At 35.0% G+C, this 144,179-nt stretch overlaps 5 protein-coding genes and 1 pseudogene across 10 annotated transcripts in view; 3 read left to right on the top strand and 3 right to left on the bottom strand.

Annotated features, from left to right (window-relative positions):
- Positions 1-43,183: 43,183 nt before the first annotated feature.
- epm2a (EPM2A glucan phosphatase, laforin) lies at positions 43,184-50,442 on the bottom strand. The gene is made up of 4 exons (XM_028439941.1): positions 50,136-50,442; positions 48,404-48,578; positions 44,135-44,379; positions 43,184-43,511 (listed from the first exon to the last, which is right to left on the bottom strand). Exons 1-4 carry the CDS (start codon positions 50,383-50,385, stop codon positions 43,234-43,236), a joined length of 948 nt encoding a protein of 315 aa, XP_028295742.1. The 5' UTR covers positions 50,386-50,442; the 3' UTR covers positions 43,184-43,233.
- A 406-nt stretch (positions 50,443-50,848) lies between these two features.
- LOC114457692 (hydroperoxide isomerase ALOXE3-like) lies at positions 50,849-61,602 on the bottom strand (annotated as a pseudogene).
- Positions 61,603-62,888: 1,286 nt separating this feature from the next.
- On the bottom strand, positions 62,889-68,920 carry fbxo30b (F-box protein 30b). Of its 2 annotated transcripts, none has more exons than XM_028439698.1 (3): positions 68,847-68,920; positions 65,085-66,944; positions 62,889-63,483 (listed from the first exon to the last, which is right to left on the bottom strand). In XM_028439698.1, the coding sequence occupies exons 2-3, from the start codon at positions 66,921-66,923 to the stop codon at positions 63,304-63,306; spliced, it is 2,019 nt and encodes a 672-aa protein (XP_028295499.1). In that variant the 5' UTR covers positions 66,924-66,944; positions 68,847-68,920; the 3' UTR covers positions 62,889-63,303. The 2 variants fall into 2 exon arrangements, with proteins under 2 accessions (XP_028295499.1, XP_028295500.1); XM_028439699.1 differs by having other exon boundaries at positions 65,085-66,939; positions 68,847-68,915.
- Positions 68,921-73,682: 4,762 nt separating this feature from the next.
- On the top strand, positions 73,683-112,796 carry grm1a (glutamate receptor, metabotropic 1a). Of its 5 annotated transcripts, XM_028439604.1 has the most exons (10): positions 73,683-73,773; positions 74,220-75,132; positions 81,040-81,289; positions 94,660-94,895; positions 97,503-97,749; positions 100,199-100,367; positions 102,209-102,335; positions 107,522-108,455; positions 110,024-110,047; positions 111,771-112,023. In XM_028439604.1, exons 2-10 carry the CDS (start codon positions 74,391-74,393, stop codon positions 111,877-111,879), a joined length of 2,838 nt encoding a protein of 945 aa, XP_028295405.1. In that variant the 5' UTR covers positions 73,683-73,773; positions 74,220-74,390; the 3' UTR covers positions 111,880-112,023. The 5 variants fall into 5 exon arrangements, with proteins under 5 accessions (XP_028295405.1, XP_028295404.1, XP_028295401.1 ...); XM_028439603.1 differs by lacking the exon at positions 110,024-110,047 and having other exon boundaries at positions 111,898-112,796; XM_028439600.1 differs by lacking the exon at positions 110,024-110,047 and having other exon boundaries at positions 111,736-112,796.
- Positions 112,797-116,270: 3,474 nt separating this feature from the next.
- Positions 116,271-134,028, top strand: rab32a (RAB32a, member RAS oncogene family). The gene is made up of 3 exons (XM_028439609.1): positions 116,271-116,606; positions 129,739-130,016; positions 133,481-134,028. Exons 1-3 carry the CDS (start codon positions 116,393-116,395, stop codon positions 133,628-133,630), a joined length of 642 nt encoding a protein of 213 aa, XP_028295410.1. The 5' UTR covers positions 116,271-116,392; the 3' UTR covers positions 133,631-134,028.
- Positions 134,029-137,079: 3,051 nt separating this feature from the next.
- Positions 137,080-144,179, top strand: part of adgb (androglobin) — a 50,395-nt gene continuing 43,295 nt past the window's right edge. Inside the window, exons 1-5 of the mRNA XM_028440343.1 lie at positions 137,080-137,279; positions 138,919-139,078; positions 140,581-140,673; positions 141,687-141,755; positions 142,696-142,872. Of these exons, the coding sequence (XP_028296144.1) occupies positions 137,209-137,279; positions 138,919-139,078; positions 140,581-140,673; positions 141,687-141,755; positions 142,696-142,872 (570 nt within the window). The 5' untranslated portion in view covers positions 137,080-137,208. The remainder of the gene's footprint in view (positions 137,280-138,918; positions 139,079-140,580; positions 140,674-141,686; positions 141,756-142,695; positions 142,873-144,179) is intronic.

Genomic DNA, 144,179 nt, shown 5'->3' with positions numbered 1-144,179 from the left:
ATTTACAAAAATTATAAAGTACAACTGAATAAGCCACAAAACTTAGAAATATACAAAACTTTACTCAATGAAAAATGTTTGAATGTGTAGCTACAAGTCCACAGCACTATGAACTACATGGCCAGTATAAAAACATCACAATTGAAAAATAATGTAAAAACTGTTTATTTTAATTGAGGGGTATAATATTTCAATTGTTAAAATCGTCAATGTGTTTTTAAGCAGCATGACTTGTATTTTAAAGTAAAATAAGGTTACTATACTGTAATTATTTAATTTGTGTTTACAATGGGATTCTTTGGGGGGGGGGACACGACCCCTGCATCCCCCACCATGATTTGCGCCCCTGCCCCCATTTGTCCATCTACAACATTTTGCTTAGAATACTGTGAAAACAGAACAATAGAACACAATGATGGAATGAAAGTGGAATTAAAATTCATGGAACTAACAGAATTTAAACACAAATTTGACATAAATTGTTCATTGAGAGATTACTAAAAAAGTGTGCAGTGCAATAACAATTCCCTTATGTTGGAATTCTGAGGAAAAAAAATCTGAATTCTAAATTTAAAATCAGAAAAATATCAGATTTTTTACCTTAAAGTCAGACTTCTCACTTTAAAGTTGGAATTCTGAGAAAAATGTCAGATTTCTTAATTTAAAGTCAGAATTCTTGAGGAAAAAAGTTATTATACTATGATTTTCATGGTCAGACCCAACTTAATAACTCAGTTCAACGCAACATTTATTTTTATAAACATTTTGTTTATTCATTTGTTCTTTCTTCCTGCGTTCAAAGGAGAAAGGAATGGAAAGAGAGGAACATTTTAAATCATCATGGGGGGTGGGGGGGGGGGGGGGGGGGTAGAGATTAAGAGTCAAACATGAGGTTTATATTGTTCTAATGTTTGGTTTTCCTGGTAAACCACTGGTGGATTCTTTTCCATAGAGGTTTCTTTTTAGCGTGTCTGGACCGCTCTTCCTCTAATTCCACTTCTTTGGCTTTCAGTAGGTTCTGTGTTGTGACCAGGGCGTTCTTCAGCATGGTCACCTTTTCTTTCACCTGCTCCTCCAGACTGCAGTAGGCCTGCTCCTTTGACTTCACCACTTCTAACATGTTGGCGTTCTCCTCCAGCAGTTGGTCGTGTTGATCACTTTGACTTTTGAGTTTCTCCTGCTCCTGCCTGAGATCGGCCCTTAGAACGTCATTTTCAATGTTCTGCTCATGGAACTCCTTTCTGGAAACATCTAGAGCCAGTTTGAGTTGGGCCAGGTCCTTCTCTTGTACTTCCAACAGGGACGTTGCAAAGAATCTCTTGTTTCTCCTCTTTGCACATGTGATACACCCTGGTGGTGCTTGGTCAGGTACCAGTGTGCAGCCTGGTTCACAGGGACTCACTGGTGCGGTGGCTGGTGGATGGTTCACCTGTTCATCATCACCCTTGTCTCCAGGAGATGATGGTTGGTCTCCCTTCATCTTCTGCGTCTTAACCTTATACCAACGAGGTGGCTTTGGCCGGGGGAATGACGCCTTTCTCAATTTGTTCAATACGGGCTGAAAATCCCCAAAGTCACTAAAAGTAACGTCCATCGCTGGTTTTTGATCCATCGTCAATGTTTCAAGAAACAAAAGCAAGAGAATGTTCAACAACAAAGTGAAGTTTTTAGAGCTTTGAGCTGTGTGTGCTACTGTAGAAAAATCCAGACACTTTCAAGTCATGTTGCTTTCATCTCCTGTGTTTGTTTACATTTCTGTTGTCATGGTTACAATCAACACAACATTCTAAATGATGATTTGCTGCTGCTTTATTGACAAACAATAAAATAATGAAATTAAAGAAATCTAAACAGGGCTAAGAACCCCCCCCCCCCCCCCCCCACACACACACACACCAATAAATAAATAAATAAATAAAAACTCAGGTGAATTAAAAGTTGATTTAAAGCAGGATTTGAAAGTCTTCAGTGGGGGGGGGGGGTGTTAGACGTTACTTTACAGCAGGGTTTCTCAAATGGGGGTACGTGTACCCCTAGGGTTACGCAATGGCCCTACGGGGGGGACTTGAGGGAGAGAGTGGAAAAATAACAAATGAAGTGTCCGTTTTTGTCCCCCCCAGGCATGAGATGACTGGAAATAATAAAAACTATAAAAATAAATCTATTCGGGAGTCACTAAATCTATTTTTTAACCTATGTGGGGTCCCCTGAAATTTCTGAAAAATGTAATTACTTTTTTGTAATTATTTTTTATTATTAAAACAACACAAATTTAAACAACTGTATTTCTATACTTTCACTTTGTGAATATAGTTAAACTAAAATGCAGTAAAAATAAATACATATCTGAGCTCAAACATGATTGAAAACGAAGTTAGATTCTTTAAAATGTGTGTCATCACTTGTTCATTTCATCATTATGCTATATTGTTGTTTTTAAATAGTTTTCTATGCAAAATGTTGTAGTCGAACAAAGGGGGGTACCTATATAACCTATATAGAGTCGCATCTTCTGATATAGGCCACGCCCACTCCCACGGCATATTACTCTTTGTAAGTCACTACACATCAAAAACCTTTTTCAAATTCCTCCTTGGGGTTTTGTCTAATCCGTGTGGCACGTAGAGTCTTCAGTTGGACTTGATCTAAAGTTGATAAAATAATTTTCTTGGCTCAAAATATGCGCGAATAATTACTGAGTAAAGTTTTCTAGCTAGCTTTAAAATGTATAACTGTTGCATATCTTTGTCAAAATAAATGCTAACAACACCAAATCTGAGATCCTTGGTTGGCATGTGACTGTGGGGGCATGAGCAAAATTTTTATAATTTATGCCACTAGGGGGTGCTGCAAATACGGGAAATTTATATCTCTTAAATGGCAAGACCGATTTTTACCAAATTTGGTGGGTATGACCTTGGGTCGCTCCTGGGGCCGTGTTCAGTTGAATTATTATGTTGAGGGCTGTGAAATTTACAGGGTACATATATGAGTACACAGACCACCCATACCAAAATGTGCACCTTTAGGTGGCGCTATAATGGGTGCAGATGCATTTTGACCTGTAACTTTCATATTTTAAATCACATCTTCCAAAACTTCATATCCATTGGCCTGTGTCCTGACGCTCGCCCCAAGCCCGTCATCTTTCGTGACGTACTTTCACGGGCTCCACCAAACCTGGGGGCGGAGTCACGTGGGAAGGCTTGGCCCCCTTTCATAACTGCTTGCAGTTCTAGTTTTATTTGTTTTTGGAATAATTTTGTGTGTTTTTGTTGTATTTTTGGGGTAATTTTGTCCATTTTGCTGTCATTTTGAAAATCTCTGTATTTCTTGTTGTAATTTGACTTTATCTGTTATTTTGTGTTGTTAGGAGTAATATTGGGTTTTTTTTTTTTTACATATTTCTTTATTTTATGTGTTTTTGTTGTATTTTAGTTTATTTTTACAGTTATTTTGTGTGTTTTAGGGGGTGATTTTGTCTATATTTGATAACAATTTGTATGTCATTTTATGCGTTTCTGGGATAGTTTTGTTAATTTTTTGTTGTAATTTTGTGGGTTTTTCTGTCATGTTATGTACAGTATTTTCGGAGTCATTTTGTGTGTTTTTGATGTTATTTTGTGTGTTTTTTCCTCATTTTGTGTTTTTAGACCCATTTTGTGTATTTATGTTGTCATTCTGTGTGTTTTTTGAGTAGTTTTATTGTGTTATGAGATTGAGGGCCACATATGGTGAATCCTCTAAATCGGAGGGTATTATTTATGAAGTTATCCTGTTCTGTAAAAGACTTAAAAGTAGTGGATAAACAGAAAGAATGGATTTGCAGGGTAAAAAAAAAAAAGGTCAAAATGACCTTTTCAGTTTGTTTGAGTATGAATGACAGGCTGCAGTGTTTGGTGTCCAAACAGGAGTGAAGGATCTATTCTCTTATGGGAGAAGCTTCTGGAGTAGCATGCTAATGATGCTAATAATGCTAACTCCAGTCAACGAGGCCCTTAGAGAGCCTGTAACACTCAGCAAGTGTAGAGTAAATAATTTATTATTTTAGGCTATGAATATCAATTTATGAATAAGTTTGGTTCCTCTGTAGCTGTTGTAGCGGTGTGCTATGCTAGCGAGTATAAAACTTTGTTAATACTGTTGGTTCTGGTTGATAAAAAAGGTTAACAGCGGTAAAATTGTCTGAGATTTAGCCTCATGAATCTGCTAAATGATCTAAAAATCTGCTAAATGATGTAAAAAGCTGTTAAATGATGTAAAAAAAAAAAACTGCCAAATGATCTACAAAGCTTCTAAATGATCTAAAAAGTTGTTAAATTATCTAAAAAGCTGTTAAATGATGTAAAAAAGCTGTTAATTGATGTAAAAAGCTGCTAATTGTAAGAAAATTCTTCTAAATGATCTAAAAAGCTGTTAAATTATCTGAAAAGCTGCAAAATAATGTTAAAAAATGCTGCTAAATGATCTACAAAGTTGTTAAATTATCTAAAAAGCTGCTAATGATGTAAAAAAGCTGCTAAATGTTCTAAAAATCTTCTAAATGACCTAAAAAGCTGTTAAATTATCTAAAAAGCTGTTAAATGATGTAAAAGAGCTTCTAAATTATCTAAAAACCTTCTAAATGATCTAAAAATCAGGCTGAATGTTTCACTCCAATAGAAAACAATGAGATGTTTACAGGCAGTGGGGCCGTGTGACATCATCAATCACGTGATTTAAAGATGGAGGAACACAGGCTCTAAAACTGTAAAGTAGTCCCTTTTTTTAAAAGTTATCAAAACAAATACGGTTCAAAATACTGTGTTTTGTTAGACATAGATTTACTAATAAATACGTTTCAAAGTTTTGTGTGTGTGTGTGTGTGTGTGTGTGCGTGTGTGCGTGTGTGCGTGTGTGCGTGTGTGCGTGTGTGCGCGTGTGCGCGTGCGTGCGTGCGTGCGTGCGTGCGTGTGTGTGCGTGCGTGGAGGTTTGGGGTCAATTACATTTTCTACTACCCATGTTCAATTACATACAACTCAATCCCAATTACAATAAAATTACAAATATTTTTCATCCTCATTAAATCAATTACAATTACGTTCTCAATTACTAAAGTTAAATTACTATTAAACACAATAACTGAGCCTGAAATAAATAACCTAATTAAAGTTAATCTTGCTCTTGTGTTAGCTTTCTGTTAGCATCTCTAATGCTAACAGGTGCTAAATCAGCTGTAAAATACACTAAAAACTAATATCTATCATCTAATTTATTTCCTATCTATTGATTACCTTGTTGAGCTTCCTAATCAATGAAAATATAGGGTTTAATGTTTTTGACAATTAACAGGCCTATAGGTTTAATGGTTGAAATATCAGTCTTGTTTAATTGGTGTACAGTTATGGAATAAACAACAATTATCTTATCAGACAAAAAAATAAACATATATTGACTGAAAATAAAATATTTGAGCTTTGGAAAATTCCTCGTCAAGCTATGAAAGTGGTGAATATTATTAAAAGGCTTTAAATCATCATCTGTGCTGCAGTCAAACTAAAACGTTCAAACAAGGACAAAAAATCAATAAAAAAACAATGTCAAAGTGATTTCCTGTCAAACTTTTAATGTTCGGAGGAGGAATTGGGTGAAATAATTGAATCGTCTTCTCGTCAGCACTTGGCCATGATGCTTTTCTTGGGAAACGTGATTTCCTAATTAAAATTTCATCAAGCTATGAAGTGAAGCAAAGGCTAAATGAGCATAAAGGTTAATCAACTGTTTAATAGCTAGAAGGTCAGACTTTGTGTATCTTGGATTGTGTGTGAGATGCTTGGTGGGGGGGTGTGTGTGTGTGTGGGGGTGTGTGTGCAGATTGCTAATATCAGACGAGCATTGATGGGAAACTAATGGACGTGTTAAGCGTGAGCTCTGACAAGCGTTGGCCATTAAAGGCTAATTGTTAATTATTTTCTGGGTTGCGTGAGGGAAACGGCGAGAACGCAGCAGGAAGGAAACGAGTACACATGGTTACTGACCTTGTAATAGCGTGACTGAAAACCTGATCCAAGATAAAACCTTGATAATGTAGGTACTGTATATATTATGTATACAGTATATTATACAGGGCTTTATATTCACTTTTTAGATCAGCAGCCAGCATGACTAGTGGATTGTTCAAGTTCTTAAACTGTTTTTTGAGTCATCTTGTGTATTTTTGTTGTAATTTTGTGCATTCTTTCTCCCATTTTGTGTATTTTGCTGTCGTCGTCAGTGTTTTTGTAGTGAATAAGTGTATTTTTGTAGTGAATAAGTGTATTTTTGTGTGATTTTGTAGTGAATAAGTGTGTTTTTGTAGTGAATAAGTGTATTTTTGTGTGTTTTTGTAGTGAATAAGTGTGTTTTTGTAGTGAATAAGTGTATTTTTGTGTGATTTTGTAGTGAATAAGTGTGTTTTTGTAGTGAATAAGTGTATTTCTAGGAGTGATCGTGTGTATTTTTCACGTCTTTATATGTTTTTCTTTTAGTCATTTTGTGTTTTTAGTTGTCATTAATGATAATGTTGTAAATTTGTTGTTTTTTGGTATTTTTGTTGTGCTTTTGTGTATTTTGCTGTAATTTTATGTATTCTTGGAGTTTGTGTATTTTTCATGTCTTTGTGTTTTTTAGTTGTTGTTAATGGTATTGTTGTAAATATTTTATTTTTGTGTATTTTTGCAGTCTTGTGTATTTTTTCTTGTCCTTTTGTGGATTTTGCTGTAATTATGTGTGTTTTTAAAAGTGATTTCTATCTTTTTCTCAGTTCTTTTTAAAAGCTGACCATAAACTATTTAATGCCTCATTTTACAATTGATACATTTGGATAAATAATACACTTTTAGAGGAACCAGTGATGTGTGTCTGTTATTATTTCCACTTAAAGAACTTATTTCTAATATGTGGCTCAATTATTCCACTATACAGTATATCCAAGCTGTGCTCTTTATGGCCATAAAATAAAACAGGACAACAACTAAAAAAGAAAAGATCTGCTGATGTCATCATTCCCACACACTGAGAAGTTGCTCTATTTTCTATAAACGACGCCCAGGAGAGCAACCAAAGGTGAGTAACGTTTAGTGGGAACCAAAACTCAGCCCATACATTATCAGACACCATGTAGAAGTCAGTGATTCTCAACATGTGGCTCTTCATGCCTTTATTTTAACTATTATTCCCTGAGAAAATAGGCATTTTTTTACTTTCTTTGTCCCATTTTCAAGAAGTTCTGATACTTTTGCCATTAAATATTCCTATTTTCTGTCCATTTTTTGACACTTTTATCCAATTTTTTATCCTATTTCAATTTTTTTGGGCCAGTTTTTATCCAAATAAGCTATTAATACCACTTATTTACCTTTTTCTCTCCATTTTGCCTCTTTTTGTTCCACATTTTTACCACTTTTTCACTATTGTTTGCCACATTTTGCTCATTTAAGCTACCCTTTTCCATTACGTACCACCTGGTTCATTTTTATTTGCACGTTTTTTGGCCACTCTTGACTGCTTTTGGTCCATTTTAGTCACTTTACACTTTTTCTTGCCATGTTTTTGCCACTTTTGGACCATTTTCTTCCACTAGTTAACACGTAAACTCGTAAAAAAAAACAAAAACGTAGCAGACCAGAACAATGCCCGGTATGCCAGATGACCAGTCCACCCCTGATTGAGAACCATGTAAGTGAGAGACTAATACGTACAACATTAATACTGCCAGAAAAGTCACATTAAACCAAAGCAAACGTCCTTTAGATTGAATCAATTTCAAACGCGTCTGATATTTAACCATTTCTGTTTGTGTCTGATGACTTCCAGCTTTTAAAGAATGTTTTTTTCCTTGCGTTCACGTGCACTGGATCCGTGATGTGGCTGATGGTTTTTATGACTGAGGTGCTTTTAACACCGACTGTGCAGATTAATGTGATTGCCTTTAGATATAACCATGAGCTGTGCATCACTGCTTTTTATGGTTCTGCACAACCGTTAAGTGTCCACACTGCTCTGATAAAAGACACAAACTAATAAGTCACCTTCTGTATTATTAGGAGTCCTGCAAAAAGCATGATGTTCACTGTAGATTTCAGCAGTTTTTCAGGAACTATTAGATGAGTCACTGTTCTTCTATTGTAAATTATGACGTCCATCACTCTGATTTTATTAAAAACTGTCAAATTCCATACACAAGCCATCCACACAGATTTTTTTGTCATAAATTAAGCCTACGCTGTATCAAAATATGTGCTTTAAATATAGACTTGCAAATTCTTGCTAAATACAATTTCAGTGTTTATTAAATTAATTTAAAAAATATTGGAGTCATTTTCGAAGATATTTGGAAAATATCGGAATTATCAAATTATTATTTTATTTTTTTAGCCTTTTGAATTTCACTCTCATGCGAACAATCTCTCTATAAAAGCAAGGTGTGTGTGTGTGTGATTCCAAATTAAATTTGCATTAGGAATTAAGTGTTTACAAGGTCAGTTTAAAGACGATTCAACTTTTGTACTGAATTAAGCATAAAGTCGCTTACAAATTAAGATATTTGGGGGGCAAATTTGACAAAATTGTCCCCGTGGAATATTTTATGAAGTAATTCATTAACGGTATCATTGCAGTCCAAACAAATCTGACATCAAACCAAGCAGCAGCCATGTTGAAAGTCTCAAGACCTTTGACCTCTGTATTGAGTTGATCTTTGTTACTGACCAAATATGTATTTTCTGGCCAATTATACAAGTACATTCTTTAAAAGTCATACAATGGGATTTCCTGGATTTGTCATGATTTATTTTATTATCATTCATTTTCATTCATTGTTTCATTCATTTATCATGAGCAAATTAATTTCACATCTCATTTACACACACACACACACACACACACACACATCAGAAACAGATTGAATGCCCTTTTCTTTGATCTGCTGTGATAACCTGTGTGTGTGTGTGTGTGTGTGTGTGTGTGTGTGTGTGTGTGTGTGTGTGTGTGTGTGTGTGTGTGTGTGTGTGTGTGTGTGTGTGTGTGTGTGTGTGTGTGTGCGTGTGTGCTACTGTAATAATGGTTTGGTGACATTTGATCTATATCTCCATCCGTACGTCACAGTTGCCATGGTTACACACCATGAATAGATGCCATCATAGAACGTCCCTCTTCAACCACACGCACTTGTTCAAGATGACAGGATTACATATGTATACGTTAGAGCTGGGCGATATATTGAGATTCAAGATACATCAAATTTTCTATTTTGTGGATATAAAAAAATACAATATTGCCTATATATATATATATATATATAGATTACTATTGCAACAACACATCATCAGTAGGGTAAAACAAACCTGTCTCATGACGGTCTAAAATACAGTATATATTTATATACATATATATATATATAGTAGGGATGTAACGATTAATCGTACGTAAGGCAGTTAAAAATCGTTTCATAGGTATCATCGATGCTGTGAAAATTGAATCGCAGTACTTTTTTCCAGAACTGTTGACGGAATCTGCTACTACTTTCTTTCTGGCCGCCTTCTACTCTTAAACATGTTCATAAATTATTCCTTATCCCTTTAGCACCAAAAAATATCTGTAATATTACGTGAATATCTGTAAAAGTCACGTTTTTCTATTAGCTCTGTTTGCTAGCATAGCATCTCTTCTTCACTGCAAAATATCCACATGCCAACGGAGCACTGGGCTACCAGCGTCAAAACAAATATCTGACCTAAATACAGTAAAATTACTTTTTTTTTAAGTCCAATTGTTAAGACACAAATACATTTTCAGTTGCACTTTTAAATAAAAAAAAAAAACTATTATGCAGTTTTGCATTGTTTACTATAGAACCAGAATTTAAATTAATAGGCTTCTTCTTCATTTGTATTATTCCTTTATTTATTTCATTCAAGATTTATTTTTAGTTAAATTGCATTGTTTTGAATAGTTTATCAAGGGATTCTTTTGACAATGAAAAATAAAAGGAAAACAGTAGTTTTTTTATATAGTTTTTTTCCCCCAAAAAATAAAGGAATATTTTTCAGTCATAATTTTTCTAGTCCCATTTTCTGTGCGTCCTAACCCAGACCTTTCCCAAAAACACAAAGCAACAACAAGTGCACACAAAATGTATTTTAAATTTTAAACTTGAATAAATATTACAATAAATAAACAATAATAGACAATACATGTTAAACTTTGTAGTTTTTCCTTTTTCAAATAATATAGTATCGTAGCGTAGTGTGTATTGTATTGGGAGCTCAGAGTATCGTCCCAGCCCTACTGTGAAGAAAACTCCACATTGTTTCGTGCTGCTATTTTATTCTTTAAAACTCCATACAAATGACTTTATTGCTCTTACCCTCCATTTACATGAATAATACATCATCAGTGGGAGTGCCTGAATAATAAAAAAAGAGTTGATTACCATAAAAACCAACAAAAGGTTTGACTCAGAGTTCATCCCTAACACAGGACTTTGAATATTAACTGCCATAACTGTCAGCAGTGTGATTAATTGTAATGGTTCAGAGATTAATTCACGTTTAAAAAGAATATTACGTTATTAAAGGGCAAAAAACCCTAAAAGGGCTCCAATATAACAGCCTATTTCTATTTGAAATGTTATGCTAGGCTCAGTCTTCACCAAAGTGTGTTATTAATTATTAAATTTACCCCACACATTTTAGGCTGGAAAACAAGCTATTTCAACATTATTCTGTTCTATAAATATATGCAAAATAATGAAAGTTAGACAATATCCAATCTTTAGATTTCCTTGAGTTTGTGACCAATTTTTGTTCAATTTAGGAAATATTTGTAGAAAAATTTCAATAAAATTACAGGATTTTGGAAAAGGTGAATATTTTTAATAATAACTGTCATATGATAAAAGCGTGGGAAAACGGTGGCAAATATTATGGATATTCATTGAATTTCTGTATTTGGAAGTGCTGAGATATCTACAACTGATATTGGTGATGATATTTTCACACAATGATTCATGTTTTCTGTCATTTCGACTTGATCCTGCAGTGGTTCTCGAACCTTTTCAGCCCGCGACCCCCAAAAATAAAGGTTCTAGAGACAATAAAAAATCAATAAATCCTCAATGTGGTTTAATTGGCAAAAATAAGCATGAAATATGGTGAAAAGAGTGACAATAATGGGTCAATATATGTGACTTTATGGAGGAGTCAATATAAATCAGTTTAAAGTGGCAAATATAACCTTTGTGAAGAAATGCCTTTGGTTTATTGATCAATGAGGCCTAAACTATGTCTTTATCGGTCGAATAAAAATATGTTATATTGATTATTGTCTCCAGCAGCTTTACATGTTTAAAACAACTGAGATCAAAGTATCTGATTCAAAAGACTAGCTGCGTTTCTGAAAATGCATAAAATCGAATTAGTGCCATAAAAACTGATAATGGAAACACCTTAATTTAGAAAAAAACTCAAATATCGCAAAGTTTTTATGCTTTCGTGAGGAGGTTTTTCCAGACGTTTCCATAACAAAATGTATTTCAAAAGAGCGATGGGTTCAAAAAGGTTCCAAGTGTCAATATTGTCTTAAAAGTGGAAAATAATGGGCTTGACAAATGGTGAATGTGGTTAAATTGACAAAAATAATAACAAAATATGGTGAAAAGAAGTTAAAAGTGACAATAATGGGTCAATATATGTGAAATTAGGTGGAAAAGTGGTTTATAAGTGCTGAACATGTCTGGAAAGTGGAAAAAAAAGTGCAGAAAAGTCATTGAAATATGATGTAGAAATGCAAATGCAAAAATGAATTAAAAGGAGCAAAAATATGGCAAGTTTGGTGTAAATTGCAGAAAAAGGGTAAAAATAAGCAAAAATTGTTAAAAAGCATCTGGCTACCCCGTCTCGGTGTTTCCTAAACCCCATGGTTGAGAACCCTCACATTAAAGCATGTGAGGGTGAGGGAGCGTGTGCGAGCGTTGCCACCTTCTGTGTCAGTGGCAGAAAAATGAGGGGGGACAATTAAATTGCCAAAAATAAGCATGAAATATGGTGAAAAGAAGTTAAAAGTGACAATAATGGGTCAACATATGTGACATTAGGAGGAAAAGTGGTGGAAAGGGTTTATAAGTGCTGAACATGTGTTGAAAGTGGAAAAAATGTGCAGAAAAGGTATTGAAATGTGATGTAAAAGTGTTAGAAATGAGAATAATGTCGCAAAAAGACATTAAAAGGAGCAAAAATATGGCAAGAAAAAGTGATGAAAATATGTAGTTGCTAAAAAGTGTAAAAATAAGCAAAAATGACCCCTCCCTCCCATTGATCCACCTCTGTAAATATAATAAAACCATGTAAACGATGCCTGAGTAAACCTCACAGATGTCTCTTTTTTCCGTTCTGGCTGGAGCTGAAACCTTTATTCAGGGACGTTTTCACACCTACTGATCCATGTTATAGCCAAACCGTCCTCAGAGAAATGATGCCTTTTATGAGTCGTGCATCTGAAAAATGAAAATGTGATTTTTGTCGGTCCAGATATATTTGATGTAATGTAAACTAAATCTCTTGAATATGGAGGACGAGGAGTGCCACAATTAAATAAATTAACACACCTTTCATTAATTGATTAAAAGTGTCAATAATTAGTTGAAAGTGTCAATAATAAATTAAATCAAATTTTCTAATGAATTATTGACACTTAATGAATGAATGAATGCTGTATTTATTGATTTATTTCATTGTGGCACTCTTTGTCCTCCATACTTCTTGAATGGTCGTGTGGTCCCTTTGCAATAAATGGAATTATTACTGTTCTTACGTTAAAGATTTATTGCACACAGAAAAAAAGCACTTTTCCTCCACGCTGAAAATGTCAACTTTTAATTGAAGCGCACATTTACGTCACAGCCAATAACTTACTTTTCCGCCTTCTTTGGCCCCTTCAAAACAAAAGCATTATGGCGAAGGCCATTTACAGCGAGTGAACTTATTGAATTCGACTGATCTCTGACCTTTAGTTTTTCCACTCAGAGCCACAACAAAACAGGCGGAACAAATGGACATTACATGTTCCACTTCAGTCTGCTGAGAACCAATCAATGCAAAGAGCTGAAAGGAAACACACTGATAGTGTTTAGGTGCACGAACCCAACTTTGATTCACGTAAACTAACAAACACTGTAAAGCAGAGCTTCTCAACTGGTGGGTCGGAACCTAAATGTGGTGGAAAAAAATCGATTCACATAAGAATCACGGTTCTAATCAGCTACGATTCTGAATCAATTCATAAATTTCAAAAATGTATTTAAAAAATAAATTAAAAAAAAATAATTTAAAAAAGAAATTGTTTTTAGGCCTTAAAAAGTATTAAACTGTCTTAAATTTAGATCAGATAGGTGTTAAATGTGCTTTACTGATTGTGTGTACAATATTTTTTTGAAATATCAGTTTTACAAAAAAGCAGCCAGCCTAAGCTTACATTAAGACAGTTTTATTTATTAACAGAAGCTTTATTTTTTGTTGCCTTAACATATTCTTGTAGTCACTGAGAGTTGAGACTTACTTCTGGAAGAAAGGGGCAGCTTTTATTTAGGCAATTTTATTTATGTAAGTTAAATAAAACAAACTATACGGTTTTGATACCATAATTTACCTTAACACACAATGCATTGGATACATTTTTTAATCGAGAATCAATTTTGAATCGAATCGTGACCTTGAAAATCGGAATCAAATCAAATTTTGAGACACCCATACATTCACATCTCTAATGGATACTTTTTACATCTGAACCGATTCCTGGTACCTGGGAATTGGTGTCGGACTCAACACTAACAATTTTTCATTATTTTGTGTACGTTTATATCAGACCCTCCAGGAATTTGCGATGTCAACATTAACTATTAATGCAAATTCAGTCCATCCCTGTAAATTCTGCGCAGCCATATTCAATACTTATAAATGTAGCCAAAACACCTAAAAGCAAATGAAGTGCTGGAAATTTTTTTTAAACAAGTTCGGATGAACTACGGCTGGGCCCGCGGAACGTCTCGGCAACAAATAGCACGTACCACGTTCCCGAGAACTAACGAAGGAGTAGTTGTTTGAAAAATGGGGTCCCCTGGCGCCCCCGTGACACATACAGGGTAATGAGCCCATTCATAAATTGGTATGTGCCAGTGATTCGGTACCACCAACTGTCGTAATATTTGCCTTGTAAATAAATGAGAAATCGACTTTGGTTGTTTTTTGTTTTCCTGGGCCCCAAATCGGAAATCAGGCTCCGAGCGTCGATGCGTACATGTTTATAGATTATAGCTACCAGATTTCAGCCAGATCCGTTCACCAATACGTTTTTCTATTAGCTCTGTCTGCCAATGCATAGCATCGCTTCTTCACTGCAAGAATAGCCGCATGCCAACCGACCACTGGGTTACCAGCGCCATCTGCTGGTCCAAACAAATATCTGACCTAAATACAGTGCAATGACTTTTTTTTTTTTAAAGTCCAATTGTTAAGGCACAAAATACATTTTCAATCGCACTTTTAAAAAGAGAAATAACTATTATGTAGTTTTGCATTGTTTACTATAGAACCAGAATTTAAAATAATAGGCTTCTTCTTCATTTGTATTATTCCTTTATTTATTTCATTCAACATTTATTTTTAGTTAAATTGCATTGTTTTGAATAGTTTATCAAGGGATTCTTTTGACAATGAAAAATAAAAGTTCAGCAGCTCGGTCTAAAAATGAGGCGCTGGATCCAATCAAATATGTGCCAATCAAAATCTGGGAAGTGTCGGATTTTTTCCAAATGAAGCTCTGACTTGTGACAATACCTAGAATAAACCACATTGAAATAGAACAACTCTTGTCACCTTACATAACACTGAGAACTGTACGGACGAACTGTCATAACACCTTCACAATGTGTGTATATGAACCAAACATCTCCACTGCTGTGTTTGCCCCCCACCCACCCCCCCACCTCAACTCTATTGATTACCTTCTGTTCACCTGCTCATGTGCTCCTAATGACTTTGGGGTCTTTGTCATCTAACGAGCACGCAGACGTTTCTACCTCTACCTCCACATATTCAGGCGGCTTATGATAACGTCAAGAGGCTCATAATGAGAAATGTCTCGACACCTCACACAATGTTGGGGTGATTATAGGAACTGCTGGGGAATCCATATCTGTCATGTTTTATAGCCTGCTTTCTGTCTCCCCTCCAGCTGTTTGCGTGATAAATACAACACTCGTCTTGATGTCACACCTTTTTCCTGACATCCCTTTCCTTCCATCTCTGCTAATGAACACTACGCCTGTTTGAGTTATGGCGACTGGGCCGTGCCAAGCTGATCCAGGATGAATTACTGCGTGAGATGCTCCAACAGAATACTAACCACAAGCTAAATGAGAAGGTAAAAAAATCTATATAATTCATTCATATGAAGATTGAAACCTTGTCTGCAATATGCAGCTTTTGTTTTTTCCCAAATGAGCAAATTTGCCCCAAAGCTTGAAAGTGGATTGAAAGCTGCGTCAATCCATTTCAAAAGTGTGCACTTGTGCAGTGTGCACGGAACCGTGACCTGCGTAGAATGGAATCAAATAGTAATTATTAAATGGACTGACTTTGGGGAGTGATCGCAAAAGTTGGAGAGGGATACGAAGCCCGTGGATCTAAAAGTAAAGCCAAAAAAAAATAAAAAAAATAAAAAAAAATAAAATAAAAGTAAAGCCACAGAGCTGGAAATAAGGAGACGAACACACAGATTTATATCTACATATATAGATCTATATATATATATATATATATATATATATATATATATATATAGGCACAGACAATTAGAAACTTGTGGAACGATGAAAAGAAGGATTTGTATTTCATTTTGCTACCAGCATATAACAGTATATTACATTGCATTATGTTATCTTATAATGTATTACATTACATTATATCACATTCATGTTATATCACATTATATTATATAATATATTATACTATGTGTATGTGTGTTATGATGTAATATGTCATATTATATTATATTGCATTACATCATATTATATCACATTGTATTATATTATATTAAGTGTATGTTAATTTTTATATCATATTACATTACATATTCATGTTTTATCATATCACATTGTATTTTTATATTATATTATGTGTATGTTATAATATAATTTATATTATATTATATCATATTATATTGCATTACATTACATCACATTATATTGTATTATATGAGATATATATATATATATTATATTTCATACATTTGCATTATATTATACAACATATTATATTATGTGTATGTTATAATATCATATAAATTTATAATATTATATTGTATTATATTCTGTACTTCACCGTTCATCCAGATTTTTTATTTTATTTTTTGCTGATACATATAAACATAAACATATTGTAAACCAGACATGAGCACCTGACAACTCGGGTAACAGCAACACAAAAATATACAAAACCATATAAAAAATACACAAAATTACTCCAAAATTACATAGGACTGGAAAATACACAAAATTATTTAAAAATCACACAAAACTACAGTAAAAACACACTAAATGAGAGAAAATCTACCTTAACCGACCACAAAAATACATAGAACGATAGAAAAACACACAAAAGTCAAAACTACAATACACGAAATGAGAGGAAAAATAACCAACAAAAATACACAAATAATATTGTTTTTATTGCACTTAACATTGGAATATCTTCCAGAATGGAGGTTTTACTACAAACTAAACATTTCTACTTCAGTTATCACTACAGATCACTGCTGCGACAGCTTTTCCTAAAGTTTTAATCAAAGTTTACACTAATACGAGTTTGCAATATTAAGGATCAACTCTATTGATTCAGAGATGTGAGGCGATAAACTCAGCTCTCAGTGGAGCCTCCAGTATTTAAAGCTGCAGTCAGATCAATGCTTTTCTGTCACTTGAATCCTGGTGGTTTATATTTGGCTTCATGGTCGAGTACATTCTGGTGTCTTCTTTATTAAAAGCAGGGCTATTGGTCTTCTTCTGTTATTTAGAAACATCCAACATCAACTCCTCGACTGGGCACAACTTCTCTTAAAGGAGCTCAGGGCAGGATGTATAAATCAGACTCCATAGTGACACCAGGATGGTTAGTGTAACTGCAGTCATCAGCCAAGCCACCGCAGGGACGCGTATCAACTGTTTAGCACAGTTGATACTACGACTAGAGGATGGATACGTGACTGAACCCTAACGGAACCGGACGGGTCGGGTTCAGACAGATATTTAGAACTGGTGGTCGTGTTGGGTCACATAGTGTTGTTTGCACGCAGCGTTCTTCATTTCCTGCTGCAGCTGCTGTAGCTCTGAAGAATGCAGCTTTAACTGTAACAGTGAGAACAGTGATCCCAGTGGAGGAGGACGGAGCAGAGGAGGACGATTAGAAAGGAATACATCATTGAAACATTCCTTTTTCTGTCCAATAACATGGATTATCTTTATATTTGATACATTATTATGTAAATAGATCTGATGGGTCGCTTGCGTGCACTGCGCCCTGTTTGCTTCACTTTCTCTTGTTACCGTGAACTGATCTGATGTTGACATTAACAGTTGTTTGTTAATAAAATCAGTGCTTACCACCAAAATAAATGTAAATATGTCATTTCTTTGGTTTTCACTGACGAGATAATGCTGCCTGATCCGTACTCCAACTGTGACACGGTTATTTATTTACTCGCCGTTCATGTGACTGTCTACTGTAAGACCTGTGCACATGCCTCTGCGTACATCTGTGGAACCAGACAGTAGTTTAGTCCACCATGTTTGTCTTCTTTCAGTCTCCAAGCCGTTTTCTTCTTCTTCTCATTCTTCTTTATTTCCAGTATTGGGACACATCTCCAAACCGTTGAGAACGCGCACCAGCATCATTTGACTTCACGTCTGCAGAACTACGTGGAAATTTGTGGCCGGAGCAGCAGAACAAAATGTATCACACAATCTGTTCAAGGCAACAGATATAAACGTGTGTGGGTTCATTCTCTTTGGTTTGGAGCGCTTCAGCTCTTTAGCATTAAAAAAAACTCAAGTTAAATGTTTATTTTTTCTCAAATCCAGTCCTATTTGCTCCTTTAAAGTACAATTCCCTTCTGTCTGTTATTCTCTTCATTTTTGGTTTTGGAGAATTGGATATTTCAGGAGCTTGGGTGAGAACAACGGACCTGAATGTATGGAAAACAGTTCGATTTCAACGATATCAACCATAAGTTCTACTAGTAGGGATGGAACGATTCACTCAACTCCCGATATGATTCGATTCATGGTAATGGTTTCACGCTCCGTAACGGGTGATTATCTGTGCTGATTCATCATTCTTTTATTAAACATTTAGGTTCATTAGTTGTTTGTGTTCACGTGATATTATTGGTCCATTTAGTTTGCAAAATGCGCTTTAAAAAAATGTATTTTGTGACGTTTTTGTTTTTCTTTTAGTGCTGGAGCAACACTTGGTGTTTGGTCCGACCTGATGATTTACAAACTAAGCACTGCTAATACCACCAGTACACTCAAAACGTCACAATAGACATAATGCAAATTAAGTAGGAGGGATTAATGATAAATCCAGCTCCTGATTGGTTAAAATATGATGTACAGTTTGATGTTTACTAGCGACACCTAGTGTTACTAGTGATACTAATGGATTTTCCAGTTGATGATTCCTCATGAATGTTCACAAATGTTCTGCGTTGCTGCTAAATTATTTGACAAATATGGAAACTTTGAATTCTGATGTAAATCTAAAGACTGTACGTCAACGTAATCGTGTGAAGAGTTTCTTCATTCTTCATTTTCTCCCTCGGCGAGGTTCAGCCGCACTGAAGACTCAATTATTGTTCAACCAGCGTGTCCCGTTCTCTGATTCTGGCTGAGCTTCATAACATCCATGATGTGCTTGAGATCCCATCAGAGTGACGTTCCACCTCTGACACCAGTGTCAACTTTAAAAAACTGTCCGTCCTACCTCTGTTTCCTTCTTCTTTCATATCTGTGTCTGTTGGCGATGACACAAACACATCATGTTTGGATAGATTTGATCATAAAATGAGAAATAAAGAAAGAAAAAGTGCTGAGAATGTCACACCAGCTCAACGCTGGGAGGGATTTCAGGCTCTCACCTTGGATTTAGTGCATTCTATTCTTATTCTTTATAGTGCTGCTGATCTGCTCTGATATTTCTCATTACATACAACATTACCTCTCAAAAATGACACTTTTTATGAGCTGATCTTTGGAAGAATCCATCACACAGTATTTCAGGAAATGGAGAAAGGCTTTAGGATGTTTCAGTTTTTTCAAGTAAGAGAAAACACCACAGCCATGTTTGTCTAAAATTGGATCAAAACAGGGTCAATTATCCTTGTTTTCTTCTTCTCCTGTTGGAATAAATGTAACTCTACCTGATTCAGAGATTTTACTCAATCAAAAAAAACACATGATTCCTCATAAAATACACAAAATGACTAAAAACTACACAAAAAGAAAACAAAAAACCACAAAACTCTTTGTTTTTTCCTCTGTTAATCCTCAGATTGGTCGTTATTCTTAATACAAAACATAAACATTTTGTGTATAGTTGGAGTAATTTTCTGTATTTTTGTTGTACTTTTTGTATATTTGTGCATATTTTTTTTTGTTGCTGGTTTTTCAGTATTTTTGAGTAATTTTATGCCATTTTGTGTATTTTTGGAGTCATTTTTGTGTATTTTCTCATTGACATTTCTCATCTAGTTCTTGTCAGTCTGTATAATAATGTGATTATAAGTCACTTTTTAGTGTTTTTGGTGTCTTTTTTCCACTCATTTTTGTGTTGTGTTTTTTTTGTTGTCATTTGTTATACATTTTTGTCAGTCTGTATATTTTTGTTGTTTTTTGTGATTAATAGTCATTTTGTGTGTTTTTTTGGCATCATATTTGTGAATTTCTTTTGTTGTTTCAATGTTTTGCATAGAATTATATATCTGTATAATTTTTTTTATGTCATTCTGTACATTTTGTTGTTTTGTGTTTTGAATATTTTTGTGTGTTTTTGTTGTCCTTTTCGTGTATTTGTGCATTTTTTTCCTGTATTTTTTGTTTGTTTCGAGTGATTTTATGCCATTTTGTGTATTTTTTGAGTCATTTTTATGTATTTTCTCATTGTCATTTGTTATATTTTCTGTATATTTTTGTTGTTTTATGTGATTAATAGTCATTTTTAGTGTTTTTGTTGGGTGTTTTTAGTGTCATTTGTGTATTTTCTTTAGTCATTTGTTATAATCTTTTGTCAGTCTGTATATTTGTGTTGTTTTTTTGTTTTACGAGTCATTTTGTGTGTTTTTCTTGTATGTGTATTTTTTTGAGTCATCTTTGAGTATTTTTTTGTCGTTTTGTATGAAATGATTTTTTATTATTTTTAATGTTTATGACAACCACAAAACCCCTTTGTACTTTCCTGTGTTAATTCTCAGATTGGTCGTTATTGTTAATACAGGCATTCATGTTGATTGTGTGTGTGTGTGTGTGTGTGTGTGTGTGTGTGTGTGTACGTGTGCGTGTGCATGTGTGCGTGTGTGTGTTGGTGTGTGTACAGACACTTGTAGAAAATGGACCTTGTTGACTGCAAACGGAGCAGATCTCACACCACTTCCTCCCTTTATGACCAATATCTAATATACTGTATCTACAGTGGATGAAGACAAGCACCAGGTGGATATTAAAAGCTGATGTAATCACAGTTTATCTGAGGAAGCCGACCAAACGCTGACTCACAGGTGACAGAATTAATGAAAGACCAGAATGATACAGAGACATGTCACAACTTTTATTACAGCGGGGGTTTGTATCTGATCTGAGGGTCACATGACCAACATTTATGCTAGTATTTAGAATAATGACCAATTAATACAGGACACAACAAAGGGTTTGTGTGTGTTTTTGGTATATTTTTTAATTGTCATTTTGAGCTTTTTGTTGCTTTTTTTCCAGTAAATTTGTGTCTTTGGTTGTTGTTTGTGTGCTTTTTGGAGTCATCTTTGAGTATTTTTGTTATTGTTTTGTATCGAATTATATATTTGTAGTCATCTTGTATATTTATGGAGGACTTTTGTGTATATTTTGTATATTTTTGTGTATTTATCTGTACGTTTGGTCTGTTATGGAGTGTTTTTGTGTATATACTGTATATACATACATACAGACTTTGGGGACTGCACAAATATGTATATTTTGGTTGTTATAAGTCTTTTTGCGTGTTTCAGTTGTTTGTGTGTTTGTTGGTGTCATCTTTGAGTGTTTTGTTGTTGTTTTGTATATAATTATATATTTGTAGTCACCTTGTATATTTATGGAGTACTTTTGTGTATATTTGGAGTTTTTCTGTGTATTTTTGTGTATATATCTGTAATTTTGTGTTTTGGGGAGTCATGTTGTGTATTTTTGCTGTTTATTTTGTGTGATTTTGGAGTCGTTTTGTGCAATGACTTCAGAGACTGCACAAATATGTATATTTTGCTTGTTTTATTTGTTATGAGTAATTTTGGAGTGTTTTTGTTGTTGTTTCTGTGCTTTTTAGGAGTCATCTTCAAGTATTTTGTGGTTGTTTTGTACATAATTATGTATTTGTAGTCGTCCTGTATGTTTTTGGAGTCATTTAGTATTTTGTTGTTATATATTTGTTGTAAATTATTTACTTCATTTTGTTGTCTGGTCTGTTTATGGAGTGTTTTTGTGTATATTGGAGTTACTTTGTGTATTTATCATTTTGTGGGTTTTTTCTGTTTATTTTGTATTATTTTATGCCATTTTGTGTTTTTTTTAAGTCATCTTTGAGTATGTTGTTGTTGTTTTGTATATAATTACATTTCTTTAGTCATCTTTCATGTTTTTCTGTTGTTTGACCATCACTGATCATCTAAAATATGCTCTTGGTTTTAAATCTTCTGTGTTTTTCCATTGATGGAGCTGTGTAGCAGCTTTGGGAATGAACACATCTCATTCTCCCGTCTTTACATCAATTCCCCTCCTGTAAATCTTTAGTTTTATTATTTCCATGTAAATCAGAGCTTGACATCTTCTTTCCTGCCTACTAATTACACACAATTCAACCGGGAGATCTCCGTGAAAAACCCCGGGTGGACTTTGAGATTTGAAAAGCCGTGCAAATGAACAAAGGAAGGTTGTTTTTTTATCAACACATTTCAATCAACTGCTCCTGACAATCACGTCTTAATGTTTTTCTGCTGCTAATAACGTGTCTGATAGTCGTCTCTTCATCCTTTGATTAAAGCATGTCTTCCACCTCCTCCCGAAGGCTTTTTTTTGTCTTTGCGGGTTCATTATCTCGCTCCTACAGACAAAAGTTTGGAAGCTTTAAAAGTTAAATGCCAAGCCATGATATCATCAGCAAAACCTGCTTCTTCTATTACTGACTTTCTATTTTTGTGTTTTCTTTGTAAGTAAGAGCTTATTATTGGATTTGGCAAATTAAAATTATTCATAGGAGTTCTTATTATTTTTCTTCTGCAACTCCTTTGTCCTATAACTATTAATGCTGCACTAATAACATGTATATCATCTCATAGGGACAATGTCAAGGATGTACAGTTGACCTTTTTTGGAGCCAAAATGTCAAAGTCAAGGTTGCGTCGTGTCGAAAAACTAAATTTTCCAAATCTTTATGAATATTTATCGTACAAGTTTGATGCTTACATTTATGAAAAGCTCATCTCAAGTGGAGTATTTTATTTAATTTGACTAAAGCTGTACGACCTACCAGTAAAAAGATCGGTAGAGGTAAAAAAAAGAGGTCAAAAAACTTTTTCTCTTTAACTTGGCCACACATTGAGATCCAGTGCTCAGACTGGTACCATTGAACAACATTTTCTTTCAATGTGTGACCTTGACCTTTGCTCAAGATCATATTTAAGGTCAAGGTCAGTCCTTTTTCCCCCCTGCATTATTACTTTCAATTTAATGAGTAAAGAAAACTAACAAAACCAGATACAGGTTGTCATTTTTGCCAATTTTTTCCACTTTTCAACTCCCAAATATGTATTTTCCTTGCGAATACAGGTCTTATCTAGTTTTTATTTGTTGTTGTTGAGTTTTCCCAAAGTTGTTCTGATTGCGTTCCCTCAACAACATTAACAATTTAGATAAAATATCATATTAAACATCAGTTTTAGCACAAAAACACAGTTTGAAAATGAATACAAGTACATTTTAAATGAATATATGTTCAATGTCATTTGAATATTTGTATATGATTTTAAAACATACCTAAACTATCATGATAATCTCTCAAATAAGTTCAATAAAAGTGTAAATACTGTACATACACCCAGTAATATGAGGATATGAGAGTATTATGAGTTTATTATTATTATTATTATTATTATTATTATTATTATTATTATTATTAATAATAATATTATTTGGTGGTGTTGTTTTCTATTTGGCAAGAATGAATTTGTTTAGTTTACACCAAAACGTTGTGACAATAGCAACAATTTAGAGAGAGATTGTTGTTGATTTTATGGTAAACATCAGTTTTTATCACAAAACTAAGGTAATTTTAAATTAATATATAGGTTCACTGTCATTTGAATGTTCGTATATGAATTAAACACAGCTAAACTGTCATGATAATCTATGTAATCTAATGAAAATCTCCCAAATAAGATCCATAAAAGTATAAATAACTTCACCCATTGTGTGAATCTTGTCTTTTTTTGTAGCTTTACACATAACAGCTCTGATGAATGTCTACTACAACCTCTTAGAGAGATTAATCCACCTTTTCTCCTCTGCCTGCAGGCTTTCCTTAGCGCTGCAATAACAATGTTTATTTAATGAACGACTGGACTGGGAACTATTGATGTCCAACGACTCTGAGCTCTAAAGGTATTTTACATTACACATGTCTTTCTATGGAGGTGATTTTGTCTCTTTATTGTTCAATCTTTAAAAAGTTGCTTCAATTAAAAAAAATCTATTAAAAAACCCAAAATTAAATCAAATAAAATTGATTAAATTCAAAAGAACTCAATAAAACAACTTCAGTCACTTAAATTAAAAAAAGTGTCAATAAAAAGGTGAAATCAATCAAAATATTAATGATAAATGTTCCCTTTGTCAAAAATTAGTAAAAAATTAACTTCATTAACAAAGGTTGATTCAATCCACGTCACAAAAAAACCCAATAAAAAAGTGCAAAAAAAGATTTGACACCCAAATATTATGGAATCCCAAAAGATTAATAATTAAATAAATAAAAACAATATTTTGAAATTAATTTCCATTTTGATAAAGAACAGACAAATATATACAGTATAATATGGCCATTAGCTTGTAAAATAAGGTAATATTATGATGAAATATGTTTTATTCTTATTCAAAATCTAATTATTATTATTTTGTTATAATTACATATTTCATAATTTTAACAATGTCATACTTTTTGAAATAATGACTTTTTTAATTTATTGTCCAAGATTTCATAAAATAAAAAAACGTTTTTTACAAAGTCAATTTTTTTCCACAACGTTTTTAATATCAGTTCAAATCATTTTAAAAAACATGGATTTTGTCATCAATTTTTGTGTAATTTACAGGAATTTTGTTCAATTGTTTGTGATATAAACACAGTACAAATGAAAGCCTCTAAAAATATTAAAATTAAAAAAACATTTTTTGGAGTAATGTACTGAATAATTAATGTTGTTTCTGTCATTTTTACTTTCTTCTGCGATTAATTAAAAAAATAAAAATCACTTCATTAAAAAAGGGTATATTTGACACCCTCCAATAACTGCATTTGAACACTGTTTTAATTTGATCCTTTTATTGAAAATATGAATATAATGAGGGAATAATAAAGACAAAACTAAATCTACGTCTATATCTTTCATTTTCCTTAAAGTTTCATTTCACATGGGTGTTTTTTGACCTTCCAAACAGGCAGAGTTCAGGATGAGCCAAGGAAACACAAAGCAACCCTCAGTAGAACCATGGCTGTTAGGGTCAGGGGTGGGAGTGGGAGTGGGGTGGGGGGGTCCTGACACTTCACTGCAGGGGCCAGAATTTATTTCACACTTTTAAACTCAACCTTCCTGACACGATGCTCAGACAAACGCTCAGGATTTCACATGGGTTACATCAGCTCTGCTCATTTTTACACTTTTAAAACTACAGATAAGGATCCAAGCTCAGAAATACACAAATATATGGTGGTTTTTTGTCATATTTTTTGGGTGCTATAATTAACACAGTTTGTTATGTTTGGGAAACCAAATGTATCTTCAAATTCAGTTTTTTATCATTGTGTTTTTGTCGTAATAAACCTTTTACATCTACTGAAGCATTTAAAAACCTTTTACTTCTTATTTTTTTAAACAAATATTTGTAGTTTCTATAGTGCAGCAGATTAGTAAAAAAAAAATGTTCACTTAGCTATAAAAGCTTCAAATTTGGCACAGATACTCTAAAGGCCACTATTTTGGAAAAAGTCGTTGGCCAATCAATATGGTGGCAATTTTTCAAGATGGCCGTCAGTGCTATTCAATGGTTATTGTTATATAACCAAAAAATGCTTGAATCGGGCCAAACGAGGTGTCAGCGGAAAGGTGTGGTCCTCCCGAGTCCGCAGAAGTTTGGTGTTTTCCTGCACCAGGGGTAACCTCGATCAATGGGAGAAAACAGTATCAGGAAAACACCAAACGTCCTCCTGCGGGCGCCATTCAGCCTCTAGTCGAAAACAAACCACATATTCAGACTCAGGGGAGTAAAACTCTTTCCGCTGGTGACACATTTTTTACAAAAAAAAAAGCCATTTTTTGGCACCATGATTGAGTGTTTAGCTTTTAGCCGTCACAGTTCTAACTCTACCGGGGGAGATGCATATATTCGGACAGAGGAGGACCAGACTTTTCCGCTGACCCCAAGTTTGACCAGATCCGAGCATTTTTTGGTTCGATAATAACCATTGAATAGCAATGGTGGCCATCTTGAAAAATGGCCGCCATATTGAATTTTTGAGTGTATCTGTGCCAAATTTAATGTTTTTTTTTTTTTTTTTACCAAAGTGAATGATTTTTTGAAATATGTAAATAATCTGCTGCACGAATAGCCCTTAGTTTACGTTTAAGACTTTTGAAGATGACGTCACAACGTAAAAAGACGCAAACCAACAACCACGACTCATGACTCATGAGTCATGAGTCATGAGTCATGACTCATGAGTCATGAGTCATGAGTCATGCGTTTTTTGCAAGCTGAACATTTTATTACAAAGGTGTACAGTATCTATAATGAGCACTCAATTCTCCAGGTGTTTAAAAAGGGTAACAGATTGAATTTATCTCCATGTTTCAGTTTTCTACAAGTTCCTAAAAATGTTAAACTCAAAGCTGCTTTTTTTTCTTTATAAATACAGAATAAACATGCAAAAGGAGAACAAAAATACAGAAAACTGCTAAAAGAATAAACAAATTAAAAATATACAAACCGACAGGGAAATAAACACAAAAAGTAATGTTCAATTACTGCAGAAATACACAAAATTACACAACTAATGGAAGAAGAGATGCTTTTATTTTGAAAAGGGAATATTTGACATTCTGCTCGCAATGCATCATGGGACGGTTGAGTATGACTCGTGTGCCCACCATTCATACACGGAAACACATTTAATGCCGACATTTTGGAAATTTTTGGTGACCCTCCATTGTGCTACCGACAAAACATTGTGTTAACTTCAAAACAAGAGCCCTGTTTACAAAATAAAAGAATAAATAATTACAAAGAAACACACAAAAGGATAACAAAAGTACACAAAACAACAAAGTAAATACCAAAAATATATAAAATTAAATGTAGATGCACAAAATGACTCCAAAAAACATACAAAATTACAGAAAAATACACAAAAGTATGAAAAAATTACTTCAAAAAACATAAATAAATACAGAAAAACATGCAAAAGAATAACAAAAATACAGAAAAAATGCTAAAAGACTAAACAAATAATAAATATACAAACGAACAGGAAAATAAAGCAATGCTATATTACAGCAGTTTGTTGATGGCACATTTTGATGATGAATCTAAACATCATTAGATGTACAGTTTCTCTCTCTCTGTGTGGAGACATATGGCTGCCAATATACAAGAGTTATAAATCACCAGCGCTGACATCCCATAATTAATGCAGATTGGCTTTCAGACGCTGGGAATCATATTTACGACTAAATCTCTGTTCAGTTTCATCTGGATCTAAGATATTAAGACAAAAAAGTATTGATTTATTACTTTAATACTGCTAAAGACACTGTTACTGGACTATTTTAACACACAGGGGTTCCCAACCTTGGTGTCAGGACCCCATTTGGGGTCGCAAGACTCTAGGAGGGGGTCTAAGAAACTAAGAATATCTTTTGAACAATTTGAGCCCATTTCTGCTTATTTTTACCCTTTTTCTGCAACTACATCAAACTTTTTGCAATTAACTTTTTTCTTGCCAAATTTTTGATCTTTTTAATGCATTTTTGCAACATTTCTCCCATTTCTGACACTTCTACAGACATTCCAATGTCTTTTCTGCACTTTTTGTCTACTTTCAAGACATTTTCAACACTTTTAAACCCTTTCCACCACTTTTTCACCTAATGTCACATATGTTGACCTATTATTGTCATTTTTAACCTCTTTCCATCATATTTCATGATTATTTTTGCCAATTTAAGCACATTCACAATTTGTCATGCCCATCATTTACCAGTTGAAACTTATTGTTTCCACTTTTTAAATTATATTACCATTACTCATCCCCATTTCTGCCACTTTTTACCACTTTTTCTGTCCGTTTAACCAATTTCTGTGGTTTTTAAAATCCCATTTTACCATCTTTTCCCACCATTTTTGGTCACTTTGAACCCATTTTATTTGTGATTAAAACCAGGATTTCCATCTTTAAGATGACTATAATAATAATAATAATAATAATAATAATAATAATAATAATAATAATAATAATAATAAATGTTCCTGGATAACAGTGGATATTATTCAGATGAATAAATAAATGTGGTTATCACAGATTCATAGAACAATGGACCATCATTTTACTGACTTTATGGATGGACCCCAAAAATCTCTCCTTTATTCCCCCTTATAGATGGTCCTGTCTCCACATGACTGTTCTTCAATGTTCATGTCTGTGTTCAGCCACCTTCAGCTACAGTGGGGGTCCCCACTCTCTGTAATCTTGGCTGAAAAGGTTGAGAACATGTTAAGGTCCAGGTTAGGGTTTAAAAAATGCCATCTGTGCTGATTGGCTGCAATAAATCCCATGAGTTATTGATCTATAGGCGTGGGGTGATTAGTTTAATCCTCTAATGAAGTGAGCATTAAGGAGGCAACCTTAGCTTCACTATACTGTATATATATATATATAATACACTCCGTCAGCATATCTCAGCCTCACAGGCAGACGGATGGAAACGAGACCAAGTGTCTGTTTATCTCCAGGGATTCATCAAGGTGTCGCAGACTTAGCACAGGAAGAGCTTCTGTGAAATCCAACCAGGTATTAATAATGGCAGCACTGTCTGCGTCTGTGTCTGTGTCTACGTCTGCGTCTGTGTCTGCGTCTGCGTCTGTGTCTACGTCTGTGTCTACGTCTGCGTCTGTGTCTGCGTCTGCGTCTGTGTCTGTGTCTGCGTCTGCGTCTGTGTCTACGTCTGTGTCTACGTCTGTGTCTACGTCTGTGTCTACGTCTGTGTCTGTGTCTACGTCTGTGTCTACGTCTGTGTCTACGTCTGTGTCTACGTCTGCGTTGTTAAAAAGAACTGCAGAACCTTCAGGTGATGTTTATATGAAAGTTAAGCTTTAAAAGGAACGTCCACCACCATCTAAGAACTTATTTTTATATATTGGTATCAGGTATCAGCAATAATAATAATAATAATAATAATAATAATAATAATTATAATAATAATAATATTGGATTATATCTCAAATGTATTGGATTTTTTTAGGTTAATAATTTACTTTTTAATGTATTAATTAATTCTATATAATTGTTTAAATTAGTTAGTTAGTAATAAGTGGTGATTTTGCACTTTAAATATATTTTTCAATCTTTTATTTAATTATTTTTTATTTAATTAATTTTTTGTGTTTTTTTAAAATTATTTTTTAAGTTATTTTATTATTATTGTTATTTATTTCTTATAAATAAAGAAATATTGAAATATATCTCAAATTTATTGGATTTATTGAGGTTATTTTTATGGTTTTCTACTTTTTGTATTTATTAATTTATTCTATTCATTTTTTAAGTTTATTTAGTGGTTAATTTGCATTTCATAAAAATTTTCATTTACTGGATTTGTTGAAGTTATTTTTTTTTAGAGGTCTTTGAATATTTTTTAATTTTTTTTCATTTTATCCAATTGTTTATACAATTATTGGACGTATTGAGGTTTTTTTCAGGATCTTCTCATTTTTTATTTTCTTAAATTATTCCATTCAATTGTTTAAGTTAAATGAGAGGTTTTTTTTGCACTTGAAATTGTTTTTTTATTGGATTTGTTGAGGTTATTTTTTAGTGTTTTGAATTTATTTTATTTAATTGTATAATGTTCTTTTGTTTCAGGTTAAAATGTCTGCAATTCATTGTTAATAATAAATATGTCAGTTTTTTTTATACCAGGCCTTTTCTAAAATTCCACACAACAAAATAAGTAATAAAAGTACATATTATGACTCATGCTGATGTCGATGGAGACTTTATTATAATAATCAGTCTCTTTTGTTTTCTACAGCCTGTCAGAGAACCTCATTCTATGTTTCACTGCTCTTTATTTTTCTCACACTTAAATCCTAATACCAGACGTGGATGGAACGGTTCTTTTTAGCTTCACTTTATGTGTAATGCCTGAATCTTTCATCTCATGAATGAGTTCTGCCTCTGCCTCGCTCTCCAGTCCACGAATAATGATGTTTAAATTTGGCTCTGCACTCGCAATTCCCTGGACTGTCTTAATTCTCCAACACTAACATCACTAACATTTTACTGACTGCTTCAGTGAATTCATGGAAAACATTACATTACATTTATCTTAATATCTTTGCAAACACGAGTTTTGTTTGAATTGAATAAATTCTATGAAGTGAATTGATAGACTGCTGTATAGTCTATCAATGCACGGCATGAAAACTCATACCATTTATCTATCTATCTATCTATACATCTATCTATACATCTATCTATAGTATCTATCTACAGTATCTATCTATCTATCTATCTATCTATCTATCTATCTATACATCTATCTATAGTATCTATCTATCTATCTATCTATCTATCTACAGTATCTATCTATCTATCTATCTATCTACAGTATCTATCTATCTATCTATCTACAGTATCTATCTATCTATCTATCTATCTACAGTATCTATCTATCTATCTATCTACAGTATCTATCTATCTATCTATCTATCTATAGTATCTATCTATCTATCTATCTACAGTATCTATCTATCTATCTATCTATAGTATCTATCTATCTATCTATCAATCTATCTATCTATCTATACATCTATCTATCTATCTATCTATACATCTATCTATCTATCTATCTATCTATCTATCTATCTATCTATCTATCTATCTATATATCTATCTATCTACAGTATCTATCTATCTATCTATCTATCTACAGTATCTATCTATCTATCTATCTATCTATCTATCTATCTATCTATCTATCTATCTACAGTATCTATCTATCTATCTATCTATCTATCTATCTATCTATCTATCTATCTATCTACAGTATCTATCTATAGTATCTATCTATCTATCTACAGTGTCTATCTACAGTATCTATCTATCTATCTATCTACAGTATCATCTATCTATCTATCTACAGTATCTATCTATCTATCTATCTACAGTATCTATCTATCTATCTATCTATCTATCTATCTATCTATCTACAGTATCTATCTACAGTATCTATCTACAGTATCTATTTATCTATCTATCTATCTATCTATCTATCTATCTATCTATCTATCTATCTATACATCTATCTATCTATCTATCTATCTATCTATCTACAGTATCTATCTATCTATCTATCTATCTATCTATCTATCTATCTATCTATCTATCTATCTATCTATCTATCTATCTATGTGCAAACTATGAAAAACAATGAATATCTGTTTTTGGAACAGCATAATTTCCCAAAGTAAACGCTGATGTAAAAAGTGATTTATCTTCATTTTTCTACACGAGAACATGGGATTATTGGGCTCTAAATAAACCGATATCCATTAAATTATATTATTATAACTTATATTGGCTGATTTATGAAATAAGAACATGAGTTCTTATTTCATAACAGAAATTCTTGATATCAAAATGTTGGTCATGATCCAAAAACTAGAGACAAAAATGTTTGAGACCCACTGCAATAGAGCACCACTATTATGAATTATGAACTGGAGGACTTCAATGAACTCAATGAAAGGTTTATGGAAAGCTGACACGCCTGTGGTGGTGCTCACAGCTGAGAGCTGTTGGTAATCAGCAGGACTGGAGGTTATATCATAGGGAGAAGCCTGCTGCTCCGTTTGGGTGGCGTTGGGTGTGTGTGAGGGTCAACGCCATCAGTTGGCTCTCTGTTTGTGTTTGGAATGAAAGAAAATGAGAAAACCTTGATTTGTGTGTGAGGGGGGAAATAAAACTCCTTATATAAAAGTGACTCCCACCTATCCTTGATTTTAGATCAATTTTCAGTTCTTTAATAATCTGAATGGTTGACCATATAATAATAATAATCCCCTGCCCCCTTTTAGAAACCTATTTTATTAGTTTTCTCTTTAGTGACCTGTGTTGTAAATAATGTTTCCCAGTACCTCATCAGCATTACTGGTTCTGCCCTCCATTCTGTATCAGACAGGGAGCACACACAGGGCACCACCTAAAACCACAACTCATTCCTTTTGGGTCAAACATTCTGGAATCAAAAGTTTGTTTGAAATTATATTACACAGACCATTTTCCCCAACTCCAGTGTTCCTGCACATAGTCCAGATCTTGGCTGTGGACTGTTCTGATATAAAAATATTTCCACGTATTTATATTTTTTTGTGCATAGTTTCTGGTTGTGAAGATGGCTCCTCCTTACAAACCCCAGTGTGATGTTGACAAAGTGCTTCTGGGGGATTCACATAGTCCGTCCTCCATATATGTGAGTTTTTTCTGTCAGTAAGTTCTACGCTCTTCTTCTGAATACCTTCTGGGCCAGGCACTCAGGAAAAAGATGCTCCAGGGACTGAGGACCTGAAAAACACACTGTGCAGTCTCTCCTGTATGGTGTCTTATTGATGTGATGCAGGATGATTCCCGTGAAGATCCTCCTGTGCCTTATTTTAAAATCCATATGGATTATTGCATGTGACTAGTTTAAACAGGTTATATCTGGTCTGTGATGAGGGAACAGAAGCCCCCAATGTTATTCTGCTGTTGGCCTTTGAGTTGTTGTTGTCTGCTAAAAACATTTCCTATAGGTTTTTCTGTTTTACCAAGACACAGGAGGATGTCCAAGAACCCATCCTGCACCAGTTTACCCCTTCTCCACACCTTCCTCCACATTGAGTTGCCTTGTGTATCAAATGCGCTATACAAATTTGCCTTGCCTTGCCTCCATTGAGTAGCTTTTAGCTTCAACATCCCTCACCCTCACAGAAACCCCTGTGGTCCAGGATGTCTCCCAGTCTGCACAGGCCTGCACTTGTTAATTTTTATATTGCCACGTTAAATTTAATTGATGGAAGTTTTTTTGGAGTCATTTAGTGTATTTTTTGTGATCTTGGAGTCATTTTGTTTTTTAGTTATTGTAAATCTATTATATTTTGTGTATTCCTGCAGTCAACGTGTTAATCATGGAGTTCCACAAGGTTCAGCTTTAGGACCAATACTCTTTACATTATATATGCTTCCGCTATTATCAGAGAACACAATATATACATTTCCATTGCTATGCGGATGATGCACAGCTCTATTTGTCAATGACATGAGATGAACTCATCAGCTGATGTTCTCCACCTTTGAGACTGGTTCCTATGGAGATTTCTTCCTGGTAAAAGAGAGTTTTTGATTCATGTTCATGTGGATTTGTTGGGTTTTTTTCTTAAGATTTTTTTTTATTTTGATAGTGCTTTGAGATGACTATTGTTATTTGCTCTATATAAATAAAGTTGAGTTGAATGGAGTTGTTCTTAAATGTAGCTTTGCAGTAGTTTTGTGTTTTTTTTGTCTTTTTTGTGTTTTTCTTGTGGTTGTCTTTTGTATTTTTGTAGTTGACACTTGTTTATTTCTATTGTCCTTTTGTGTATTTTTGCAGTCTTCTTTGTTGGGAGTTTTGTGTCAATATTGTAACTCTTCATTTTTTGTGTTTTTGTAGTTGTATTGTGTATTTCTGTTGTCCTATTGTGTCTTTGTGGCAGTTAAACAGTTAAAAAATCAACAACAAATGATTAATAAAACATTGCATGTTGCCAATAAACACATTCAGACTGTATCATAGCATTTTTTTGGCATTGGTGTACTTTATTATTACTATTATTTAATGTCGAACTTTTAGTGCGTCTTTTTATATTCATTTTATCGGGTCATTTCCAGATTTATCACCTCCAAAGTCAAACCGGAACACGATCCCATTGGATAAGTGTGAGAAATGAGAAATACCGTAGTAAGTTATAAAGATATAGTGGATTTATGCACCCGTGGCAGATGAAATTCATTGATTTGAGATACTTCCCTGTTTGACAGATTCAAGGTCACAGAACCGGTGATAAATATTCATCCTTTTTCAATAAAAGGCACGAGACACTAAATGTTTGGACTGGAAATGTGCTGAACATTCCCGTCTCAGTCCCTGCTTCTTTTGTGTCCGTGATCACGTAAATAATGTTGACGCTGATCAAAGATGATGAGACTGCGGGAGACGGGGAGGAAAAACAAGTACGTTGACAGATGAAATCGACTTTACAGGAAGTCTGGCTGTGTGTGTGTGTGTGTGGGGGGGAGATTGTCGTTTCGTCATCACTTTCCTTTTTTCTACACGATGAACACTTGTTTATTAAAGCTGATATTTATTTAAAATGAATCAGGCTGTGGAATAAAAAGCTCTGCTGTCCAGTCCCAGTTTACTTTAAATAGCTCTGAGTTTGTCTATTTCTGTATTCATGCATAACCGTGTACAGTATGTTTTGGTCATTGAATTGAAGAACAAAAAAAACATTGGTTGTTTTTTTGTTTTCAAATTGAAAAACTCTAATTTAAATTCAAGGTATATTTTTTTCTCAGGGTCAAGAAGGGATAAACAAATGCTTAAAATGGGTTGATTTTAAAGTTTTGTTTCTTAAACCAAAAAATAAACAGAAATACCAGAGGACAAAAACACAAAAATGCCCGTTTTTCATTAGGGTGAGACCGGAAGTTGTTCTCTTCAAAATAAAAGCATATATACTGTATGAGGATGCTGCTGTTTTTCTGGCACCAAAATATATGAATTATTTCTATATTTTCCCTGCTGTTTAAAATGTCTTTGGAAGCGTACTCTGAAATCATTTTTAAAACTGCAAAACAAGGCTTATCATCTGCAGAAATCACTGCAAATATATTCACACTAAAGTGGAAGAGGTTTTTCAGCAAGACGTGGGAGATTCTGCACAGAAAACGGTTTAATGTGACTCACTGATTTATATATTTATATATACATACACGCGTATACATGCATTGTGTTGAAATATGGGATTTGTCTTTGTAGTGAGGTGTTAATTCATATACAGTAATTAATAATTGTCATAAACGCACATAGTTACATGTTAAAGTTGCTAAAGATTCCTTCAGGTTCTGACCTCATTTATGGATTTTGCCTCCAGCTCTAAATGTGCATCAACGATGGTATTTTAAATCATAATTAAAGCGCGTTTGTTTCCTATCTTTGCTTTATTGAGGTTAAAACTGAAGGCCAGACCTTCATCGTGTATAATCTACAAAATCACGACACATTAAAGATAGAAAAATAGCTCTTGGTCTGGTCTCTCACCCTCTAATGAACGCTACATTAAGATGATTTAAATCAAGCTTTTACTGATTATTTGATGCCAGATTGATCGTGAACCGTGGATCAATGTTAATGTCGCTCAGACTTCAGACTAATTATAAATATAGCAACTGTGTTTCAGAGGTGGTTTATAGTGTTTGGTCAATCCTTAACCCTGTATATTGTTTAAATGATTAAAAATGTCAAGCTTTGAAATCAAATATACCATTTTTTTAAGCTTATTATTTTTATGAAATAAGTTTCTGTTCAGTACAATGGAGGCAAGGCCATCCATAAGCAATATGGCGCCCATATGGACCAAAAGTCATGTCTCAGTATTTTTTCTCAAAATGTCGATATACGATATAAATCTTGATTATTTTAATTCAAACAGTCTGACAAGAAAGAAAATTCAGGGTTAAATTTGCTGATGCAAAATGCCACACAGGCACATTTATCAACAAACAGTTGCACAATATGTGCCACTTTTGGCTTTTTCTCTTATAAAGGACAGCACGTGTGAGTGAGTTCTGTCGTGTGGCTTGTTCAGAGGAAGGTCTGGGTTAGAACGCACTCAGTAATCCATCTGTGTGCTTTTTATGCTGTTCTGAGAAGTAGCAAAATTACAATATCGCCAATATCGATATATTTTTTTATTTCATATTGCCAAAATGGAAAACTCAATATTTCTTGAATCTCGATATATTACCCAGCCCTAGCCATGGGCAAGATTATATTTAAATACCCTCACACAAGAACTGGAATATGTTTCTGTGACTATTTATTTTTTTAGAAAACAAGAACCCTGTCAATATATTGTAGTTATATAAAGATATTACACATAAAAACTATTTTAAAATAAAAATAGATAAATAAATACATAATAAAATAAAAATAGTCAAAAGTAAATGTTGTGGGAAAAAAAGGAAAAACTATAAAACAAGTTTTAAAACAAAAAAGCTAATTAAAAATATTCAAATTACTGATGAATTGATTCTAAAGATTTCATGTTTAATCCAATGTACAGTTTATATTTTGAGGTCTTTACCCTTGACTTTATGTCCATTTCGTGTTGTTTCTCAGACTATTTCTGTAAGTCACCGTACGTTATGATTCACAAACTGTAGATGGAATTCTGCCCTCGAGCAAAGTTAAAAACCATCTTCTATTCATGGTATTTCTCAGGTGCACAGAGTGGACTGGAGACGATGCGTCTGCTCTTGGAATCTATTAAGTAAATTGAGTGATGTGAGTGAGGAAGCTCAGCCAATGAGATGAATATAAATGACTTGTGTCTCTGTGACCTGAGGGTTAGCTGGAGCAGCTGGAGAAATATTACCTTTTTCATTCCCAATAAATGCAAGAAGGTGCAAAAGCTCCGAGGAACGCGTTAAAGAGAAATACCCTCAAAAAGCAAAAGTTCATGTTTTCAGCCCAAATGTTTCTTTGGAAAACAAACAAGTTGTCGTAAAATCAGTATATTTAATAAAGAAAGTCGTTACATTGCGTGAGAAAAACATCAGTAAATCAATCTCTGATGAGATATTTGGTTTTAAAACAAAAAGCTTTTGGACAAATGTGTTCATGGTGACGACGGCCAGCCCACATTTATCTTACAGTGCACGACGTCGTGCACGTATCGCACCTTTACGTTGTCTCGGCTAAGTGCAGCGCTGTTTGTCGTAGAATCAATCTTCCTCATTCTCTCAAACGTATAAAACCTCATTTCAACGATGGAATGTAGCTGTCCAGTATTTATGAGACTTTTATCCTTTGATCGATCACCATGACGACGGAGTAGGACACACACGAACACAATGAAAAGGAAACCATTTAAAAAGTAATAAATGATCACATTTAAATATAGGTTACAGTTAAATTTAGTCAAACAGCACTAATACTACTACTTATATTTAGTTTAGACTTAGACGAGTGCACACGACTAGTGAAGTCAAAAGTGTCACTATTACTACTAGTAATAACCCTTAAATGGCACATGTGTCAAACTCAAGGCCCGGGGGCCAAATTCGGCCCTTAGAGCATCAAATTTGGCCCGCTCGAGAAAGTAAAAATGATGGAAAAAAAACAAGAAACATTTTGTAATTTACGAACTAATTCAGTTGTAGATGTCTCATCTCCTCAAAATACATAAATTAAATTAAAATTCACAATATGTGCACATCATGGGAGTCATTTTTAATCTCAAATTATTCCACAAAATTTCCCCAAATTCCCAAAACCAGTGAAGTTCAGGCGAAGATCTTGTATATACTGTACACTCTTACTTGTACTTTAGCATGAATATATAATTTATATGTGAAAGTGCAAACCAGGGCAATTTAAAGTTGAATTTGTTCATTTTCCACCTAAAATCTGTGGCCCACTTATGGTCGAACTGGTCGGTTTTTGGCCCCTGAACTAAAATGAGTTGGACACCCCTGATATATGGCAATAAAAGGGCATCTTTTGTAAATATTCCAACCAATCAGAGAGCTTGATTTGGTTATAATCCCTCCTACTTCATTTGCATCAAGTCTAGAAGTACTAGCAGTGAATTTTTTAACTTTACTAGTATTACTAGTAGTACCAGTAGTACACTGGTACTACTAGTTTAACTACTAGTATACTAAAACTACGTGATTTAAAATATGTTACTGGTAAAAACTCTTTACTAGTACTAACCTTGGGGTCAGGACCCCATTTGGAGTCACGTGACACTGGTAGAGGGTTCACCAGATGCTTTCAAAAAACTAAGAATATTTCTTGAACAATTTGAAACAATTTTTGCTTATTTTTACCCATTTTCTGCAACTACACCAAACCTGCCATTATCTCGTAGGAGTTCTTATTATTTTTCTTCCACAACCCTTTTGTCCTAGAACTCCTCCTAGACTATTAAAGCAGCACTAATGACACGTACGTCATCTCATAGGGACAATGTCAAGGATGTGCAGTCGACCTTTTTTGGAGCCAAAATGTCAAGGTTGCGTCAAGTGCCAAAAAACAAAATTTTACCAATCTCTTAGAATATTTATCGTACAAGTGCGATGCTTACATTTATGAAAAGCTCATATCAAGTGGAATATTTTATTTGACTAGACTAAAGCTGTATGACCAGTAAAAAGATTGGTAGGGGTCAAAGTTCATGATGTCACAAAAACTATTTTCTCTGTAACTTGACCATAAATTGAGATCCAGTGTTCAGACTGGTACCATTGAACAACATTTCCTTTCAATGTGTGACCTTGACCTTTACTCATCGTTAAGATCAAGGTCAGTTTTCTGTTTTTTCTGCATTATATAACTTGTTAGGTTGTCATATTTGCCAATTTTCAATTTCCAAATACGTATTTGCCTTGTAAATACAGGTCTTGCCTAGTTTAACCTATTTTCATTCTTTTTTTTCTTGCCATATTTTTGCTACATGACTCCAATTTCTGCCACTTCTTGATGCAATTTCAATGCCTTTTACATTTTTTCCCACTTTCTAGACATTTTCAGCACTTATAAACCTTTTCCCCCTAATGTCACATACTGTATGTTGACCCATTATTGTCACTTTTAACCTCTTCTCACCATATTTCATGTTTGTTTCTGCCAATTTAATCACATTCATTATTTGTCATGAACATTATCTGCCAGTTCAAACTGATTGTTCCTACTTTTGATAAATAACAGACAAATATATAATTGTGGAAAATGACATTATGAAATAAAACGACCATTGTGGAAATAGATATTTAAGAATAATAAAATGTATTTCATAATAATATTACCTTATTTAACAATTTAATGGCCATACTATATATTTGTCTGTTATTTATCAAAATGGTATTTATTTCAAAATGTTTTTATTTATTTAATTATGACTCTTTTGGGCTTCCATACATTTCTACCTACTTTTCCACGTTTAACCGTTTTTGGATAACTTTAGTAACTTACTAATTGCAAATTATTAGTTATTTATCAACTTTTTCTTCAAAAATAATTTTGCCATTTCAAATTTTTTTCCACCTTATTCCAATTTTTTCCCAGTTTTTTTTAGCCGTTTTTACCTTTAATTTCTATTTTCTTGGAACAAAGTTTTTGTTTTTACTTCAATTTTAAATATCTTTTCCAAATTAACATAACGCTTTGTCTTCAGAAAATGTGTTTTTTGTAGTTAACCATAGTCTGGTTCTCTTTATATTCACACTCTTGTAACGCTGACTCGTTCTATTAAAATACTCACACTACACTTATTACAGTGTCGGGTCAATTTAATGATTGCGGCAGCTTTATTTTATATTTTTATAAGTCAAAGACATTTTCCAATTCCTTCTAAATGAAACTGTTGATAATAAACTATTAATGGCTTTAATTTACAAGCTAAAAACCCACTCATTTTTTAAAAACATCACATCACATCACATCAAAATCTGCATTATTACATAGTTTAGTTCTCTGGATACGTTGAAAACAGCGATATATCTTTAACGCAGCCTAAAGGGTGTCCATGATGACAAATAAGAGGCGCTGCTTATGCATTAAAATGATCTGATAAGGAAACTATTTGTCATTTAGAAAGCTGTATAGCAGGATAGCATCTGACAAGAGAAATAAATGAAGATTAAATGCGTTACGGTGCTCCACAATGCGTCTAAATCCAATATTCCTCTGACTAGAGAACAATTGATTTATGGCTTTGTCTGCGGTGGCATTTCCATACTACATTAACTCTTCACACAGACAAAAAAATATTAGTTTTCATAACATTGATCAGTTTACTTTATATCTTAATCTAACCCGGCATGCAATTATAGATATTTAGCGTACACGATGATCAAATGAAGAGCAGTAGCATTTGACGGGGGTCCTTATTGCTCAGTGATTGGAAAAAACACTGTAGACCAGCTTTAAATCCTGGTAATTAATGTAAATAATGAAAAATATCACAATATTAAAAGTAAATACTCCATTAAACAGGTTTTATCTCCTTTGAAGCTATTTTAACACAGATAAAAACACAGTGTAGGCCTCGTAGATCAATAAATCAAAGTACATTTTTCTGCAAAAATGGGAGAATTAACTCACAAATGTTGAAGGTTGAAATTGTTTTTGGGTTTGTTGACAAATGGTCATGTGACATTGGCTGTGTTGTAAATGTCATACTAACGTACTAATAATGAGTATGTAGTGCGTTCGAATGAGATAGTATGAAAAGATTGAGTATGCGAGAAGTATGCACAGTGGGCACACTAGTCATACTCAACCGTCCCATGATGCATTGCGAGCAGAATGTAAAATGGTCCTGGGACCAGCTTCAAACTAAAAATCAAACATCCTTCTTTCAAAATATAAGCATCTCTTTTTGTCTTCCATTCTTTTTTTTTTTTAAACTCTTTTGTAAATAAGGCTCTTGTTTTGAAGTTAACAGGAAGCTTAGTCAGTAGTACAATGGAGGGTCTCTGAAAATCTCCGAAATGTCGGCATTAAATGTGTCTACGTGAGTTTTATGGATCAAATGAGCACATGTTGATATTCTGTTTTGTCACTTTCTCACTTAAAATGTTTTCAGAACTTTCAAAGTAAAGGTGGAGAATCAACAGAGATATTTAGCCTCAGTGTGACTCAGGTTTTAACGCTGTGGGTTCCAAATGCATCTTGGGAAACTTGGAAGTATACTTCAGTGGGAACGCTCACTATCCTAATCATACTTATAGTATATAGTAGACAGCATGTACTCATTTAGTTTGTAGTGTGTAAGCCATTTCAAACACAGCTTTGAACTTAGGAAAAGTTTCACGTATTGCATTGTGGGATTGGGAATTCTCGATGGGAGGTCAGACTTCTATGTTTTTGATATTCAAAAAGTGTTTTTACTTCCTAAAGTTGTAAATAGGACAAAGTGGGAAACAGTTATGGACTCAAGCTCAGGCTTGAGCACCCTGTAGCTGGCCACCTTTGATGAGGGTGTCTAGTGTTTAAAAGGCAGAATTAACCCTCACGACTGATGATGCGTAACAAATGTACATTCTTCCCATATCTGAGACACAGACAGCTCCCACGACACTCTCACATGCTAAACCCCATGTTGACTACCAACTTTTGCCACAAAATTCATTCTTTCTGTGATTTCTTTTTTCTTTACCGGAGTGTGATTTTGCCTGACAATATCTTTTAGTTTCCTGTGAGATGACGTCACTTAACGATACATTTAATTTCAGTCGTTTTCAGGCGTTTCCATGGAAAACCACAAAATCAACATTTGCCGTTATTTTTGCATAACTTTCAATCTGTGAAAACGGCAGAAATGCCACGTTGGCAGAGTTTTTGGGTAATACTAGCATAAGTAGTGGATGAGAACAACTTTCTGATGAAATACAGTTTAAAAAATGCTAGGGTTTGTCGTTTATGAAATTATTTAGTCTAAATGTTCAAAAGCGCCTTTAGAAAGACCCACGGTAAGACGTTAATGACTGTGTAGGCAAACAGAACATTGTGATGCTTTTTCCTGCGTCATTCATTTCATTTAATGAGGTTTTAAAAACTCCATTCAGAAAAGTTTCTATAGAAGATTTTTTTCAAACACTTAAATTAATAAAATTACACACAGTATCTGAGCGGTTAATGCAGAGGCGATTTTTCAACATTTTGTAATTAAAAACACTTAGCTCACCTTCATGAACGAGAAACTAAAGCAGGAAATGTGTCTTTGGGTTTTTTTTTTTTAAAGATGCTTCACAGTTGAATGAGGATTACATCTCAAGGTTCCCTGATGGAAAAAAAGAGGACTTTGTGTTTTAAGTACATTCAAATTTCCACTAATATATTGAAAATGTGCTTTTGTAAATGTATAAAAAAGTTACTAACGTCACACTTTCACGGAAACACTTTCAACACACTTCAAAACAATTGTACTCTATTACACTTTATGAAAAATGTATTTCACAAAATATACTGACTTTAAATTAAATGTATGTAATTTTTAAAGCGTACGTATTTGAAATTCGCTTTCACACATATTTTTTTCTCACACAGAGCATATTTCATAAGTACACATTTTGATATCAATTAGGGATGTAACGATTCACTCAACTCCCGATACGATTCGATTCACGATACGATTCTCTCACGATTTATTTTACAAAATGGGACTGTAGACAAATTTTTTTTTTGGGAAAAAAACTAGAAAATGCTGTACTATTTTCCTTTTATTTTTCATTGTCAAAATAATTCCTTGATAAACTATTCAAAATAATGCAATTTAACTAAAAATAAATCTTGAATGAAATAAATAAAGGAATAATACAAATGAAAATGAAGCCTATTAATTTAAATTCTGGTTCTATAATAAACAATGCAAAACTGCTTAATAGTTCTTTTTCTTTTAAAAGTGCAACTGAAAATGTATTTTGTGCCTTAACAATTGGACTTTTAAAAAAAACAAAAAAAAAAACGATTGCACTGATTTACGTCATATTTGTTTGGACCAGCAGAGGGCGCTGGTAACACAGTGGTCGGTTGGCATGCAGATATCTTGCAGTGAAGAAGAGAAGCTATGCTAGCAGACAGAGCTAATAGAAAAACGTGACTTTTACAGATATTCAAGTAATATTACAGATATTCTTTCGGTGCTAAAGGGGCAAGGAATCATTTATTAACATATTTAAGAGTAGAAGGCAGCCAGAAAGAAAGTATTAGCAGACTCCGCCCGCCGCCTACACTTGTGGATAGCGCCCTCTGCTGGTTAAGAAAGTACTGCGATTCAATTTTTAGAAAATCGATATCAACCGTGATACCTATGAATCGATTTTTAACTGCCTTACGATTAATCGTTACATCCCTAATATCAATACTCTGATATTGTTGTGGAATATATTAATGTCCAGATGAAGCAAAAAAACAAGGCAGACACTTTAAATACACTTTAAGTTTAATTTTTTTTTTACAATTTAATAATTAAAATACATTTAGTACAAAATTAGTTGTTCAAAAATAGCATGCTTTAAGTTAACTAATCAGAGACACACTTGAAGTTTTCACCAAGATTATGTTCATTGGTGAGATAAAGATGATCGGATGTGACCAAACTTCTGGAAGAAGTCTTCCTGAGCCTGGACTAAAGCCTCCTCGTCTATGTAGACCATCGGTCGTTTGGCCACCAGGAACCACTGCACTTTTCTTAGTGTCCATCCGAGGGCGTACATGAGCAGTCCACACACTGCTGCCGTGGATCGGCCCACTCCAGCGTTACAGTGCACGTACACTGTGTGACCGTTCTCCAACAGTCCATGGAGTAAGAACACGGCCTGTGGAAGCATCCTGACACGACCTGTGGAGGAGTATGTCACCATCAAAACAGCAGCTAGCTATGCTAACCATAAATAAAACAGCCGCTAGCTAGCTATGCTAGCCATAAATAAAACAGCCACTAGCTAGCTATGCTAACCATAAATAAAACAGCCGCTAGCTAGCTATGCTAACCATAAATAAAACAGCCGCTAGCTAGCTATGCTAACCATAAATAAAACAGCCGCTAGCTATGCTAACCATGAACAGCTTCGTTATAAATCAGAAAAACCAACATATCTGTATTATTTTCAAAATGTGGTTGTTTGTAATATTACGCTAAGCTTGATTGTGCTAATTAGATTTAGCGCTGTTGTTCCTCCTGCTGTTGTCATGTAAACAAAGCTGTCACTGTAGTTTTATAACAAGTCTTCAGTTTGTTCTCTGGTCAGTTAATCAGAAGTGAAGCTTATAAAAATCCATCTGACACTACACAACGTTCATCAGCTTCTTTTTAATGCATTCCATCGATCGGTGTCTCATCACAAGACTTATTGATTAGACCAAATAATGAAGCTCAATGTACTTAATGTAGATTAGACTAAATCTACATAAAGCTACAGTAAATGAACTTAATGAGTGACGAGGTGGTGAAAGGAGCCTCACCCTCCGTGCTCATGTCGGCCGTGGGCATCCACACGTACGCCAGGCCACAGTCTCTGTACAGGTGCATCATGGTCTCTGTAGTCATGGCTTCAGAGGAGTCGCGTCTGCAGCCGTGACAGTTGTTCACCACGTCCCACTCGGTTTGGAAGTTCATCACCGCAGTGACGCCTAATTCATGCTTCATCTTCACGCTGACGTGCTCCACCTGGCGAGGACAGCTGCCCAGCCACAGCCGCGGAAGAACTCTGAAAAACACGTCACATTGCGCATATCCATAAATAAATATATCAAATACTATATTTACTATGATTTTACGTGAATAATCTGGTTTATGCTGTTACAAACCACTGAAGCACCCTTCAAATAAGTCTAAAATAAGTCTACTCTAAGCACACTTAAATAAACTAAAAATTATGTATGTTTATGTACTCATCAGAGATACACTTTAATGTATACAATTCAGTGTACTGCAAGTATACTTAAGTGATGCGCTTTTAAGTACTTGCATTCAAACTTTTGACATACTTAGTACAAGTATTTAGCTTATGAATGTGCAGATTTTAGTGATTGCAGCCTAATAAATACCCTTCGTAGTGATAAAATGTAACCTTTCTTTTATTTTCTTTGCTAATTCTTACCTTTTCAATGAAAAAAACCAAACACAGGTCTATTGGTAGGAGAGTTAAGTTAACAAGTCTACGTGATATAAAGTTAAAAGTATATTGCAGTGTATATTACAGCAAAAAGTGCTCATTTAAATAAAAGTGGGTTAGATTGTAGTATGCTAATTCTAGTACAGTATTGGCGTACCTATAAGTTTACTTGCAGTATGAAATAAAGCTTTTGGTAAACTAAAATTGGGCCAATTTAGTCCCAAGAAGTATTGAAATAGTACATTTTAAAGTGTACTTGGTACCTAAAAGTAGACTGAGCATACTGAGCAAGTATACTTAGTACAATGCACTTTAAGTATATACTTCTTTTAGGTAAGGGGCCACATCTTGGCACCTTAAGTGGGACAGAACAGAAAAATACAATTTTTTTTTTAGGAGTAAAAGAAAAATTTCACAATTTTTGTTAGAGATGTAACGATTAATCGTAAGGCAGTTAAAAATCGATTCATAGGTATCACGGTTCACATCGATACTGTGAAAATTTAATCGCAGTACTTTTTTTAAACAGCAGAGGGCGCTATCTATATTTATCCTTCTCTTGTGTAGACAGCGGGCGGAATCTGCTACTACTTTCTTTCTGGCCGCCTTCTACTCTTAAACATATTCAAAAATGATTCCTTGCCCCTTTAGCACCGAAAGAATATCTGTAATATTATGTGAATATTTGTAAAAGTCAAGTTTTTCTATTAGCTCTGTGTGCTAGCGCATAGCATCTCTTCTTCACTGCAATAATATCTGCATGCCAACCGACCGGTGGGTTACCAGCGCCCTCTGCTGGTCCAAACAAACATCTGATGTAAATACAGTGCAATGAGTGCAAGTCCAATTGTTAAGGCACAAAATACATTTTCAGTTGCACTAAAAAAAAAAGAACTATTATGCAGTTTTGCATTGTTTACTATAGAATCAGAATTTAAATGAATAGGCTTCTTCTTCATTTGTATTATTCCTTTATTTATTTCATTTAAGATTTATTTTTAGTTAAATTGCATTGTTTTGAATAGTTTATCAAGGGATTCTTTTGACAATGAAAAATAAAAGGAAAATAGTACAGTATTTTCTAATAAAATACTGTACTATAAAATAAATAAAATAAAGGAATATTTTTCAGTCATCATTTGTCTACAGTCCCATTTTGTAACATAAATCATGAGAGAATCGTATCGCGAACCCAGTATCGTGAATCGTATCGGGAGATGAGTGAATCATTACATCCCTAATTTTTGTACTTCAGATTTTAAATTTCTGTGTTTAAAGATGTCAATAATTAACTTAGAATAACTTGGGTGTAAAATATGATGTCAAGGCAAGTGCATTTCATACACAAGGCAATTCAATGTGCTTTACATCAGATGTTCTTAATCCTGGGGTCAAGACCTCATATGGGGTCGCGAGACACAGGGAGAGGGTCACCAGATGCCTTTAAGAAACTATGACTACATTCTGAACAATTTGAGCCCATTTTTGTTTATTTTTACAATTTATCTGCAATTTACACCAAACTTGCCATATTTTAACCTATTTTCATCACTTTTTCTTGCCATATTTTTGCTCCTTTTGATGCATTTTTGCTCCATTTCTCCCATTTCTGCACTTATAAACCATTTCCACCACTTTTCTCACCATATTTTACATATGTATGTTCACCCATTATTATTGTCACTTTTAACCTCTTTTTCCCATATATCATGCTCTTTTTTTTTTTAGCCAATTAAACCACATTCACCATTCGTCATGCTCACCCATTGTTTGAACCCTTTTTACCACTTTTTCTGTCCATTTTTAACCAATTTCTTTGGTTTTTAAAATCCCATTTCACCACCTTTTCCATTTTTTGTCCCTTTTAACCCATTTTATATCTTTAAGATGACTATAAATACGATGACCCACATCCCACAATGCAACACACCAAACTGTTAATAAACCAAGAGTTTTAGTGGAGATGAAAACAAACTTTCGCTCACAGTTTTCCCTTCGGAAATTATTAAAATAACTCAAAATTTTCCTCAAAAAATGCATTTATTGATCATTTATGGCTTGGATATTGTCGGTAAGTTACATACGTTATCATTTATACGTGGAAGTGCAAACTAGGGCACATTAATGATGTGTTACACATTGTGTACTTTACATTACTGAGAGGTTCCTTTTTCTTCTGTTTGTCCTTGTTTTTTTTTGAAAACGAGGCAATGAGCCAAAAATAAATCCCAAAACAAGATGAACAATAGGACCTCAACATGGAAATTAACTGAGCCCAGAGGAGCTCATTAATGTTTCCCCGTTATTAGTCGGACAACTTTCAACACGCATATACGTGTGAAAGCAATAGATTATTGTACTTGTTATATTACAGGTTACGCTGGGATAAATGTAGGAATGTTAAAAGATTTAAAGGTTTTTTTTTTTAGACCTTCAAATGAGGAGGAAACAGAGGAATCTGGATGACATTTTTCTGAATTTTTCCATAGATTACACAATTTCTCCCAGAAATAGTAGCAATTATGAATGTTTTTGGTGTACACCTGTTCAATTCCTTGATACGCATTGAAAAAAAATACAAAGACAAAAGCCAACATTTACTTAATTTTGCACAAAACAAAATAAAAAGTAACCAAACAAAATTGTTGGCACCCTTTTTAAAATAAATCATGTTTCAGCAATATTTGTGAATAAATTGTTTTTGACCAAATTCTACCCAACAATAGACTTTATGCAGCGGTTTAAGATTTAATTTAATTTTGGAGGCGATTTGACTCAAAAATCGAAAAATCCCTCGATTAAAATCTAGGTTTGTTATTGACTGATCTTTATGAAATTTAATCCAGATAACTGCCAATATATATATATATACGTATATATATATATATATAAAAAGAGGATATTTGGTGGTTTGCGGAGGTTTCCTTTAGAATACTGAAAAATATGAAAATGTTTCAATTTGGTTGTTTTTTGTCTGTTTTTCACGGTTTGGCTTCGTTTCCTTTTCTGCGTTGTAAAAACACGTCATTTAACACAACATTGGTGTTAATATTTGTGATATTTGTTTCTGAACCAGATCCACTCGAGGTCGTCACACGTCATCTGTCTGACTGGATCAGAAATGAAGCGAAGGGATTATATTTCAGCGCCTTCCTTTGCCCCTACGTTCACCCCCGCCCCTCCCCGCAAGCTACAGGAGAGGTGTGACCCCCCCCCCGCCAACCACCCCAACCACCCCCGCCCACGTGCTATGTTCTCGAGTTTTTGTTGACTGTTTTGTTTTTTGGTGCATGTACGCTGAGGAGTTTTTTTTACACTGTCCTCCCCATTTGGGAACTCAGTTCAGAACCTGCCTTTTCCCCTCTTCTCTCTTCCTGTTGTCCCCCCACTTTTCACCTAAATACGGGGCGCTGCCCTGATGGTGACCCACAGTTCCCCCGCCCTTGTCCTCCCATGTTATATGTGATTATCTCTTCATGTTTTCTTGGACGGGACGTAACTGACACTGAATTGCCCCTCGGGGATAAATAAAGGTTCTGAATCTATAATCTATAATTGAACGTTGAAAGCCCTGCTGCTGCTGACCTTTACATATGAGGTGCGTCGTCATGGTTACCTGGAGAAATGCATGGCCTCCTGTCCAGCCACTTTAAAGTAGAAGTTGGTAGTGTGTCTCATCTCGTCCGTGTGGCCCGTCTCTTCTATCCAGTGACCGATTGGGTGGCAATAAACTCCATCCACTAAGTTCTTCTCATCATATGAACACACTCTGTCATGGCTGGGACCACTCCCTGCATGGTGATAACAACAATTTACATTCTATTGATAAGTAACATCAATATTATGACAGCTTTAGGCAATAAATATAAAAGACTATATCTTTACTGTGATTTTATGTAAATAATCTGGTTTATGATGTTACACTTGATTTCAAGTGGGCCGAAGCTGAAAAATACAGATTTACAAATTTTAACATTTTTGTACGTCTAATTAAAATTTCTGTGTTTAAATATGTCTATAATTAACGTAGAATATCCGAGGTGTGAAATATGAAATCAAGGCAAGGCACATTTATTTGTATAAAGCATTTCATACACAAGGCAATCTAATGTGCTTTACATCAGGGGTTCTCAACCTTGGGGTCAGGACCCCATTTGGGGTTGATTTATTCAGTTCTTAGAATTTAACACATGGTACACAGCGTAGAAAATAGTACATTAATACGTCTTTATTGCATTTTTGTATTTTGTTTCTCTGTAACTTTACATAAAAAATTTCTTTCTCATAATTATGACTTTCTATCTGTCAAGTTTTGTTTGGTTTTTGCAGGGAAGAAAAAAACAGAACCTGACACTATCTCATAATTATGACTTTATATTTCATAATTAAGACTTTCTATTGCATAATTATGACTTTTTATCTCATGATTGACTTTCTATCTCATAATAATGACTTTCTATCGCATACTTATGACTTTATATTTCATAATTAAGACTTTCTATCGCATAATTATGACTTTTTATCTCATGATTGACTTTCTATCTCATAATAATGACTTTCTATCGCATACTTATGACTTTATATTTCATAATTAAGACTTTCTATTGCATAATTATGACTTTATCTCATGATTGACTTTCTATCTCATAATAATGACTTTCTGTTTCATAGTTGACTTTTTATTTCATGATTGACTTTCTATCGCATAATTATGACTTTTTACCTCATAATTATGACTTTGTTTCATAATTAAGACTTTCTATCGCATAATTATAACTTTTTTCTCATGATTGACTTTCTATCTCATAATTATGACTTTCTATCTCATAATTAAGATTTTCTATCGCATAATTATAACTTTTTTTCTCATGATTGACTTCATATCTCATAATTATGACTTTCTATCTCATAATTATGACTTTCTATCTCATAATTATGACTTTATATTTCATAATTAAGACTTTCTATCTCATGATTGACTTCATATCTCATGATTATGACTTTCTATCTCATAATTATGACTTTATATTTCATAATTATGACTTTCTATCGCATAATTATAACTTTTTTTCTCATGATTGACTTCATATCTCATAATTATGACTTTCCATAGTATTTTTTTTTTTATTGTTAGTGGCGGAAACAGGCTTTCATAGCAGACATTGTAATGTATTTATAATAATTAATAATAATAATCCAGAGGAAGCCAGTTTACAGCAGCAGGAATAAAAGGCTCTTTGCTGCCACCAAGCGGCCATTAGAAGGTGTTGCATGTTATGATTAAAACATGGAGGAATGACATGACGTCGCCTTTAAACATATGCTAATGTAATTTAAATGACCTTTACCTTCCCAGATAAAAGCGCCTCTGACTTTCTGTAAGAACTTGAACCACTGAGTGTCTTTATAGGGTTCTTTCAGCAGAACCTCTGCGGTCCACAGACCAGGTTCATCGGGGGAAGGAACCTCCATAGAGGGTCTCATCAGGACGGCTCTGTCCGGCTCCCAGTGACCCATCTCCGGTCTGGATCCCAGGATAAATACCTCCACGTCTGGAGACTCTGGAGTGAGAATAACACCGAACCTGAACAGCATCATAACGGCCTGTGTTTGGACTTTAATGGAGTGGAGAAGCTCCACTAATGTCTATAAATAATAAACATGTTAGGAACATTAGCGCCTCTAGCGGTGGGAAGACAAACTACAGTCTACACGCGTTACGTTACCTTACAAAAAAAAAAAAAGAAGTTTTAATTGAATAAAAAATCACTGCAAATTCATGATTATGAGTTAGTAAATTCATAATTATAAGAAAGAAAAATAATGATTAAGAGAGAGAAGATAAATCATAATTATGAGGAAAAAGTTATAATTATGAGAAAGAAAATCCTAACTATGAAATAGTTATGTGTGCACACTGTGGAACAAACATACCAATCCTTACTGTGTTTATTCAAATACATACAAAGTGTTTGGAATATGCCATCTTAATGTCGTCGTTAAGACACTACATTAGATAGTTATATAGATATACAGTAGATAGATAGAGCACACTCACAGATTCTCCCAATGTCATATTTTTTATTTGATTCATTTTCTTGTAACTCATTTTTTCTTTTGAAATGAATCTTGGTCGTGGTTGAAAGACTCCCATCGTGACTTGTATGAGTCGACCTCAGATTGTGATGCTGTTCTCGATGTGGGTGGGGTCCAGGTATGTGTAGGGCAGCTCCAGCCCAGCGTTCCTAGTCTGAATCAATTCACTCAGACAGGAAAGCTCAGCTTGGAACTCCCTAATCATCCGTTTGGGAGCAGGTTCATCAAAGCGCTCGTCTGGGTAGGCCCCCAACTCCACCTGTGACGGGACAGAAAAGTGTTGAGTTTAGGATTATTTTGTGTATTTTTGTTGATGTTGTATAAATCTTTGTTATTTTTTCAACTTTTGTTGTCTTTTTGTGTATTTTTTGGAGTCATTTTGTGTATTATCGCTGTTTTGTTGGTTTTTAGAGTCATTTTTGTAAATCTATCAGTTAAGTTGTGTATTTGTTGTCCTTTTGTATATTTTTGTTGTTTTGTTTGTTTTTAAAGTCGATTTTGTGTATTTTTGTTGAAATTCTATAACTTTCAGTTATTTTGTGAGTATTTGTTGTCATCTTGTGTTTTTTTTTGCTATTATTTTGTGTATTTTTGTTGACGTTCTATAAATCTTTCAGTTGTTTTGTGTAATTTTTTGTCCTTTTGTGTATTTTTCTGTAAATGTGTGTAATTTTGGAGTCATTTTGTGTATTTTCGCTGTTTTGTTGGTTTTTTAGTCATTTTTGTAAATCTCTCAGTCATGTTGTGCATATTTGTTGTCACATTTTGCATTGTGTTATATTTTTGTGGATCAATGTTGTCCTTGTGTGTGTTTCTCTGTAAATGTGTGTGTTTTTTGGGGTCAGCCTTTGTCTGGAGGTGGATGAACCTGTTGATGACGTACAGTATCCACACTGATGAATAGTGTACAAACCATGTCAGAGTACTTCTCTGAGAGCACCAAGACGAAGGAGGCGAATTGGACGGACTCTCCGATGTTTGGGAGGGTCTCCAGAATGGTCTCCATGCTTGATTGGCCCTTGGTGGTTGGAGGAGGTTTACGTAGTAGGAGTGAACCATTCAGGATCCAGGAGAGGTAATCAAACTACAGGATGAAACAAGCATAAAACTCAACTTATCTGTGTTCATTTTGACAACACATTTCAACCTGGACTTAGATTGTCTTTAGTTTAAGTTCATCTCACAGAAGTGATCAAATTAAACTGATTCTGATCAATTTTACTCCTTAAAAACGCTTTTATCACTTCTCTGTCAAAAAGGTACGAGTCATTTATTCCCTGGCTTTTGTTTGTTTGTCTGTTGTGAATTTTTGCACCATAAGTAGGCAACTTTTATCAACGTTCATGACTCAGCATTTAGTATAATAAGTGATCTGTGCATTAACACAGGAAAGAACAAAGAGTTTTTATAGTTATTTTGTGTGTTTTTCTGTTTGTTGTTGTCTTGCTCATTGTGAGGCATTTTGTGCATTTTTCCTGTAAAACATGTTTTTTTGTTTGTCATATTGTGTATTTGTGCTGTCATTTTGTGTTTTTTGGAGTAATTTTTGTGTATTTCTGTTGCCATTTAGATTTTTTTGTTAGTACTGTGGGTTTGCAGAGTTATTATTATTTTTTTTCTTGTCTTTTTGTGTACTTTTGTGTCATTTTCTGTAATTTTGTATATCTTTCTGAGTAATTTTGTGTGTTACTGTTGTCGCTTTGTTCATTGTTGTAGTAATTTTGAGTATTTTCTGTGTTTTCCTCGTCTTTTACTGTATTTTCCTGCAATTTTGTAATTCTTTGTGTTTTTTTGTGTATTCTTGCTCTTGTTTTGTGTATTTTTCTGTCATTTTGTACATTTACTTTGGTGGCTGCATAAAATTAGTCAAAGGGCCACATGTGGCCCCTGGTCCGCCAGTTGCCTATGTCTACCTTACACCATGGAAGACTCCATAACATTTTTGCATTGGATCCAGATCAATATCCTGAATATCTGGATCAGTTTCAATAGAAAACCAATCACAAAATGTAGCAAAAGTTTGAAAATGAATCCCGGTCCATCCTTGACTGATCTTTAAGAAGTTTGACTCAGTTATGTCAGGTTGGTTTCTTAATTACCTCAACAAATTTAATCATTATTGCGCCAATAATAGCGATTATTCAAAAATTTGGACCCACTGTATGGTTATTAACGGGGAATTAATAAAGTAATTCAAAATTTAAAAAGATGGCAAGAAAAAGTGATGAAAATAGGTTAAACTATGACAAGTTTGTTGCAGAAAAAGGGTAAAAATGGGCTCAAAATGTTGTTTTTTTTTTTTAAACAAGGCATCTGGAGACCCCCTCCCAGTATCTTACGACCCTAAATAAACCCTTCTATTCACTCGCCGACCAGACCCTTTGATTTGTTTATTTTTTTGTTTGTTTTTGTGCACCAACTACCAAGACAAATTCCTTGTACTGTCCTTAAAACTGTACATGGCCATTAAAAACATTTCTGATTCTGATTCTAAATAATAGGGTCTCTAAACGGCCAGATTTGGCTCCTGGACCTTGAGTTTGACACTTGTGCTTTAAAGTGTGAAAAATTAAGGAGTAATATCTGTAAATTCTTATCATTCATTTAGTCAAAAAAGGACCAGATTATATAGTAAAATGTACATTTAAAGAAAAGGGTTTGATTTTGACTAGAAAAGCATATATTCACACCTTTTTGTCTTTGAGAAATTGAATAATATACCAAACATTTATTTAAATAACAGATACAATTTCTATTCAAATTTTCTAACCTGTCCGTTGTTGAACGCAGCATGTCGGGCCGTCACCGTGAAGATCACCATGGTGAGGAACTTCACCAGGTCCATGACGTTAAATAAATAAGAAGGAATTCCTGGAACCAGGAGAGAAATGGTCAGACTTGGAGCAGCCGTGGGTTGAATCTGATCATGTGAAACCAACCAGAACAAATGCTTCCCATGAAGCCACGTTTGAACACCTCCTGGATCCAGGCCTGCAGCTCCGTGTCCCTGATCACTTCTCCATCACTGTGATAGTAGTGCTCCATCATCTTCCTCACAAACCTAGAGGCACACAGGGAGAAATGGAAAGTCTTTTGTTTTGTGTCATTTGTGCCTTTTTATCGTTATAATGTGTGTTTTTGGAGTCATTTTATGTGTTTTTGTTGTTTTGTTTGTTTTTGAAGTCGATTTTGTGACTTTTTGTTGACGTTCCATAAATATTTCAGTTGTTTTGTCTGCTTGTGTTGTCCTTTTGTGTATTTTTCTGTAAATGTGTGTATTTTTGTTGTTATTTTGGAAAATCTTTCAGTTATTTTGTGTGTATTTGTTGTACATTTTTTTTTTTGCTATTCTTTTGTGTACTTTTGTTATTTTGGGTGTTATTGTTGTCATCTTGTGTTTTGTTTGCTATTATTTTGTGTATTTTTGTTAACGTTCTATAAATCTTTCAGGCATTGTGTGTACTTTTGTTGTCCTCATGTGTATTTTTCTGTAAATGTGTATTTTTGTCATTTTGTGTATTTTTGCTGTTTTGTTTGTTTTTTAAGTCGATTCTCTGTATTTTTGTTGAAATTCTATAAATCTTTAAGTTATTTTGTGTGTATTTGTCATCTTGTATTTTTTTTTGCTACTATTTTATGTACTTTTGTTGACGTGTAGTTTAAATCTTTCAGTTGTTTTGTGTGCATTTGTTGTCCTTTTGTGTGTTTTTCTGTAAATGTGAGTGTTTTTAGTAATTTATGAGAATCTATTATTTATTTTGTGCATATTTGTTGTCACATTTTGTATTTTGTTATATTTTTGTGGCTCGACGTTGTCCTTGTGTGTGTTTCTCTGTAATTAAATGTGTGTTTTATGGGGTCAGTCTTTGTCTGTGGAAGATGAACCTTTTGATGATGTTCCACAGCTTCAGTCCATCGTCTCTGTAGTAGTAGTTGGGGATGGACTCCAGTCCTCGTTTCCTGATGTTATAAGGCAGACACAGTGAGCCGTAGGTCATCTCAGACAAACCTCTCTTCATCAGCTCTTTGATTCCCTCGTATCCTAGAGTGCTCTGGAGCAAAATTCATCAATTAATATTTCACAAGCCAATAATATTAATAAAGTTTTATGGAGACAAAACAAGAGGATTGAAATCATACGATGCTGAAAGGTCCTTCAGGTCCAAACAAAGATGAGCGGCTCCGAATATTAACATGCAGAGTGTAACGGAAGTGTGGGATCAGCAGCTGTGGGAAACAGAACACACACACACACACACACACACACACACACACACACACACACACACACACACACACACACACACACACACACACACACACACACACACACACACACACACACACACGTTTTATTTATTTTTTCTCTCAATTTTTTTACGTTTGGTGTTTTGTGTTTTTTGGAGTAATATTTATTGTATTTAATTGTCATATGTATTTTGTGAGTCATTTTGTGCATTTTTGTTATAATGTCTTTTTGGAGTATTTTTGTGCGTCTTTGTTTGTTTTTTAAAGTCATTTTTGTGTATTTTTCTGGATTTTTTGAAACATGTTTCAGTTATTTTGTGTGTATTTCTTTTGCTGTTCTTTTGTGTATTTCTCAGTAAATGTATGCATTTATGGAGTCATTTTGTGTATTTTTGCAATTTTTGTTGGTTTTTAGAGTAATTTTTGTAAATCTTTCAGTTTTTTTGTGGATATTTGTTGTCATATTTTGTATTTTTGTTGTTTTTTTGTGGATTGTTGTTGTCCTGTATTTTTCTGTTTTCTGTGGTTCTTTCTGTGTGTTATTTTTGTTTTGTTATTATGGATATAATTTTTGTCTTTTTTTGGCTGTTGTACATTTTGTTGCCCTTTGTGTTTTTTTTTAATTTTTTTATTTTTGGGTGATTTTGTGTGTTTTTGCTATTTTGTTGGCTTTAATACACATTTTTGTTGACATTTTCTAAATGTTTTAGTTCTTTTGTGTAAATTTGTTTTCATATTTTGTATTTTTGTTGCCCTTTTGTGTATTTCTTTCTAAACTGATTTGTTATTTGGAGTCATTTTTGCTTTTTTGTGAGTTTTTCTGTAATTTTGTGTATTTTGGAGGTTATTTTACTTTGGGGGCCACACATAATCAACCCATGTGGCCCCCCCTTGTTGCCCACGTCTGTGTGAACCAATGGCCATCTCTCTTTGTGACTGTACCTTGTAAATGGGGTGAACCGGGGGGAAGTTACGCAGAGTAGCAACAGCTAAGACTTCAGCCAGGAGGTGTGTGCTCATGAAGTGATAAATGGCCTCGTATTCCACCGTGTGAGCGCTTTTCACAAACATCTTCGCTAACAGCCAGTCTGTGTCCGAGTCGCTGGGTAAGAAGATGGGGCTCTGCTCAGAGGGCTGCTGACTCAGCTGGAAACCAAAATGATACATTTAAATTAGTGCATGAGAATCTCTAAAGCTTTGTGTGAGTTTCAGTGTTATTAGTTTTTAATACACCAAGAAATGTTTACATAAACCAGTCCAAGGACACAAAGTAATGATACTCATCAAATACTCATTATACTTTCAAATACCTGAGTGTCAACATATAAAGTGTCTCAGAATTCTGAGGGAAATTCAAGCTTTGTTTGAACAATTTTACTGGTTTTCAGGTCTTATAAGTTTTCAAAGTACAATGAGTTCATGAAGTTTAGTGTTCCTGTCTTTTACCAGGACTTAAGTTTAAGATGGCACCTGTATGTATATCTGAAATGACACCTAAAATCTGCAATTTAATTCAATTCAATTCAATTTTATCTATAACAATAGTAATCTCGAAGCGCTATCAAAACACATTTATATTTATACTGTATATAGCAATATATTTATATGTGGGTCAATGACACCTAAATATTCTCTCTAACTGCAATTATTTTAGTTAAAAAAAGGTTTAAATGCATAAAAAGATACCAAATATATATTAACTTTTAAATGTCACTCACTAAATTATTTATTACTGTTATTCAAAGTATTATTCTGGTATTTTACTCAATGTCTTTTCACCATAATTACAATCCATATACGTGTAATATGTATATTTGTATTTTATGTGTATATGAGTGTATGTATATGTATAAACGTTTTCATTTTAATTTAATTTTTAATTAATTTTAATTGTGCATTTTGTCTCCTAATTTTACAAGTGTTATGTTAATAGCACTTGTTTTGAGTTGTTTGTGTTTACTGAAGTGGGTGGAGCTCTGATACAAACCCTTTGGGCTTCGTTCCCTCTTTGAACCTTTGATGTTTTGTTTTTTTTCTTTAATGTTTGCTGAATAAATAAATGAGGTGAAGCGTCAAAATATCATGAAATGCAGAGGGTAACTTCTATCAGAGTGGGGGCCACATAAATGTGATTGTCTGATCCAAGGGTCACATTATCAATATTCATGTTAGCATTTAGAATAATGACAATCAGAGCTTTAACACAGGAAAAAACAAGGTTTTTTTTTGTTTTGTAGTCCTTTTGTGTAGGTTTTTAGACATTTTGTGTGTATTTGAATACATTTTCTCTACTTTCTTGTCAATATGGCGACTTTTTGTTGCCTTTTTGTGTGTTTGTCGAGTCATCATGTGTGTTTTTTGTAATATTTTTTGTGTTATTTTATTCATTTTGTGTATTTTTCTGTCATTTTGGGCAATTCCATTGGCATTTTGTGTGTCTTTGAAGTCCTTTTGTACATGTTGTTGTTTTTGTAGTCATTTTGTGTTAAAGTGGTTGTCTTTATTTTCATTTTGTGTACTTTTTCTGTTTTCCTGGAGGGTCTTGTGTTATAACTTCCAACTTCAAGAATAACATTTCTGTTTTGGGAGCCACAGAAAATTAGATCGAGGGCTGCATGTGGCCCCCGGGCCGCCAGTTGCCTATTTCTGATGTAATACACTAAAGACACTAAAATCTTCAGAATTACTCTAAATCTATTTACATTTATTTTCTACCATATTTTAGCTATATTATATACATATATATAGTATTTTCACTATAATATTCTTGCAAATCTTGCTCGATCACGCCCATTATATTAAATATCATGAAGAAATGCTGAAATCCTTATGAGTTATTGACCCATTTTTTTATAGGTCGTTCCTTTTGCTCTTCTGGCCTTTTTTGTTTGTTTTGAACCTGTTTTTTCCCTCTTTGTTTGTACAGTCAACTAAAGTATATTTGTTCAGTCAAATTCAACTGGTAGTGTGAGAAATGTTACCTGGATTGCGATCGGCATCAGTTTGTTTTGGGGATTCATGTAGAACAAGCACATGCTGGCAGGCATCTGCAGACACTCCTCGCCGTACATCCTCGTGGGTATATTTTCCATGATCTTGTGATCACATATGAATATATTCCCTTTCTGTCCACCACAAAAAAAATAAAGAGAAAAAAGTTGAATCAATCACTAGGGAATTGAAAATATAACATTTGGAAATAAGGCTCCTTCCCAACCAACCAGTATTTCCTCAATCAGAGAGCTTCCTGTTTCCAGGAAAGGCTTCACCATCTCATCTGTGACTGGGAAGTTTAGTGGAAGTTCTGAACACTTCCTGATCACACATGGGTTCGTCCCGTTCAGAAACTGGTACCCGAAGAAGTCGTCGTCCATCCAATGCCCTGTGACGTACTCTGGAAGAGAAAACACTGGATAAGCTGGCAAACATGTCTGATATTTACTTTAAATAACATTTCTCATTGTGAGAATAACTTAACTTTTCTACACAATGATACATAAATTAAATTAAAAAAAAATATTCCAAAGAAGAAACTGTTCGTTCTGCTAATTACGTAGCTTTCCTGTTTGATTACCTGTAATAATTCCAGCAAATTCATATTATCTACTTTTTATTTTATTTTTTCATGAAATTTAGTTTGCTTAGTTTATTTTATTATTTATTTATTTAATTTAGTTTTGCTTTGATGTATGACTTCTGTAGAATACGCAAAGTCATGTTGTCATGTTTTTGAATAATATATTTATGTTTAATTTATTTTTCAAGAAATTTACTTTGATCTCCTGACATATTTTGACTTATTCAGAGGCGTCTGCTGATTGCTTTAATGTGAACTTGACTTCTGCGTTATTATTCTTGCAACTTCTTTTTGTCTTCTCTTTGAATAATATGTTAAGGTTTCATTTATTCAGACAACTTTTTTCCAGGAAATGTACTTTGATCTCCTGACATGGTTCGACTGTCAACTGCCAGTCTTCTTCAGAGGCATCAGCGGATAGCTTTGATGTGTTTGTGACTTCTGCAATAATTATAGCAAGTTCTTTTTGAATATGTTATGGTTTCATTTATTCAGACAACTTTTTTTCCGGAAAATTTACTTTGATCTCCTGATATGTTTCGACTGTCACCTGCCAATCTTTTTATAGGCATTTGATGATCGCTTTGATGTGTCCTTGACTTTTGCGTTATAATTCCAGCAAGTATTTTTGTCTTCTCTTTGAATAATATGTTTAGGTTTCATCTATTTAGACATATTTTTTTTCAGGAAATTTACTTTGGTGGTTGACAGTCAAAACATGTCAGGAGATCAGTCTTCTTCAGAGGCATCTGCTGATCGCATTGATGTGTCTTTGACTTTCGTGTTATATTTTCATGCAAGTTAATTTTGTCTTTTTTTAATATGTTAAGGTTTTATTTATTCAGGCCTTTTTTCCAGGAAATGTACTTTGATCTCCTGACATGTTTCAACTGTCAACTGCCAGTCTTCTTCAGAGGCATTTGCTGATCACTTTGATGTGTCCTTGACTTCTGCATAATAATTCCAGCAAGTTAACTTTGTCTCTTTAAGGTTTCATTTATTCAGACTTTTTTTTCCAGGAAATTTACTTTGATCTCTCTGCGTCTGCAGATTGTTTTGATGTGTCTTTGACTTCAGCAGAATTTGCTGGAATTACTACACAGAAGTTGCTTAAATAAATGAAACCTTAACATATTATTAAAAAAGAAAGCAAAATAAACGTAAAAATTATTACACGGAAGTCAAGGACACATCAAAGTGATCAGCAGGAGATCAAAGTCAATTTCCTGAAAAAAAAGTTATCTGAAGAAAAGAAACCTTAACATAAGAAGTTACCTGAAATTGGTGTTTTCTGAAAGGTGAAGATCTTCTCCATGTCTTCTATTCTCTCCCATCTTTCGGTGGAACCAACCATTCCCTTGAACAGCAGCTCAACATCACTAAAAACACACACGGGTCAGTAAATATTATACAACCACGGATCAGGAACACTAATAATTTAATTTCACTGGGACCGACTGACTCACGCTAGTCCTGAGATGTACTTTATCTCGTGTTCTTTGGTCATGGAGAACTGGAGTTCAGCAGGGAGCTCGCTCACTTCCTGGAAATTAAGGCGGTATGGTAAGTCTTCATCGATGCATTCCCACCTGCACAAGCAAAAAAAAAAGAAAACGGCACATTAAAGACAACAACAGCTGATGTGTAGATGCGTTGCCTATACTGTGCGTAAGCCTTAACCCACTGGTACAAGTTCTGTCTCATCATTAAGTCTTTTTTGCGGCTCTCGAGCAGCATCGGGTGGACCTCTTCAAAGCTTTTCAGAGCTACAAGTAAGAAATGCACAAATTAGAGTTCACAATGTGAAAATAATAATAATAATAATAATAATAATAATAGTCATTCCGTGTCATTTCAACACATTTTCAGGACATCCCATTTTTCCATGTTTTCCAGAGCGTGTCACCCAAGAACCAATACATATACAGTATGTGACTAATCATTAGTGAGGTGAACAGTCTATGTTCATAGCTCTAAGCTGATTAAATTACAGAAAGCTGAGACATGCTAAGTTGTTTACTGAAGACTAAAACATGCTCCAGACCCCGACTAACTTTTTTCCAAATTGGAGGAGCTGACATGTCCACCAGATAGGATGTATAGCAGATATTTTTGTATATTCTCAGAGAGTAGGTGGAGCTGTATTAGTACACCAAATTCAGTTTTCCTATGTGATGTAGTTCCTGAGATATTGGAAGCTGAAAATGGAAGAAAAATAAGTTTGCGCGAATATCGACAAATACTCCCCTCACTAGATTGTCTATATGTCAAAAGGTTTTCACCAGATCAAACTAAAAACGTACAGTGTACTAATTGAAACTCAGAATGTTTTGAGAATGAAGTGTGTGGGACATTTGTTGGAATGACCTGGAATGGCCCAATAATAAGTCAAAATTCAAAGATAACCTTTCCCTCCTCTGAGTTCCACCAGTTCTCCTCTGGAGATCCATCTGTAGCACGGGAACAGAACCTCTCCTTCTGGAGCCGTCACCACAATTTTGGAGCAGAACCATTGGTCCTCAGTGAGAACCAGGAAGGGATCTTTCTCCACTTGGAGCAACAGAAGGTCCCCCAGTGATGACTTGGTTTTAATGGAGTAAGTATGAGTCTACGATGTGAGAAAAACATTGAAGCTTCTGAAAAGTTACACAATCTCTCATCAAAACAAATCCATTTTACATTTATTAGCTTATTATTACCGTATTTTGTAAAAAGTTGAGACCAAATTTGTCCAGCTTGGTCCTCTCGCTCTCTCCTTTGGTTCCAAACAAGGTGACGTAGATGTGGTCCACGGTCCCTGCGTTGATCATGTTACCTGTGGTCACGGCTAGCTTGTATTCAGCCATCGCTAACAATGGGTTAAAGACAGGAACATATAAAGTATTCCAGAGACTGATGCTGAGGAATGCTGTGAAGGATGAACTGTCCCTGTCTTTAAAGTAAGCTGGAGACCCTCCCCAGGGGGAGGAGCTTAAACTAATTTGCACAGCCAGACTGGTTTCGCGATCTGTTAGAAATAAGTCAAAAGAAACTTTGCATGAACAAATGTGTTTGTGTTTAACTGTGCAAAATAAACACTTAAAGTTGTTTTGAAATTGAAGAGCACTTTTCTTTATTTTGTTTCATGGCACAAAATTATGAAACATCTAAATCTCTTTTAGTCCAATATGAATTCAACAAAATGGGACACACCATACCCCGCCTATACGATCATAACACTGCATTTTCCCTGCCTTGAAAATACCTTAAAAAATGGAGAAAAATAATGTAATTGGACCTCAGCTTTAATAACAGAGATTATTGAAGCTGAAAGCAGCGTTGAACGGGACCTCGCAACCACACGCATGTTGGGAAGTGGCGCACGTTGAGGTGTGTTGCATGTTGGGGTGTGGCAGTGCAATGTTCTGTGCAAATATGTCTATGAATTCCTTTCACCAATAGGTGGCGCTATGACTATGAATGAGGGTATAAAATTCATGTAAATCATTAGACAATAAGGTCACATGTGTAAAACTTAGGAATGTGTGTTAGATCAAGATCAGGGTTATTTACCTTCTTTGAAACCAACATTTCTAGTTTGGTTGAATTAAAGAAGGTGACTTTTAACAATACTTTAATACTTTTAAAGTGAACAAAAACCTAAAAAAACAAAAACAAATTAATACTTTTAAAGTGAAAAATAACCTAAAAAAACAAATTAATACTTTTAAAGTGAAAAATAACCTAAAAAAACAAAAACAAATTAATATTTTTAAAGTGAAAAATAATCATTTAAAGTTCACTTCAGCTATTTTTTTTTACTGTCAGCTGATGCGTACGTATGTAATTCCATTAGATTTTTTATTTTTGCTGTTATTGGACCAATTTCCAATATTTGATCAGAACGCTCTTAGTACTCCAACAAACACAATATATAGAAAGTTAAAACAAAAGCAATAATTTAATTACATTAAAAAAAAAGAATCAACATGATATATCAGATTACATGTGTGTTTAAGTGGCTGAATAAATGTTTTCACCTTTTAAAGCAGCAAATTTAGGTAAATACAGTAGATGGATTTAATTCATATTTGGACACAGGAGCAGATAATGGGAGTGTTGGTGTACTGCATACACAATCAAAACATACTACAGTTCTGTACATTTACCATAAAACATTAATAAAAAACAACATACAGAATAAAAGTGGAAAGTTCTTTATTAACATGCATCGTTAATAAATCCTTCCTTTTCTTTGCAAATCCCTGAAATACAGGCACCATTAGTGATTATAGTGTTTGTTTGTGCAACTTCTGATACACGACAAAAAAAATGTGCTTTATAATGGAGTGTAGTGAGGATATGGATAGAATTTAGAGCCCACATGGATAGATTACAGATTATATTAACCGTTTTTTCCAATAACATTCATTAAAAAATAAACTTTCTAATAAGAATAAGTGCATTTTGATAAAACAAACACAAACATGCAAATTTGAACTTTAAAAACACAAGTCTGAAGGGTGAAGCATAATTTTATTAAGGCCACATTTTAGTGATTGTGAAACAGGAAATGAGTTGATTATATATTTTTTAAAAAACAACAGCTTGAGTTTTCACGTAGGGAGGGAAGCGTTGGCGTTATCGGCAGGTCGCGCGGTGCACAGCAGAGGAACCGCCTCCGTCCTGTGCTCCACCGTGTTAAAGGGACACTTCTTCAGATGGTTGGACATACTGGGAATGTCAGAGAAACCCCACCAAGACACTGGGCTGAAGGCGGTGCTGAACCTCCACACCTGGAACAACGACAAAAAAACATCAACGGGAAAGAAAAACGTAGATGTTGATATAGTGTTTCACATGTATTTTTTTTTTTTTTTTCAATTAATGATTTACAATTAACTTTGTCAACATAACTTAGTTTCTTTTCAGACGAGTTTGCATATTGTCAAGTCAACTTATTTCACTTTACAGTTTAGTCCAAATATGTCACATTCATGTAGTTTAAGGTCCAAAAAGAGACCAATTTGAGGTCACATTATGGGCGGGGACAACCTACAAATAATGTCAATGATGTAAAGCACTATCATATACAAGCAATACGTCTCTGTAGGATCTTCACATTTCCTTGATTTTGTGACTAATTTGTATTTATTTTTGGAGAAATTTTGTGCAATAAAAGGAGGAAAATTGCAGGATTTAGAAAAATTGAGGATTCTTGCAACAATTTGACTGACATCATGCGATGTAAACATGAGAAAACTGTGAGACCTGGCACACACTGTGGAGTTTCATTGAATTTGTGTATTTGGAGGTTTATTTGTCTTTTACTTTCTCCTGCGGGCCAAATTGGATGCTGTTAAGAACAGGATTTGGCTCCCGGGCCTTGAGTTTGACACACGTGGTTTAGTCCATCCATCCATTCATTTTCTGAACCGCTTGCTCCTTTTTTCAGTGTCGTGGGGGTGTGCTGGTGCCTATCTCCAGCTCTCATTGGGCATTAGGTAAGGGTTTAACACTGCTCTCCCTTTTTACATCCTCCCTATAAAAAAATGTTTCCTTAGGGAGGGCTGGTGATGGTCACAATTAAGCAATAAAATAAATTAATTCATTTTATTGCAATAACAAAACATGCATTACTGTCTCATAATGATTGCACTTCTTGTAGTGTTGACCTTTGACAGCATGTGCAGACAAGAGAAAAAGAAGGTAAGGGTGTTAGACAAAAATCTGATTCAGTGATTATCGTACAGATCCAAAAAATGTCCAAATTGATTTTTTTTAATTATGTTTAACAAAATAACCATTTAATGTTGCTAACATTAGCATAGCATGTAAACTCCGGGTCACTAGGTGTCCATCAGACCTTGTTAAACTACCTCACTCCTCAATGACTTAGCAGGAAGTTGACTGCACTTTATTATATTTGTTATCTATTTATTTTGACAAACTTAACAGAATCATAATCTGTTGTAGAATCAAATTTAACATACTTCTTGGTAGGTGAAATCTGTAATTATTGATATTGCGAGATATACAGTATATCATATGGTTTAGTATCAGGATATATCATGTAGTGACATGCAAATTGTCAAAGTAGCATTGTCAGATTCATGGTAATGCACATCTCTAGCGTTAGGCGGGGGGGTGGGGGTACACCCTGAACAGGGCGCCAGTCTATCGCAGGACAACATACACACAGACAGACAACCACTCACTCATATTCACTCCTAATATGAGACTCAAATCAACCTAATCTTCATGTTTTTGGATTGTGGGAGGAAGCCGGAGTACCCGTATGCCCTACAGTTTAGTCATAGTCTCGACAAAAACTGACACAAACTTTCCGTCGTCAACATTACCAGTGGATTGTAAATGAGGCCAGCCCAGTGCTTACTTTATTCTTGAGCTGCCAGGACACGGTGCCTTTAGGACCCAAGCAGGGCCGCTGCACCCACTGCAGCTCCACTATCCCTCTGGTCTGGAGCCGACTGGCGCACACTTCCCTCATAGTTCGTGACACCAGTGACAGCTGATAAAGGCTGAAGCTGTCCAGGAACCCAGCGATGTGCCACATGATCTCCATGGGAAGGCGGCTGAACTGGTACGACTGGGAGTTAGTGGGAGGAGCCACGGTCGGACAAGGCTGGACTCCGAACGACCTCAGGTGCTTGTCGTGGACCACTTTGGCCCCGAGGGTGGACGGGTAAAACCTGCGCTGGGAAAACGTGCAGCCGTAATAAGCTAATGGGCAGCGGTGTTCCATCCAACCATTAAGACCAGCGTGGATGTCACCGTGGACGTTTATAAAATGGGAGGAAAACTGGTCCCTGCGGAACGACTGGCCGCACACGAACGGGAACGTGTGCTGGTAGCGAGGGTTATCGGGGAGGTAGCGGTTGTGTGGCACCGCCTCCACTTCCAAGGCTCCGAGGACCAAGCCGAGCCGTAGGGTTCGGTAAGGGCTGGGGTAGGAAATCTGCGGGGCGGCGTGGTCGCAGGCAGAAGCGGACGCCATGTCACCCACTCTAGTATTGGTTACCAAGATGGCAGCTGGAAACGTGAAAGTCTGCGTGCCAAAATCAACACGGTGGCTGTCCACGTAGACGGTGTCGGAGATCCGTCGACACTCCCGGGACTCCTCCAGGCAGAAAAGTAGAGCTGCGGTGATTAGATCAATTTCGCCGAGACCCAACGGGTCATCGTCCTGTTGTAGGTCCGACGTGTCCACGGATTTGTGGAACCTTTTAGGTCGTGGTCTATAAAGAACTCTGTCTGATTCTGATTCTGTATCCAGCTTTCGTCGATCCGGGACCTTCTTTTCCATTGTTGCTCCTTCATGCCCGACAGGAAGTATCATCAGATCAGCAAAGTCTACCTCTTCTTCAGAAGCATCAGCATTTTTCTCATGCTCTACTTCACCAGTAGATGGCGCCCCTGCACCTAACGTGGAGTTAAAACCCGTTTCCTCTGAAGGCAAACAAAAGCGTTGAGTCAAACCTTCCAACTCAGATCCAGGTTGGTCTTCTGATCTATTCTGAAGACTTCTCTGGCCACTTCTTCTACTTTTAATCAGAGTAACTTCTGCATTTGCACATTCTCGGCCCAGTTCACCAGAGCTACTAACCAAGTCCAAAGCAGCGGCTAAGGTTCTGGCAGTCTCCACCGTGGCCTCGTAAAGCTCACTAAAGGGCTCCTCATCCAAGCCGTTGATTCCACTGAGTATTTTCTCTTTTGCCGATCCCGGTGGAGGTGGCGATGACGCTAATGGTGACTCAGCTGATTCTGTTACTAACGGTTCTTCCTGAGAGCTTGGAGCAATCGACACGACTTTCAGGGATTCAAGCAGCGTCCGCTGGTCCTGGAGGGCGAGCGCCATGTCCAGTTGCTCCGCCTCCTCCACGCCGCGACTCAAGCTCTCGTAGGACGTGTAGTCCAGGCAACTGACGGGGCACCGGTTCCACTCCATGGTGCAGCACACCACCCCAGCCGGGCACACTTCCAGGTGTGCGTACATCTGGTTGCGCGCTAGCACGGCGGGGCAGCCGTAGCCGCTGTTCAGGCAGGGGATCCTCGTCAACGCGCACAGCATTTGGTGCTCGGCAGCTTTGCAGGAGTGAAACACGGCGCCGCACAGCAGAGGACAGTTGATGACATCACATGAAACGCCCGGTTCAGGTCTGAGCACACACCTGTGGTTGAAACATGATAGGCAGTGGACGTGCTCCTCCTCCATCTTCGGACTCCGCCCACTGTTCTGCAAAAGAAAAATGCATTTTTAAAACAATTGATTTAACAAAAGAAACCATCGCTAACAACTACTAAAATCTGTAATTAGTTTCGTCATTAGAATACGATCAAAGACTGACTGAATGTCGCTATACTGGCCCAAAATACACTAGACAACAAAAATACACAAAATCCCATCAAAAACAGACAAAATGACAACAAAAACCAAACAAAATGACACCAAATACTAACATTTAGAGTAAAACACAATACAACAACAAAACCTTATCCAAAATCACTCACTAAACACATCACAACAACAAAAATACACATGCAAAATACACAAAACAACCACAAACTAACGTAACATGACTAACAAAAACAGGCAACAAAAAATGACAAAGAATTAGAGCAAAACGAAACAAAATTGCAGAAAATTACTCACAGAACACACAACAAAAAACAGACAAAAGTACAACAAATACACAAATGTGACAGAATGACAACAAAATAACTTAAAATAACACCAAATACAAGGAATTAGAGTAAAACACAAAATACTGACAAAATTACTCACTAAACACATGACACGACAACAAAAATAGACAAAGAATAGCAACAGCAAAACACACAAAACAACCACAAACTCACATAACATGACAACAAAAAATGACAAAAACTTAGGGTAAAACATAACAAAATTGCACAAAAACACAGAACACACAAAACAACAATAAAAAGATACAAAATGACACCAAAAACTCCCTTCTGTACACACAATGACACAAAAGAACAACAAAAATACACATTTCTTACTGTTTTAATTACATTTTCTCTTGTTTTATTTTGTACGTACGTGTATATAGGCATAATATTTTATGTATTTAGAAATATGTGTGAGTGTATCTGTGTTGAGCATAAATAGTAGACTGATGACGATACACAAAACAAATAATTTGTTGTAATGACTGACGCGTGTCTTTGTTTTAAAATGATCTGAATACAAGGGGAAAATGTTGAATGAAATGTTATATTGTTATATCTCCGAATAAACAAATTTAATAAATACACTAAAAAACACACACATGAAAACAACAAACATCACGAAATGAGAGAAAATGTAAAAAATCTAAAATGACAACAAAATATATAAAATAACCAGAAAACACTAAAACATCTGATTTTCCTGTGTTAATGCTCAGATGTGTCATTATTAATATAAATTATTATAAACTACAAAGGTTGCTGAAGGTAAAATGCACAAAAGCTAAACCTGATTATGATAGTTATGTACAGATTCTATTAAAACTACCATGATAACAAACAACACTTCCTTTCCATATGAATTACTTTACAACATTTAGTAATCTACGGTAAAAATCGGTGTTCTGAATCTACTGGTTTCTGAGTTACATCGTGTCAAGTGCGCCTGCGCGTTCAGCCTAGCTATAGCAGGTGTGGAAACAGTAGTTATTGTCTATCTTCTAAAATGTAATGTATCTGCTATTATATATATATAAAAATTCAAGTTCCATCATATTCAAGAGGTAATCCGATTCCAATTCGTATTAGATGTCAACAAGTATGACGTGTATCTTTCTGCAGATTACCAAAATACACATACCACCAACACCATGTTATATATGATTAATATATGATTTAGTATTGTTTGGGTAAAATGGCATTAAAGTGCGGGTAAATAAGGAAGGTTGAGTTTTAAAATTCCGGAAGTCAATCATCCATTATCTTGGAAACCATTCAATGTCGAACACCAGCTAAAGCTAAGCTAACAACAGTTAGCTCGGAAGTTGGAAAGCTAACAACAACAAAGCAAGTTAGCATGACAGGTGTGGCACGAGCTTAACGACCGAGCGAGGTGTCGACGAGTCGAGCTGTGACGAACACGAATAATCGTCGAACAGAAACAAACCTTGGAGTGAACACAGTCGTCCTGTTTGAGGATAAAGTGCGAAAAGCTAGATGAGTAACATCCTTTTTCTTTTTTTCTCCTTCATAAAACTTTATTGACACAAGATGTTCATTCACAAGGTTTTTACAATGTGTATTTCAAATATAATAAGATATAATGTTACATCATTATTATTATTATTATTATTATTATTAATAATAATTTATCACTACAAATTGTTCCATGCCTTGTGATTCACAGAATGTGAATTTTAAATAACAAAATAAAATAATAATAATGGTGTTTGCGTCCCAAATTTCACAGGTATTTAACAACGTATTTGCACAACTGTTACGCAAATATTTTGCGTAATAAAATATAATAAAATTAATAATAATAATAATAATAATAATAATAATTTTCCTCAAATTGTTCCACAGATTTTCACTAAATTAAATAAAAGTTGGTCGCAAAATCAAGATAATTTTAAGTGAAGATCCTGCAGGGACTGATATCTGTCACTTACTACTTGGATAATGGCAGTACTTTAAAAACTGTATTATTATTTATACATTATTTAAATGTGGACGTGCAAACTAGGGCAGGGGTTTTCAACCTTGGGGTCAGGACCTTACAAACATGTTTTAAGCTATTTTCATCACTTTTTCTTGCCATATTTTTGCTCCTTTTAATGCATTTTTGCTACATTACTCAGATTTTTGTCACTTCTCCATCAAATGTCACAATTTTTTCTGCACTTATATACCGTTTCCACCACTTTTCCATCTAATGTAGCATTTGTTGACTCATTATTGTTACTTTTAACATTTTTTCACCATATTTCATGCTTTATTTTGCAAATGTAATTGTTCCTACTGTTTAAGTTACAATACCCTGACCCCTCTCTCCATTTCTGCCACTTTTAAGCCAATATTGACACTTTGAATAATTTTCTCTCTGTTTTTTTCCACTCTAATTTGCAACTTTTACCAATTTCTGTGGTTTTTAAAATCCAATTTCACCATCTTTAACACAATTTTTGGTCACTTTTAACCCATTTTAATTCTGAATAAAACAAGGATTTCCATCTATAAGATGACTATATACTATGGCCCAAATAATACTAAACTTCCTGGATAACAGTGGATATTATTCAGATTAATAAATAAATGTGATTATCACAAATTCATAGGCTGAAAAGGTTGAGAACCACTGGATTAAGGTACAAGAATGTTGGAATGACTCATTTTTTTCTCCATGTGAGATCAAACTGGTCCATGTTTGACATGAGAGTTACTGTAGATGGTTAGATATTGTATATTGTGTTTCCTGTTTGTTTTTCATGGGCTAATTTCAAAACATTGGTCAAAAGAACTGAAGCAGACACATCTAAGCAGTCCTCCTCCTCCTCCTTCTAGTGGGACATGTCACTTTTACTCAGGTTCAGTGTCTGACGCCCACCGCTGGAGCCTCCGGGGCCCCATGAAGACTGTGTCACACTGACTCCTTCATAAGTTTATTTGTGATTTATCTCGCCTGGTGTGAGTCACGACAGGACCTTATGGTGTAAAAGTCTCGCCCCACGAGATAGAGGTCTGACAATATTACAGGAGGTGAGGAGATTCACTCCCAGCGTTAGAGCTGTTAGTTAGTCACATTCACTGAAAGCAGCTCAGGGAACGTGTCAAGGAAAATTGCACATATTCAAATGTGTATTTTACTGAAATGTATAGCTTTGAAATATTGATATTTAGAAACCAAATATATGGACAGTACAATGTTTTAGGGTTTAGTACTTTGGCCTCACAGGAAGAACCCACAAAAAATTATTCAAAATAACAACAAAAATACAAGAAATGACTCCAAAGACACATAAGGTCTCATGATACACAAAAACGACAACAAAAATACACAGCATGACAGAAAATTTTTAAAAACTAGTAAAAAAATACACAAAATGACAACAAAAATACACAAAATGACTCATGACACAAAAATAGAACAGCAACAATACACAGGATGACAGAAAAATATAAAAAAATGACAACAAACAATACAAAAACACAAAGAAACTACAACAAAAACATATGAAATGAGAGAACGATGTAAGAATGACAACAAAATACATAAAATGACTCCAAAAATAAACAAAATTACAAGAAATTACTAATGACACACAAACAGAACAAAAGAAAAATTTTGAAAATGACAAAAAAATATGCAAAATGATTACAAGAACATAAAGTACCTCATGACACACAAATAGAACAGCAAAAATACACAAGATGACAGAAAAAACATGAAAAATGACAACAAAAATCCACAAAATGTCTCCAGAAACATAAAGAAACTACAACAAAAACATAAAACATTTACAAACATGGTGGAAAAATACAAAACTACACAAAATAAAAGCCCTTCTTCTTCCCTCTATTATTACTCATTGTGAGTGGGCTGTTAAGTCTCACCAAGCACTAAATTCAGCCCACGGGATGATGTAATTCTACGGGGAAAAGTTTGAATATTTTCTAAAACCCACCATAGTTCACTTTTAGATGTTTGTTTCTACGTTTGTTGTACTGTAACAGATTTTCGTTGAGCTTTAAGTAGTATTTTACATCAAATTTTGTGATAAACTAGTGCATCAAGTTGGGTTTTTAAAAATATTTGTCATTTTTAAATACCAAGAAAGACCCTAGATTTTATTTAATTTTTTTCCTGCTATCAACAAAAACAAAGTAAACGGAGACAAATGTGTCCCCTATATAAAAATGTATAAACACCTGAAGAACTAGACGTCACTGCGCTGAATCAACCCCTAGATGGCGCAGTACACCATGATTTCTATCCATATTGCAAAAAACACTCTGGTCTTCATGTAAATATGGAAAAAATTACCAATACATGTTGTATTAAAGTATTTACTATTAAATGAAAATGTGTTTTGCATACCAGTACTTTCTTCTCAATTCATTAATATTAATTTACCTAATATTAACCATGAAAGAATCAAAGATGTACGGAAAGAAGAATTAGTGATACAAATAAATGAATAAATAAGCACGAGCCTAATGATAATAAAGAGCTAAACACAAACTCAAGTGAATGGGTGTAAATAATGATGGTCTATACATGTACAATTATATTTATTACAGATTTAAAAACATTAATTGTGTTTTGTGTAGTTTGAGTCTGGAAGCATTATTGTTTCTTTTTTTTTAACTTTGTCTGCACATGCTGTCAAAGGTCAACACTACAAGAAGAAGTGCAATCTTTTAAAGACAGCAATGCATGTTTTGTTATTGCAATTAAAATTTTATTTTTAATTATTATTTTTAATAATTATTTTTATTTAATTATTAAATAAATGAATTTATTTTATTGCATATTTGTGACCATCACCAGCCCTCCTTAAGGAAGGGTAAGAAATACTTTATTAAAGGGATGATATAAAAAGAGAGGGCAGTGTTACACTTAGGTGAGGGGGAAGGGAATAGGGAAGAGGGAGTCAGGGTGGTGAAGAGTTGAGAGTGAGCAAGATCCCAAGCCAAGAGGCAGCCACCGCCCCCAACATACGAACCAGAGAAAGCCCCAAGGAGCCAAGGACACGCCAACACACACGCCCCAGCACCAAACCCCCCGCCCGAGATCCCAGCAGAGGAGCCAAGGCCCACGCCCAGCAGATGGCCAGAGCCACGCCGCACGGGCAGCCGGTGGGCGCCCGCCGGCGGGCCCAGAGATAGCAGGGACCAGACCCCAGGCCAGAAGGACCCAGAATAGAAGCAGCACATGGGAGCAGCCCGCCCAGGGACAACGACCACATCCCCAGCTGCCCGGCGCACCAAGGGGACGCTGCAAGTCGCCCGCCAAGCCCCCCAGAGCGCCCCAGACCACCCTTCATCAATGCTGCCAGCCTTAGTTATTGTCAAAGTCAGGACCTCCCACAAGGGCCCCAGCCAGACTGTCATACCGGTATGCGGCGCGCACAACCTCGAGGGGGGTAGAGCCGGGACACCGCCCAAGCAGGGGCCACCTCACGCCGCAACCGCAGGCATGCAACGGCGTGGCCCATGCCGCCCACCCCGGAAGACCCCCACCAAGACCGGCCCAGCCAGCAGGCCAAGCTCGTTGGACCCCAAGGGCACCCCCCCCGGAAGGGAACCCCCACGGGCGAGCCTCCTGGCAAAGCAGCCCCAGACGACGCAGGGACGGCAGCCCAGGAAGTGTTATTGTAACATGTGTGCAAATAAAACAAAATGGAATTAAAAAACAGAGTAATTTTTCTCTCTCCATCACACTTTGACATTCATGTATACATCTCTTATTAAATATACTGTAAGTATATTTTCAGTGTTTCAGTGGAAAGGAAGTCTGGCTGTGTTTGTGTGTGTAAAGGAGGAGCTGCTGCTGCTTCTGCAGCAACGCACACACACTTTTCTGACTTTGCGTTGTTTGATTGCGTCACACGCTACTATTCAGCCTTGCAAATGTAGCTTTTTTTGCAATATTTGGCAAATATATTTGGTGGTCGAATATTCGGTGCATCCCAACTGGAAACGATAAACAACTGTAGGAATAATTCTATTTATGAGGTACAAAATATTGTTTGATTCCACTTATTCACAAAACGAGATTCTTCAAAATGTGTGATCACTCATTCATTCCATCATTATGATCTAAGGTGGTACTTGGATTCAGAAATAAGGAAAAGGCCAAAAAAGTGTGAGAACCAATGCTTTACACCTTTTTTTAAAAAAGTGATTATGGATGTTTGAGCAAATGAATCCGAAAAAAAAAAAAAAAAAAAAAAAAAAAACATACATACTGCAGCTTTAATGACAACGATTAGAGCGAGGGAGAGAGAGAGAGTGTGTGTGTGTGTGTGAGAGAGAGAGAGTTATCCTCACCAGAAGATGAGAATGCCTAGCGATATGTCGCGCGAATTCAGGTAAGTTTATCCAGAAACATCCAGTTTATGATTGAAATCAGAAATTCAGACGTTGGTAGAAACAGTTTTTCATCTTAAATAACAGCCGAGTGATGATTTTCTTCTTCTCCTACACTGTAACAGCGTTGTGATGCACAATGAGCAGAGGATTGTTTATGTTGTCATGGTTAATGAGCTGTGTGTGGCTGTAGTCAGGACCAGGACCACAGACATAGCGCTGTCCGTGGTGCTGAACCCCACTCCTCTGTTTCTGCAGCACTGAAGCTCTCTAGAATGTAGGTTAACTGCCTTGCGCAAAGGCACCTTGGTGCTTGTTTGATAAGAGAGATGATGATGGTGGTGCCAGGAGGAGATGTATCAGGCTGCAGGAGCATGCGTGATCGTTTGGCACAAACATCTGGCCTCATTTCTCCACATGTCACAGCCTTGCCTTCATGTCTCCGCAGGTGCGCGTGGATACGTCCCAGGTGTCGCGCTCACGCATCTCGGTCGGGATGAGCGGGGAGGAGGAGGAGGTGCCACCACCACCACCATCAGCACCAGCACCAGCTCCAGCTCCAGCACCGGCGGACAGCAGCAGATGAGATGCCCGCTCTCACCCTCCTGTTTGGCACACGATGGCGCGCGTAAAGATGGGTCCGGGTCTGGGTCTGCGTGTGCTCGCTCTGCTGTGTCTCCCCACGTGTTTCTTCCGCGTCCTCGTGCTGTGCCACAGCCGGAGCAGCGTCTACGAGCGCTCCGCCGCGGTGCCGCGCGCCGTGGCCCGCTCCGTGGCCCGCATGGACGGGGACGTGATCATCGGTGCGCTCTTCTCCGTGCACCACCAGCCCTCTGCGGAGAAGGTGGCCGAGAGGAAGTGCGGGGACGTGCGCGAGCAGTACGGCATCCAGAGGGTGGAGGCGATGTTCCACACTCTGGACCGGATCAACGCTGACCCCCACCTGCTCCCCAACATCAGCCTGGGCAGTGAGATCCGGGACTCGTGCTGGCACTCCTCCGTCGCCCTCGAGCAGAGCATCGAGTTCATCCGTGACTCACTCATCTCCATCCGGGACGATAAGGACGGATCCAAGTGGTGCATCGACGGGACCCCCTCCAACCAGCCCCCGCCCTCCAAGAAACCCATCGCGGGGGTGATCGGGCCCGGGTCCAGCTCAGTGGCCATCCAGGTCCAGAACCTCCTGCAGCTCTTCAACATCCCACAGATCGCCTACTCCGCCACCAGCATCGACCTCAGCGATAAGACCCTGTTCAAGTACTTCCTGAGGGTCGTTCCTTCAGACACCCTCCAGGCCCGGGCCATGCTGGACATCGTCCAACGATACAACTGGACCTACGTGTCTGCGGTGCACACAGAAGGTGAGACCCTCAAACACACTAAGGGTTAGATCAGAGATGGACAACTTTTATCACTACAGGGGCCACAGTAACGGTCTGATCCCAGGGCCACATGTTCAACATCGTGTGTGTGTGTGTGTGTGTGGTGTGTGTGTGTGTGTGTGTGTGTGTGTGTGTGTGTGTGTGTGTGTGTGTGTGTGTGTGTGTGTGTGTGTGTTGTGTATTTTTGGTGGGTTTTCTGTGCTGTTTTGTGTATTTGAAATACATCTGTTGTTTTTGTGTACATTTTTAGTCGACTTGTGTTTTTATTGTCATTTTTGCTCATGTTGTGGTTTAAAAAAAAATATTTAGTGTATTTTCCTGTTGAGTTTTTTGTGCATTTTTGTGTTTTCTGTATTCATCTTTTCTATTTCTTTTGAATGGTTTGGTGTTTTGGAGTCATGTACGTGTTTTTTTTTGTCTAATTTTGTGATGTTTTGTATATTTTCCAGTTATTTTTGTGTATTTTGCCCTTTTATGCATTTTGTGTTTTGGAATCATTTACGTGGTTTTTTTTGGTGTGTTTCTGTGCTGTTTTAGATATGTATTTGGTTGTTTTTGTGTACATTTGTAGTCTTGTGTATTTTTTGTTGTCCTTTAGTGTATTTTACTGTAATTTTGTATATTTTTAGTTTGTCTTGTGGGGTTTTTTGAAGTCATTTAGTGTATTTTTCTGTTATTTGAGTTTTGTGTGCATTATGAGTCATTGTGTGCATTTTTGGACTCATTTTTGGGTATATTTGTATGTGATTTTTTTGGTAAATTAGTTGTTATTTTATCATTTCCTGTTTTTATAGTCATTTTTTATTTTGTTTTTGGGGTAATTTTGTGTGTTTTTGTTTTAACATTCCCCAAATTCCAACAAAATAGATTGAAAATGTCATTAGGTATTATAGTCTGCAGTCGTTATAGCGTGCACTTGTTTAGGTACTGCTCTACTTTTATGTGAAGCTGCAGAAAATGGTTTGTGTTGGCTGTTTTTATAGTTTTAGAGACGGCGTCTTCTACTTTAATCTGATAAACACTACCACACATTCTCCAGAGAACTACATTAAATGCATAATAACTTTTGTTCAACTTAAATAAAACAGGTAAGTATCAGATCCCAACTTTTATTTCTTCTTCAAATAACTAACAATGGTAATAAACCTTTAAATGAATCAATATTTAGAAGTGGGTGGATTTAAATGAATGGATTGTGTTCACGGGTTTATCTTTATTTACATTGTTGTCAACATACATCCTCACAATACGATATTTTAGAAAAGGGAGAAAAGACATAAAACAACATCATTGCAGTTGGAATACTAACCATGCTTTTATTTGATATGAAGTCTTAGGTTACACCCAGAGTAAGTATCTTTCTAACTCAATAGGAATATTAAAAAAACAACCTACATTAGATGGACACACAGAGCTTTGCACTAAAATCTAATTAACCTTCAGTGCATTTTCTGCTCCTTGAGGCCGATTAGTTAAAAAACACAGAGTGGGCGTTCAAAAACATTACAAACGGTGCTTGGATACAAAGTGGCATTTGGAAATGTTCTAAAATCTTCATAAAAATTAGATGAGTAATGTCACAAATAAAAAGCCCCCTCATCAAGCTGGTGCCAGCAGGAGTTAAACAAGAGAGACGGGTCAATAAACAAAATAAAACAACTGATGTCAAATGTTTTTTACTTCACGAAAATGCTTTTGGAACACAGTCAGTGATGTGCTTGTAAATGAAGTCTGACAGACTGCATGACGTAACCCCCCCCCCATAACCCCCCCACCAATCACACAAAGTGACAGAAAAATGCACAAAATGACCCCATAACATGCACAATATTGCAGAAAATTACAATAAAAATACAGGAAATGACTCCAAATACACAAGATGCAACATGAACACGCAGAATTACTCATGACACACAAAAAATACACAGAATGAAAGAAAAATATTAAAAAAAAAAAAGGACAACAAAAATGCATAAAATGACTCAAAATACTCAAAACGATAAATGACACACAAAAATAAATACAAATATATGCAGAATGATGGAAAATATTTAAAAAATCTAATCAAAAAGTATACAAAATGACCAAAAAATACAAAAGACAATTGAAAAAATTGAAAAAAAATAGCTGGAAAATACACAAAACGCACAAAATTATAGAACATTTTAACAAAATGACAATAAATATATAAGAAATTACCCCAAAATTCCAACATACAACACAAATTTGAAAATGAATCATGACACACAAAAATAACAACAAAAAATACATAGAAAGCAATAGAAACACAAAAAAACAACAAATACCAACAAAATAAGAAAAAATGCAAATGACAAGAATACACAAAAAGACAAAATCAAACAAAACAGAAACAAAAAATATACAAACATGGCTGGTAAATATAGAAAATGACAAATAAAAGCATCTCTTCTTCTTTCATGTATCAATGCTCTGATTAGTCATTGTCCTAAATGATGACATCACAAAATATGCATGAAATTACTGAAAAATTAACTAAAGGATGACAAATATACAAGAAATGACCCCAAATGCACAAAATACAACATGAACACACAAAATGACTCGTGACACACAGAAAAATCAACAAAAAATACATAAAGTGAAAGAAAAATATGAAAAAATGCGACAACAAAAATACATCAAATTACTCAAAAGCAACATCATTACTCAAAATGATTCATGACACACAAAAATAACAACAAAAATATGCAGAATGACAGAAAAGTATTTAAAAAATCAAATCAGAAATATTTAAAATGACTGAAAAATATGAAAAAGATTGACAAAAATCCATAAAATCAATCCAAAAACACAAAAAATAACAACAAAAACAAGAAAATGAGAAGAAAAAAACATAAATGACAACAAGAACACAAAATAAACACAAAACAGCCACAAAAAATATACAAACATGGCTGGCAAATATAGAAAATGACAAATAAAAACCTAATCTTTATGTAATAATGCTCTGATTGGTCATTGTCCTATTAGTGGAAAAACATTTACGGTATTAAAGACTTATCATCAAACTTTATTTTATTTTTTTTTTTATCTCACTAGACACGTGAAAAATCCACTTGCTTGTGTTTATCTATTTTTAGTTATCTGTTAAAATACGGTCACGACTGGCTTGTTTTAAATGTCTCCATCACCCTAGAAAACTTATAATGCAGCCTTGTTGCCCCTAGCAACCGCTCTGCTTGTGTATTGCATAAATTACCTTTTGTGATTATCATATGTCTGATGGGAACTCATGGAGTGGGTCAGAGTCTATGGACTCGTACGCCTCCACCCACCGTGTCTCACATCACAGCCTGTATTCAAAGAGCAAAATAATGTGTTTCCATTCCAGTGTTGGAGAATGAAATGGGAACAATTGAAAATGTCATCAAAAACTATTGGAAAACCAACACCATCAACATCCATCCGTCCATTGTGTGTCAGTCTAAATGCATTAGTTTAATGCTTTTTTCCTCTGTATCTATGGATGCTATAATCCAGCCATTTTATCATTAATCATACAGTTTATGGAGATAAGATAAACAAATAAATACATTATTGTTTTTAGATATTAATAACAGAGACCTGGCTTTATTATGTGTATTTCTCTTTTGTCCCACCCCCCCCCCCCCCTTTTCCAAAAACAATTGACACTTTTTAGTTTTTTCAGTATTAAGTTTCATTCATATATCCTCTTTTCCTAGTTTTTGTCAATTTTTCCAAGTTCTTTTTGACACTTTTATCCAATTTTTGTTAATTCTTCGACCATTTTTTGCCACTTTTCATCCATATAAGCTATAGATACTAATAAATACCACATTTTTGCCCTTTTTCTCTATTATTTGCCACATTTTGCTCATTTAAGTTACCCTTTGTTTCCTATTTCCTCTTTTTTGTCAATATTTCTGCTATTCTTGCCTGTTTTTGGCCCATTTTAGTCACTTTTCACTCTTTTTTTGCCACTTTTGGACCACCTGTTACTCATTTTTGTCACAATACTTACACTTTACTCATCGCTGTTAAATGTCTGGCTGTGATTGGCTTGCTCACCATTCAATCAATCTAACTGGATCAATATGTTTTCAACAATGAATCTCTCTGTGAAATGTGAGGGGGATGAATTTGAGTTTTTGTGACAGTGCGGGTGTCGTATCCCCCGCATCCCCCCCTGGGTGAGACGTGCCTTAGTGAGCGGTTAAACAAGGATAGAAATCTTCACCTCTTGACTTTGATTCTAATCCTAAAAGTCATCGACACTCATGACTAGTGGATCAGAGCAGTGACTCAGGCTGAGTCACTGCTGGGGGGTGAGCTTTAGGCACCAGGGGCATAATTAGAAATCTATCGTCATCCGTGGTTCAAATTATGACATCACTACTGGGTTTATTTCACACTACAAGTGGCCCAGAAAAATACACACAATGACCCCCCAAAAAACACACAAAATGACTGAAAAATGTAACAAAATAACAAGAAATATACAACAAATGACCCCAAATACACAAAATACAACACAAACACGCAAAATACCTAGAGTGAAAGAAAACAGTCATAAATACTCAAAATGATTCATAACACACAAAAATTAAAACAAAAATATGCAGAATGACAGAAAAAATATTTTTAAAATTATAACAAAAATACATGAAATCAGTCCAAAAACACAAAAAATAACAACAAAAACAAACAAAATGAGAAAAAAGACAACAAGCTCATAAAAACACCCACAAATATACAAACATGGCTGGAAAATGATACAAAATGACCCCAAAAATGCACAAAATTACTGAAATATTTAACAAAATGACAACCAATTTACAAGAAATGACCCCAAATCCACAAAATACAACATGAACACACAAAAGGACTGATGACACACAAAAGTAACAACAAAAAATACGTAGAGTGAAAGACAAATATTAAAAATAAACAACAAAATGCGTAAAATGACTCTCAAAACACTCAAACAACAGAAATACTCAAAATGATTCATGACAAAAAATGCATAATGACAAAAAATTATAAAAATTGACAACAAAAATACAAAAAATCAGTCCAAAAACACAAAAACAAACAAAATGAGAAAAAAGACAACAAAAAATATACAAACATGGCTGGAAAATACACAAAATGACCCCAAAATCAGTGAGTTCTGTTGTTGTGGTTCTCACTGTGTAGTAGGGCTGTGCATATATCACAATACTCAACAATACGGTATACATCGCAATATATTGCAATGTCAATAATTACAATTTTCACCTTTACAGGAGTACAAAATGGTCTGAAATACTTCATAATTTATAATTTTTTTTTAATTTATTTACGAGAACAAGTAAATGGTAACTAACTGTAATAATTTTTTATAGCTGTCTTGTTTTTATTTTCGGGTAATTTTGTGCATATTTTGTCATAACGTGTGTTTTTTGAGTCATTTCGTGTTTTTTTGTATGTTTTCCTCTCATTTTCGTAGCCATCTTGTGTATTCTGTGTGTAACTTTGTGCATTTTTTGTCGTAATAAGTTTTTTTCTTTAAGTAATTTTGTGTGTTTCTGTTTTTGTATTTTTTTGAGTAATTTTATACATTTTTGTAGCTGTTTTGTGTGTTTTTCAGGTGGTTCTGTGCATCTTTTGTCATTATGTGTGTTTTTCAGGTAGTTTAACAAGGCCTGATGGTGCGTTCACTGACACCTAGTAACTGTGCGTTTATGTTAGCGCAATTAAATGTTTTTTTTGTTATAAAACATGATTTGAAAACTCGATTTGGACATTTTTTTTTGATAGATATAATAATATTGCAATATATCCCCAAATCTATTTTTTTCTTACACCCTTAACTGTTGTTGTGTTGTGTTGTTTTTTTTTTAGGGAACTATGGCGAGAGTGGCATGGAGGCCTTCAAGGAGCTGGCAACCCAGGAAGGTTTATGCATTGCCCACTCGGACAAAATCTACAGCAACGCGGGAGAAAAACACTTTGATCGACTTCTGAGGAAACTGCGAGAGCGTCTCCCCAAAGCACGCGTGGTGGTGTGTTTCTGTGAGGGAATGACGGTCCGTGGCCTGCTTATGGCCATGAGGAGACTGGGCGTGTTCGGGGAGTTCCTCCTCGTTGGCAGGTAAGAAGACTTACTCAAGTTACCTGATTGTAAGTCATACATAAAATACTCAAAGTAAAAGTTACTAAACTTATTTCCTTTGGACATTTTTCAACTTCCTTTGTCCTATTTTTACTCTTTTTTTCTTTTTTCAGACTTAAGCTCGTTTTGCCAATAAATATCCCTTTTTTCCTAAGTTCCTTTTCACACTTTTATCAAATTTTTGTCCTTTGCTTAATTTCTTTGGCCACTTTTCATCCAAATTTTCACTATTGTTTGCCACATTTTGCTAATGTAAGCTAGACTTTGCTATTACATACCACGTGGTTCCTCTTTATTTGCCCATTTTTTGGCCGTTCTTGACTGCTTTCGGTCCATTTTAGTCACTTTTCACTTTTTTATTGCTATGTTTTTGCCACTTTTGGACCATTCTTGGCCACCTGCTACCATATCTGCCTCCACTCACACGTCAAAAAAGACTTGGCGAACCGGATCGGCCCACTTTGGGTCGACGGGCCACCGGGACGATGCCCGCTATGCCAGATGGCCAGTCCACCGCTAACCCCCACATTTATTTTTGGTGATAAATCTTTGCATACAGTAAACATCTCATGGATGAACTTAAAAAAGGAAACCACATCTTGCTCACTGGTCATTTCATGGTAGTTTCACAATGTCCGTTGATCATTTAAAGGACAATAATAATCATTTTCTCATGTGATGGTTGGGTGTAGAAATGATACTTAAGTACAAGTAAAATGAATGATTTAGAAATATACTCAAAAGAAGTACAAGTACCCATAAAAGCACCTCAGTTACAGTAACGTGGGTACGTGTAATCTGTTACTTTCACCTCTGCAGGTGTCTTTGTGCAGGTTTTAGCATCTCTCTGCATCTCAATGACTAGCGTAGCAGACTTGGAAGCCTTGGAGATGCTGCAGTGTCTTTCTGATGTTCACATCACCACGGCAACCAAGAAGTTGGACCAAATACCAACAGCACTGAATAGCAATTTCTCCAGCAATGGGGATTTAATAATATTCACTGGCTCGAAACACTTAGGAAAAGCTATGTGGCAAATAGTCAATGTAGGGATTGAAAAATACCTTGAGTCTTCCTGTATTTCCTTCTTCTTCTTCTTCTGAGGTAATCCTACTACCCATGTGTCAACAATTAGCACATTTGGCACAAAGCTCTAGTCCCATGTCAGCAGCTTTAAAGCCTCTAAAGTTCAGCATTTTATAAAATGGCAACGCCCTCACAAAAAGAGATATTTGTGTATTTCAAGGCAAAAAAAGTTGAAAGTAATGACTGTTCGTATTAAGCCTGAGTCAGTAGGTGATGCAACATTAGCATCCATCCTCCATCCATCCTCCATCCATCCATCCATCTTTATCGGGTGCCGAATGTAAAAACTTAATCAATGTTTCATAGGCGTCATATTTTGAACAGTTAGCTCATTTTTCAGACAGAAATTCATGTGAAACAGCAAGCTCTATATCATTGTTAAAATGTGTACACAATAAATGTGAAATGTACATGTTTAACATTTAGATTTAAATTTAACATTTAGATTTATATTTAACATTTATATTCACATTTAACATTTTGATTTATATTTAACATTTATATTCAGATTCAACATTCACATTTAGAGTCAACATTTAGATTTAAAATTTAGATTTACATTAAAGATTTAGATTTAACATTTAAATGTAATGCTTATAGTCAGATTCTTCATTTGGATTTACATCCAACATTTATATTTAATATTTAACATTTATATTTAACATTTATATTTAACATTTATATTTATATTTAACATTTATATTTTACTTACATTTAGATTAAACATTTATATTCAGATTTAACATTTAGATTAAACATTTTGATTTACATTTAACATTAAGATTTAACATTTAAATGTAATTAACATTTACATGTAATTAACATTTAGATTTAGATTTACATTCAACATATAGATTTAATATTTAACATTTATATTTATATTTAGCAATTATGTTTGACTTACATTTAGATTTAACATTAAGATTCAGATTTAATATTTATATTTGACTTTTACATTTATATTTAACATTTAGATTTTACTTTTACATTTAGATTTAACATTAAGATTTAGATTCAATATTTTTATTTGACTTTTACATTTAGATTTAACATTAAGATTTAGATATAAAATTAAGATTTAGATTCTACATTTATATTTGACTTTTACATTTAGATTTAAAGTTAAGATTTAAATTTATTTTCATGTGTGCACATTTTTAACAGTGATGTAAAACATGCTGTTTCAGAAGAAATGTGAAATGTTTAAAATATGTCGGCTATGAAACAGTGAGGGAGTTTTTACATTCAGCACATCTTAGAGTCTGTGAGTTTTAGGGTTTTTCTGTCTCACACAGACAGAAGGTGAAAATCCCTCACTGGCAACACACGCCACAGGTATAAAAAGCTTTGGCTTTTATGAGAGATTTCAATCCGAGAGCCTCTTTTTCTGCTCTTCAGACGAGGACCAGGTGGTCTTCTTCATCCCTGAACCCCAGGCTCCACTCAACAACACTTATACATCCACTTTTACAGCCTCTTGACTTTCACTCTCTGCTGTCAGTCACCATTCAGCCAATCAGCTCACACGTTGTTTTACTCCTTTTAACACAAACAAACATTTATGCTCATTTTGAATCTTTATTTCAGTTTTTATGGAGGTAAAGTAACATTTTCCTCAAGTGTTCGACATGATTTAAAGCAGACGTGTGGCTCTCGGTCTGATTTCATTTGGCCTGCAAAACAAAAATGTAATTCATAACTATATGAAACATGACACAAAAGATACACTAAACAATAAGTTAAACACACAAAATAACACAAAAGATACACTAAACAATAAGTTCAACACACAAAAGATACACTAAACAATAAGTTAAACACACAAAATGACACAAAACAACAACGTATACAAAAGGACTTCAAAGACACACAAAATGCCAACAAAATTACACAAAATGACAACAATAGCACAAAAAATATAACAAAAACATATAATTTTTAAAACACAACAAAAAAAAATTGCCATGGTGACGTGAAAATAGACTAAATGGATTAAAAAACACACCAAATGTCTAAAAACCACGACACTAAATAACTATAAAGTGAGATTCTATAAAGTGTGTATTATCACTCATTCATTCAATTATTATGATCTATAGATGTTTTGAAATAGTTTTCTAAGCAAAAAGCTTGAGAATAATTGCTCTAATGCTGCGGTGTGTAAAACTCATTTTAGTTCAGGGGCCAAATATGGACAAGTTTGTTTTCGAGAGGGGCCACAGATTTTATGCAGGAAAATGAGTAGTTTCAACATTATTGTCCCCTTGTTTACACTTATACTTATACATAAAATACTAAATATGTAAGAAACCGACCACATCTAAGCAATAAGTGACATATATCGGTCCCAACAAGATATTGACTTTAAATTTCCTCAATTTTGTACCAATTCCTGTTTAATTAAGTGAAATATTATCTCATAAATTGAGGAAAATTTAAGAATTTTGACTTTTTTCGACAGTTCAACATTGAAAATGACTGCAATTGTGCAATTTAAGCACCAGGAAAACTGTGAGCACCTGCAAATATTATTGAGTTTCATTCACACATGTTTCTGTCACTTTTACTTTCTCCTGCGGGCCAAAGTGGATGCTCCAAAGGGCCGGATTTGGCCCCTGGGCCATCAGTTTGACACATGCTCTAATGTATAAAAGGGAACATGAAACGCCTCCTATCAATAATCTATCTGAAAACTGAGGCTTCTTCATGTTTGACCTCCATGATAAAGATAAATGTCAAAGCGTGAACTGATGAAAAGACTCACTGGATACTTTTCACATGGTGGATTTAAATGTCTTAGTGTGAAATGTTGCTATCTGACGTGAATGGGAGTGTGTGTGTGTGTGTGTGTGTGTGTGTGTGTTTTAGCTAAGACTTCCCCTTGGGCGATGTCATCGAGCTCTTGAATGTTAATTTCCATCTATTCAGTTAAATAAAGCATTTGTTTTAGAATATGAGTGTTTGGAGGCGTATCGTGACATGTAGCCTTTGCCGTTTTTGAAATCCAGACGTGCATTTAGCGCTGCGTATCTTTTGTCATCGCTCACTCTGCTGTGCGGCGCCGATAGTTTATGAATGGCAGGATGAAGTGAATCCACCCACTCATTTGCTCGCTCTCATGCAATTAGCAGTATTCGCTTCGTCTCCTCGTCTAATGCCACTTTCACCAAACATCATTTGCATGAGATGCTTTTCCACATGTAACTCTGGTTTGTTTTGTTTGTTTTTTGCGTGATTAACGCACACGGTCTTGGCCAGGGTCCCATTTTGAACACTTCTTGATTCTTGACAAAATGGACCCTGAGACGAGAGTTTGGCTAATGACATGGTGTGAGTCATTAATGGAGAATGACTCCGAGGTGCACAGAAAGCTGTGAGCTGTCAAAGTTTTTGAAAAGCTTCCCGTCTTGTTAAATGTTACGTCGTCTCCCTTTTTCACAATTGTTTGCCACTCTTGACTGTTTTTTGGCCCATTTTAGTCACTTTTCACTCTTTTCTTGCCACTTTTGGGTCATTTTTTGCCACTTGTTACTCATACTTACACTTTACTCAACACTGTTAACTCTTTGTTTACCTTCTCTGAACAACGGCTTCGTCAAATGTCTCTCTGTGATTGGTTTGATCACCATTCAATCAATGTAACTGGACCAAAGTGAAGGGAATGAATTTTTGTTTTTATGAAACAAATGGGGGAAATATCATCGATTCATGATATATCACATTTTTTTTTTAAGATATTAAAAAGCAATATTTCTCCCCGGAATATTTTTTCTAATTATTATGGTTACATATACTGTATATATATATATATATATATATATATATGCAGTTTAAAGTATGTGGTCACAGGTTACTGACTTGTAATGTACATTGTTTTTTTGGATTATGACTGATGTGTAGATACAACATATATGTATATATAGTTATATTACTATTGAGTCGCAATATATATTGAATTGTCACCCAAGTATTGTGAAAAAATATTGTCCTAGCCCTATTAAATAACCTCTGAGATTATTATTATTGTATTTAAAGTGTAAAAGCAAAGACATAAACAGCTTTTTGTGGTAAAATAAATTTGCTAATATTGATGCACAAGGAGGAGAAAAAATACAAATGTTATTTATTAGTGATTATTGTAATCATATTGTTCTTCTGATTGATAATTAATCACTTTTATACAATGGCTACCTATATTTATAGTATATATATATGTAATTTAAATCAATTACGAGACATTTCAGGTGACACTATATCAATTCCAGGCCTTTGCTTTAATGTTTTCTGGTAAATTTCTTTACCATTGTTTAGTTTCTGGTTTAGTTTGTTTACAAAAAAAGAATATTTGAAGTACTTTACAAGTGGAATCTTTGTTCTATTAAATGGAATTGACCAACCACAAAAGGATTTCTGTTAAAACTGCAGATTGATGTTGTTTATTGTGCATTTGAATGGTCTCGGTGGTAAAAACAGAACAAGGATTTTATCCGGCAGCGTCTCTGTCAGCGTTGAGGACACTTGATCTCCCAACTCCAACTGGAGCACGATGAATAAATAAAAGTGGCCTAGATGGGCTTTTAAAGATTCCCCAGCATTCCCAGTGAGCCTCCGTGTAGCGAAACAAGCCATCAGCTGCTCCCGTTTCACAGAGTGGGGGCTCCGCCACCACCACAACAGTTGTCATATCAGCATATTTTAATATCTTTATGCTCTGTGGGACTACCTTTAGCAATAATTCATTCTACTACTGCAGTGATTGTTTATTATCACAACTCCAAACAATAACTCCATTTTACTGTAATAAAACAACTATAGATCGTTATGATGGAATGAATGAGTGATAAAAACACATTTTAAAGAATCTCATTTGTAAATAAGTGGAATGAAAAAGTATTTAGCACGTTTTTGGTGTCATTTTGTGTATTTTATTGTTGTTTTTCTGTTCTTTTTATTATTCAGTGTATTTTTCTTTTATTTTGTGTGTTTTTGTTGTTGTTTTTGCTTGTTATTGGTATATTATTTAAATTATTCTATCAATTTGTGTTTTTGCTGTTTTTGCTGTTATTTTGTCTGTATTTTGTAGCGATCTTGTGTGTTTTTCTTTCATTTAGTGTGTTTTTGTTTTGTGTTATTGGTATTATTTAAATTATTCTATCAGTGTGTGTTTTTGGTGTCATTTGGTTGTTTCTCTGTTATTTTTGTTTATTTTGTAGTGATCTTGTGTATTTTTCTTTCATTTATTGTGTGTCTTTGTTGTCGTTTTGTGTGTTGCTGGCGACAGTAAGTATTTTTCTGTGTGCGCGATTTTGGCGTAATTTTGTGTAGTTTGTTGTTGTTTGTCTGCTCCTTTTATTATTCACTATATATTTCTCTTATTTTGTGTGTTTTTGTTGTTGTTTGTTGTGAGTTGCTGGTATTTTCTAGTATAATTATAGTTTTTTTTATCTAAAGATAAACATTATAAAACCCAATATTTTTAATGCTTTCATTTGTTACCTCTAGGGTAACACGTACCCCCATTTTGGAAACGCTAATCTACACCTTATTATAGACATTTTAAATAGAATAACAGATTATTTTACTAAACTATTACACCCAGCAACAGAAATCTGATTTTACTTCCCTCCTCGTCCTCTTTTTTAAAGTAATTCTTCTCATTCCTTCTCAGGGGAGGCAGAGCGAGTGATTAAATCTCTGCCCTGCCAATTAATTCATTACTTTATAAATATACAAATGTAGAACTGGATTATCCTGCAGAATGATCGCAGTCATTCTGATATGAATTATCCAGCTGCTGGCAATGCTACGCTGTCCCAGTGCGTCGTCAGAATACATGTAATATGTAATAATATAATATTCTGCCACTTTTCCAAAAATTAATAAACGATAACTTCATTCAGGAGGTTATGTGATAAAATGATTTAATGGGATTAACACACGGCGCCATGTTGTGTGTGTTTAATTAAAGTCAGGGTGTGATATTATGTGAAGATCAAACTCATGGTCATGGACTCAGACCTAATGTGGTCTGTACACAAGCTTTCACACTCTGTAGATAATTTAGTACGTGACCTTAGTACCTGACCGTAGTACGTGACCGTAGTATGTGACCTTAGTACGTGACCTTAGTACGTGACCTTAGTACGTGACCGTAGTACGTGACATTAGTACGTGACCTTAGTACGTGACCGTAGTACGTGACCGTAGTACGTGACCGTAGTACGTGACCTTAGTACGTGACTTTAGTACGTGACCTTAGTACCTGACCGTAGTACGTGACCGTAGTATGTGACCTTAGTACGTGACTTTAGTACGTGACCTTAGTACGTGACCTTAGTACGTGACCGTAGTACGTGACCGTAGTACGTGACCTTAGTACGTGACCGTAGTATGTGACCTTAGTACGTGACCTTAGTACGTGACCGTAGTACGTGACCTTAGTACGTGACCGTAGTACGTGACCTTAGTACGTGACCGTAGTACGTAACCTTAGTACGTGACCTTAGTACGTGACCTTAGTACGTGACCTTAGTACGTGACCTAGGTACGTGACCTAGGTACGTGACGTTAGTACGTGACCTTAGTACGTGACCGTAGTACGTGACCTTAGTACGTGACCTTAGTGCGTGACCATAGTACGTGACCTTAGTACGTGACCTTAGTACGTGACCGTAGTACGTGACCTTAGTACGTGACCTTAGTACGTGACCGTAGTACGTGACATTAGTACGTGACCTTAGTACGTGACCTTAGTACGTGACCGTAGTACGTGACCTTAGTACGTGACCGTAGTACGTGACCGTAGTACGTGACCTTAGTACGTGACCTTAGTACGTGACCGTAGTACGTGACCTTAGTACATGACCTTAGTACGTGACCGTAGTACGTGACCTTAGTACGTGACCTTAGTACGTGACCGTAGTACGTGACATTAGTACGTGACCTTAGTACGTGACCGTAGTACGTGACCGTAGTACGTGACCTTAGTACGTGACCGTAGTACGTGACCTTAGTACGTGACCGTAGTATGTGACCTTAGTACGTGACCTTAGTACGTGACCTTAGTACGTGACCTTAGTACGTGACCGTAGTACGTGACCTTAGTACGTGACCTTAGTACGTGACCGTAGTACGTGACCTTAGTACGTGACCTTAGTACGTGACCTTAGTACGTGACCTTAGTACATGACCTTAGTACGTGACCGTAGTACGTGACCGTAGTACGTGACCTTAGTACGTGACCTTAGTGAAATGCTCCCAAACTTTTGAAACTTTAGGTTGGTTCTTCTTTTGTTGTGCAATTCTTCTTCACGATATAAATGGTGAAGCGACACTGCACCCAACAGTTCATGTTATGGTACTGCAGCAAAAAGTGGACTCCGGCCTGATTTCATCATGAATTTACATCATTAAACTGTGAATCGACGCACATTTTTGTAGTCAACATTATCAATTATGTTACTCAGAATTTTTGCATCATTGTTTATGTTATACACATTGTGGTCGGCTCGAATCTCAAACTCCACCTACGGTTAGCGCTAATATCTTAGCTAATGATTGATCCTTCCTACACAGGTGCTTCGTTGACAGGAATCCGTTAATATTGGGGCCATTTAGTAGAAAGTGTAAAGCAGTAGAACATTAAGGTGACTTTAAATGAGACGTGGTCCCATTAAGCCTCTCTCTGGTGACCACAGTGACTTGATGAGCTGTTGAATGTGTGCCAACCATGTGCTGTCCAGAGAGAGACGAGCCAGAAACGTCATTTTGCTTCATTACAAAACTCCACGGTGAGAAACGGCGAGCGTGTCCTCAGTGTCGTAGCCTACATTATTCATGAAGAAGAAGAAACGGCTAGAGCTCCTCCTCTTTTCTCCATCTCTGAGCTTCTCTTTCTTTATCTATAAACGTCCTGTGAGAGCGGGCTAATAACACTCTTAGCTAGCTGCTAGCGTGTACGACAGGAATGCTTTTTTTTGGCTCTAGGACCCCCTTTCTCTCTTACTTTTGAATCCATATTTTTGGATTACGGTTTCCATTTTCTGCTTGCAGTTTTAATTTAAAAGTAATTCTTCCCATTACTGTAAATATGTAAATATTAAGCCACTGGTTTTTAGTGTGGATGACTGCTAGAAATGTATTTTCAAAATAAAAACAAAAGAAGAAAAATTGGACTAAATGAAAAAGAAATGAGAAAGAAAATGAAGAGAAAAAAAATAAACAAAAAGAACAAAAATAGGGAGAAAAAAAGAAAAAAAAATGGGGGAAAAATAGAAAAAAAATGAAGGAAAAAATAAGAAAAATTTCTTGTATATTTTAGGGCAGGACCAAATTTTATTGTTATTGCATAATCATACAAAGTACGACATGGAATGGAAATTCAGCAAATTCCCCCTCAATGCAAATCACATTTCATTCACACACAATATCTAAATAAATAAATAAGATTAAAAAATGTGCAAAGAGGCAATTCATTGATTTTTCAGAACAAAAACAGTATGAATAATAATTATCTATCTATATATATAGAAATATATAGACAGTAGACAGTTTGCGTTCTTATTTTCATTAATTTTTTTAAGGGTCTAAAACCTGTAGATAAACTTTCTTTTCATGAATAAAAAGCTATCGTTATCTAACGTTATAGACGTGATTTAAACACTATTGTATACCTTTCCTGTTATACTCAGGTATATAAGCGTACACAGCTAAGCTTCCCTACCTCCTGTGTTCCGCTCCGTAACCTTCCTCCATAAATTCTCACAAATTAGGATGAATGTCTTCTGCTTCTTGACTGGCAGTAATTGTGGACAAAAAAGGTCAGAGCCCCTGACCCAGTGAAGCGTGTTCACATCCCCATCTATCACCACAACACGTTGTGTTAGAGGTCAGTGGTACCACGGTCCCGGCGATGCCTAATTGGCGTGTTGCTGTCGATAGCTCAGGTATTTCAAACACACACTGTACGTTATAGAAAAGCCTCCATACGCAGAAACATTAGTCTGGTGTGGTTTGTCATTTTGCTCATTTCTGTTTCCAAAATTGATTTTATTGTTGTTTTTTTTGGCTTAGTTTTACTCGTACTAATTATATTCTTAGTTATGTTAAAAATAATTATGTGTATTGTATAAAATGAATGGTACATCATTAATGAGTCCCTTATTAGCATAATAATTAGTAACATATTGGCTCTTTATTACTAATTATTAAGTACTTATTAATGCCTTATTCTGCATGGCCGTTTTATACAACCCGTAAGCCATTAACTAATGAGTTTTTCCTCAATAACCTCAGAATTATTGGTTATTATTAGTAGTAAGTAAGAAAGTTGTTGTGTATAAATTATGATCTCACTTTATTAAGTGGTAGAACCACAATAATAGTTATTGTCCCTTAATAATATGGTCTGTTTTTACTTAACAAAACATAAAATTACAAGTGTTAATAGCGTCCAAATAACTCTGAATTAAGAGCCAGTAAGCAACTAATTAATGGTGAATAGGTGTTCCTTAATACTACTTCATTCTACTAAATTAACTAAATAAATAAATCCACCAGCTGAATCTACTAGTAGTAATAACCTGCATTCTGAAATAAATCAACTTATCACAATTAAAACTGATAACATGGAGGTATTGTTCAATTTTATATACATTAATTGTAAGCACGGGATGTGAAGAAATGACTTTCAGCCAAGTGGAATTATTGTATAATAGCTAATAATTTGTTAATATAAAAATTGAAATCATTAGAGATAAAACCTAAACAACACTATAGGTTATTGAGGTAAAAAAAAAGAAAAAAAAGTGAGTCAAAAACAAAATTATAGACAAATTTTGTATTTTCTGGCGGCCATCTTGGACTTTCAAAATGGCAGCCACTCCATAATAATTATTTTAATTTATATCATGACATTAATTATGTGCAAAAACATAGGTTTAGACTCCGTTTATTATTGTATGTAACTTAGAAGGGTAGATATGTGGCATATTCAATCACGGAAAATGGAAAATGGTGTCCTATGATGAGATTGAAGGGCGGGAAAAATGGAACCCTTGTATTTGAGGCTTTTTTGACCCATAAACAAGCCAATAAAAAAAAAAAAAAACTATAGCAAAATTAATTTTGGCAAAAAGTCAGGCTCTGAAATCCCTCTGGAAACTTTTATTTGGAGGAGCCGGAATATGAAAGTAAAGCAGTTTATCAGTTAATTAGATTTCCAGTGCGCGCCCCCACCCCACCACCCCACCACCCCACCGCCGGCCAGCTGTGACCAAATGAACTTGGTATGGTCGAGGGTAACACAAGCAAACAAACAAGCATGCTCAGGGGATTGTGTAAAGTCTGCCTCTACGCTGGAGTCATTTCCATCTCGTTAGATGGTGGATTGCAGTAGAAACGTGGGATAAATGAGCCACCTCTGATTTAACACCAAACCCAAACACAGGCTGTGCTTTGTATTAGAAATCAGGATCTATTTAAAGGACTTTGGCCTCATGCCTAGGTGTGGATGTTAGAAAAGCACAGACAATCTAAAGCGTCCTGCTTATCCTTCCAAAGGAGAACCCAACGAGAACCAAAGATTTCCACATCTCCTTCCTGTGAGGCGATGTTTTGAACCAGTAACCTAATAGTTCTTTATAGAATATCATTAAAAGGGGGAAATTCAGGCAATCTGTGACGTGTACAGATGAACAATTAAAAGTAGGAAAATATATCGGAATATTAAAGGGGCAGTATTACAAAAAAATCACTTTATAATGGTTTTGCAAGTGATATACATTCCTTTAGCGAGTAGGATTTTTCTTGCATTTTGACGTCACATCGCGGAAACTCCTCCTCCTGACAATCCTGGCTCCTCCTACCGAGGCTATGAGAATGTGAGCTCCTCCCTCTCAGACTACCTCACAGGTAAAACAAACATAGCAACGTCAAATTGATATTATAGTTAATATATTTACGTTCAGTGTATAGCTAATTGAGTATATTGATAAACCGAAGAGCGGTCACAATCAGTTTCATTTTTAGTAACCGTTACACAGCCTTGTATTGCCTTTATGGGATGATCTGACGTGTTTGTGAGCCAATGCGACCCAGCGGTCGGGCAAAATAGTGGACTATCGTCTTAGCTGGACTGATTCTGTGGTGAGTAGAAGTGCGGATGAAAATAAAGTGGCGTAGCAGCTCATGTGATTGTTTGAAACAGCTGACTCAGCTGATAGTTGAGAGTTTACTTCCCTGCAGCGCAGCCTGAGCGCTCACAATCAGTTCCATTTTTAGTAGCCGTTATATCGCCTCGTATCACTTTTATGGGATGATTTGATGTGTTTGTAACACAATGCAATGCAGCGGTCGGGCAAAAAATCCCTGTCTCTCATCATTGGTGGAATTTAAAAACTTCATATCTTGGTTTATGATTGACCGATCTTTATGAAATTTGGCTGATTAATGTCAGGATGGTTTTTCAATTGCCTCACCAAGTTTCATACGCATCCGGATTGTGCATTTCACCGTGATTTGTGGGGGAAAAAATGAGGGTTTCATATATTTGGACCGAGGGGTGGACTGATCATCTGGCATACCAGGCATCATCCCGGTATTCCGGTCCACTAAATTTTTTGGTAATTTTTCTAAAGATCTGATGGAGGAGGACATGGTAACAGGCGGCCAAAAATGGTCCAAAAGTGGCAAAAACGTGGCACAAAAAGAGTATAAAGTGACTAAAATGGGTCAAAAGCAGTCAAGATTGGACAAAAATGTGAAAATAAAGAGGAACCAGGTGGTATTTAATGGCAAAGGGTAGCTTAAATGTGGAAAATGTGGCAAATGATGGTGAAAAATGGCAAAAATGTGAAACAAAAAGAGGCTAAATGTAGGGAAAAAGGAAACAAGTGACATTTATTGGGCAAAAGTTAGCTTTTCGGGATGAAAAGTGGCCAAAAAAATAAAAGAAAGGACAAAAATTGCATAAAAGTGTCTTAAAGAACTTGCAAAAATAGACAAAATATATGACAAAAGGGATATTTATTGGCAAAAGGGTAGCTAAAGTCTGAAAAAGTGTCAAAAGGGACAAAGGCAGTTGTAAGCCTTCTTCCAAGCCTTTAAATTTTGAATAACCATGGAACCATGATCAGGATTACTTTTTCAGGTATCTGCCAATATCAGGCAAGGAGGAGTTTTGGTGCTTGGCAGAGCTTTGCGCTCTTGTTTATTTTGATCTTTACAAAGTAAACATCAGTATTCCATGTTGTCTCTTCTGGCAGTGATGGATGGGCCGACCGTTACGAGGTGGTGGAGGGATACGAACAGGAAGCAGAAGGAGGGATCACCATGAAGCTGCAGTCAGCTGTCGTCACGACTTTTGACGACTACTACCTGAAGCTTCGTCTGGACACCAACAGCAGAAACCCGTGGTTCGCTGAGTTCTGGCAGTACAGGTTCCAGTGTCGTATCCCCGGGCATCCACAGGAGAACAAGAACTACAAGAAAGTCTGCTCTGGTAGGTGATGATCATCATTACACTGGTTTCTCTCATTGTTATTCAGACTTTTGGGTTAAAATCTGATCAAAAGGGGCCAGATACTCATAAATATTAACAGAAAATACTTTTTTTTTTCTATTTCTTCCCAAATATCCTTTCTAACCGGGTTGGGCTCAATTATAATTGTACTTGTGTAATTGATAATTAATTAAAAGTATGGTGTAACTATAATTGTAATCTTAAAGATTTGTTGCTGTGGTATTCATAATGAAATTATAATTGTAATTGACATGAAAATTCTATAAAATTTGTCAATTATAATTTAACACAAAACTGGGGAACCATGTTACAGTTCTATGTACAGTTCTACACACATTCAGTTCAATTCAACTTTATTTATATAGTGCTAATTGCAACAAAAATCATATGTAGTTAACAATTAAAATGTGTTTCATATCAAGTTTTCCCACATTTGACCTTTTAAAAAATATAAATCTAGGGGTATAATGACCCCAAAATGGCTCAGACGCCCACACCAAAAATATTAAAACCTATATTTTCATTGATTAGGAAGCCTAACAATGTAACCAATACATAGGAAATAAATTAAATGATAGATAATAGTTTTTAGTGTATTTTACAGCTGATTTAGGACTAGTTAGCATTAGAGATGCTAACAGAAAGCTAACACAAGAGGAACGTTGACTTTTATTAGGTGATTTATTTCAGGCTCAGTAATTGTGATTAATTGTAATAGAGAACGCAATTGTAATTGACTTTCTGAGGATAAAAATAAGCATAATTGAACATGGATAATTAAAAACGTAATTGTAACTGAAAAATGTAATTGACCCCAACCCTGGAATCAATGGTAAGACATTTAATTAACCAAGCCATGCTTTGATTGTTTTTAATCAAATCATAAAAGACATTTTATATTCATTTCCTACTTTGTATTTCACATTTGAATAAATAACACAACATTATAAAGATCTCCTAAGTGGTACGTCCTTGTCTTTTTGCCACTCGGTGTGTGTTTGACTCCTTCAGTACAGAAACGAGTCTGACTGATGCTCTTTTCAGCACCTTCTGTGACGTTTCAAGCCAACGGTTGGGTGTCTTCTTGGCAGTCTGCGGCTCTCAGCTGGAGTGAGAACTGCGTCAGCCAAACTCAGATGAGAAGCACTGGGTTTGTTTGTACAGTATTAGGAGAGAGAACTCCTCCAGCAGTGCACAAAGCAATGGCCCACACACTGGTTACACAATCCAAGGCTAAAGACGCTGGAGAAAATGGCTTGATTGTGCTTTTTAATGTGCATGTGGATGTCACAATGCAAACACACATGTATTGTTCTTACTAAGCACTCAGCACCATCATGGTTTGTTTTATTTGAATGCTGATATGCTTCATTCATCATATCTGGTGCAAACTAGTGTTAATTTTGTTTTTAATTAAAAAAAAAAAAAAAATACATGTAAACTAAAACTATATTAAAATAAGAGTAAGAAACACTTTATTAGAGGGAAGATATAAAAAGAGAGAGCAGTGTTTCACCTTGGAGAGGGGGGAAGGAACAGGGAAGAGGGAGCTAGGGTGGGACAGTCAACTAATAAAACAAAACTGTTTGAAGTGATATATTTGGACATCTGTGTCTTTTATTGAGTAGAAAAAGGCTGTTGGATTTAAAGGGTTTTTAAGCCAAAAAGTGAAGCTAAGCCTGAGGTAAAGGTTGTTTATGTGGAAATCGTGGAGGAGAGCAGCAGCAGTTAGCGTAGCTAGTAGCAGCGATGATGCTAATGCAGGAGAATCTGGCTCCACAGACAGGACACAGGGGGACATGAGGAGGACTCAGGGACAGAAAGAAGAGAAGGAGACCACGGGGAAACTTCTGATATGGACATTAGGACCAGGGAAGTTTGGACAGAGGCAGTTTAATGAGCTGCTACTCTAGGTTTATGAAAGACAAGTCAGGCCTCGACTGTGAAATATGTAAAAAAAAGTTATGAGGACATAAAGTTCTCCATGGATGTTTTTTTTTTGGGCTGTTTTGGACGTGTTTTATTTAAATGTTCTGCTGCTTTTTCATTAGATGAGTTATGGCCTTATGGGTGTAAAAGTTTGTAAATATTTAGATTTGTGGGTTTTTGTCTTCTGAAAGTTTATTGTCCCTGTGTGGCTAAATTAGCGGTGATTTTGTGCTGAAACGTGGCAGATGTTGACAGCTGTCACTCAGAGTGAGAGATTATCTGTGCTTCTTTAACGCTGATTCATCATTCTTTTATTAAACATTTAGGTTCATTGGTTGTTTGTGTTCACGTGATATTATTGACTCATTTACTTAGCAAACGGATCTTTAAAAAAAAAAAATGTATTTTGTGACATTTTTGTCTCTCCTCTACTGCTGAAGCAACACCTGGTCTTTGTTCTGATACCTGATGATTTACTAATGCAGCACTGGGTACACAGGGAACCACTCAAATATACCACTAACAGATTTAGTCGACTTAAACTAGTTACATTGTATTCAAAAGACTACGACCAAAACTAAATCAAAATGAACACTGGTTCAAACGTACCAGTGTGTGACTTTTCCCGTCACTGACGACCTGTTTGTCCTTGGACAGGAAACGAGAGTCTGCATGAAAACTACGTCCAGGACAGTAAGATGGGATTCGTCATCAACGCCATCAACGCCATGGCGCACGGCCTCCACGACATGCACAGGGAGCTGTGTCCGGGACAGACGGGACTCTGCGAGGCCATGGACCCCATCGATGGCAGCAAGCTGCTGGACTACCTGCTCAAGACCTCGTTCACGGGCGTGTCAGGGGAGGACATTTATTTTGACCAGAACGGAGACACGCCGGGAAGGTGAGAAGCTGATACCAAAGGACAAATCAGGAATTTAAAAATGTAGAATTAGTCTGTGTTCAGAATGTCACACTAATGAGTATGTAGTGCAGATATGGGCAACTGGCGGCCCGGGGACCACGAGCGGCCCTCGCTCTAATTTTGAGTGGCCCTTGAAGTAAATGTACAAAATGACTCCAAAAACACACAACGGCAAAAAAAAAAACCCAACACCAAATGAGAGAAAAATTATAAAATGACAAACTGACAACATAAACACAGGAAACAGACACACAAAAAAGCTTCTAAAATCACAAAATGACAACAAAAATACACAAATCGGCACAAAAAAACAAAAAACAAGCGAAATGAGAGCAAAATACACTCAATGACTTCAAAAACACACACAAAACATCAGTAAAAATGCACAAGACAACAACTGGGAGCACAAAATGAGAAATAAATTACCCAAAACAACCACAAAAAATCAAACTAAACAATAAATTATACCAAATACACATAAAATGACAACACAAACTTAATGCTCTTCCCTGTGTTGATGCTCAGATTGGTTAATTTTCTAAATGCTGACATGGATGTTGATAATCTGTCCCTCGGATCACACGATTTGTGTGTTTTGGGAGTTATTTTGTGTATTATGTTGGGCTTTAGATTCTTTCCAACTTCTCGAAATGCAATTTTTGAGGATTTATTTTGTGGGCCGCACAAAATTAGACCGAGAGCCACTCAAACTAAAAATCAAACATCCCCTTTTCAAAATAAAAGCATCTCTTCTTGTCTTCCTTTAGTTTTTTAACACTTTTGTAAATAGGGCTCTTATTTTGAAGTTAACTGGAAGTTTTCTCAGTAGCACAATGGCTAGCCAAAAATCTCCGAAATGTCCTTTGAAGTTTCACTTGACCTTCGTGTAACAGTTTCAGGAAGGTTTTTCAGGAAATTTTGGTGAACTTAACATACTTTTAAAAAATAAGACAAAATGAATCTTGCTGGAACTAATCATACTTATAGTATAGCTTTTGATACAGTGGACCGTACCATCCTCCTGGATCATCTCCACACCACCACTGAACTGTCATGTACGGCTTTACCTATCTGACAGAACCGAGTTTGTCCAAATAGGGACGTGTAAGTCCAGGCCACATCCAGTCGCGTGTGGGGTCCCACAGGGGTTGGTGCTCGGCCCCATACTATTCACAAAATACGTGCTCCCCCTCGGTAACGTTGTCAGCAAAAATGGAATGTTCTGCTGATGACACGCAGCTCTATATTCGAACTGCCCCAAGTCCATCTGCAACGCTGACACGAGTCACGTCATGCCTTGAGGAGATAAAGGCATGGATGCAGTTAAACTTCCTCCAACTCAACAGCAACAAAACTGAGGCAATACTTGTTGGCACATCTCATCAGACTCACCCCTCATCCGTACCACAGACCATAAATCTCTCCTCTGCAGTCACAAACCTGGGCGTCTGGTTCGACCCTCAGCTAACGTTCTCTCAACATATCAAAAACCTTTGTAAAACGTCATTTTTTCATCTCAAAATATTGCCAAACTCCGTCCTCTTTTAACCGTTCATGATGCAGAAAAACTTGTCCATGCCTTTGTTTCCTCAAGGCTGGACTACTGTTACGCTCTTTTTATTGGGCTTCCTGCCAAAGAGCAGCCAAGGCTCCAACTCCTACAGAACAGTGCAGCTAGGATCCTTGTGCAAGCCAGGAAGTATGACCACATCACACCCATCATGTTTTCACTGCACTGGCTTCTGGTTTCTGCAAGGATGGAGTACAAAATCCTGCTACTCCCTCACAAATGCGTCACTGGTCACGCTCCAATATACCTGCAGGAGCTCATATCACGGCAACCCTCCACCCGCACCCTCAGGTTATCCAGTAGCCTCCACCTTCGTGTTCTACCACCAAGTGTCCAACCATGGTGGACAGAGCCTTCTGCTAAACTGAAAACATACCTTTTTAAGAAGGCTTTTAATTGTTAATGTGTTTAAATGTGTGTTGTCTTGTAGAAATCTGACGTTCCCTGATTGAAAAGTGCGTTACAACTAAAATGTATTATTATTTTTATTACATAGTAGACAGTAGAAACTCACTGAGTAGGGAGTACGCCATTCCGAACACATCCTAGTAGTTCTCTCTTCTGCTTGTTAGAATGTGTTCCTTTGCACTTGTGTTCCTGAGCGAGAAAGGATGTAATTACTTTAGACTGGAACAGATTCAGTAGATTGTTCTCCGTGGCAGCCACTTTAATCTCTCCTCAGACCTAGCGACGGCGTTTGACAGTGTGAAAACACAGCTGTCTCAGTCAGCTCCAGGTCAGGGACCGTGGGTCAGGATGACAATGAAGAAGAAACCGTGCTATGCAATGAAAGGGAGCAGGAAATAAAGTTGGAACTGTTGATTTTTACGTGATCCTATGTTTCCCCTTTTTGTTCAGATATGATATTATGAATCTCCAGAACGTGGGCGAGGATCGCTATGATTATTTAAATGTCGGCTCGTGGCACGAGGGCATTCTGAACATTGAGGACACCAAGCTGTGGATGAACAGCAGCGACATGGTGCGCTCGGTCTGCAGCGACCCCTGCTCCAAAGGACAAATCAAGGTTGGAACTTTGACATCTCTTTAGACCAGGGGTTCTCAACCTTGGGGTATTTTTGAACAATTTCAGCACATTTTTGCTTATTTTTACCATTTTTCTGCAACTTACACCAAACTTGTCATATTTTAATCTATTTTCATCATTTTTTTGCCATATTTTTGCCCCTTTTAATGCATTTTTGCTACATTACTCCCATTTCTGCCACTTCTGCATCAAATTTCAATGCCTTTTCTGCACATTTTTTGCACTTTTAAGACATTTTCGGCACTTATAAACCCTTTCCACCACTTTTCCTACTTAATCTTTCACGTATTGACTCATTATTGTCACTTTTAACTTATTTTTTTTAACCATATTTCATGCTTATTTTGTTTTTAAGATCCAATTTTCCACCATTTTGGGTCACTTTTAACCCATTTTATTTCTGATTAAAACAAGGATTTAAATCTTTCAGATGACTATATATTATGGCTGAAATAATAACTAAGAATATTTTCTGAACAATTTGAGCCCATTTTTGCTTTTTTTTTAGCCTTTTTCTGCCACTATACCAAACTTGCCACATTTTAACTTATTTTCATCATATTTTTCCTTCTTTAATTGCATTTTTGCTACATTACTCCCATATCTGCCACTTCTACATCACATTTCAATGCATTTTCAGCACTTATAAACCCATTCCACCATTTTTTCCACCTAATGTCACAAATGTTGACCCATTATTGTCACTTTTGACCTCTTTTCACCATATTTCATGCAAATTTTTACCAATTTAAACACATTCACGATTTGTCATTCCCATTATTTGCCAGTTTAAACTAATTGTTCCAATATTAACACTTTGAACTCTTTTACTACTTTTTCTGTCCATTTTTATCCACTTTAATTTGCAACTTTTAACCAACTTCTGTGGTTTTTAAAGTAACATTTCACCACTTTTTACACCATCTTTGGTCACTTTTAACCTTTTTTTAATTATTATTAAAACAAGGATTTACATATTTAAGATGACTAAATACTATGGCTGAAATAATACTAAATGTTCCTGGATAACAGTGGATATTATACAGATAAATAAATAAATGTGGTTATCACAGATTCATAGAACAATAGACCATCATTTTACTGACTTTATGGATGGACCCCAAAAATCTCTCCTTTATTCCCCCTTATAGATGGTCCTGTCTCCACATGACTATTCTTCAATGTTCATGTCTGTGTTCAACCACCTTCAGCTACAGTGGGGGTCCCTGCTCTCTGGGACCTTTATTTTGGGATCACAGACTGAAAAGGTTGAGAACCACTGTTTTGGACTATAGGGGTGTCACACTCTTCTTAATTCAAGGGGATACGACCAGTTTGATATCAATTGGGCTGGAAAAAACAAGAAAAATCCCTGTTTTTGTGTTAAAGCTGAGTTGATTCAGAAAACACAGCCATGATAAAACCATCATAATTGATGATTATTCATTTAATCTTGGGCCAATTGTCTTTGGTCTGGCTCAGAGGGAGGGTGCATCCATTCTGCTCGTGCTCTAGCCTCTCCTGCTTTGTTTCGTGCCCCACTTATCACCCTGCTTTACATATCACAGTGCTGCTAACGCTGTCTTCGGCAGCTGAATAGGAAAGCAGCCTGCCTTGTTTTCTAAACACTACGTCTGGGGCTTCGGCAGAAAAGCTGCACAAACATATCCCCGTCTTTGATCTCCACTGGTCCTGATTACTTATTCAAAGCTGCCCTGGGTGTGATGTGCCTCTTGTCATGATTTGATCAGTGCCTGCACTACTTGTTAATTATACATTTCTAACCTTGCGTTGTTGATGTGGCACCACTTTAATTGCAGGTGATTAGGAAAGGCGAGGTGAGCTGCTGTTGGATTTGCACCACGTGCAAGGACAACGAAATAGTCCAGGATGAATTCACCTGTAAGGCATGTGAGCTGGGATGGTGGCCTGATGACGAGCTGTCAGGTATGGAAACGCACAACTACACAATCTGAGATAAACTGCTTCAAATAATAGAAAGAATGTGAGTCAAATGCATCTTTCATGACCAGTTCTCGCCACATATGCTAGTCAGGAATGAATGGAACCAATGGTATACAGTATTACCATGGTATACAGTGAGTCCACCGCCGTGAAAAACAGTTTTTCTTCAATTACACGTCACAGGACGTGACGTACCTGGTCACATGACCACTCCTCTCCCAATTAGCATGGCGTGGTACGTGTAGACAGAAAAGGAGACATTTCTTAGTGTTAGACTTAAGACACATTAGAAACAACAATGGAATACGAGTGTTATAAGCAGGTTCTGAGCGTCCATTTTCCTGCTGCCTAGTCTCGCGGGATGAGATTTCATGGCAGTTATAAGACTTCTGCCCAAAATGGCCTTCAATGGACACACGTTCAAAGCGCAATTATACTTTGTCGATATTTTGAAATATCACCTTTTTTTTTTTGCGAAAATCTGTAATGAAACCAAGCTAGATAATCCTAAATATCCTCTTTGCCAGATATTGGCAGTTATGGCAGTGATTCTGATCATGGTACCATGTAGTGTTGTACTCAAGACCATAGTAACTTAGACCAGAATGCATCAAGGCCATGTTCTAAATGTCATACTAATATACTACTGATACCAAGTCAGATGTCATAATGAGTATGTAGTGCATTCGCATTAGATAGTATGAAAAGATTGAGTATGTGAGAAATATAAGGATGTATACTACGTGGGGACATTTTTTAAGTATGCACGATGGGCACACTAGTCATACTCAACCGCTGGCTTCAAGTTAAAAATCTTGTCTTCCATTTGTTTTTTAGCGCTTTAGTAAATATGACTCTTGTTTTGAAGTTAACGGGAAGTTTTATCAGTAGCACAATGAAGGGTCAACGAAAATCTCTGAAATATTGGAATTAAATGTGTTTGCACATATACTGGTATACGATGCACTGGCACACGTTGGGATGTGGGATGAAACTCATACTGGGCTTAACTTTAGACACGTTAATCCCAAATACCTGCTTTAGGTACTACCACTCACTCATTCCCCCTGTTCACAGCCACCACCATTATAGCTAAGCTTCACACCTGTCACTATACTGGCTGGATTACACAACATAATAAGCACAATATATTCTACAACTTCACATCTCACCCTCACTGTAAAACAATCTATTCTCCCCACCCTTTCTATTTCCTACCTTGAGTCTCTCCTCCCTGCTCCCTTTCCCCTCCCCCTCCACTTAGGTGTGACACTGCTCTCCCTTTTTATATCCTCCCTTTAATAAAAGATTTCTTACCCTTCCTTAGGGAGGGCTGGTGATGGTCACAATTAAGCAATAAAATAAAGGAAAAAAACTTTCTCACTTTCTCACTTAACTTGAAAGTATACTTCAGTGTGAATGCTCATCATCCTAATCATACTATAGTATATAGTAGACAGTATATACTCATTGAGTTTGTAGTATATACCACGGAGTGGGACATTTGGGGAGTCAAGATTGAGTCAAGACTAAGACAAAACCGAGGCTATAAAAGTACATTTAAAAAAATCACGACATGGTTGAACAGTTAAAGAACATTTCTTTTAAACGACATTTGACAAAAACATTAGAAAAAGTCTGCAACTCTATCGAAGCAGGACATGTAAAATCCCAACTCTTAATGAATTGGTTTAGCTAAATTCTTTGTCGAATTTAACCATTATATGCATTACAAAGCCACTGATAAGTCCACATTTATTTTAAACATCTGAAATCAAGATGTTTATTTCTCAGCTGAATGTACAGTATGTGTTTAGAGGCATTTCTGACTAGATACAGTATAAGATGGATGGTCTCTGACACGTAAGACAACCCAAAATATTTCCAAGCAGGAAGAACAATCGGTGAGCCAATGGGGAATGTTTTCATTTAAATTTCAACGTTAATTAATCAGAAACAGTTCAATTGTAAATAACATTAAATGTCCAGCCTTAACAAGTGTCACTTAGTCACAACATCGGGAAGGTTAAAGTCATCGCGTAACAAATGAATTGAACACATTTTTATTGTTTTACCAAGTTATTCTCCTTATTATTACATTAATAAAGTTGGAGAAAAGCAGAAATCAGTGCTGGTCTTGATGGAAAATCCCCAGTCTGAGCAGTCTGAGACCGAGACAAGACCATTAAAAAGACCGATCTCGAGACCAAGGCCGGTACAACACTAGTACCATGATCATTCACACTTTAAAGGCTTGGAAGAAATGTCTGTTCCCTTAATATCAATACCGTAGGTCACAATGTATGGACACGCCCATTATTCTGAAATTATTAGGACTATTATTGGCCTGTTTTTGTCAGATGAGGTTTATAGCAGTTATGTTCTGATCTTATGACGGACTCGTTTGCGTCCGGTTTGTCTTAAAGCTTCTCTTCTGTCAGATCTGTCTGTCAGTTTTGCACGTTAATCCAAAGAGTGGGTGTGTGCGCCCACCATGTCACACACACATATATCCAAGCATGCTGAGGAGGTCTAGTCCGTCAAACAACTGACATCTCTAGACGTCACGAGCATGAAATTCCATAAATGACATGCTGGTGCTAATTACATCAGAGTGACTTTGCAAAGAAAAGTATTTATGGCCTGAGCGAAATCCTTAAATATCAAATGCAAAGGAATTCAAATTTAAAACAAAACACAGTATTTCAGCTTTTTCACTGAGCCCAAAAAAAGCAGTGGTTCTCAAACTTTCCCCTTTCTCTTATTTCTGAATTCAAGTTCTCCCTTTGTCCGACTAGAACATTAGAACATTCTAATCAAGATAGCTTCTATCATCATTTAGTGTGTTTTTAGTGTCATTTAGTGTATTTTGTTGTTGTCAGTTCTTTTTTATTATTCAGTATCTTTTCTCTGATTTTGTGTGTTTTAGTGTCATTTAATGTGTTTTTGTTGTCATATTGTGTACTGTGTTGTTGTTTGTCTGTTTTTTTATTATTCAGTATCTTTTCTCTTATTTTGTGTGTTTTTGTTGTTGTTTTTGTGTGTTGTTGTATTATTTAAATTGTTCTCTTTCAGTGTGTGTGTTTTTGGTGTCGTTTGGTTGTTTCTTATGTCGTTTTGTGTGTTTCTGTGTTATTTTGTGTTTTTTTTTCTCTCATTTTGTGTGTCTTTGTTGTCGTTTTGTGCATTTCTGGTAACAGTAAGTATTGTTCTTAGTGCCATTTTGTGTATTTTGTTGTCGTGTTTTGTGAGTTGCTGGTAATATTCAGTATGATTATTGTTTTTAGCTAAAAATAAACATTATAAAACCTGCTTTTATTTGTTTATTTGAGAAACACTGCTATTAAGGACCCTTAGATATTTGATGGCTACTATTCTCACCCTTATTTGACTGATGAATAACATTTTCAGGAAATCAACTCTCAAAGAGCCCATATGAATAGTTACAACCCAATTCTCCAAAATGGGATTTGATCTCTCTCTGGTGTTATTAGTATTCTCTGAATGTATTAGGAGCAAAGTGAGAATTCCTTCCTCGATAGACTGCTGAACTGTTTCCCCAAAGCCTCTCATGGCGCTAATAGGATTTTACACCTGGGAACAGAGCTGAGAGCTCCTCTCAACTTTATATAAACGCACTGTCAAAACAAGCAGTGGGTCACAGCTGAGCAAAGAGAGAACGGAGGTGAGGACTGTCATTGTAGGGTTAGTACCAGTAATGTAGTGAGGTTAGTGAGTAATGAGAACGGGGGAACACTGCCTGGATGCTGGAAAACACTTAGAAAGGAAGGCGCTACTGTATATACAGTATGCTCTTATTGTGGATTCACACACACCCAGTTTGTACTGGTGCTTCTGTGGGGGCCACAAAAATATGATTATCTGATCGAGCGCTACATTATCAACATTCATGACAGTATTTAGAATTAAATACTGTAATTAAATAAATACAAAAATGCAAATAAAGGAGGATAAATATGATGAAAATAAGTTCAAATGTGGCAAGTTTGGTGTAGTGGCAGAAAAAGGGTAAAGATAAGCAAAAATGGGCTCAAATTGTTCAGAAAATATTCTTAGTTTTACAGGAAGTTTATTATTATTTCAGCCATAGAACTAGTGCAGTGCCTGTAGGAAGTACAGTATGTCTTGCTATAGAAAAATTGGAGGTTAAGTGGCTTTTTCATGGATGGTTTACATGGGAGCTTTAATTCCTCTTTAACTCAGAATAAAAGTTAAATCCTCTTTAAACTGACCTTGTACACACTCAATTCTGAATTACACATCATGAGTTACCATGACTACCTGTCAACATTGAGCTGTTCTGCAAAGCTGTATTCAAGACAATTTTATGAAATAATTTACTAATCATTGCAGTCCAAACAAATCCAACATTGCACACCCTTGAACCAAGCAGCAGCCATGTTGAAAGTCTCAGGTTAATCTGAGCCTGATTCAGACACAGACAGAGATTCCAAGCTTTATAGATAGATAGATAGATAGATATATAGATAGATATATATTTATATAGATAGATAGATAGATAGATATATAGATAGATATATATTTATATAGATAGATAGATAGATAGATAGATAGATAGATAGATAGATAGATAGATATTTATATAGATAGATAGATAGATAGATAGATAGATAGATAGATAGATATTTATATATATATATAGATAGATATATATTTAGAGTAATTTTGTGTATTTCTGTTGTAATTTTGTGTGTTTTTGTTGTTGTTTTTCATTTTTTTTTGTATAATTTATTATAACTTTGTGAAATCCTGTTCTCATTTTGTGTATTTTTGTTGTTCTTTTCTGTATTATTTCTCATTTTTGTTGCTGTTTTGTGTGTTTTCGAGTCATTTTCTGGGTGTTTGCTTTTGTTTGGTGTATTTTTGGAGTCATCTTGTGTGTTTTTGGAGTCTTTGGTGATCATTTCAGTTGTCTCTCTTGAGCGTTTTTGTTGACATTTTGAGTATTTTTCAGTTATTTCTTTATTAGAACTATTGTGTGAGTTTACTTTGGGGGCCACACTGAAGAGGCCAGTTGTTCATGTCTGCTCTAAACAAAGCTTTACAAAGTGTCTGATTTTCTCATTTTGCCACTGATATATTTTTTTTATGAGTCATCTGATTAAAGTGTGCTCTGCTGTTTGCAGGCTGCCAGCCTCTGCCTCTCAAGTATCTGGACTGGGCAGATGTGGAATCCATAGTCGCGGTGGCATTTTCGTGCGTGGGCATCCTTATCACCTCCTTTGTCACCTTCGTGTTCATCCAGTACCGTGACACACCTGTGGTGAAATCCTCCAGTAGAGAGCTCTGCTACATCATCCTGGCGGGCATTTTCCTGGGCTACATCTGTCCTTTCACCCTGATCGCTCGACCCACGGTGGCTTCCTGTTATTTGCAGCGACTCCTTGTGGGACTCTCCTCTGCCATGTGCTACTCCGCTCTGGTCACCAAAACCAACCGCATCGCACGCATTCTGGCTGGAAGCAAGAAGAAGATCTGCACGAGGAAGCCGCGATTCATGAGCGCTTGGGCCCAAGTGATTATTGCTTTTATGCTAATCAGTGTGCAGCTGACTCTGGAGATCACGCTGATCATCCTGGAGCCTCCTGAGCCCGTTAAATCTTACCCGAGCATACGCGAGGTCTTCCTGATCTGCAACACGAGCAACGTGGGCATGGTGGCACCGCTGGGCTACAACGGTTTGCTCATCATGAGCTGCACCTACTACGCCTTCAAGACCAGAAACGTTCCGGCTAATTTCAACGAGGCTAAATACATCGCCTTCACCATGTACACCACCTGCATCATCTGGCTGGCCTTCGTGCCCATCTACTTTGGCTCAAACTACAAGATTATAACCACGTCCTTCTCCGTCAGCCTGAGCGTAACCGTGGCCCTCAGCTGCATGTTTACGCCCAAGATGTACATTATCATTGCCAAGCCCGAGAGGAACGTCCGAAGTGCTTTCACCACGTCTGACGTGGTGCGGATGCATGTTGGAGACGGGAAGTCCGCTCAGTGTGGGAGCAACAGCTTCCTCAACATGTTCCGTCGGAAGAAGCCGGTGAAGGGAAACACAAAGTAAGTGACTTTTGATTTATTTATTTATTTTTTACAATTCACTGTTGATGATTTACTGCACATTCATGTAGTTTCTGTTTTAATCTTGAAGCTGCCGGTGACGATCCCTAACGTTCTATTTTCAGTGTGATCCCAAAACAACTGCCAAACTGATTTCCCAACACATTTCTGGTGTTTTTATTATCAATTAAAAAGTTGTGTCAAAAACATTTTGTGGCTTTTCCACAGAAACACCCGAATACAAACGAAATATCAAAATAGAACAAAAATAACTAATAACAAACTAATCCCACTAACACACTAACGTACTACTCATACTAAGTTAGTATGTAGTGTGTTCACATTAAATAGTATGAAAAGAAGTGTTTTTTAAGTATGCACGGTCGGCACACTAGTCATACTCAACCGTCCCATGATGCATTGTGAGCAGAAAGTAAAATGGTCCTGGGACCGGCTTCAAGCTAAAAATCAAACATCCCCTTTTCAAAATAAAAGCAACTCTTCTTGTCTTCCATTAGTTTTTTTAACACTTTTGTAAATGGGGCTCTTATTTTGAAGTTAACAGGACGATTTCTCGGTTACTCAATGGAGGATCTCAGAAATGTCGTGATGAAATGTGCGTACGTGACTTTCATGAATCAAATGAGCACATGTTGATATTCTACTGATGTTTAACCTCAGTGTGATTCAGGTTTTTGTCCTCGAAGGTTCCAAATGCATCTTGGGAAACTTGGAATTATACTTCAGTGGGAACGTTCACCATCATAATCATACTTCCTATAATATACTAAAACATAATCATACTTACTATAATATACTATAACATAATCATACTTACTATAATATACTATAACATAATCATATTTACTATAGTACAGCGTAGAGTCCCATTTCCAACACAGCCACAGTTTTCCGTGTCTGTTGAAGAAACACAAAGAACAACAATAAGAATTAAGTAAAAAAAAAACTTCTTTAATATCAGAAATGTAACTTCAAACATCGCAGTCTGACCTTGTATCGTAAATTTAACGTGATAACGTGAGGCATTTCACATACAGTGAGTTGTACCAAAACCATCTCAGCATTATTCTACAAATAAATCAAAATATATAACATTTAGAATGTACAGAACTAAATGTGCAAAAACAGGCCATTTTATGACAACTATAACAATCGCAAGCCAACGCGATTTCTTCGCAGGCTTTCTACAAAGGAGGGGGCGTGATTACCGTAATGTTTGTACGTTGTCAGTAAAGTGCAACACGTTAACAGAGTTACGGTCATTTTAACGTGTGGATACCAGAATGTGTCGCCGGCGACACGGTCGGTGTTAAAGGTTGAAAGAAGTGATGGGGATTGTCGCCGGCAGCTTTGATCAAAACATTTTAACACATTTTAAAAACTGTATGGCAGTAATTATAGGTTTCTGTATGTCAGCGGAACAAAAGTCATTGAATGCATTGTTTAATAAACGGTAACGTACTATACGTATGCCAGCCCCCCTCCCTCCCCCACCCTGTAAGATGATTAGATGCAAGACTTGTATTTAACTTTCTTGAGCTCCACAGCAGTGACACGTGCACAGGACTAAAGTAAGCAGTGGGGTCAGAGATGGAGAATGAACCCATAATGTTCTCAATGCTGCTCTATGCTGAGACGTCTCCTTTGTAAAGTGTTGAGGCTGGCTAATGTTTGGGCATGGAGTCGTTGATCCCCGTTCCTGGAGAGCTGCACTGTCAGCGGAAACTATAGCTACCATCTTTAATTTTAACGTTTCCGAAAAAAACCAAGTTATGTTACGGAAAAGTTGTTTTAAAGGAACCCAAGATTCTCCTGATGAATGGATTGAGTTCTATGAGTATTAGGGTCTCGTTATTTATAGTCAACCACTGAAAACGTATGGACGTATCGTGTGCCTCTTTGAAGGTCTTCACGACACAGAATAGACTTCTTGACACTGCAGCTCTCCCAGAAGGAGATCTGACAACCTGCAGCTTTATATCCTGAATTAACCTCACGTTAAACTGGTCTCAGCATGAACACGTTCTCCTTTCCCCACCTCCCAAAGTAATCACATCAGGGCCAGCACCGGTTCACTCAAATCTGTGTCATCTTCAAGCCAATTTAAGCACCAATGCCAATGCATGTGTCCCATTTTTCTAACACTGAGAAAAGGACACGCAGGAGGTGATTTCCATGAACTGCCGATCATAATGCTGTCTGCAGCACATTATGGATCACTGTGAAGCTGATAAGAATCAGAGGTGTGAACTCCAGTTACACGACTTGGACTGGGACCAAAAATCAGCCCTGGCATTTTGTGTCCAGACCAGCCCATTATCAGACACCAGTGATTCTCAACATGTGGCTCTTTGTCTTAATTTTTTATTATTATTCCCCCACAAAACCTTAAAAGGGTGAAACTTGAATCTCCTTTTCAAAAAATTCTCAGACTTAATCTACTGTTTGCCAATAGATAACCCTTTTTCCTTATTTTTTTGGCCACTTCTGCAAGTTCATTTTGCCAATTTTGTCCAATTCTTGTGCGTTTTTGATTTTTTTTTTGCCACTTTTCATCCCAATAAGCAAACTTTTGCCCAATAAATACCACTTGTTTCCTTTTTTTTCTACATTTTGCCTCTTTTTGTTCCACATTTTTGCCCTTTTTCACTGTTATTTGCCACATTTTGCCTATTTAAGCCACCCTTTGCCATTACATACCACCTGGTTCCTCTTTATTTGCCCAATTGTGATTGAACTTTAGTCATTGAGAACATATTTTCAATTGACTTTCTGAGGATGAAAAATAATTGGAATGTAATTGTAATTGAAAAAAAAAATGCTGGTAACTGTAATCGTAATAACATTTTAATTTTACATAAGTAATTGAAACATAATTGCAGCTGAAAAATGTAATTGATTCCAACCCTGCTGTTGAAGTAATACATTGTTTGTATCAGTTGAATAAACCAGCTGTAAAATGGCTGTGGTACGTTATGGACTCATGACTTGTTAAAACTTGTGAATTAAAGTCGAGGACTTGATTCTCATGACTCAGGACTTTAGTGACTTGACTTGTTCCCACCTCTGGATAGAGAAAACTATTTAACACTAACCTTAAAGTCATGTGGTTATCACGTATTTTAACATGCTACAGAAATGTTGAAATGCTGCTGCTTTTGTCGTGTTGTGTTGCTATTTATCTTGATAGTTGTGTTGCTGCTTGGAAAACCTCCCCAGTTTTCTGTGTGAGTAACTTGGGTCTTTATCTCGTTCATAGTTCTAATGGCAAGTCTGTGTCATGGTCTGAATCAGGTCCAAGACACCCTCCGAAGGGAGGGAATGTGTGGCACAGACTGTCTGTGCATGTGAGGAAACAGGAAGCCGGCTTGAATCAGACGGCGGTCATCAGGCCCCTAACTAACACCCCCGACCCCCACAGTTGTGAGCCCTCCGCCCGCGACCCGCGACCAGACCCCTGTCATCCCCGAGAACCGCCCGGAACTAATTCTCTGTACAACCTGATGGACGACGAAGACGACGGTCAGGACGATGCTCAACAACCGCTGATGACTTCACCTGGCCAGGAATCGTTTTCAGACCAACAGGCTTCGTATATCACCACCACCACCACCACAGAGCGTTTACTGGGCGCTGTGGTGGACACGCACAGCTCCCACGTTCCCGCCACCAATGACCACACCCCCAGGGAAGGGATTCCTGCTGACGAGCGTTTGAGCTCCACATCCTCTCACCTTCTTCTTTCAACCCCGAAGGTGTTAAAGGTCAAAGGGTCAGTACCTGAGGAGGGGGAGGAGCATCTGGACCTCCTGCAGAGCTACGTTTACCATCCGGAGGAGGAGGAGGAGGAGGAGGAGGAGGAGGGTGATGATGATGATGATGATGATGAGGATTTAACTCAAACCAAGACCCTGGAGGACTCCCTGGCGCTGTCGCCTCCGTCGCCGTTCAGAGACTCCGTTTGTTCGTCGGAGTCTCTCACGGACTCCCTGGTCACGGAGTTGATGCTCGGTAGCCCCCCGTACACCGCCGGCATCCTCCGAGACTTTGCACACAGCTCGTCGACACTGTGAGAGCGAGTGCGTAACACAAACACTCACAAACAGGAAGATATACTGTAAACGCATACAGTAGCTGTTCTTTATTCTTATTTCTGACATTTGTTATAAGGTTGTTAATATATATTTTGTGGTTAAGTGGTTGATTAAAAAACAACAATATATAGACTTACAGTATATCAGTGCTTCTCTATGAGTGCTTAATATCAGAAGGGCTGTCAGTGCTCAAAGCCTGTCTTTTCAATGGAATTAAAGAAAACAACAGGAAACAGTGCCAAAACTATACGACAGAATATTAGAGCCACATTAGAATAAAAACACATCTGAGCATGACGAGATTAAAGTCGTGATGGTTTGAGAATAGAGTCGTAATTTTATGAGAATAAAGCTGTATCTTAAAATATAATACAATAGCTCTTAAAACGACCACTTCCTGCCACTTCCTCCTCCACAATAAAAGAGGTCATTTGCTCCAAATCAATCTGGTTCTTTAGTCAGAACAAACTAAAACATCTCACATTCTCATAATAGTACGACCATAATTTTGAAATATTACGACTTTAATCTCATGACGTTACGATTTTAGATGTCTTTATTCTCATAAAATTACAACTTTATTCTTGAAATATTATGACTTTTAATCTCATAAAATTACATTTTTATCAAGATACAACTTTATTCTTGAAATATTGCAACACTATTCTTGAAATAATACAACTTTAATGTAATAAAATTAAGATTTTTAGATACGACTTTATTCTCATAAAATTACAACTCTAATCTCAAAATATTATGACTTTAATCTAAAAATATTACGAATTACATCTCATGACATTTCGATTTTACGAAGATACAACTTAATTCTCGTAAAAGTACAACTTTATTCTTGAAATATTGCGACTTTATATTTGAAATATTACAACTTTATCTCTTAAAATGACAATTTTGATAAGGTTTGACTGTATTCTCATAAAATTACAACTTTTTTTTTAAATGTTTTGACTTTAATCTAATAAAATTGCGACTTTATTAAGACAAAACTTTATTCTCATAAAATTACAACTTAATTCTCGAAATATTACGACTTAAATCTCATAGTGCCCATATTTTGTTATTTATATTAATGCAGCCCTAATACGCTGTTGTAAAAACTGTTCAGCTCACAAGCCAAATTAAAACCATCCATGGAGAACTTATTAAAAGACAGAGCTGTGTATTTTTAGTTATTTATTCTTTTTTTTTTTTTTTTTTTTACGGAGGTTGTGCAATCATAAGGTGGGAAAAAAAGGGAAATATTTTATGTGGCGGATTTTGAAAACAGTCGAAAAGAACGGCTCCAGTGCATTTTTTATTTCTAATTTTAAATCTTTTTTTACCACTTTTGTTTTTGCTTCCACAGCTGTGTCCAAATAATCGTTTGCTTTTAATTACATTTTTGCCTTTTTAGGAGTTATTGCACCTCAGCTATTACTAAAAAAAATAAATAAATCAATGTGATTTGATAAAAAAAAAAAGTAAGAAAAACAAATTAAATGTGCAGCGTGCTGGTTAAATTCTGTTTATGTGAAGCCAAGTTACTAAATTCTACCACATGATATGTGCTATGGATATAATGTGACATTAATCTCCATCTTTGCTCGGAATGGTTAATAATGTAGCTGATACAGGTGATGGCGTGATTGTAAATGAACGTTTATTTATTTTAATAGTAACCTGGAGGCTGGATTTTTAATTAGGAGGAAAAAAGGCTTTTTGCTTTTCATGTAATGTTGATATTTTTCCATGTTTTCTGAGTCGACTGCGTCATTATTATTATTATTATTATTATTATTATTATTATTATTATTATTATAACGCAGAAACACAGTACGAGTTCTTAAAGTTTGTAATACTGTTAAGCCATCTCTTGTTTTTCACATAGGTGGTATGTTTGTACTACTGATAAATGTTTCTATATTTAGAATGTCTATATGGAGAAACGGGGTTTATACATTTAAAACCAAAAAAAAAAAAAACTGTGCCGATATTTGTCCAAAAGAAGCGTGTTTGGTATTTAAGTAACTTCTAAGCTAACTTTAGTCAACTGTATAAAACACTTGGTTGTATTGAAATTTGCATTATAAGCTAAGGTTGTTTACTCAAGGGTAAGTCTTACAGTTCTTTATTGATGCGAGTGGAAACAATTTTTGACTTTACAGTACATATAGTGCCATTATGTAGTATTTTCTGTTGTTTTAAGGTCAAATATAGTGTAAGTTATCTATTGGTTTGATTGATGTAAAGCAGAGGAGGGAAAACCCAGAGGCTTTCCTGTTTACGCTGAGGTGATGATGAACAAAACTGCAAAATAAAATGATTTGTATTAAAAGTTACGGAATTCTACTGCCTACACCTGAATATCATTAATTACTCATTTATAGATCATTATGATCATTAGAAAGAGAGGAAATAATTTACTAATAATGATTTTAATGAAATTAAATGTAAACATTTGTCCAATAATTTAGTTATGTGTCCACATAATTGGAACAATTTCAGTTTTTTTTTTTAATATTTATAATAATGAAAGTGTTTAAAATCATTAAAAGTGTTTAAAAACATTATGTTGTCAATATAATGTTTTGAAACATTATCTGCTCTGACTTTTAATAATCTATTACAATGTGATCACAGTGGGGGCCACAAAAACTGTCTGATCTAAGGGCCACAATATAGAGAATTTACATCAGCATTTAGAATCTAAAGTATAGGAATCTAAGCAATCTGAACATTATTATTAAATGTAATCATTTGTCTGCTTGTCTGCTTTTACTGAAGTTTTTGGCGATTTTAGAAGAATTTTTCTATATGTTTGTGTGTTATTCTGTTATTTTGTGGCTCTATAGTCATTTTATTGTTTCATGAAATTATTTTCTACTATTTTGCTATTTTGTGTATTTTTTTTATTGTGATTTGGGGTCATTTTTGTGTTTTTTTTTAATTTTTTTTTTTTTTACCCTTTCTGTATTTTCTGTTATTTTGTGTGTTTTTGAGCCATTTTCTTTTTGAATGTTGTTTAAAGTATTTTTCTGTCATTTTGTGTGTTTTTGGAGTTTTTTTCTTTTTAAAAGTGTATATTTTTGTGTGTATTTTTTGTGTATATTTTTCTACCATTGTGTGTGTTTTTGGAGTTATTTTTGTGTTCATCTTGGGGGCCACCAAAAATTTGATCAAGGGCCACATAATTTTAAGAGAGAAACACAGGAATATTTTAATAGAAATAGTAATAATAATAGAATACAAAAAAAGAAACAGAAAATAAACCGAAAAATTTGCATGAATAACCAAAAAAAAAAAAACAAAAAAACATGAAAAACAGAAAAGAGTCTAAAAAAACTCAGAAAATAATTAGTTTTCAAAACTTTAAGCATGAAAAACAGAAGAAAAATATAGTCGAAAAAAACTGAAAAAGTCTGAAAAACTTTTAAAAATATTTATGAAAAACAGAAAAAAAACTAACATGAAAAAACAGAAAAAAATGTGTCAAAAAAAAAAAACTGAGAAAAAATAGCACAAAAAACAGAATTTAAAAAAAATAAAAAAATAAAAACAGCCATAAAATGAAGTGAATGTAATATTCTTCCGTACTGTATATTACGTATTTTCCGCTTTAAATCCTAGATGTATGTATGTAGAGCTGAGGAGAGGTTGAATGCAGAGAAACTTTTAAAGTGAAAGTAAAGTCGGGGGCGTTTCCGGGTCCTGTGACTGATCAGGTGGTTGATGAAGAGGAGGATGATGAAGAACAGAAACATGTCATAGGGTCTGAACCCAGTGCTCCAGTAGCAGAGGACCAGTGTGGACCGGGCTAGCTTCACCATGGCCGGGGGCTCCGTGTCCGAGTGTAAGGAGTACCTGTTCAAAGTGCTGGTGATCGGAGAACTGGGAGTGGGAAAGACCAGTATCATTAAACGGTATGTGCACCAGTTGTTCTCCCAGCACTACAGGGCCACCATAGGGGTCGACTTCGCCCTCAAAGTCATCAACTGGGACAATAAAACCCTGGTCAGATTACAGCTGTGGGACATCGCTGGTAAGAACTATTTATATATTCTATCATTTAATACACATGTATCATCTATTTCATACTTTATTATCTATTTTATACTTTATTACATCATTTAACATCTATTTTATACTTTAATACATATTTATCTTTTTTTTTATAATTTAATACACATTTATCATCTATTTTATACTTTAATACATAATTTATTATTTATTTTATACTTTAATACATCATTTATCATCTATTTTATACTTTAATACATCATTTATCATCTATTTCATACTTTAATACATCATTTATCATCTATTTCATACTTTAATACATCATTTATCATCGATTTTATACTTTAATACATCATTTATCATCTATTTCATACTTTAATACATCATTTATCATCGATTTTTATACTTTAATACATCATTTATTATTTATTTTATACTTTAATACATCATTTATCATCTATTTTATACTTTAATACATCATTTATCATCTATTTCATACTTTAATACATCATTTATCATCTATTTCATACTTTAATACATCATTTATCATCTATTTCATACTTTAATACATCATTTATCATCTATTTCATACTTTAATACATCATTCATCATCTATTTTATTCTTTAATACATCATTTATCATCTATTTCATACTTTAATACATCATTTATCATCTATTTCATACTTTAATACATCATTTATCATCTTATTTTACTTAATACATCATTTTATCATCTATTTCATACTTTAATACATCATTTATCATCTATTTCATACTTTAATACATCATTTATCATCTATTTCATACTTTAATACATCATTTATCATTTATTTTATACTTTAATACATCATTTATCATCTATTTTATACTTTAATACATCATTTATCATTTATTCTATTCTTTAATACATCATTTATCATCTATTTTATACTTTAATACATCATTTATCATTTATTCTATTCTTTAATACATCATTCATCATCTATTTTATACTTTAATACATCATTTATTATTTATTTTATACTTTAATAAACATTTATCATCTATTCTATACTTTAATACATCATTTATCATCTGATCTATACTCTAATAAAACACAGACAAAGCGAGAATTACTATCTCATAAAATATAGAACATAAAGTCTCTAATTTAATATGTTCATGTTTTTAGTGTAATTTTGTCTGTTGTATGTTTGTGTTTTTTTATGGTGTTTTTTTTCCTCTCATTTCATGTTTTTTTTTCTTGCATTTTATGTTTTTTTTTTGTGGTTATGTTTTGTGTGTTTCTAGTGTCATTTTGTGTATTCTTATTGTTATGTATGTAATATTTTGCGGTTGCAAAATTTATGGTGTATATTTTTCTCTTATTTTGTGCATTTTTATTGTTGTTTTCTGTGTTCATGGTGTCATTTTGTGTGTTTTTGGTCTTTTTTTGTGTTTTATGGTATTGTTTAGTATATTTTTCTCTCATCTCGTGTGTTTTTGGTTACATTTTGAGTGATTTTAGTGTCAATTTGTTTGTTTTTGTTTTGCATGAATATTGTTTTGGTGTTTTATCTGTTTTTACTGTGATTTTATGTATTTTTCTGATTTCATGTGTTTTTGGTGACGTTTTGTGTATTTTTGCTTTCATTTTGTGTCATTTTGTATTTTGCTTTGTGCATATTGTGCATTTTTTTGTTGTTTTTTGTGTTTTTATGGCGTCATTTTGTTCATTTTTGGTCTTGTTTGTGTTTTTTCGGTATCATTTGCCATATCTTTCTTTCATTTAGTTTTTTCTGTTGTTGTTGTGTATTTTTCTATTATTTTCTGTGTTTTTGGAGTCATTTTGTGCCTATACTTTTGGGGACCACCCCAGTTATGAGACCACCGGTTGCTTGTATCGGCTTCAAAGCATTAAAACCACTAACAGATATAGATTGTAAGCATGTGGAAAGCAACTTTTTTCATACAAACTGTATTAATTTGAAGAGATCCTGGTGAAACGAGCACGTGTTAATTATAGAACGGGAATTTGTGACCAAAGAACCAGTTGATCCTCTTGTTGTGATCCATGCAGCTCATAATTGTCAAAGGAATGTAGGTCACGTTGTTATTACCCCGAGCAAAGCCTCCACATCATCAACCATAACGTACGTGCAAGGATTACATCTTTGTATGTCTTTCATTTGGGATTTAAGTTCCTTTACTTTTCCCTGCGTTTTGATGGAATTCTGTATTTTAAAGGAAGGTTTTTTTTACACATTTTGTTCTCGTGACTTTATCACTGAGTACGTGCAAACCATTCCAGCAGCGTGAGGGAATCAGAGCAGGACCAACTTTACTTACATTTGTTTAAACACACACACACACACACACACACACTGCTTGTCGTCCTCGGGCTCAAAAATCTCACACTGTAAACACGAGAGTGTAGAAATGACACCGCTACACTACGAACACGGTTTAAAGGTTAACTCTTTTTATCCTTTACAAAAGGAACTTTATTGTCATAAACTATAAATGTAAATGTACTTTGGATTCGTACGTATCATTTGACGGTGTCGTATTGTGTTTTACCATCAGCGTTTTACTGGTTTGTGTCTTTAAATTCAGTTCTAAATCTAGCTTTTTGTTACAGTAGAGAATTAAGGCCACTGGGGAAAAACAAACCACAAGTCCAATATTTTTTTATTGTTAATGTTCTAAGAAAAAAAGTCTGAATTCTGTTCAGTAAAGAACCTTTAAAAAAGATTTAAACCTTTAAAAAAGTGAGACATGACTCCAAAAACACACAGTTTCAGAAAAAATACACACAAAAGACCCACAAATATACGCACGAGAAGATAAAATAATTACTACAAAAATACTACAAAAGACCTAAAATTATATAGAAAATAAAAAAAATACACAAATAACAATAAAATTACACAAAAATAACAATATGCCAACAGAAACACACAAAAGGGACTCGCACAACAAAATGCATGATGTTAGAAATATAAAAAAATATACACCAATAATACACAAAATGACAAGAAAAACACAGAAGATGAAAGAAAAATGTAAAAATGACTACGAAATATACATAAATATTGCAGAAATTATACATTAAGTCAACAAAAATACACAAAATGATCCAAAACACATGATTCACAACACACAATAAATAAAACGATTCCAATAATACACAAAACAGCAACAGTTTTGTGTCATTTATCTGTGATTTTATTGTCCTTTTGTGTTTTTGAAATACTTTTTGGGAATTTTGTTGTCCTTTTGTGCATTTAATGTGTTTTGGAAAACTTCTTTGTGTATTTTTGTTGTGTTTTTCTGCCATTTTGTGTATTTTTGAAGTCACTTTTGTTGTCTGTTGGGTTTTTCAAGTACTTTCTGTGTCTTTTTGTCGTCCTTTTGTGCATTTTACTGTTGTTTTATGTGTTTTTCTGCCATTCTGTGCATTTTTGGAGTCAATTCTGTGATTGGATGGGTTTTTGGAGTACTTTTTGTGTATTTGTGTTCCCCTTTAACATATTTTTCTGTACTTTTGTCTGTTTATGGAGTCTACTTTGCTTTAGTCCTCATTTATTTATTCTAGTTGTTCTATTTATGTGTGTGATATCAATCAAAACATTTGATTTCTGGGTTTAAATCTTGTTTACTTTGTTCTCCTTGTGCAGAGTTTGCCTGTTCTCCCTGATGTGTAAGTGATGGATTTATTGTCGTTTTTTAACCCAATAGCTAGCTGCTAGCATACACGTGTGCATGTGACCCTGATTTGCCGCCGTGTTTCCTTCCAGGCTCGTACAATAAGGAGGTTGTTAGTGAAAATTCACACACATCCTGTTCCTCGATGTCTGTGTTTTTTACTTTCTCAGACCTCATGACTTTAAATAAAAGATCAACAATTTCTCTCCCACACATGGTCATTTATGGTTATTTATGTATTAACAGCAGTGGCGAGGGGTGAACATTTGGTCGTAGCGAAGCGTCTGAACAGTTTGCGTGTCTGTCACACTCTGTCTGACAGCATGCGCGACTCTCTCCACCACAACGCGTCTCGTGGCAGCACATACAACCAAACGAGCATCTGTGGCTGCGTGACGCCCCGTTTCACTGTCACAGACACGTGCATATTATTATTACTATTATTTTTATTGTTGTTATCCATCCAGACAAAGCTACGTTTTAATTTTAGCTGTTATCACAGCGGGTCCATGAAAAAAAAGGGTTTTTGTGGTCGTTATGTGTATTTTATTGTTGTTTTTTTAATCATCTTATGTGTTTTTGGAGTCATTTTGTTTCATTTTGTTGTTGTTTTTCTTGCGTTTTACTGTTATTACTGTTATCTTGTGTGTTATCAGTGTTTTTGTGTATATTTGTTGTCATTTTGTATTTCTTTGTATTTTTGTTGATTTGTTGTGTGTATTTAGGAGTCAGTTTGTGTATTTTAGTTTTTATTTGTGTCGTTTTCTGTCATTCTGTGTACATTTTGTTGTCGTTTTGTGTGCTTTTCTCCCATTTGCTGTGGTTTTGGAGTCAATTTGTGTTGTAGGAGTCTTTTTTTGTGTATTTTTCATGTTTTTTCTAGTTTTTCAGTTATTTTTCAGTATTTTTGTGGTATTCCTCAGATGATGAGTTTTTGGTGCAAATATTGGGTATTTTTCTGTCATTTTGTGTGTTTTCTTTTGGGGGCCGCACAAAATTAGACAGAGGGCCACATGTGGCCCCCGGGCCGTCAGTTGCGTATCCACAAAAAGTACTTCAAAAACCCAAAAGGACAATAAAAATACACAAAAATTACACAAAACTGTTATGGTTTTGTGTATTATTGGAATTGTTTTGTTTATTGTGTCTTATGATTCATGTTTTGGAATCATTTTGTGTATTTTTGTTGTTGTAATGTATATTTTCTGCAATATTTTTGTGTATTTTGTAGTCATTTTTACATTTTTTTTCACCTTCTGTGTTTTTGTTGTTGTTTTGTGTATTATTTGAGTTATATTTAGTTATGAGTCATGCATTTTGTTGTGTGTTTTGGAGTCACTTTTGTGTATTTTTCTGTTACATAAAACTGTTTTGTGTATTATTGGAGTCGTTTTGTGAATCATGTGTTTTGTTGTAATGTGTATTTTTTTTTATAATTGTAGCTGTTCGACAGGGTTTATGTGTATTTTGTAGTCATTTTGTATGTTTTTGTAGTCATTTTTAAAATATTTTTCTTTCATCTTCTATGTTTTTATTGTTGTTTTGTATATTATTGGAATTATTTTGTATATTTCTGTCACTGTTTTACATTGTATGGGTCATCACGTATTTTCTAGTGTGTTTTCGAGTCACTTTTGTGTATTTTTTTTCTCGTTTTGTTGTATATTCACACCTACCCAAAGGGTATTTTAGATAAAAATACATGGACGTTGAGGAGTGTAAACAGGTATATTTCCCCAGTCAATAATAGCATTAATGAATGGCCATTAAGTGGTTTAATTGTGCAGAAAGGAAGAGGAATTATTATCTGTGTCTCTAACCAGCCTCAGGGATGATTACAGACTAAGAATGATAATTACAAAGGTTTAAGCAAGTGTGTGTGTGTGTGTGTGTGTGTCTGTGTCTGTGGGGGCATTTTAAAGCCTGTGCTCCTCACACACAATTGCTACTTTCTCTATAAATTGCCTTTAAAGAGCAGAAGTGAACCGTGGCATTTTTCTCAGGGCCAAACACTTGTGACGGGGGCCGAGGGTTTGACGTGAGGTCACTCTTATGGTTCCGTTCACTATAAAACTCTGACACACGGGCCATAAACTCGTCAAACTGCGGGAAAATCAAGCATGTAGTTAAAAAACAAAAAACTGGGTTCAGCCAGAGATTGGTGTTAAATATCATGTAAAAAAAATTTGGCAATATTTCACAGCACGATTATCGTATCGATCCAAATAAATTCACAATCGATCTTTTTAATTGTGTTTTTTAAAGAAAAAAAAAAACATTTAAAGCTGCAGTATGTAGAATCGTGAGATCTATATAGAAACAACTTTTTAAGACCCACAGAATATTTTGTACTATGACAATCTGAAATCTGAATCCAGAATAATTTTGTTTCTAGCTTGTTTCGTTCTTCCGTATTCAGCAGTAGAATAGAGGCAAGTTTCACACAAATCGCCAGTTTGTGACAAAAAGCTGAGAAAAAAAACTTCTTTTTCTGAAAAAATCTTGTAAGTAATTATTGATCTTGTGATATATCATGATGTATATCGTAATGTTTAGTATCAGGATTTTGTATTATCCCCTCCATTTTGTGGCGTTTGATTGAGTTTGAAAATGAGAAGTGCGAAATTCTTTTTTCCGGAGTTATTGCCCTTCTTCCGATTTTTTTTTTACTCTGAAAGCTTTTCTTAGAAACTGTTTAAGATAGGATAATCAAATTTGATGTGTGGCTTCAGGGTATCAATACCTTGATGGAGTTCGAAAATGAGAAGTGCGCAATTTTTTTTTTCTGGAGTTAATGCTCTTGTTCCATTTTTTTTTATTTACTCTGACAACTTTTCACAGAAACTGTTTAAGATAGGTTAACCAAATTCAGTGTGTGGCTTCATGGTATCAATACCTTGATGGAGTTCGAAAATGAGACGTACGCAATTATTTTTTTCTGGAGTTTTTCCCTTGTTCCGTATTTTTTACTCCGACAGCTTTTCTCAGAAACCATTTAAGATAGGATAACCAAATTCAGTGTGTGGCTTCAGGGTATCAATACCTTGAAGGAGTTTGAAAATGAGAAGCGCGCAATAATAATAATTGTTCCGTTTTTTTTTTTTTTACTTTGTTCGAGGTATCTTCAAAGGGGACAGCTTTTCTTAGAAATCAGAATCAGAATACGATACGATACGATAGTATGTGATAATATTTTTTTATGTGCACATCAAATTTAGGACATTTAGGAAAAGGTTGTGAGTTATAATGAGAACCAATCTGGTGGGGGATTTTGATGACTGTGTCTACTTGTTTTTTAATAAAGTTATGATAAACTTGTGCAGAAGGTTGGTGTTGATTATTGACCTCTTTAATGTTCGTAAACGCCACAGAAACGTTGTAGATTTTCTCCTCATAGTTCAGGCTTTGTTGAGCGGCCGAAGGCTCCTTTAAATCTATGGTGAGTTAATTCTCACATGCTGCTCATAGGAATTTAAACGTACACGTCATGTGTTGCTCAATGGTTCCTTTCCCAGCTTGTGCTTTTTTTTTTCTTTTTTTCTGGCGTTTAACGTTTGTAGACTTTGTGTTTGCAGGAAGTTTCATAGCCAGTTGCCACCCAACAACTGACAAAGGATTGCTGCTGTTGTTACTGCCGTGTCTGGCTTGGACAGTTTCCATGGTAACCCACCCACAGGATAGCGATGGCGTATATGCATTAGAGGAATAGGGTTGCTAGGGCTTTGGATAATGATGAGACTTTGCGTTCTTTTCTTTTTTCTTCTCCCACACAACAAACACAGATGATATACAGTAGTTGCTGCACATGAGAAGTTTATTCTTTTTAGAATAAAAGTTAGTGAAAAAGACTCAAATCTACTGATCTGGCGTACCGGGCATTGTTTTTGTTGTCATTTTGTATTTGTTTGTGATTTTTGTTGTTGTGTTGTGTGTTTTTTTTTTTTGTCAGTTTGTGTATTTTAGAGTCATTTTATTTATTTTGTTGTGGTTTGGCATAGTTTTCTGTTATTTTGAGCATCTGTGGCTGCGTTAGGCCCTGTTTCACTGTCACAGACGAGTGTGGTCTTTATTGGACCAAAGAAGCTTATGTGGATGAACTGTCAAAAAAAAAAAAGAAAGGACAAAAATTGGATAAAAGTGTCAAAAACAAGTTGCAAAAATTGACAAAAAATAGGCGAAAAAAATGATATTTCTTGGCAAACAGAAGCTAAAAAAAGTTTCTTTATGTTCTTTGTCTGATGCAACCACTCACTGCATGGTCTCATGCTTTCACTGAGTTAACGCTTTTGTTCACGCAGCGCAGTTCATTCCCCGTCGGCTGATTGGGTTAGAAACACATGACGCTCATTATAGCTTTAATATAATTCCATTTGTCAACTGTTTATTACTAGAATATGAGAAGAATAGGAAACGAGCTGCAGAATGTATGAATAAAGTCATTATGTTTAGCGTTAGCGACAAAGCTAAGTGTTGAATTCTCAGGCTGTATTTATTATTGTCTATTGTTGGCTAAATGTCACATTAACATCACATTTTTATTTTATCATACAATTCAACATCTGCTTTTAACTGCATCAAAATCTTAGCTTTATCTTTACTTTTAGAAAAACAAGCGGCACAAAGCTAAGGTTTTATGGATGTTACACTCATTATAGTATTTACACTAATCAAACTTATCTACAGACATATCCTACTTAAATAGATCTACTGATTCTAAATTATTCTAAAACCACACAAAACAACAACAAACACAACAAAACGTTTAAAAAAAAACATACATTGAAATTCTAAAAACTATAAACAAAACAAAACGACTACAAAATCTCATGGAATGACTAAAAAAAAACACAATGCATCTGAAAAACATACAAAATGATTCTAAAACCACACAAAACAACAAAAAACACACAAAATGATTCTAAAACCACACAAAACAACAAAAAACACACAAAATGAAAACTCAAAACAGTGTCAAAAAGTCTCGTTACATTTACAGGAAGTGGCTTTGATCAGGAATTACATGACTAAGAATATACATTTTAAATGTGTAGAAATGTAACTAATTACTTTACTTTTTAAAAAAAAACGTATTTAAGTACAAGTGAAATGAGTGATTTAGAAATACCCATAAAAACAACTCAATTACAGTAACGTGAGTACGTGTAATCTATTACTTTCACCCCTGCTTGTCAATACACGCTGTTTTTAATTTAAATAAAAATGTTCTGTACTCCCTGCAAAGTAGTTAGATTACTTTGTAGTTAGTAATCCACGGTTCTACACGGGTTTGAATTTGTTTCAATGCTTTTTTTCTACAAAAACAATTTCATGAATCCAACTCAATTTCTGATTGTCTTTCTTTTTGTGCGTTGTTTAAGATTTTTATAGGAGAAATACCACGTCAATCTGTTTATTCCATCTAAATGCTAAGTTACTACGCATTTAAGCAACAGTTTTAAGGAATGAAAACATTGTAAAATTGTATGATAATCTCTACATACATAAAAGGTGAGAGTAAATTCTTTGTCTAGAGTGAAGGTTCTCAAGCCTTGGGGTCGTGAGACACTGGAAGGGGGTCGTGAGACACTGGAAGGGGGTCGCCAGACGTCTTTAAAAAACTAAGAATCTTTTTTTGAACAATTTGAGCCCATTTTTGGTTATTTTTATCCTTTTTCTGCAACCACATTAAACTTTCCATATTTTAACCTATTTTAATCATATTTTTGCTCCTTTTAATGCATTTTTGCTACTTTACTCCCATTTCTGACACTTGTCCATCACATTTCAATGCCTTTTTTGCACATTTTTTCCACTTCCAAGACATTTTCAGCACTTATAAATTTTTTCCACCACTTTTTCCACCTAATATCTCATATGTTACTGACACTTTTTAACCACTTTTCACCAATTATTTGCCATTTTAAATTAATTGTTCCAATATTGACAATTTCAACCCCTTTTACCACAATTTTTTCAGTTTTTGACCTCTAATTTGCAACTTTTAACTACTTTTTGTAGTTCAAAAAATCCCATTTCACCACCTTATTCACAATTTTGTCACTTTTAACCCATTTTATTTCTGATTAAAACCAGGATTTCCATCTTTAAGATGTTTATAATAATAATAAATGTTCCTGGATAACAGTGGATATTATTCAGATGAATAAATAAATGTGGTTATCACAGATTCCTAGAACAATGGACCATCATTTTACTGACTTTAAGGAAAAGCTTTCCCATTTATTCCCCCTTATAGATGGCCCTGTCTCCACATGACTCTTCTTGGGGGTCCCCGGGCTCTGGAACCTTTATTTTGAAAGGTCGGGGGTTGCTGAAAAGGTTGAGAACCACTACTGTGGACGAGTGCAGGTTTTATTTCACTATTTCCCTCACACACACACACAGACGTAGAGAGAGAACCTGCCAGTGAGGTCGTGAATTTGCAAAGCTGTTAGTAATTTGTGAAGGAACAAGCAAACACTTCTCTCTTCAACTGTAAACACTTCCTTATTACTCCATTGATCTGCAGGCAGAGGTAGGGTTAGGTTCCAACCATCACTCCTCCTGGGGCTTCATTACAGTCGATACTAATGTTATCACTAGAACACGCACTGCTGCTGTAGAGGATAGGAATCAAATATTAACAGTATTGATTAGGTGCTGGATTTTTCCCACACATGTTGCTGCAACTAAGTGACAGAAAATGTCAAGACGCTCGACCTTTGTGGCGACGGACTTCACTTCTAATGATTGTTTACTAAAGCCACCTCTGCATCGCATTCAGCGCTATAGTCTCAAAACTTATGTCGAGATATTTTTTCTCAAAATGGCGATATGCGATTAAAATGTCAATAATTATAATTTGAATAAATTCTGACCAGCAAGACAATTCGGGTTAAATTTGCTGATACAAAATGCCACACAGGCACATTTATTAACAAACAACTGCACAATATGTGCCACTTTAGTGGGTTTTTTTCTCCTCTAAGGGACAGCATGTGTGAGTGAGTAGTGGTAAATCTGGGGTAGAACTCACTCAGTAATCCATCAAAGTAGAGAGAGAAATGACTCCTAAAACAGGTATTTTGAATAAGCTGTATATGAAAAAATACATATCGATATAGGCAATATCGTAATTTTCTATATCGCCAAAATAGAAAACTAGGCAATCTCGATATATTGTCCAAATTAGATTACAATTAAATTAAGGTTATTCATGTCGCATATTTTGACCCAATAATGTCACTTTTAACTTATTTTAACCTAAGTTCATGCTTGGGATTTTAAAAACCACAGAAATTGGTTAAAAGTTGCAAATTAGAGTGGCCAAAAATTGACAAAAAAGTGGTAAAAACATTTCAAAGTGTCAATTTTGGCTTAAACGTGGCCGAAATGACAAAAATAAGAATGAAATATGTTGAAAAGAGGTTTAAAGTGACAATAATGAGTCAGCATATGTGACATTAGGTGGAAAAGTGATGGAAAGGGTTTATTAGTGCTGAACATGTTTTGAAAGTGGAAAAAAATGTGCAGAAAAGGAGCTGAAATGTGTTGGAGAAGTGTCAGAAATGGAAATAATGTAGCAAAAATACATTAAAAGGAGAAAAAATATGGCAAGAAAAAGTGATGAAAAAAGATTAAAATATGGAAAATTTGGTGTAGGTGCAGAAAAAGGGTAAAAATAAGCAAAAATTGACTCAAATTGTTCAGAAAATATTCTTAGTTTCTTAAAGGCATCAATGACCCCAAATGGGAACCTGACCCCAAGGTTGAGAAGTGGGAACCCCTGGTCTACACCACTGGGATCAATACAAAAAGAAACTTCAATGTGTTTATTTGAGAACAAACCACAAAATAAATGTCTTTATCATCAAGTCCAACATGTTTTTTTTCTCCACATTCAGACTTTGAGGAAGAAGAAAAAGCTTTGTTTTCAATGATTAAATTATAGATTCCTCAAAAAATCTATTGCTTTAGAACTGCTGATGTACCAGAATTCTGAGGCATGGAAATGAAAGCTTTATTTCAACGTGATTGGCTCTTTATTCCACTGTGTCGTGTCTCTGGTGAATTCACCTGGGCTTAAATCAGCTAAAATTAGACTCTCAATTATGAGCAATTACTGTCAGGCCTGCATTGGCCCACAGTGGATTCACTCTGTGGCTCACACCTACACTGCACCGCACCAGTAGCACACCACTAGCACACCACTAGCACACCAGTAGGACACCAGTAGGACACCAGTAGGACACCAGTAGGACACCAGTAGCACACCAGTAGCACACCACTAGCACACCACTAGCACACCACTAGCACACCACTAGCACACCACTAAGACACCAGTAGGACACCAGTAGGACACCACTAGGACACCACTAGGACACCACTAGGACACCACTAGGACACCACTAGGACACCACTAGGACACCAGTAGGACACCAGTAGCACACCACTAGGACACCACACCACTAGGACACCAGTAGGATGCCAGTGAGATACCAGTAGGATACCAGTAGGATACCAGTAGGATACCAGTAGGATACCAGTAGGATACCAGTAGGACACCAGTAGGACACCAGTAGCACAACAGTAGGATACCAGTGAGATACCAATAGGATACCAATAGAATACCAGTAGGTTTGTCATTACTTTCTCTAAATCTAAACGTAAATGTTAAATCTGAATACAAATGTTAAATCTAAATACAAATGTTAAATCTAAACGTAAATGTTAAATCTGAATACAAATGTTAAATCTAAACGTAAATGTTAAATCTGAATACAAATGTTTAATCTAAACGTAAATGTTGAATCTAAACATAAATGTTTAATCTGAATACAAATGTTAAATCTAAATATAAATGTTAAATCTGAATACAAATGTTAAATCTAAACGTAAATGTTAAATCTAAATACAAATGTTAAATCGAAACGTAAATGTTAAATCTAAATGTAAATGTTAAATCTAAACGTAAATGTTAAATCTAAATACAAATGTTAAATCTAAATACAAATGTTAAATCGAAATACAAATGTTAAATCTAAATTTCAAATGTTAAATCGAAATGTAAATGTTAAATTTTAGTGTAAAAGTTAAATGTAAATCTTGAATCTAAATGTTAAATTTCATTCTAAATGTTAAAGTCCAATGTAAATGTAAAATTTCATTCTAAATGTTAGAGGTTAAATCAGTCACCGAGTGTAAAGCTAAATATTAAGAAATTAAACAAAGTGGCCACGTCAATGCCGGTCGATTATGCATTTAGATTTACATTTAACATTTAGATTTAGGTTTGGATTGAACATGTATATTATGTTAATTTCATAATTACGTGTGCCAAAGTAAAGCAGATCAACTTATCTCAACCAGTGTAAAAATGTTGGTTATTTGAGAGTTTCTTCCTCCCAAACTTAAACGTGTGTAACTAACTCCTCCAGCTGATTAACTGCCCCCCCCCCCCCACCAGGTCAGGAGCGATTTGGAAACATGACGAGGGTCTACTACAAAGAAGCGGTGGGGGCGTTTGTGGTGTTCGACGTGACGAGAACCTCCACGTTTGAGGCCGTTTCCAAGTGGAAACACGACCTGGACAGTAAAGTGAAGCTGGCCAACGGAGACCCCATCCCCTCCGTGCTGCTCGCCAATAAATGTGACCAGATGAAAGACAGCTCCAACAACAAAACGCTCATGGACAAATTCTGCAAAGACACAGGATTTCTGGGCTGGTTTGAAACCTCAGCAAAGGTGAAGCATTTTTCTAAAGTCTTTAAAGTGTTTAGCTGGAGATAGAACTGGCTTTTTCATTCACTTTAGTCATTTTCAAACAAAATCTCTTTTTTTGTTTTGTTTTTTTAAGCATTGCTTTAAATGGTTTCTTCATTTCGTGTTGCAATAACTGAAAGTTATTCTGTAAGAAAGCTGGTGAAATATTAATTTGTACTGTGGTTATTGACACAAAATGACAGAAAAGTAGACAAACCGACAACAAAAATACACACAAATGACTCCCAAAAACCTAAAATAACAAGAAAAAATGCACAACATGACAAAAAAGTAAATAAACTGGCAAAAAAAAAAAAAAATTACTAATAAAAAAAAACTAAATAACATAAAATACACAAAATAACTCAAAAACCCAGCAAAAATGATTTCTAGAACAACCAAAGAAATACAGAAAATAACTCCAAAAATACACAAAATGATTTCAAAAATCTAAAATAACATAAAAAGTACATTAAATAACAAGAAAATACACAAAATGACAGAACAGTTATTGAAGTGACAAAAAATCCCCAAAAAATTACTTTAAAAAACTTCACAAAATAATTCAAAAAACACAAAATTTACTCCAAAAACCTAAAACAAAACAAAAGACATACATAACATAACTTCAATAATACACAAAATGTCAACAAAAAGACACAAGATAACAGAAAAGTAACCAGTATGACCAAAAAAGGAAACAAAATAAATAACAACAAATGTCACTTTAATCATTTTTAATGGTGATTAGGAGTTTTTAACTCTTAGTTTTTTTAAGCATTGCTTTAAATGGCTTCTTCATTTCATGTTGCAATAACTGAAGTTTATCCTGTTAGGAAGCAGCGCCGCTTGTGAAAGATGAATCTGTGGTTATTGTGAAATCAACTCTCACACGATTGTGTAGGATTCATAGGAAGCAGTTATTTACGTTATTGTAAAGTTAGTGTAAAGTAGTTGTTTCTGCGTGAATTCATTTAAATGTTTTATTCTTTAGATGTTTTTAGTGTCAGTTATCATTAAAACAATACAAATAAATATTGGCAACAAGTGTACTTAGTATAATTCTGTGTATCCATCAATGTAAACACACAACTTGACAGAAAAATACACACAAAATACATGAAACACTCCTAAAATACACACAGTGACAACAGAAAGACACACAAATGACTGCAAAAACCTAAAACAACCTAAAAAAAAAGTAAAAAAACTGACAAAAAATGCAAAGATGACTAAAATATAATAAAAAACACATCAAATGAATGACAAAAAACCTAAAACATCTACAACAATACATAAAAGAACTACACAACAATACACAAAATGACTCCAATAACTCAAATCGACAACAAAAATGACTCAAAAAAAAACCCAAAACGACAACAAAAAGACACAGAGTGACTCCAAAAACACACAAAATGACATAAAAAGAAACACAAAAAAGACTCCAAAAACACAAAACAACAACAAAATAAACATGACTACAAAACACAACTCTAAAAAGATTAAAAATGAACCCAAAAGCGCAAAACAACAACAAAAATACACAAAAAGTCTCCAGAAACCCAGTACGACAACAAAAATAAAGTAAATAACAACAAAAACAAACATAAAATGACAACAAAAACACACAAACCCTTTGTTCTTTCCTATATTAATTCTGACATTGCTTATTGTTATAAATGCTGATATGAATGTAGATAACCTCAGGTCAGATACAATCACATTTGTGTGGCCCTGCTGTGATAAATTAAAATGAAATATTACATTAAACGATAGAAACTCAATGATGGAAACAATGCACTCCCTTGAATTGAATCACATGACCTGTCTTGTGATAAATGTGGGTTTATGTTTGCATGTGAGTGTAATGAAGTGTAACGTGGGACTGAAATTTTGTCAGAAAAATCCAAACTAATTTTACTGCCTCATAAGACAGTGCACATGGTCATAAATGCATGGTTTTTGTTTCACGTTGGTTATTGAATAAGGAAGTTCTGATCTCCTTTGTTTCTGAGCCGCTGCTGTCGCACTGGTTGTGAAAGCAACAATTAGACGGACTCTGTAGCTGTGAACAACACATCACACCTACGGTGAAATTCAAACTGTAACAAAGAAAAATCCTTGGCAAGGAAAATAATCTCATAATCATCATTGTTTTGTGTTCACATTCTGTTTCCTGGTTATTTTTTAATTAAAGCCGAGAGAGAAAATCACTGCATTGCTCAAATCATTAAAAAATGTAAAGCAGTGTTAACCTCTACAGCCGGACCCGCCGGTGGGGGCAGCTCCAGAATCCGTGACTCTCATGTTGTAAAGAATGAGTGAAATCACACATTCTATAGATCTCTGTAATCTTAAGAAGCTAAAACTGTAGCCAACCCACATTCAGAACAAAAGACCACAGCACACACACCAGGACATTATGTTCAAAGAGGGAAAAGTCAACATCTCTGCAAAGTCAGCCTTTTTCAGTCCTCTGCTTCACTAAATAAACACAGAGTTCTATAACAAGAGCTTACGTCAAACTACAGGCCAAGCTGGATCCACTGATATACAGGTCGGGTATGTTACGTACCAAAACAACGCCACAAAATCAGAAAATACACAGTGGAAAAAGTCAGCAGTGATGACAAATGTTGTCTTACCTTCGTTGTTTCTTATCAAAAGTTGCTCCAATGTGCATAAATTTGATAAATCCAAATTGTGTCGTCAGATAAACATCGCCATTACAGGCATCCAGGCGTTTCGCAGATGAGAAATCCATCCAATTTGTCCATAGCGCTCGTGCTTAAAATGGCAGGTCCCTCCTTTACCCAGCTCTGATTGGCCAGGCCTAAAGCCACTCCCCCATAGTGTTTAATATCACCAAGTTCTACAGGCTCTAGGCTTTACAGTGTTGTGTCTAGCATTCTGATTTGTCAAAGCATTGCTGAATTAGACACATGCGTAACGGCATCAAAGAGTGGAACGAAGAATAGCATTACGCGTGGCACAGCAGAAACCTGAATAAAACGTGTATCTTTGGCCTATTGTTTATTATTATCACCAAACTTGCTGCAGTTGATGTCCATACGTTAGTTCAATTATTTTGGCTTTTATAGCCTTCTCTATTAAGAATTTGCTTTATATTTGATCTAAATCTCCAGTTTTTTTTTTTTTGAGCGGACTACAGATTTCTGTATTTAAAACATGATTTATTGTCACTCAATATCATAAATTTACAAAATTTCACATCATCTGTAACCACTAAGGGTCCTACTTCAATCTGAACAAAAATTAGCCATGTAGGTCATGTAGAAGCTTAGATAAATGTTATTTGTTATGGGTATGTGATTGTCGGAGGATCAAGGAGTCGGCCTTTAATAGTTGAAAAATGGGAAATACTTGAATTAAAATCTGTTCTAATACAGTGCAGTGCTTTTCTTTCTGTGTGACGTCCACAGGACAACATCAACGTGGACGAGGCGGCTCGGTTCTTGGTGGAGAACATCCTGTCCAATGACCAAGGGTTGCCGCACGAGGAGAGCAACGGAGACCGGATCAAACTGGACCAGCAGACGGTGGCTGCAGAGAGCAAGTCTGGATGCTGTTAATAATACACACATCTATTCACCTTGTTAGAACCACGTCACCTCCCTGTGCTGTTGTTGAAGAATGTTCATCCAGCCTGAGGCGGAACCTCTCGGTCGTCATTACAGAGAGGAAAATAGTTCTTAACCGATCCCTGGAGCACCTGGAACTGCTCCCTCACTCCCTCTATAGATCTGTACGTTCAAACATCAGGATGTGTTTTTATTGTTTTTCTTTTCTGTCCAGATTGTGACCCCTGATTATGTGCTTTGATCACCTCAGACTGCCTTGATTACCTCAAAAATACTCAACTGCATCACATTTAGAAGAAGCAAAAAAAAAAAAAAAAACAGCAACTGCCAGTCTTCTTCAGAGGCATCTGCTGAGCGCTTTGATGTGTCTTTTACTTGTGCATAATAATTCCAGCAAGCTCTTTTTGTCTTCTCTTTTTTGAATAATATGTTAAGGTTTCATTTATTCAGACAAGTGTTTTTCAGGAAACTTGCATCAAAGCGATCAGCAGAAGCCTCTGAGGAAGACTGGCAGTTGACAGTCGAAACATGTTAAAAGATCAAAGTACATTTCCTAAAAAACTGTTGCCTAAATAAATTCAACCTTTACATATTTTTTTTTTTTTTTTTAAATTCCTGAAATTGTTTTTAGTTTGTGCTTCAAATCAGAGGTTTTCAACGACTGGGTCGAGACCCAAAAAAGGTTTGTTTTTTTTTTCTTTAAAGCAAATTTATTTTGGTTTTATTTATTCAGACAACTTCCATGTAATGAATCTAGCAAGTTCTGCAGGAATTATTACGAGGAAGTCAAGGAAACATCAAAGCGATCAGCAGATGCCTCTGAAGAAGCCTGGTAGTTGACAGTGGAAACATGTCTGGAGATCAATGTAAATTTCCTGAGAAACAGGTGAAATTGTCAAAACGAATAAAAAGACATTGGTTAAGGATTAATTTATTCAGACAACTTTGAAACTTACTTTGATCTCCTGTAGATCAAAGTGAATTTCCTGAAAAACAGTTGTGTGAATAAACATACCTTATATTATTTAAAAATAAGACAAAAGGTACTTGCTGGAATTGTTATATTTTATAGTTTGTGCTTCAAATCAGAGGTTTTCAACTACTGGGTCGGAAACCAAAAGTGGTTCGCAGGTCTTTTTTTCAATGGGTAATGGGCATTTGCTTTGATTTTAGATTTTATTTATTACTGTAGCAGGGTGCCATCTATTCTTACTGCCAAAGCAGTTACCCGGTACATTATTTTTCTTTCTAAAATCTAAATAACGATACATACTCTACATTCTTAATTAAAATGTTAATGTTTGATAATTCGTTTTAAGTTTCTGGATGAAATTATTTTGACAGAATAATTTTTTTCAATGAAAAGTTGTATTTATTCCACAGCTACTGGTGTGATAAACACAAATTTAATGAAACATATAATTTATCCATATTGATGTGTGGGTCCAGAAACTTAAATAGTTATAAACTGCTTTTTAAAATGTTTTATATTTCCTGATTGTCTTTTATTTTATTTTTTTTGCCTTTTTATTCCACATTGTTGTTATTTTTGCATTTTTTTTTCCTCTGCACAATGGAATTAACTCACTCATTTAAGAATGATCAAAGCTGTATCTTAATATGAAATTACTTCTAAGATCTGTAGAGTTTCTTCAATAGTTTTTTTCTTTCTTGCATTATTATTCATATCTTGTTGTTATCTAAAGGTTTCAGGGACACATTTGTTAATTTTCATATATATATATAAAAAACATGCACAATTAAAACAGATGGACAATCAATACTTTAGTATATAAACTCTAATATTTGAACGTTGACTACTACAGTATATACTATAAATGTGCATTTGTTCGAAAGATACTGTGTTTGTATTTTATATTCAACAATAACAATAGGAATTCTCAGAAAACCACCCCCGTCTTAACAGTGTGTAATGGTACGGTGTTAAAGAATGAATAAAAAAACGATTTTATTTTACTTTTTTCACATGTTTACACTGTGTCTAAATCTTGATGGAAAAAAATAAATAAACTTTAAAAAAAAAAAAAAAAAAAGGCAGTTAAATGTGTTTATTTAGTTTTGTCAGGATGTGTTCTGCAATAACACAAGTTGTAAAGACCTTTTCATTGCTAACGCAACATTTCCAGGATTCCTGAGAAGCATCAGGCTTTCATGCATGAGCGTGCACGTGCAGACTCGTGTGAAAGGAAGAAGAAAATAAAATGAGGCATGTGATTCCACTCTAGAGATAGTGTGATAGTCATTAGACACAGGGGCGTGTCTCCCCATGCAGCTAAAGGAATGCAGCGCCAGCTTGTTAGGCTGGTTTTATATCACTGTGCTATGTCACAATTTATAAAACATGACCGATCTAAGCATGCAAACACGAACGTAGGGGTTTGTGTGTTTTTGAAATCATTCAGTGTATTTTTCCTCTCATTTTGTGTGTTTTGGTTGTTGTTTTGGAGTATTTCAGTTGTCATTTTATGTGTTTTGGGAGACTTTTGTGTGTTTTTGTTGTCTTTCTGTATATCTTTGGAGTTATTGTGTTTATTTTTCTGTTTCTGTTGTTGTTTTGTACATTTTTGTTGTCAGTTTGTATATTTTTTGAAAACATTCTTTATATTTTTCCTCATTTTGCAAGTTTTTGTTGGTATTTTTGCGTGTTTTGGAGTCATTTTGTGTTTTTCTGTTGTAATTTTATGTGTTTTGGGAGTCTTTTGAGTGTTTTTGTTGTCATTCTGCTTATTTTTTGAGATTCTCAAAAAAATATACATATATATGTATATATTTTATAGCCCTATATTCTGTATATTTTTCCTCTCATTTTGCAAGTTTTTTGTTGGTATTTTGCGTGTTTTGGAGTCATTGTGTGTATTTCAGTTGTCATTTTTGTGTGTTTTGGGAGTCGTTCTTTATATTTGTCTGTCATTTGATGTTTATTTACCATCGTTTTGTGTGTGAATAGTCATTTTCTGTATTTTTGTTGTACTTTATTTTATTTTTCTCTCAATGTGTGTGTTTTTGGAATCATTTTCTGTGTTAACTTTTGCGCTGAGCATTAACACATGAAAGAACAAAAGGGCTTGTATATTTTTCCTCATTTTGTGTGTTTTTGTTGATGTTTTGGAGTAATGTTTGTCTATTTCTGTTGTCATTTTTTTTGTGTTTTGAAAGTCGTTCTTCATATATTTTCTGTCATTCAATGTATATTTTGTTTACCGTTGTTTCGTGTGTGATGAGTCGTTTTCTGTATTTTTCTTGTCTTTTTGTTTATAAAAAAATTAAATCTTCTGGCTAATTTAATAATTAATAATAATTATAATCAAATGCAAAGCCTAAGCGTTTTTTTTCTTCTTTCTATTGGATTTGATTAATTTAATAGGTAATTATTGGTGTTTTTATTTCCGTTTTCAGAAACGAATGCATGCGGGAAAGAAGACATGACGCAGCTGTTTTAATTGAAACCTGGTTGCCTAGCAACGCCCAAACTTTCGAGCGATGCTAGTTTCCTGATTGTTTTGAGCCACATTACATTATCACTGGACGTTTATTGGTCATATTTCATCATGTCAAAGACTAAAACAAAGAAAAAGGAGTCTTCCTCCAGCAAAGTGTCATTATCAGACCGACACGCAGAGTGAGTTTTGGTTGAGTCATTATTTTTAAGTGCTTTTAACTGCTGTTGTGAGGTTAGCTTAGTTAGCTAACAGCTGCTAGCTTAGCTATTAGCTGACGGTAAAATAAAGCAGTGTCATTGTTTACTAGGAACTGCTACTATATCACTTTATGGTTAATTTACTGTTGTTGTTGTTTTTTTTAGAAGTGCACGTAATTATATTCATTTTAAAGTAACAAATTGCGACACTACAGGCACCAAAAAAGAATAAAGCATAAAAAAAAACCATGTATTTATTTTTTAAAAGCACCTTTCAAATGAGCAATAAGCAATATATTTGCCTTACCAGATGGGGAATCTTATTTATTAAATTGTATTAATTTTATTTATTCAAATGATTAAAAATGGATACAAATAAATAAACGAATGGGGAAAAAAAATAACAAAAATCCCTCCCAAAAATATTATATATTTCAAAATAATACGCTTATTTCAACCAGATCTAAATACATATATATATATATATATATATATATATATATATATATATATATATATATATATATATATATATAAAAATAACATCAATATTAACTAAAATGTAAAAATTATAATACAATATAAAACAGGTAAACATGTTTTTTATTTGTATATTTATCCATAGTGCTTGGTTTTGGGGGTTTTTTCTGCTGGCATAACACTATAATTTCATACACATATTTTTTTCTGTATTCAATTCTAAAACTCCACAGAAGTGCATGTAAATAGATACATTTTAAAATAACAATACCTATATATATATATATAAAGCACCTCTCAAATTAGCAATAAGCAACACATTTGCCTTACTCGATAGGGAAATGTTTTTATTTTATTTTTGCATTTATTCAAATGCAAATGTATTTATAAAAAATCCAAAGTGGTTTACAATAACATAAAATAAATAAATAGTTCAATATTACCTTTTCAAACAGATATAAAAAAGAAAACAAAAATATAGAAAACACAAAATGCCATAAGCAGCTTTTTTACGTAAGTAAATAACATCAATATTAACTCAAACATAAAATATAAAGAGTATAATAAAAATCTAACACATGTTATATTACATGTTATATTGTATATTTATGGGGAAATGTATTTATTTTACTTTATTACTTATTCAAACGATTAAAAACAGATGAAAATGAGTAAACAAATGCAATAAATAACAGAAATCTCTCTAAAAAAAAAACCCAACCAATTTAAATATAATACACATTTATATCCAGCCTCACATTTAAAACTCACAGTACAATAATTTACAATACAGGAAAAATAAATAAATAGTTCAATATTAACATTTCAAACACATGTAAACATAAAACGCCAAGCAGCTTTAGCTATAAATAACATCAATATTAACTAAATTATAAAATATAAAAAATTTTTAGCAAAATATAAAACACATTTTACATGTTTTTTATTGCATATTTGTCCATAGTGTGTGGTTTTAAGGTATTATCTGCTGCTATAACACTATAATTTCTTGCAAAGATTAATAAACGTATATTCTATTCTAAAATACTACAATATAGACAGAGATATACAGTATTAGGTCATTGCAATTCTAAAAAAAATATCTTTAAATGCGTGAATCTTGACTTTGAAATGATTACAGAGAGAGCTCGCTGCTCACCACTTCCTCTCAGAGCCTCGGAGGTGGAGTGGAAAACAAGTTCCACGTCTGGCCTGAATGGAATGATGAGAAGGTCAACAAAGAGAAATGGGACTCAAGTGATGGAGCAGAAGATAGAAAATCCACTGGGAGTCTCACTGCGGTAAAGATCCAGGAAACACTATTTAATCTTTAAAATGATCGAGAGTATAAAACAGTGCACAATGCACGTACAGTAAGTGGTGTGCAAAAGGAACAGGAAATACAGCCTTATAATAAACACTTGAAATAATAATAATATTTTTTTAAATAGTATATATATTATGAACAGATGAAAGAAATGTTCATGCTTAAAAAATATCTCATTTCATTAGGTTTTTATTGTTGAAAAGCAGACATTTGTACATTTATTTTCCAGTCATTTTATTAGAAAGCTTTACATTCTCTAAGGCAGGGTTTCTCACATGAGGGTACGTGTACCCCTAGGGGTACGCGATGGCACTACAGGGGGTACTTGAGTGAGAGAGAGGAAATAAACAAATTAAATCATAAAAAACATGGGGTTTTATTATTTTTATCTTTAGTTAAAATTGATAATCATACTAAGTATTACCAGCAACTCACAAAACGACAAGAGAAACACACAAAACGTGAGAAAAATATACTGAAAAATAAAAAGAACAACAAAATACACAAAATGACAATAAGAAAAACACCTACTCTTACCAGCAACACACAGCAACAAATACACACTAAATGAGAGGAACAATACACAAGTTTACTACAAAATACACAAAAATAACAGAGAAACATACAAAACGACATAAGAAACCACAAAACGACACCAAAAGCTCACACACTGAGCTTGAATAATTGAAATAATACCATTACCACGCAAAAATGACAAGAAAAACACACAAAATAAGAGAAAAATATACTGAATAATAAAAAGTACAGACAACAACAAAAAACACAAAATAACTCTGAGAAAAATACTTAAAATTGATAATTGTGCTAAATATTACCAGCAACTCACAAAATGACAAGAAAAACACACAAAACGAGAGAAAAATATACTGAATAATAAAAAGAAGAACAAAATACACAAAATGACACTAAGAAAAATACCTACTATTACCAGCAACACACAAAACAACAACAAATACATGATAAATGAGAGGAAAAATACACAAGATCACTACAAAATACACAAAAATAACAGAGAAACATACAGAACGACACCAAAAACACACACACTGAGATGGAATAATTTAAATGATATCATTAACATGCACAATTGACACCAAAAACACACAAAATTAGAGAAAAATATACTGAATAATAAAAAGAACAGGCAGAATACACACAAAATGATGATAGGAATTATATTAATTAGAACATGAACTGAAAATACAAGGCTCAGGTGACAGGAAATGATGCAAACTATAGAAATAAATCTATTCAGGAGACACTAAATACAGTTTCATTCCACATTTTTACAAATATAGATTCTTTAAAATGTGTGTTATCACTAATTCATTCCATCATTATGATCTATATATCATTTTTAATGTATTTTTCAGATATATACATATATCTGAAATGTTAGATATGCAGTGTTGTTCTTATCTTCTTATTAAAATTATTTTTTCTTTGTGTTGGCAGCGATTCTTTGAGGATCCTGAGGGAAAAATTGCTTTACCTCCATCTTTGAAGGCACACCATTGGAAACGACCGGCAGATTTTGGTCTTGAAGAGGTAATTATCAAAAAAAAAAATATATATATATATATATATAAATGATACAAATACATTTTTATTAAATTTGTGTAAAGAATATTTATAAATTTTGATTAATTAAATAGTTCAATGAATACCATTATTAAAACATATTTCAGGAAGTTTATCTAAAAACTATCCAAATAAAAATAATTTTATCTCCTGTGTTTTATTTTGTAAATCTCATGGCCAAAAAATAATCTATACTCCATGATATGGCAGAATAATTATGAATGATAATAATAATTTATTTTATTTTATTTGCCATTTCATTTCAAACACAAATAAAAAAGGAAAATACATAAAACAAGAAAATAAATGTACAAAAATCAGTTAAAAAAGGAGCATGAAGCTCCTTAAACTCACGCCACACCCCCTTATTATCGCCCTATGATTCAATACAATATTACGGTTACTTCCTATATATAATGAATAGATTATTATTAATAATAATAATAATAATAATAATAATAATAAAACTAATGCACTTTACTGTCAATTTTTTAACTTATTTATCCTAATTTATTTGACATTTATTTCAAACAAAAATTCAAACGAAAAATTCATAAAAAACAAGAAATGATAAATGTTCAAAAAGGAGCCAGAAGCTTCTTAAACTTAAGCCCCACCCCCCTTACCACCCATATAATTCATTGCAATGTTACTGTTACTTCCTATACATGAGGAAAAGATTTAATATAAAATATGTATTGATCTATAATCAATCAACTGCACCAATAAACAGTATATAATTATACCATATACCTACAAAAAATATAATGCCAATTACTAATAAATAATTCTTATAGAAATGTATTTTAACCACTATAAATATATCATGAAATATTATTATGGACACAATTTTTAAAGTTAGATTTTTTTTGTTGAGTTTTTTAAATAAATAAATTAACTATACAACCCTGAGGTATTTTATTGTGAAGTTATATCTGTTAAATGTTTATCTGCGTGTGTAAAAATGTGTTTTGTTTCAGAAACTGACGGTTGTTGAAAATCAAGTGTTTGACGTCGTCTCCTCCAACAATCACCTGATGTGCAGCGAGGTTGGTTTTAACGTTTGTGTCATTTTTTATTTTTGCAAATTAACCATCTTTAAATGTTTGTTTTCATTTCAAACATTGGGACACATTTAAATTTTGCAGATAGGATTTTGTTAAATAAGAAAAAAAGTTGTTTATTCGTGGCTAGTAAAAGAGGAACTATGATTTCCTATGAAATGTAATGAAAATGAAACAATTGTATTAAATAAGAAAAAAAATGTTGCATGTTGAAACGTTTTTTTACCTTTTTAAGTTACTGCTAGTTTTTATTTACATTTTAAAATGATTAAAAATATTATTTAGATTTATACTTAAGAATCTTTAAGTATAGAATACAGTTGTTTGATATTGTGTGATGTATTTGAAAATAATATATATATAATTAAATGAATATGAAAATATATTTAAAAAATATATATATATATAAATATAATATAAATAAATATAATGAATATATATATTAAATTAAAAAAGTATATGTATTAAATTATATGAAAATAAATAATATAAATAAATATATATTAAATTAAATAAAAAAATAAAAATACATCACATACAATATCAAATAACTGCATTCTATACTTAAACATTATTATAAATAATTATATAGATCATTTTAATCAGTATTTTTTTTAAATGTATTTTTATCAATTACTAGACATTTCAGGGGACGCAATTTTAATTCCAGACAACCCCAAGGTTGAAAAACACTGTCTTACCCTTTAATTAAAGTGAAACCGTGAATATTTCTAATTTAAATAATGTATATCAAACTGGTAGCCCTTCAGATTATTCACTTTGGCCTTTAGTTTGATGATAGTTTGATTTATAATGTCAGCATATTGATCTGTCAGTGACAGTAATGAATGTGACAGGTCTGATTTGAGTACGTATTGATTGTGTGAGGACTGGTGTGTTTGTTTTATTCACCCTCTCTACACAGATGATGCGGTGGCTCATCAGTGAGATTCATATTGTCTGGAAGCTCAGTGACGACACACCAACACAACCAGGAAGCTGGAGACCCTGGGAACACATTTATTCTCTGTGTACAGTGGAGGACGGCCACACCCCTCTCTACAACGACTACGGAAAATATATAGTCAGACTTTACTGGATGGTAAGATTCACGTCACAAACATGGATAAGAATAAGAACACGTATCATTGATAAAGCTCTCACTTATAGAAACATTTTCAAATGTGTTTATACTGTTAAAGGTCCAGTATTATGCTGTTTTTCACCCAATAAACCCCAACAACATAATATTTGAGGTTTATTTTCCCAAACTGGCCTGTTTTCCAGAGTTTTAGCCTCTAAAAAGTGACTTTCTGAGCAGTTCTAAAAACTGTTTTGGAGCCTACTTATGCATATTCATGAGTAGGCATGTCTGTAGACGCTGACTCCACAAACAACAGCTGATCACAACAATTTTCTTTTGCTATCCACACACTGTTGTTATTGTTTTCAGCCAAAAAAACTGCACATTACAGTAAAACACATGGATATTTAAGAGGCTAATGTGATTGTGAGTCTGTCGCAGCGCTTTAGGCTGTGTGTTTATCACAGCAGCGGCAGCAGCAGAGATCAGCTGTTTCAAACACTCAACTCTATTAACTACAGGAATAGTGCATTTAAAGTGATAATCATTTGTTTTGTCTAAAGTGTCGCTGTGTCACAAACACGTCAGATCAAGTCAAAGGTGATACGAGGCGATATAGCGGATACTAAAAATGGAACGGCTCAGCGCATTGAAATATTGCTTGCGTGGGGCGTGGTTTGTTGGGGGTGTCGCTTGTACTGTACCCACGGGTCCACTTGGATACACTTCCATTTGGTACTTACATCGGTAGCAGGCACTTCCTGGAGGGGGTGGTTCAGACTTTAGTGATGTCAATAAAAAAATTTTGCTTGTTTTTCAGAGGGCAGGATTAGTCAGGATTGCTCACAGATGAAGGAAGGAAGCCTAATAATAATTTGGGGGTGTTTTTGATGAGGAATTAACATTGTAACAAGGTTAAAAGCTCAAAAAAAGTTGATTTAACATGATATAGGACCTTTTATGGCCCTTATTTATCAACCGTTCGTACGTTCGACCTAATTCATGCAAGCTTCGGTTTTTATCAATTGTGACGTGAGCGTGTGCTACGATCATATTTCACGTCTGGTCTAAGCTCGTGTACGCAAATCTGAGTGGATTTGTGGTTCAGCACAGCCAAATGACTGAGAATGAAAATAATTATTATACAAGCCTCAGCTGTCATTTAAGCACAAACAGAAACACATTTAGAACAGGTGCTGTATGGAGGAAACAGGACCTCATTCATGCTTTTAAATGGAAACAGTTCCTTAAAGTGTTTTGATCATTAATTTCTTTTCATGTGTTATTTGTTGCCTAAAGCGAGCAGACTGAGGCCGATATAAACA

The sequence above is a fragment of the Gouania willdenowi genome, chromosome 24 (assembly GCF_900634775.1).
Source record: "Gouania willdenowi chromosome 24, fGouWil2.1, whole genome shotgun sequence".
Classification (NCBI taxonomy): domain Eukaryota; kingdom Metazoa; phylum Chordata; class Actinopteri; order Blenniiformes; family Gobiesocidae; genus Gouania; species Gouania willdenowi.
This window is presented reverse-complemented; position numbering and strand designations above follow the sequence as displayed.

What these genes read in the sequence shown, in the direction of transcription:
- fbxo30b (XM_028439698.1), bottom strand. Translation starts at nt 66,923, where the DNA reads ATGGAGGAGGAGCACGTCCACTGCCTATCATGTTTCAACCACAGGTGT. An exon ending in CCTGGCAGCTCAAGAATAAA is followed by an intron (nt 63,484 to 65,084) that starts GTAAGCACTGGG and finishes TCGTTGTTCCAG; the next exon opens with GTGTGGAGGTTCAGCACCGC.
- rab32a (XM_028439609.1), top strand. Translation starts at nt 116,393, where the DNA reads ATGGCCGGGGGCTCCGTGTCCGAGTGTAAGGAGTACCTGTTCAAAGTG. An exon ending in ACAGCTGTGGGACATCGCTG is followed by an intron (nt 116,607 to 129,738) that starts GTAAGAACTATT and finishes CCCCCCCACCAG; the next exon opens with GTCAGGAGCGATTTGGAAAC. An exon ending in GGTTTGAAACCTCAGCAAAG is followed by an intron (nt 130,017 to 133,480) that starts GTGAAGCATTTT and finishes TGACGTCCACAG; the next exon opens with GACAACATCAACGTGGACGA.
- epm2a (XM_028439941.1), bottom strand. Translation starts at nt 50,385, where the DNA reads ATGATGCTGTTCAGGTTCGGTGTTATTCTCACTCCAGAGTCTCCAGAC. An exon ending in AGGCGCTTTTATCTGGGAAG is followed by an intron (nt 48,579 to 50,135) that starts GTAAAGGTCATT and finishes ATCACCATGCAG; the next exon opens with GGAGTGGTCCCAGCCATGAC. An exon ending in GGCCGACATGAGCACGGAGG is followed by an intron (nt 43,512 to 44,134) that starts GTGAGGCTCCTT and finishes ACTCCTCCACAG; the next exon opens with GTCGTGTCAGGATGCTTCCA.
- grm1a (XM_028439600.1), top strand. Translation starts at nt 74,391, where the DNA reads ATGGCGCGCGTAAAGATGGGTCCGGGTCTGGGTCTGCGTGTGCTCGCT. An exon ending in CTACAAGAAAGTCTGCTCTG is followed by an intron (nt 94,896 to 97,502) that starts GTAGGTGATGAT and finishes GTCCTTGGACAG; the next exon opens with GAAACGAGAGTCTGCATGAA. An exon ending in GCCTGATGACGAGCTGTCAG is followed by an intron (nt 102,336 to 107,521) that starts GTATGGAAACGC and finishes TGCTGTTTGCAG; the next exon opens with GCTGCCAGCCTCTGCCTCTC.